Source organism: Drosophila ananassae, chromosome 3L, assembly GCF_017639315.1.
Source record: "Drosophila ananassae strain 14024-0371.13 chromosome 3L, ASM1763931v2, whole genome shotgun sequence".
Lineage (NCBI taxonomy): Eukaryota > Metazoa > Arthropoda > Insecta > Diptera > Drosophilidae > Drosophila > Drosophila ananassae.
In genome coordinates this window covers 11,447,404-11,567,441 of record NC_057929.1, presented here as the reverse complement: position 1 = coordinate 11,567,441, position 120,038 = coordinate 11,447,404, and the positions used below count along the sequence as shown (strand labels likewise).

Genomic DNA, 120,038 nt, shown 5'->3' with positions numbered 1-120,038 from the left:
AGAGAGAGGAGCGAGCGAAGCGGCGGAAAATGCAGGAAAATGAGAGACCCCAGACCCGAAGTGGAAGACACACAATTTTTGGAAGACACGCACATGGGACGTGCAATTGCTGGCGATTTCCGGCTGAAAAACACACTAAACAGCTGAAATTAGGAGGCGACTGTACTGGAGCGAGTACAGTTTAAATTGGCTACGACGACCTTCAGTGGGGGTTACTTTCTTCGCAGCTAAGAAGCTATCTAACCGAGAGCTGCAATGAGTAAGATTTGCTTTATTAGAGGAGGTTATCTAAGCAGATCTTTTAAATATGATTATAATAGTACTCCTTGGAAAGGACTCCCTCAGATCTCAGGATCTCAGGAACAGAACACTTGAATGCAAATATCAACCACAAAGGGGTTAATTAATTCGGCAATTGATCGACTGTGAGTGTCACTCGAGAGCGAGTGATATATGATGATGCCCGAGCCACTTTGATTGTAATTAATGGGCTGCAATATTTATTTAATAGAAGACACTTGGTCTGCCATCTCCGCGATCCAAGATCCTCCCAATAATGGCCTGTCACTCAAACTGTTGCAACTGCAACAGTCACACAGCCAGAGGCAGCATCCCAGCAGTCGTCTTTGTTGGTGGCAGCGGACAAAGGAGGACAATTTCTCGGCCACTTGTCAAAATAATTTGCGCCTGTCTGTGGACACTCTGGACGCTGGGATACCTGCCGTGCAATTGTTGATTTTGTGTTGCACGTGAAAAGTGTGAGAATTTCTTGGGCAAACTCTGGGACGGAGCAGCCAGCATCCCCTCCTCCAATAGGGGGAAGACTAACATTTTCTCTACACGCGATTAATGCGATTATGCTTTCCACATTGCCCCAGACTTCATCCCAGACTAGCTGCAACTGCGACAAGTGCTGCTTCGTAATTCCGCGCCGTAAATTCCGTAAAAATTATCACCTGTGCCCTGCCAGAAGGGAGTAGTTCAATAACCCAACAAAGGCCGTCCAGAAGAATGACGAAAAATTATGGCACACACAATAGGGGAGTGGTGGCATCTCCTTGGGACTGGGTCCTCGGGACGAAGGACAAACCAAAGCGAATGCACAAATCGATTGCTGCTCCTGTGGCAGCAACACACTACACTAGACCAGAGGCGGGGGCGACATGCAACAGGATGCACACACGCATCTCACACAAATGCGGGATGAAATCCCTGTACCCAAGTATCCCTCAATTCCTCAATCCCTGAATCCCTGGGAAAAGTTAACTTTTTGATTCGATCGAGCCGAGAATAAAGGGCGCAGCGCAGCCCTCGGAGATGGAGAATCACACGGAAAAGTCACACGGAGAAGAAAAGGGAACATGTTGCAAGTCAGGCAATCGCGCAGTTGCAATCGCAGCTGATCGTGTGCAGCAGGTTGCATCGATTGGGGAAAGGGCACAAGGATAATAATACATTATGGTGCCGAACAAAGGACTAGATTGGCTCAGCAATTCCCATGGATTCCACAAATGTGATTTAATGCTTGAGGTGCTCGTGGGTTTGATTCTCTACTAGATCTCTAGATGGGACAGAAACTAGCGAAAAGCTTTCAGTTTCTATTCTTCTTAGCTATGGAGTGTTCTTTTAGGTTCTTTTCTGAAAGATTTCTTCTACAAATTATGTAGTTTGTTAGAAGATTGATATATTATATTAAAAGGTCTATCTATCATAGTTTTTAATGTTAAAGGTTTCAGTAAGAACTAGAAAGAAATAAATGAGAATCATCAATAGCAGTCAAAAACTATTATTTATTTGAAATGTGTTCTATGTTCTGTGTTCTGGAACCAATACTATATCTTGACAAATATTATTCCACCTTTAATAACCTCCTATACTATACCAATTCTACTCTGATAAACACTGTACTCAAGTAGAATCGCAATAAAGAATTGCTATTCGAAGAACGCTCCCAAGCTCCCCTCTCGCGAGTTCTCTCGTTCCAGAAAGCTCCCCGGTGGGGCTCTCGATCGTTCTGCCATCTAGTAACCACCATTAGGAAACCACGTGTCCGGGGCCAAGCTGGCGATTCTTTAATCGCTTCTAAATCGCCAGAACACGCAGACTGGCCCCGCGAACAGCTTTTCAAATTTTGCGCAAAAATGGCGACGCCAGTTGTGCCAAAAATAAGCAAAAGCCCGCTCACTCACACCACTCCATTAACGGAGAAAAGCTCTTGTTTTGCTCGTTTTGTTGTGTGCAAAAATGCTCTCTGATTGGTCGGATTGCGAATTTCGGAGCATTTCGCGAACCTCTCAGGCGAATGGAAAGCTTGCAAGAAAGCGTCTCGGGAGCCGAGGCCACTTCGGCCCCCGTTCGGCCCCACTCGGGAGCGTTGGAGCCGACTAGTTTTTTGCGTTGTTTTTGCCGTTTTTTGCCGGCATTTTGCTCTTGAAATTTTTGTTTTCGCAGCCAAATTCAAGTTCAAGTTTAGGGACGGCTGGGTTGTTATTGTGCTTTCGCACGGGCCTTCGCACGGGTATGGGTGTATGCGTGAAAGTATCTGGGTATTTGCGTATCTGCGAGTGTCTGGATTTGGGTTGTGGTTCTGTTGACGCAACTTGTTGCGTTCTGGAACAGAACTTTCTTTGGCCTCTACGATTGATTCGAAAGGGTTAGACTGGACTGGACTGGACTGAGTACTTATATCTTTTAATTGGCGATCGCTGGGCTTTGCATCTGATAGATACCCCACCTCTTGGAGTAATTGGCATTGAGCCCTCCGTCCTTCCGCGTATTCACGTAGCTGCTTTCTGACCCTGGCCCACCGAAAATGTGGTTCTCCTCGTAAACAACACATCGAGAACTCACACACACACTCTGACTAACAATTTACAACAATTTGCGCCACATTTTGCTGTAAACAAAAATTGTGTAATAATCGAGGGTGACCCTGAAAAGTATTCGTCAGATAAACAAGCCGCCAACTGGCGGTTCTTTTCCGACTCGCTTGTTGTTTTCGATTTTCGGCTCTGCATCTGTGTGTATCTGTGTGTGCGTATTTGCAAAATTCGTACGTGGGCCCAAGGGCCGCCGATTATTCTATGCCCGGGGCAGGGAGCTTTCCCCCGCCCCCCAGAAGAACATGTTGTTTTCTACTCACTCCCTAGTACGAGTCTTTTTTGCTCAGTTTGTGAGTCAGTCGGGCTATATACCAGTAGTATATAGTGTGTAGTGTGTGTGAGTACATAATGTACAGTCGGAGCTTTTCTACACACGCGTTCTCTCTTCCAGAAGACCAAATAACCAAATGACAGATTCAAATTCAGTCCCCACTAGCAAACAGAAACTGACGGATTCAGAATTGAAAATTTCAAAAGTCCAGAGACCCAGTCCCTTGTTCGCGGCGTGAACCCAAGGTCAGTGCTCGGTCTGCCCAGAACTTACAGCAAGCCAGCAAGCGACACATGTAAAGCCCTGCCCTTCCCGGCCCTGCCTGCCCCGCCCTTGGTCAGACAGAGATACTCCGTGTATCTTACAGATACAGAGCGCGAAGCTCTGCGAAACGCTTCCGAGAATTTTGTTGTTGTGCCCTTTCGGTGTGTCTTTTTTCCGGCATTTTGCAACCAGTCGGCGAGCAGAGCGCCTCGATCCGCCCCGGAAAGCCCAGTGGAAGAAAAGTGAAAATCAAGTGAAGAGAACCCTCCTCCCCCCTCCAGGATGCCGGGGAAAATCGCGAGTGCTAATCCGGCGAAAACGTGGCTCAGCTACTTGCGAAAATGTGAATCGAACTACGGTTAAAATCGAAGCTCCGATCAGCCCACAGATACATTTGTAAAACGTGTTCTAAGCGCGCCAAGATACGGCTAGATATCTGCCAGATACTATTTACGAGAGGCGGAAAACCGAACAAGGTAAGTACTACCCCCAGTGCCGGGCCCAGACCCTGCCATGTGACCCTGGGCGCATAAATTCAAAGAAAATTCACAACGCTCGACTTGAAATTTCCCTCAAATCGCTAAAAATAAAATTCGAATTGCGTGTGTTGTGGCAGTGTATGTGTGGCAGGGAGTGTGTGCGTGTGAGTGTGACTTTTTTGGTAAAAACATCTATTGTGGAAAACGCACCCCATGCGCTGCTCTAAATGCTAGCCTGTACTTTTCGGGGGCGTGGTCGCTAGTTTTCATTTCCATTCCCGTATTCCCATTTCCCGAATTTCCAATTTCCACATGTGCATCGAGCGGCGCAAACTGCAACTGCAACTGCCACACTCGAGTGGCGCTGGCGGCACAAATGGCATGCCCCTTGGATCGCTATTTATAGTCGGGGCACATTTGGGTATCTGCGCGCTTCATGGATAGCATATGTATCTGTATCTGTCACCCAGGGCTCTGCTGAAGATACAAGCGATCATTGCAAACATGAGTTTTATATTTTTATGGTCGTAAGCCCCTCAGATATGGAGTCTACGCTGTGGAGATACTCGCCCAGAGGCCCTAAAAGAAGTATCTCAAACAACACCTCCCATCCATTTCTCTCTGTGCACGTTTTGTATCTTTTATCTGCGCCAGCGAAAACGCCAACAAAATGGCCGACCCCTTGCTAAAGTTGCAGTTGCAACCGCGCTCCCCACTCGCTACACACGCACGGATACAGATGTATCTGTATCTTGTTTGCCTACTCCGCCGCTCTCGCTCCCGCTCACTCTCGCCCCGTCTCCCTCAAGTTTCTGTTTGCTTTCGCCTAATTTTTCGTGCCTTTTTTACGAAATTCTCGTCGAAACGCTGCCTTTTGCTATATCCCCGGCCCTCGGTATCTGTATCTCTGTCTGCGTAGGCTTTCGTATCTGTATCTGTGAGTGCGTTGCAAAAGTGCAATGACCCATGTGCGTGGCCCTCCCTGGGCCCCCTTTGCCCTAGCCCTGGCAACCCCCCACCACCTCCCACAGACACTGACACGCCACCAACACCAGCACACATTTTCTGAGTCTACGTGCCACTTTCCATAGTTGCAGCGGCGAATGACGCGCGCGATAAATTTCCAGCGTTTTCCGCTCCTCCGCTGCTTCGTTGGCCGAGCTCTCCCCCCACCCCCATCGGGGCCTTCTTGTTGCATTTTTTATTAATTTTCGTCGGCTGCAGTTTTTGTTTGTTTTCCGACTGTTGCTCTATCCACACAAACACCAACACCATCACACGACCCAATGTGTATCTGATAGATATTTCGTATTTTCGCCGCTCCGATTTTCGGCGGGGGAAAGGGTGAGCTTCGCGGTAGTCTCTGCATTTTCACCTCCATTAGCACCCGAGTGCTAGAGTGCCGGAGTGCAGGTCCTAGCGATCCTGTGTCGCTAAGTTCCTCCCAGCAGGACGGCGGCTCCTGTTTGCCTTTGAGCCTCGCTAATTGCTTTTGTGTTGGCGTTTCTGCCATGGAGATTCTTCACGTGCCCGGCTACTTCAAAGATGCCCAGCTCGAGGCTACAAAGGACGACACTTCAGCAGCAGGACCACCTCGAAGGATGCGTCAGGTAGACGCAGGAAAGGGAAGGGTTGCCTGGGAAGGCCTAGCCTGAGATAGTTTTTTACATTAATTTGGTTTTGCATTTTTTTGGCCAGCTTGACAAATGGCCAGCATTAGGAGGATGCCCCAGAGATTGATTGAGTTCCAGCCCAGGCCGCAGACAGGACTCTAACACATTTTCCTGGAAATGCCATCCCTCCACCCCTTTCCGCATGCAAATAGTCGCTGCCAGATAATGACCCGGCCGAGTAAAGGGTTAAGGCCATAAAAGGGACAGCCAGTTTCCCTGAACCATTTTGGCACATTTTTGCGAGAAGCAATAAAGCCATAAACCCCGGCCCGAACCCTTTCGCGGAGCCCGGGTCACCGGCTGCCCATGTGCTGACCATAAGCCGGAGAGCACACAGCCGTGCTGATAAATGTAATCGCGAAAATTCACGGAAACAATAGCGCTCGTCGTGCAGTTTGCAAACAGAGACCCGAAATGCAAATTAAAGTGGGAGGAGGGCCCTGGAGATAAGAGGTACATAAGAGGTATGTGGGGGATCCCATCCACAGTCTTTTGTTTTACAATCTCTGCTGGATTGCCTCTCACTTTTGGCAAGGATCGCGCACACTGTCCTGGGAAGTGCAATGAGGGTCCTGGGAAGTGTCTACCTGCCCTGCTGGTGCAGTTCATTAAGTTCTCAGCTTCATTGAGCGTCTGCCTTGCGGTGGATTATGTGCGGATTTCTCCCAGCTAATCCCCCATAATGAGCGGTGGATTAGGAGAGCGTCTTCATCTGCGGACTGGGCCACGTCCTCCTCCTCCATGCGTCAGTCAAGAAGTCAGCAAAGTCAACACTGACCGGCGCATAATCCAGTTAGGGGAATCGCCAGACACATGGGAGGGTTTAGGATTAGGAACTTGAAGTGTTTATTATATAAAAAATAATAGTACTAATCAGCCATTATAGTAGATACATATGTATGTAGTTATAGAAATATCTTGCATTACTGCAGTATGCATCTCGTAGTGCATTTTTTACACTTTCACTCGCTGGGACTCTGACGGGCACAAGGGGCCCAGTAATGACGATGATAAGATTACCAGTGGAGTGGGGTGAGTGGCAGTGGCAGTGGCAGTGGCAGGGGGTTGCTCTATGGAGCGTTTGGAGTGTAAAGCCCCGGGCTCTTGTCCAGATTATGGAGTCCGAGTTGCGGCAACTTTCCGTTTTTTTATGCCCGTTGCACTATCTGCCCCGGCTGGTGGGGGGCGGGGGGAGGTGAATGCACTTGCGAACTAGTTTCGGTGGAGGAGTTAGTGCTGGTGCTGGCCGATCTCGCCGGCGCTCCGCCAAAAGCGAAAAGCGATCGGAGCGGGAAAAATGGACCCGTGAAATGCGGTTGACCTTAATTTCCAAACATGATTAATGGGTTTGGCAACCCGAACCGGTGGCGGGGCAACTGGCTCCGAGGAGGCAACAACAACTAATGATGAACAATTAAAAAAGTGATGTAGAAGATGCAGAAAGAGAGTCCAAGTACAGCTAGTGCAAAAGGAGTGCTATTTAATCGGGATTGGAATTAAATTCAGGATTATACATCCCCTAGAGCATCAACCCTTAGGGGCATTACAGGTGCCTCGCATAAATTACAGGATTTCAAGGATGTTCAGAGTCCTTTCCGAAGACCGTTATTTTGCAATTTGCATATTAAATCAAAAAGAAAATCGAAGGGTTAGAGGGTCGAAGGTCGAGTCCGTATGCAAATTAATCGCATTGCAGGCCAACTGCATTCAATTGTGCCTTGATTGCCGAAGGTCGTTACTTATTTGAGGGAATTTGCATAAATGAGAAGTTGGCAGAAGCAGCCCGAAGAGGGTCTTCGAAGAAAGCGCGAAGAATGCGCCCGAAAACGCACAGCCCATAAAGAGTATCAAAGAAGGCATTTCAAAATGGCGACTTCTGATCGAAGGGAAGGGGATCCGCGCCGAATTCGAATCAAAAAGTACACATACAGCCATAAAGCGGCTGAAAAGGCCGAGACCAGTTTTCCACGCACCGACAACCTGCTTAAATTCAAGCGGTTCGGTTCGGTTCGGTTCGGTCAGTATAAAAAATGTACAAAAAATGCAGTCGCCAAAAAAGGAGGGACACTGCAGAAGACTAGCGGGCTCTCTGTCGCACCCCCACCTACCGGACGGGCATGGGCCGCCATAGCCATGCCCAGAGATAGAGCCAGGCCATAAGGCACTCACGCACACCAACACACACACACACGCACACAGAGAGAGAGAGAGAAAGGAGGAGAGTTCACAGTGCAAGCGCAAAAAAACGCACGCGGCAGAGAGAGAGCTCGAGGGTGGAAATGGAAAAGCAAAAGCCGTGTAGGACAGTTTTCCCCGCCGGCGTCGAACAGTTTTCCTCTGCCGGCGCGCTCTCGCCTCTGCCGGAAAAATTTGGTCTTCAGCGACTTACTGCATGTGAGGGTCTCTGAGTTTTATTCAACTTCCAGCGCTCGAATCTGCAACATCGTGCACGCTTCACATTTCGTGCGATTTTGAGAAATCAGATTTTGAGAAACGCAAACGTGTCGCCGATTCTTGGAAATATCTCTATATTTTTGGCAACTCCAGCTTCGCAGTCTCGTGTGTTCGGTTGTGTTTGTGCAAGTGCCTGAGTGCCAGTGGAACGAAAACAATTAAGCCCAAAAACTACAAACAAACTCACTTCTGAATAACTATTCAGAATAAGTGAATAAATAATCCAACTCAAGAAACTCGACAAAATTTCATAAAATTAAAAGCAACAGCGAGCTCCCAAGGCTGGTGTCCAAAAAGTAATTTTTTTGGCCACTCAGTAGCACCCACCATTTCGGGCCCCACCTGCGGCATTTTCAATATTTCGTGGTAAGATTTTAATTTAATTTCCCAAAAACAATTAGTAGCTGCAGTTTTTTTTAACTCAAAAATTTCGCAATTAACAACCTGGTACGTGTCCAAAAAACAGAAACTGGAAACCCAAAGCCCTAAGCCCTAAGCCCAAAGCCAGCCCTAAAAGCGAAAACCCAAGACCCTAAACCGGTTCCCAAGTGCATTCGTTTCAATGACGTTTGCCAGCCAAGTATTTTTTCCATTTCTGTTGTGATAATTTTAATTAAGCGATTTACAAAATGGTGGACCCGAGCTTTCGGCGAGCTTTTGGCCACTCGCCGATCACCGATCACCATGGCGTATGCGCAACATGGAGCGCTACGCGGATCGCAATCGAATAGGAGGCGTTGATTTGCGAGGAATTATAGCCGGAGATAATGGTCTTATTCGGCATGCGAGGCATTCTCCGCTTACCTGCTGCCGCTGCCACGATCGACTCCGATCCTGTTGCGCAAAAACAGGAGCGGGGCGGGGGTAGGGACCGCCGCTGCCGCTGACGCTGCCGCCGCAGGTTGCCCATTATCCTGGCGGGCCAGACAATGGCCCAGACAACAACAATTGATGATCTCTTGCGCATTTTCCGCACTCCAAAAAGGGACGACAGACAATCATGCGATCGTTTGTTTGGCTCCTTTGTCCTTTGTCTGCTTTTCTTTTCGTCCTTCCTTCATTCCCATAGATATCCCTGTTTTTTACGGGGCATCGCCCCTTTGACATTTCCCCGTTGTCTCGGCAGTTCGATTGCCATTATTGCAGATTGGCCTATTGGGGCCTCCTACCTGTTGGCAACTGGCAACCACATGGCTGCATCCTGGCTGGCAGCGTCTTGGTTGGAAAATCTTCTGCCAGAGCATGTCCAACACATGACGCTGGTAGCATGTAGCGGGTTGTACATGATCCCAGCATATGGCGCCCACTTGAGTGGCCGAAATTCGACCGAAGTCATGCCAAGGGCAAGGGCATATGGCCAGTTCCCTTTCCATCCCATCCCATCCCATCCCCCTCCTCTCGGCAGTGGCAGTGGCAGGAATGAATGAAAAATATTGCAAGTTTTTCAGTTTCGTTTTCCCTGCTTCCCATTTCCATTTCCCGATTCCAGGCCAGAAAAAGCCAAGAAAAAAGGACGAGAACCCGAGTATGTATGCGTGAGGCAAAACGCGCGAAAAGCAGCCGGAAAAATAAGCGCACACACATCTTTCAGGGGATGTTTGCATATTTTTTTCCCTCATTTTTCGTACGCCACCCCCGTACCGCCCACCTCTCCGCCCCCACACTCTCCTCTCGTCGTCAGGACTTTCACTTTTTTATGGCGCATAAAACCTGGAGGGGGTGGTGGCCTGGTGGCGGCGGCGAAGGGCATAAATTTTACAAGCAAGATTTTCCGCCAAAAACGAGAAACCGGAGGAGTGGGAATGGAACGGGAAGTGGAAATGGAAATGGAAGAACTTTTGCAATGGTGGCTTGGCGACCCTCCCCGTTTTTGGCACACCTGTGTGTGCGTGGGTGTGAGCCTGTACCTGTGTGTGTGCGAGAGTACACCTGACTTCCTGGCTTCCATTTTTTAGGGAGCTGTATATTTTTCCATGTTGATTTTAGCAACCCATGCGAAATTTGAATACCTACTTACTGACAATCGTGCCAAAAATCAAGCCATACTAATTGCCATTTTCCCCTCTCTCACTTTGCTCAACAGGCAACCAGGTGATCCGTAGGCCTTAAACTGGCGCTCAAGGTCAGGAAGCACCTCTCCTCCTACTCGCCGACGCTGCTCAGCGCCGCGTTCACCAGCCTGAACGGTGCCTACCGCCACAGCAACAGCAACAGCAGCAGCGATCCCGCTCCGGACGAGGAGCCGACCGAGCACCAGCCGGCCAGCCAGTTCTATTCCAGGAACCCGCACCATCGCCACCGGGAGAGCTTGAAGCAGGACCGGGAGGACGGTCACGACGAAATGGGCGGCCCCACGGCGCCTGTAGCCAGCAGCGGCGGCGGTCCGGCCGAGGTGGGCCAGACCTACTGCCTTCGATGGAACAACCACCAGACCAACCTGGTCCAGATCCTGCACGCCCTGCACGAGGTGGGCAGCTATGTGGACTGCACCCTGGTGGTGGACGACGAACAGTTCCAGGCCCATCGGGTGGTCCTGGCTGCCAATTCGCCGTATTTCCAGCACATCCTCCGGGATGTCCCGCAGGATCACTGCAGCATTATTCTGCCAGGGGTGAAGGGCTTCGAGATCGCCGCCCTGCTCCAGTACATGTACACTGGCGAGACGACCGTCACCAAGAGCCAGGAGCCGGAGATCCTGCGCACCGCCAAGGAGCTGCAGGTCAAGGGCTTGTACGACAACCTGATGAAGTTCAACCACCAGACCAGCGCCACGCCCACATCCAGCTCGGGTGCGGTGGGGGGCAAGCCCTTGAATGGCTCAGCCTCGCAGCAGCAGCACTCCTCGTCCGTGATCTCCACATCCACCCACATCTCACCCAGTGCCGCCATCTCGAGCAGCTGCTCGCCACCACCACCACCGTTCCCGTCCTATCAGCCAGGGTTCAGCCACTACCCCGCCGGCCAGCTGCCGGCCGGACAGATGCCCTCCTCTGAGGCACCGCTGACCCCCACACATGCTCCTACACACTCTGTATCCCACTCGGGGGCAGGAGAGTCCGGTGGTGGCCAGTGGCCATTGTCGCCCTCTGCCGCCGCCGCTGCCATGCTGAACTCCGTCTACGACTCCGCCGCCGACATGAATCCTCTCAAGCGCAAGAAGCTCTCGGCCATCTCCAGCATGCTGCTCAGTGGCAATCGGGACACGCCCATTCTGCGCAACGTCCTAGCCCAGGCCAACCCAGCAGACTCCTCCCAGTCCAGCCCCCTGCAGATCATAAAGGGCGAAAAGACTCCGACACATCCCCAGCAGCAGAATCCCCATCACGCCGGAGGAATGGGTGGCGGAGAGCATAGCTTTAACGGATCGGACTACGGTGGCGACAAGGAGCCGCTGTCCCCGCACACCGACTGCTCCTTCGATGCGGAGAGTGGCAATTCCGGAAGCGGCAAGAAGCCGGAATGGAAGCGCTACAAACAGTACACCCGAGCTGACATGATGTGCGCCATCCAGGCGGTGCGCGAGGGGATGAGTGCCCTGCAGGCCAGCCGGAAGTACGGCCTCCCCAGTCGGACTCTGTACGACAAGGTCCGCAAGCTAAACATCACCACAGGCAGGGGCACACACCGGACACCTAAGCGCAGTCCCCCGGGCGCCGAATCCTCCCCGGGAACCCCCTACTCGCCGTACTCGGCCGCAGCCGCCGCCGCTGCTGCCCACAACTATGGTGGCCACTCTCACGGCCACGGACATGGTCACCACCAGCCGGAGCACCTGGAGCGCAAGTTAAAGCCCGAAAGAGAGCATGTGCCTGCCCATCACGGCATGCCACCCACCATTCCCCACTCCGCGGCAGCTCTCCTCGACCATGCCTTCCTGCAGCAGGCTCTGGAGAACCGCGGCGGCGAAATGGCCGGACGGGAAGCCCTCCACGCCATGGCTCTGGCTGCCGCCGCCCACGCTGCCGCCAATCGCATGTCCAGCAGTCCGCCTGAAACGGACCACCACTCGAATGGCCATCACGGCATGCGCTCTCCCAGTCCTGAACGCCACTACCAGGAGGCGATGGACCTGGAGCACGAGCAGCGCCTTATTAAGCGAGAGCGCGACCAGGACGAGCGCGAAGACGCGGACGACGAAGAGGACCAGGAGCAAGAGCACGTCGAGGATCTGTCCCTGGCCCGGAAGGAGCGTCCCGAATCACCCTACTCCCCGCAGCCAGCCGAGGGAGCGGGTGTGATCATGCACGCCGGCAGTGCCCCGACCAACGGCAAGGAGCACGAGGACTACCACCCGGCGGGCTCCCCCTTGGCGCTGAAGCGTGAGCTCATCGGCGGCGAGGAGGCTCAGGCCCGGGCCGACTGATTGACGCTCACCATGGCCTGGCAGTATGCGGCCGACAGCCTCGACTCCCTGGAGTAGGCAGGGCTCAGTTTAAGACTCTTTTTTTTATATTTTCGTCCTTACTCTCGGCGGTTGGTGAAGCTTTAAATGAAAAAAACCTCATCCCAGTCGCGTCCGCACCAGCGATCCTCGGAGATCCAGAATCCGGAAACCCTCACCCAGAAACTAGATTAAATTGTTGTCAGCATCACTTTGTGCCTAAAATAAAAACCAGAATACGCTAGGACATAGGACACTTGTAGGACATAGGACACCGTTAGGATAAGGCTAGGCTTAGGCACTCGTAGGCCATAATTTGGAAACCAGCTAGTTGTAGGCCCTCGGAGCGGCCGCTTCGCTACGCCAATCCGGGTCCCTGTCCACCGACAAACATATCTTACATGAGACTGATCCGGAAGGGACTCGGAATGGTGGATGAAGCCGGCGCAGCCAGAGGGCAGGGCAGAGCAGAAGAGGCTCCTTAGCATGATTACCAACGTACATTGTAAAACTTTGTTAAATGCCAGTGATTTGTTTTAAAAATTATTAGCACTAGAATTATTTATAGCTAGCGCATGTACGCGGCCTTAAGTTTATGATTTTCCGACATGAACTCAACTACCTCAGATTCAGATCGAGCGTATATACTTGTTAGCCTGTCATGTTATCCTGTTAGAGATCGTCCTGGGTTAAATTTATAAGACTGACACCGACTCAAACGTACCACAAGCAAGAGCACAACACATTAAATTACAAATTACTAAGGAAATGTCACATCCCTAACCCTAACTATCCTTATATAAGTTGCAAGCAAATTGATTAGTTCTAAGAGTAGCTTAAGTTCGATCCCTAGACTACGACTACTTCTAAGCAAAACAAAAAACAAAAACCATGCGCTGGGGGCAATGCAATAGGCTCTTTAAATATAAACAATTACTTATATACACTAAGTTGTTATATACGAGAAACTCTGTACATAGGATCACAGTCCACACCCGACTTCGCACGTTCGCAAGTTATAGACCTAGACCCTAGTAAGTAACCTACAAGTTGTAACGCAATCTAAATTATCCTTATACACCCGAAAGAACGCAAAATAAACTGACTGAAGAATCAAAACAAAAAGAATGCGCCTTTTCATTTAATTTATTTAAAATACGCGATCGGTGGCGGAAATAAACATGGAACACATAGAACGTGAACATCAGACTTGATCTAAGGACAATAGACTCTACCTAGACACAAATTACTGACTAATATTGCGAGCAGACACTCTGACTGGGAGCAGACACCTGGATGAGTTTCAATGGCAGCCCACGCAGTTGGGCGGGTTTCCCTCGTCAAACTCCACGATTCCGATCGAGAAGCGGAATGGCTTGTGATTGGGCAAGGGCATCGGGCGCAGGGAGGGCACCACAACCCGCGGTATAAAGAACTCCCGCTCCTGGTACTCCCGGCGCATGTTCCGGACAGCTTCTGGAGGTGGTCTGTTGCTAATGGAGAGCGAGCGGTCGATCCGGATCAAGGGCTCATCGTTCGGACTGTGCCCGCTGCGCTTGCAGTGGGCCAGCAGCTTTGCCTCGCTTAAAAACTCCAAGCGGCAGAAGTTGCAGTGGTAGTTAATGCCCTTGCTGTGGAGCAGCAGGTGGCGGTCCAGTTGGTGCTGGAACTCGAACTCGTCGCGGCATTTGTGGCAGATGAATAGGCCGCGGTTCTGCCGGTACATGTGGTAGTCCAGGAAGACTCTGTCACAATGAATGGGAAATACATTTTTGGAATTGTTAACATAATACCATGTCACCCACTTGCTCGTGAAGACGTCGCCACATTTGTTGCAGTAGAACCAGCTCATTTTCCAGTGCTTCATGTAGTCGTGCTTCATCAGGGCCACCAAGTTGTTCGTCTGGTAACAGCAGGTCGGTGCAAAGCAGGAAAAGGCCTTCAGACGAACCTGAGCCTTCAGCAGGTCCAGCTGGTAGAGGTCTGAGGAATACGGAAATTCAAACTAGGAACAAAACGAATTCAATGTTCAGGAGTACACACCGTACTCCTTGTCAGTTGTTATGTGCGAATCTCCCGGTTCGTAGTCGTCATAGAGGGCGGATACATTGAGGGCACTGTTGCTGTTGCTACGACTGTGGTTCACTACCCAGTCGCCTGTAAAGTTCATCCGCCGCGTGTACATGGCCGCCTCCTGATCGTCCTCCTCGTCGCTGTCGTCCTCCTCCATCTTATCCTCTGTTTCGATTTCTTCTCGGGCTTTGGAACAGGCCCGGGAGCGGGAGCGAGTGGCTCGCACTTTTTGCTCCCTCGACGTGGGTTCGGAGGCATCTTCTTTCTGCAGAGCCTTCAAAGTCGCGTTTGAAACAAATGATCTAGAACCTATCTTTGGGGACTTACCTCCTGCTTGGCACTGCAAATGGTGTGGTGCATGTCGTATTCGTACTTAGTGTCGCACTTGGCATCGCACAAGTCGCAGGAATACCTCGTCTGGTGCTTCGAACGCTCGTGCTGTCGCGCGATGCTCTTGCTGGGAAAATCCTCATCACAGAATCGGCAGTGAAAAGTGCGGCTGGGACTGTGCTCCTCGCCATCAATGCTCGCCTCATTGAGTACCCGGCATTTGGGCCACGGTGAACGAGTCGGGTCTCTGCTGCGCCTGCATCTTCGCGTGTGCTGGACAAAGTAGTCCCGTCGGAAATAGGCTCGTCCGCATTGCTGGCACTCTAGCCGCGTGCGCCACCTCCATCCCGACTGGGCGCCGGCGTGCCTGCCGCCGGACTCTGTTGCCGAGGGGGATTCGGGTGGTTGAGCGGAATAGGGCTCCAAGCAATTGTGTGACGACATTGAGCTGCGGCAGCTGTGCCTGTTTCGCCGATCCCCATCCTCCTGGCCGTCTATCAATGTGGTCGAGACCTCGGCATCGGCGATAGGCGGACTAAGCTGGGTGGGAGTCACTGTGGTGGTGGTCACTGTGTTCGAACGCTGCAAACGCTGCATCCGTTGCACGAGGGAGCGAGTGACCTCCGAGTGCATGTTTACCTTGCATACACACTCCACGCAAATGGCTTTCAGTGTTGAGCGAATAACATCGGCCTGGGCAAGAAAAGGTCGCATTTAGTGATTGGTTAAAGTTTCCACAGAGTCTCTTACTTGCATCTTCCATTCGCGGCTCAGGCGACGGTGCATAGCCTGGTTGGAACGCAGGTCCAGAAGTGCCGATGCTTTCTTAGCTCCGCAAATAGTGCAGTTAACTTCATGGGCTTCCGCTTCCCGTCCAGAGACATCCACCTTTTCGGTTTCCCCGCCACGGTAATCTCCCTCGCTGCCGGAATCCGGCAGAGGAGCGTCCTGCATTCTGATTGCGCGCAGCCGGCTGTCCTTGACCTTTAGCAGTCCTATCTGGACATCCTTTTTGGCCAATTGGATAAAAAATAATAAGTACCTGCCCAAAAACCCTCAAATGCGTGAACTTCATACAAAACTTTCTTGTAAATGTTTACCCATGAGGGGTAGTGTGACCAAAAGTCAGGACATAAGAAATACCGAGTCCAATTGCTTCGGAGCAGTCCGCCAGGATCAGTTGACTTTGTGACATGGTTTCTGGACAGCTGCACTCCTCGGTTTATGGTCCTTGTGGAGTGGATGACCAATCCATGACTGAGATTTCCGGACCTCCAAACAGCGGGAAGAGCCTAGTCCTGCAACAACTAATGGCTCACTGCTTGGTACCATATGAGTACGGTGGCCGGCAGATGTCGATAATTCTCATCAACCTTAGCCACAAGATCACCAAGGAGTCGCTTGGCAAGGCTGTCTTGGACGAACTCAGATCACACTCCAAGGCGGCAGAGGACCCATCAGCAGAAGCGAAGTTTACAGAGATTGCAAAGAGGTGTGTGAGCCGGGTAAGGATCTTAGCCTGCTTTTCCACCGACGACGTAAGCAATAGTCTGCGAAAGGTGACATACATGGTGGCGTCCGACTCAACTGTGGAGCTAATAGCCTTGGATACCCTCAGCGAGTTCTTCTGGCTGGACCACCCCAGTAGGAAGCAGTTTTTGTCCAAGTATAAATTTTACCAGGAATGGCTCGGCACCCTGAGCACACTCTCTAGGAAGTGTTTGATTAGCGCAATGTTTACCGTAGATTACAGATTCCTGATCAACCAGCATGGGGAGCGCTTCCCGGCGGTTGAAGTCCACACGGTTAAGATGGAAATAGGAGAAGGTGGTTTCACTTTAAATGGTCTGCCAGTTTTGTTCGAAAACGGAATTAAAGTAGGTCGTTAAAAATAGAAGAAAATTCTTTAATATATTGCCTGTAATAAATAATAAACCATATATATACATACGTTAAACGATGTTTATCGTACCAGGTGTCTACTGTAGCTGTTAAAAGTTCCATCACTAGCTGTCAGCGAAAAGTTTTCGATAGGACTGAAGTACCGCCTGGCCACACTTCGCTCTGAAAATCAACGTGCTTGCTGTCCGCTCGGCATTTTGCTCTAATAAAAAACTAATCGAAATGGGCGTACAAGTTGTTCCAATTGCTCCCGGTGATGGTAAGTACTGAATAAAGTCAGATTTTCACAGATATTATCGAAACTAGCTGCTTATTGAGTTAAATAAAGTGCATGACCTATAGCGTCGCTTGCGGTGCATGAGTCGGAAAATTACCCCTATCCCTATAGCCGTCCCGCTCAAATCCCATGTATTCATACGCATGTATATGTATGAGGAGCCCGGCGTGTGTGTATGTGTGCCTGGGGCAGCTTTTTTTCAGTGCACCCAATAAAAAAGTTCATTTGCTCCACCATGCGCTCCCACATTTAAATATTTGATGCTAATGCAAAGTTTTCTGTCCCCCCGCAGGCAGCACCTTCCCCAAGAATGGCCAGAAGGTCACTGTCCACTACACCGGCACCTTGGACGACGGCACCAAGGTATGTTCCCACCTTTATGCTTGAAATCCTTTTCGTTGATAAATAATTTGACATCCCGATTGCAGTTCGATTCGTCGCGCGACCGCAACAAGCCCTTCAAGTTCACCATCGGCAAGGGCGAGGTCATCCGCGGCTGGGACGAGGGTGTCGCCCAACTGAGCGTTGGCCAGCGTGCTAAGTTGATCTGCTCGCCGGACTACGCCTATGGCAGCCGTGGCCACCCGGGCGTCATCCCGCCCAACTCCACCCTCACCTTCGATGTGGAGCTACTCAAGGTCGAGTAGGCTGCATCTGTGTTTGCTCATGTGTATACCAACACCAACACGGACAGGCGCAAACAACACCAAATCGGAACCAGAACAATCCAGCAGCATTTGAATCCAAACAACACTCAAAGCTCTAACTAGAAATAATTTATCCTCAATGGAAACGCATCTTCTACGCATACAAATAAAAATCTATTCAAGTCAATGACAACAAACCGTGTTCGCCACTTATCCCAAGCTATCAACACAGGGTTATATCTTAAGAACTTTATTTCAATCAAATTTGTAGCATGCCCACGTTTCTTCCTCCCCAATTTCTCGCAGCATCCTCTCAGGTCTTGCAGATTACATCCATTATCTGGTCTATAACTTCAAAGCGCTCCTTTTCGTACTTCTGCGTGTGCTTTAGCCAGTGCCCACGCACCTTCTTCCAGCGTGCCACGTTGGAGGCCAACAGATCGGAGCGACTAGCGCCTTCCAGAGCCTTTTCCCGCTGTTTCTCCTCCTTGGCAAACTCTAGGCGTGGCGGTATTACGGGCAGGTCCGTGGAGCGAGGCTGTGGCAGCGATGTGAGCACCTTTATGTCACCGCTGCGCAACTTGGCAAGGATCTCCTCACCGTTGTCCTCGCGCTTGACCGACGAATCGGAGGCATCCGTATGAAACGATGCCACTGAAGGGTTCCTGGGCTGGTTGGCCATCCAGGCACGGCAGATGGGATACAAAGGAGTGCCATCCTGATATTTTGAAAGGTCCAAGCTGCGTTCAAACAGTCGCATAACGTACGACTCGCCAGGAGCCTTTTGGGACACACTGCTTCCGCTGCCGACCCCCTTCTTGTAGAGCGATCTACGGGCCTTGATGCGCCCTCCTCCGGCTGTTGGGGACGACGAACCACTGGCGCCGACCTCCACAGACTTAGTATCGGTCTGTGCCTTGACCTGGTACTGGCGTTGCTGCTGCTGTTGGAGTAGAAGCTTCTTGGAGGGGCGTCCCCGGATGGGCAAATCGGACTCCGCGTCGTCGTCCAGCGGCTGTTGGCTGGGCTCCGGCTTTGGTTCCTCCCGACGTTGCTCCCGCAGGCGAAGGGACATTTCCTTCTTTTTTGGCGTAGTCTTCATCTTTTTTGAAAGCAGAAAACGAATTCGAAAATTAAAATTACAAATCAAACGAGGGTTGGACGTTGTTCATCACTTAAACTGTCAATGCGTTTTCCAACACTTGGAATTTTCGTCATGGAAATATTTTCAGCATTCCGGCATGCGCGGCAATTTTAAATAAATAAAGCAAATTAAAAAATTTCTGGATATATTTATGCGTAAAATTCCTAATATTTTAATTAAAGGGGGTGCGATGAACATGAAATACAGAGGGGGATACTGATTATTTGGATCTTTAACAGTCTGGCACCTCCGTCATGAAAATTCTGGAAAGAAAAAGCAGGAAAACGGTTTCGAGCATGAAAAATTGTTTTCTGTCACTTATTTTAAAAGAAAACTCGTATCAAACACAATAAACCAATAATAGAACTTTTATTAACCCGGGCTACCAGATCTTCAGCTGAACGATCGAAAAATGGGTTATATCTGGGCTGCGACCGCGGTCACACTGCTTTTGGTGGCGTCTCGTTTAATTTTTAGCAGTTAAAATAAGTGTAATTAATTTGAAAGTCGCAGAAATGTTACAGGGCGACAAAGATCAGTGATTGTAGGCCTTTACATATTCAATTTCATGTTTTAACTATCGAAGTTGTCATTATCCTCGCTGCGTACTTTTTGTTTTTGCTGTCGCCTCGATCAGTAGTTGTTTTTGTTGTTTGTGTGTGCCTGTATACAGGAAGTAATCGTTAAGTATGGACCGAGGCACCGATCACGTCAACATCAATGAGTTCCGAGATCGGGAATTGGCGGCACGCATGCGCCGCTGCAACTACGAGAAGTACAAGTCACTGGTGCGCATGCACCTGTCCTTTGAACTGGAACTAAATACGGATGAGTAGGGACAATGTTGTGTGGAGTGCCGGATCCCATATTGACCATTCCACTTTTGCAGATTTGACTTGCCCTGTCACGAGATCGTTTACGAGGAAAAGGGAAAACTCAAGAAGTGGAATCGCCTGTCCAAGAAACACCGTCTGGGACACGGAGGAGCTGCTACCGTTTGCACAGCAGCCTCGGGATCGGGTAGCAAGTCCGTGGGCAACAGCCCAACCGAAACACTTCAGCAGCAGATTGATCCCGGCTTTCTTATGCACCTGCAGGAGCTGAAGGAGTTTCTCATGCTGGAGAAGAGTAAGCATAGGATCATAGCATTTAATAGAACTCTTCTGCAAGTCCCATCGTTTTCAGATCTCACCCAGGAGGGTCTGTTTCGCAAAACTGGAGCGGTTTCCCGGCAGAATGAGCTGCGGCTGCATATCCAGCACGATAAGCCCTTGGATCTGGAGCTGGCAGGGTTCTCTGCCCATGATTGCGCTACTGTCTTCAAAAGCTTTCTTTCGGAATTGCCAGAACCATTGCTCACAGATGCCCACTACCCAGCCCACCTTCAGATTGCTCCTCTCTGCCAAGCACTGAGCGGGCAGGTGGCAGCTCCGGCGGAGCGGCAGCAGCATCTGCTGAGCTCAGTCCAGTTGCTGCTGCTTTTATTGCCCGAAGAGCATCGGGAGCTGTTGCAGCACATCATTGAAATGCTGCACGCCGTGGCTCAGCACGAGAAGAGCAACAAGATGAGCGCCGAGAACCTGGCTACCTTGTTTACGCCGCATCTCATATGTCCGCGACAGCTGCCGCCGGAGGTTCTGCACTACCAGGCCAAGAAGATGGCCAGCATTGTTTGCTATATGATTGTGCGTGGGATGGACATCTTCGAGGTTCCGGGGAAGCTGGCTACCGACATTCGGGCGTACTTTCTCGAACGCAAACGCAAGAAAACCATGTCGCCGGAACAAACGCTCGACGAGTCCATCTCGGACGTCTCGACGGTCAACACGGTGTACACTTTCGTAGACCGCGCGGCTACCGCAGCAGCCACAAACACGAACAACACGGACACTGAGTTGGCTCAGCTCTATGCTCACATACAGAGCATGCCGGAGTCTTCGAAAAAGCGTCGGCTGATCAAGCAGTTCAATAAGCAAAACGGGCAGGGTAATCATTGGAACTAAGAGAGGGAAAGAATATATTTTTTAAATATTCCCTTTTTTTTTTGCAGGCACGCCCTTGCAGTTGGTGGTGATGAATAGGCTGAAGAACAACGAGGCCACACGTAGCGCCAAATCCCTGGGCGACTCCATCAAGAAGCACATTTTTCACAAGAGTCTCATGTCCCGTACTCCGAAGAGGGTGCCGCCCAGCTTCCATATGGCCGGAGGTGCTGAGGTTTGTATTTTGACTTTTATCCAGATTCTGTGTTTGTTGACTAACCGCATGTTTCTCATCATTCATTTAAAGACGCCCAACATGTCGCATGTGAAGCAGCCGAAACTTCGGGTGCTCTTCCAGAGTCCCACTCCACCCACTCACACCGCCACCATCTCGTCCACCATTACCAGCGTCACCCTCGCCACTAACCCGCTGCATCAGCTTCCGAAGTCCATATCATCCGCCTCGCTGAAAATCGAATCCTCCCTGTCCTCCTCCGACAGCAGCTCAAGCTGCGCTCCTACCGGCAGCATCTCAGCTCCAGTAAGCCGCCAGCAGTCGAAAGAGGGTGGGGGAGAACCTATTTTAGCTGGCCAGGAACTGGACGAAATAGACACTGATTGCTGTGTCACACCCCTGAAGATTATGTCGGCGGCTGCCAGACTGATCGAAAAGAAGACTGTGGCCTGGGACGACCACCGCCTATTGGCGGTGGAGGAGTACTCGAATCCCTCCACGCCGGTGCAGCAGTCGTCGCGCTATAAGTCGGAGCCTAATCTTTCGAGCCTACTGCCACAGGTGCACGCCACGGAGGAGGAGGACGACGACGACGGAGCCTTGACCCCCATTGTGGAAGGGGCTAGTTCCATTCCAGCAAGCAGCCACCACCTAGGAAGGTCAATCACGCGCAAGCTCATGAAGGGCGTTAGCATGGGCAACTTACGGTTCCCGTTCAGCACCCCGGAGACGACGAAGCGGCTGGTGCGCAGTGTTTCGGCCACCCTGCGGAGACGGCCAAGCGGAGATGCTGAAACCAAGCACCAAGCTCCCTTACTCGAGGATGTGGACGACAGTGACGTGGAGGAGGATCATGATAATGACGAGGAAGACGACGACACCCTGTCGGAGAACAATGGCAGCTCCAATGAACTGCCCCCTATGAGCATGGGCTACCAGCAGATCCTCCAGAGCAGTGTGTACCGCAACATGGATCTCATAACCAGCACACCGGCTCTGCACTTGGGTCGGCGGTCCATGTCGCCGATTACCAAATCTACGCAGCGCATGCCCAAAGCGATGCAGGTCCGAAAAATATATCTTTATTCCGGATTGAGTTATTCTTACTTTGCGTCTTTCAGGAATCAATCATGACGCCCCGTTCCCGCAAACCAGTAATGCTGCTCAATGCCTTGGCCGTCAATGGCGACAAGCAGCTGAACTTGAGCCTGTCCGAGCAGGAGGAGCCCGACTCCATCGGTGGCACACCCACCAAGCAGCGGGAACCGCCGTCCCTGCACAGTGAGGATGCTACCTCCTTGGGTGGCTACGCGGAGATCTTGGGGCAGCAGCACAGTTTTGGCCTCCTCAACTCCAGATACAGAACGACGAGCCGGAGCAGCAACAGCAACAGCCACGAGGATTCGAAGCCCTCCAATGCCTTATCTAGTGATTTCAAGTGAGTTATAAAATAAGAAGCGTAGTACTCGTGCTAATTGGTTAATTCCCAGGGAGTATTTGCTTACACGCAGCGTGCTGACAGCCAGTCCGGCGGACTTGTCCTTCGCCAGCCGGTCAGATGACTTCGGCGGGGCGAGCACCACGCAGGACATCGATGACCTTGATGAGTCCGATCTGAGTCCCAGTCTTCTGTACTGCCTGGATGGCAATGAGCCCTCCACCTCCATGGCTTCGCCATTTGCCAGTTCCAATGGGCGGAAGAGGTCTGCATTGAAGTCAGCATTGCCTGCCGACGCCGTGGGCGAGGACAACAAGGAGAACATGGAAAATGGCGTTCAGGAGGAGCACTCACGAACCAAAAAACTTCTTATAACTTCTCCCGAGGAGTATCCTGGAGAGACAGCCCTTTAGCTTTAAATATTGAGAAAATCTTGCTCCTAAGTTACCATAATCTAACGTTAAAACCGTTGTACGGTTTTAAAAAATCCCCTTCTCATCAAAATGTTATAAAAAAAAGATTGCTTCCGTGAAAAATAATTATTTTCGGCAGACCCGTTCTCCCGTTTTTACATTGCCGCGTTCGAGGAAAACTAGATTAAGGTTTAACATTATAAATGCATGTCTCAATTTTACAAGAAAATAATATATAATTATATATAATGCAGTTTGTCTTTTTTTTTAAACAGTCTCCGGATTTAAAACATTTAAAATAGGCAATGCGTTGGTTAACACTTTTTCGAACGGTGTGCTGTCATTTCCAACACTGCTGCTCTCGTAAACATATGATTATTGTTGATATTATTTGTAAACCCAAATTGTTTGCCGGAAAATATCTTTTATTTACATTTTCGAGCGAATCCTGCGACATAACTAAAAGCAATGGGTACCTGGGTGCTGGAGGTGGCCAAGATGGGCATGTACATGGCGTTTCCGGTGGCGATGTTCCACATCTTCAACCAGCCGGAGTACTTCGAAGAGTGGGTGACCAAGAAGAAGCGGGAGCTTTACCCGCCGGAGAGCCAGAGCCACCATGAGGAGCTGCAGCGCGCCATTAGGGAGCACCATGCTCAGCACGACGCCAAGATGCTGCGCGCCATGGAGGAGGCGGAGCGCAAGAAGTAGAGGCTGTGACTAATACATAGCGCCATCGATCCTTCATTATATAATCCATTAAACGAAATAGATCAGCTCTTGGTCATGACCGGGGCATGGATGAGTAACTGTTTTGTGTAGAATTTGTATTACGACGTAATAAAGAGCTGTATTTACCCAAAAACACTCCAACAGAAGATACGATAAGTGTTTACGCGGTGATGGTAAATCATCAGGAAATTACTCGGATCGATCGGCTCCAGTGGATACTCGAAATGCATACTGCACTCTGGAGCCCAGTATTATCGCAAACTGCACTCGACTGCATTTTACCCAGAAGGCCCTCCGTGTGTGGGGTTACGATAAGGCTTTTACCCAATGTTATTCGATTATTTGGGCCACAAGGAGACCTCCCGACTACTTGAAAATGGGTTATTCAGTCGAATATTATCTAACAGCGGCGCTTATCTCATCCGAGCCTGCTCTCCACTCCCCAAATCCCACTATCAGAAGAGTCCTCCACGCTGCCGTGAAGAACATCAATGGGCCAATCCCTGATAACCGATAGCCGCTTGACCGCCAGGTGACCGTCGAATTCATGTACATATGTAGGTGTTTTGGTGGCTCGCGCGTATTTCTAATTTGTCACTTTGCTCGATTTCCGAGACGGGACACATCTACATGTGTTTTGGGCGTGATTCCTTCTATGATGCTGGTTTTGGTTGTGAGAAAGATTAGATGCCCCTCCAAGCGCATTACGCTCATTCAATTATTTTCCGTAGGGTTGTATTATTATCTACCTTTCACACGGCAGCCCCGATCCAATTGTGCTGCCGTAAATAACAAAAATCCCGGAATTGATTGTACAAATTGGTCGAAGATGATGTACTCTTTCCAATGTGTCTGAGTCTATATTTGTGATATCTATTGAGCTAAGTAGTGGATAGTAGAATTTGATGTTATAGACCTGATATAGCTTTTTATTTTGCATCTATAAGATACATATTTATGAGACTGGGGATAAAACTTTAGGAACTTAATTGGATGAGTTACCCAGACTTTTCTGTTTAAAAATCTGTTTCATTAGACTTCGTGATTAACGCTTCAAGCTCGCTAATTGCCGATTATTATTTCGGAAAGTAAAAACTCTCAACAGCCCCATCAAATATGTAAAATATCTAATTTCATACAACTCTCATTTGGAGCCTCATAGTTTTGTCAACAATGGCAATTCTCCCAAACGTAAAATGAGTCTGCACTATTGGCGGATTCATCCCAAAGTGAAGGTAGAGCCACTTTCGAGGGGGTTCCCAAATGGAAGGGCGGTCGGATACGCCTTTGGTGCAGGGCATAATCGGGGGATCGTTATAGAAGCACTTGATTGCTCTCTGGTAACGACATGTGTTGGCGGAAGAGGGACAGCAATCCGGCGGGCGTTTAATTAGCTGCTTCAGCTTTAAACTGATTTTGGACGCTTTTGTCCCCCAAGCCCCCAGCTCCCTCCAATCTGCCCGCTTATCGTCATCTCTACCTGGGGAGCAAACTATATAGACCTGATTTACGACTATGACATGTAGTGCTTGAGTCCGGCGTAGCCGTTACCGGCGACGGCGACGTCGACGCATCAGTTATCACATGGAAAGCGATTTTTCCAGCTGAATAATGGTTCCGGGGAGAATTCAGTTCGATTGCAACGATCAAGGAGAACACACCCATTTTAAAATGTCCAAGGGATCGGTACTGCCGCAGTATATTGCGGGTCTATCGGCCAGTTTCGGAGCCCTCTGCATGGGCGCCTCCATCGGGTGGTCGTCACCCGTCGAGGAAAAGCTCTACTCCGGCGAAGAATACGACTTCGTGGTGACGTCCAGCCAATTCGGATGGGTATCGTCGCTCCTCACCTTGGGCGCCACTGTGATCTGCATTCCCATCGGTTTCGCCATTGACTGGATCGGCAGGAGGCCCACTATGCTGGCGCTCTTCCCCCCCTACATGGTGGGATGGCTCCTAATGATCTTCGCCTCGAACGTCACCATGCTGTACTTTGGAAGATTCATCTTGGGAATGTGCGGCGGAGCCTTTTGTGTTACGGCCCCCATGTACTGTACGGAGATCTCAACGACATCCCTTAGAGGAACCATTGGTTCCTTCTTCCAGCTGCTAATCGTGTCGGGAGTGCTGTTTGGCTACTTGCTGGGAGCCTTCCTCGATTTGATGCCCATCAACATCGTATGCGCCATCCTTCCCATCATATTTGTCACCGTGCACTTCTTCATGCCCGAGTCCCCCGTCTACTTGGCCCTGAAGGGGAGAAACGACGATGCCGCCAAGTCCCTGCAGTGGCTGCGTGGCGCTGGTGCCGACATCGACGAAGAGCTCAAGGAGATCCTGGAGGAGTCCCAAAGGCAAAATGATCAGGAAAAGGTAAGCATTCCCTATGATGTGCTGAATTTGGTTGCATAAGCCCCCAAAAAAAAGTTTCTATCTTGATAGTGAACTAATTTGATTACAGAGATTAAAAGTAAGCAGAGTTAATAGAGAACAGGAAGCTATAAGTTATTTATACTCAACTTTAAAGCATTATACTTTTTGCAAACTTTCGGCAACGATTAGTAATTTTGTTGAAACTCTTTTTACAAAACTACCTTAAACGAAGGGACCTATAATAACCTTCTGTGTTTCTTTTCAGGTCAATATTCTGGCTGCTCTGCGTCGTCCCATTGTCCTGAAAGGACTTGGCATCTCCGTTCTGCTGCAGGTTTTCCAGCAGTGTACCGGAATCAACGCCATCCTCTTCTACTCCGCCTCCATTTTCCAGGATGTGGGTGCCAGTTTGGAAGGCAAGTATGCCTCGATCATCATTGGAGTGACCCAAGTGGTCAGCACACTGGTGGCAGTGGTTATTATCGACAAGGCCGGTCGTAGGATTCTGCTCATCATTTCCGGCCTCCTGATGGCCATTACCACAGCCCTGCTTGGTCTTTACTTCTTTTTGAGCGAACAAAGCCCCGGTTCGATGGATAACTTTGGCTGGCTGCCCATCGCTAGCATCTGCATCTTCATCGTCTTCTTCTCGATCGGATTCGGACCGGTGCCCTGGCTGGTTATGGCCGAGCTCTTCTCGGAGGATGTCAAGAGTGTGGCGGGATCGATTTCCGGCACCAGCAATTGGCTGTCGGCCTTCATAGTTACCCTGCTCTTCCCGATCCTCAAGGAATCCATCGGACCGGGTCCCACTTTCTGGATCTTCACCGGGGTTGCGGTTGTGTCATTCTTCTATTCGATCTTCTGCGTGCCGGAGACCAAGGGCAAGACGATACTGGAGATCCAGCACATCCTTTCCGGCGGAAAAGTGAAACATGTGGAAGACGACGAGGGGAAGAAGATCTAGGAGTTAAGGCTTATATTCCATTAGTGAAATTTACGTATAAGAAAAACCTATGTATGATCTTGATAAAAAAAATTAACTTGAAGAAAGTGTTGAGTCATTGGGGATTGCTAGATTAGTTACAGATTATCTGATAATTGCTGGCGCACTTTTAGACAATCATTTTCAAATGTCCCGCCTTTGACGATGGGGTTGCCCAACTGCTTGAGGAAAGTGAGTCGGTAGGTGTCGCCACTGGATCAAGCCGGGTTTGAAAACCAAAAGCATTTCCCGGCTTTTAAAGCTATTTAAGTTTAAAAAGAAAACCCGTTTATGGACGATCCAAAAAGGAACAAATATTAACTAAGTTTTGAATGAAAATTGTTTACCCACTTAAAGATAAACGATTAATCAACGCCTCTGACTTATATAAGAGGCCATAATCATAATCTTAACGAGCCTTTGAGAACTGTGGGGTATTTTGGACATTCCTACTAACCACTCCGGCTGTTGGCCATTATCAAGGCAATAACCACTTTACAGCCGGCCACTTCGATGTAGTCATCGGCAATAAACAAGCCCCTTGCAACGAAATCCTGTCAAGAGACAAACAAACCCCACGGTAGGCAGGCAGGTGAGAAAAACGAGAGCATTTCATGATTGACTGAGTGGGATTGCCAAATGCAAAGTGGCAGCCGGCTACCAGCTCCCAGTCACGTCAGTCTCTGGCTTCCACACATCTGGCTTCCACGTCCACGTCGAAGTCCATATCCATGTCCACTCGGACCGACTCGATTCATTCATTAATGCAGTCTAGCGTTATAAATGCCACGCGGTTTCGGCTGTTTGTCTCTGATTTAATTAAGCTGCGTTTTTCCATTTTGCAACGTTTTGCAGCTCGTGTGGCATTTGCAAGTCAAATGCAGCAAGCAGCCGTTAATTAATTGAATCGGAAGGGGCAGAGCCGGGGGCTAGAACGCATGCGCAGCGTGCAACATTGCACACTATGCGAGAAGAATTCTTCGCAAGCGGGCTCGCTGATTGGGCAATCAGCTCATTCTCTGACCACCGGCTAATTAGGCCCGTCATCCAAAATCCGCAGTATTTTGCGCCCATTTTGGAGCGTGCTCCGCCCGGTGGCCAAAAGCGGCTAAAGACTTGGCTCGATCAAAACAAAGTATCGGGGATGCGGATCGAAATAGCTGTGGCCGGTGTGGGGCAATTTGGCATTCGTTTAAGCCAAAAAAGGGCTCAGGCCGACGAAGAGGCGTCCTAGGCTTGTATGGCCAGAAAATTGCCTCCACCTGGTGGAACCTCCACCTGGTGCCCCACCAAAATGTGGGGCAGTGGCTGGGAAATCTTTTATTTATGAGTCGACACGCCGCTTTTTACTGATCTGCCCGCATCGGATTGGACGTGGAACACTTGTTTGGCAGTCGCCGGCCACTGGCAACAATTGCTGCGATTGACTTAATATTTGCTAATAGATTTCGCATAAATCACATTCCGATGGCATGATTTATGCACGAACTATGGTCAAAATAGTCACTCTGTCTCTCAGGCTGTCTCTGCGGCTTTGTGTGCCGAGTGTTGTCGAGATGTTGCTGCTTGGATGTTGGTGTTGCTGGTGTTGCTCTGTGGTGTTGTCGAGAGGGAACTTCAGTGTTGAAGTGCTGCATGTTGCTGCGGCCATCTGAGACAATATGAATTTTCACAAATTTGTTTCGTTTAACACCTTCGAACCATAGATCTTCTGAAGAGTTGCTGAGATGACTTTTGCAATTTATAGGTCCAATATACAAATAAATTGCAGTTCTTTCAGTTCTTGTTAATTCAAATCCTACTCGATTCCCTCACTTGTCATCATTTCAATACCAGCCCACCCCATGGGGTTAATCATGGCTGCCATAAAAATCCCACGGACCGCCAGATGCTCAATCGAATGGCGATTTTCCAGCCGGAAAAGGAGACGGAGAAGGGGCGGCAGTCGTTTAAGTCGAGATACCGAAATCGAGAGCTGGAGCTGCGGCTGTTGCTGTTTCTGAGGCCTGATTCCCCGCCACCATGAAGTGTCCTCGAGACGAGACGGCGTGGCTGCGATTGCAAGTTGCAACTGCAACTGCAACTACAACTGAGAGTGCGTCTGAAATCGCCCATCAAATATGGTCAAATGCGGCACGCAGCGGCATTTGTGGCACGATAAACATAAAAAATATGAAGCTCGCCTAGATCTGCGGAATGCCAGGGATTGCTTGGCGCTCGCCGATTTGGCAAGACGTTCGTTCATTATGCAATTTGGGGAGAATTTCCCAGCAACACCAAGAACTATTTTGTGAGAACAATTAGAACGGCATTCTCCGGTGGCTAATTAAGTAGTTTGTGCTGTGATGGCTGGGTGTGGCATTGCCCGAAATTGGCCAGGTAATCAGCGAAATCAATTAGCGCGGGCTTTCCAATTTGGAGCACTGGGTGACGCTGGAAAATGGAAATACAGAGAAGGCCTTTCCTGCGACACCTTAGCCGGCGAGTGGTCTGCCTTCGGCTCTCAAGTCCCAGCTCTGGCTCCAGCCTTAGCTTCAGTTTCACCAAGTTGCGTCATCCGATTTGGTGCTCTCCAAGACCAAAGCTACAAGCTCCGAGCTCCGAGTGGCGATTGCAATGAGAATTGCAGTTTCACTTCAGCCGAGATACTTCACAAATTGGTGCTGGTTGGCCCGCTTTGTTGACTGTTTGTCCGACGCTCAGATCGAAATCTAGTCAAGCCATCTGTACTCTGTCCACCTGTCCGCTTGTCCGTGAGTCCGCCTGTCCATTGAGTGCGTGGCCTGCCAGTGAGCACTATAAAAGTAACGCAATGCACGCAATCCATTTACAGTTGCAGTTCTCCCTCGAAGCCAAGCAATTCGTTATTCAGCATGAAACTTCTGGTGAGTGCAGGAAGTGGCGAGGATCACTTCCCAGGATCAAGACTGGCGACAAGGAATACATCTTGAGCTGATGTCCCTTTCCAGGTCCTTACCACTCTGCTGGCCGTGGCGAACGCCGCTCCCGGTCTCCTCGATTACGGACTGGGCCACACCGCCCCGGCCATCAGCTACGGGCACGCCGCCCCGGCCATCAGCTACGCGCACGCCGCTCCCGCCATCACCTACGCTGCAGCCGCTCCCGTCATCAAGTCCTACGCTGCTCCGGCCATCAGCTATGCTGCAGCCGCTCCAGTGATCAAGTCCTATGCTGCTCCGTCCATCAGCTACGCTGCAGCTGCTCCGGTGATCAAGTCATATGCCGCTCCGGCTATCAGCTATGCCGCTCCCACCGTGGTCAAGGCGGTGGCTGCTCCGGCCACCAGCTATTCCCACTTCAGCTCGGTGAGATCACAGGACTCGCAGGATTAGGATAGCAATGCTATAATCTATTTTTTAATGTATAGGTCGTTAACCACGCCACGCCCATCATCAAGTCTTACGCCGCCCCCATTGCCACGCCCATCATCAAGTCCTACGCCGCCCCGGCTATAAGCTATGCCGCTCCTGCGGTGGTTAAGTCATACGCCGCCCCGGCTATAAGCTATGCCGCTCCTGCGGTGGTCAAGTCCTATGCCGCCCCGGCCATTAGCTACGCTGCTCCCACGCTGGTCAAGTCCTATGCCGCTCCAGCCCTGTCCCTGGGCGGCCACGACGACTACTACGGCTATCACTAAGCCCGAGGATCAGCACCGCTCCGACCTGTAGACAAGCAGGGGAGTGGGGACAACGGCGAGGAATCGCGGCAGCCGTGGCACGTTCTCCTTAGTATTCTCCTCCTCCTCCCAACTCCACCCCGGACTCCCATCTTGCTCGCTGAAAACTTCTTATTTATTTAAGAAACCTCTAATACTCTGTCAAGTGCAAAATAAAGAAAAATCTCATTTTTCAAATACTAGTGACGTCCAGGATGGCAAAAGTGATAACCACCACGATCGAGCTCAGGTTGTTCAGGATCTTGGCGAGGTGGGGCCAGGGTTTCTCCTGGACATCGCAGTAGACGCTCGACTGAAGAAATTTTAAGGAAAATCATAATTTACTTCCAATAATAGCAACGCACAAGACTCACATCGGCCAAACGCAGTCCCAGGACGAACCGAAGGACGTTTGAGTTCATGACGGTCATCAGGCAGTTGGGGGCCTTTGCCCGGGGAGGATATAGCTCCAGCCACATGAGGGCTACGTGCAGGACATAGCAGTAGGTGGCGATAATCATGAGAACCTTGTAGTCGGACACTGTCAAGAATGGGGCGAGGTTTTGAGGAAGTCAGAATACATTTAATCTCCTGTCCTTGTATAAACAAGGATATACTTACTGAGAGCTGGCACATAGAACGGAGGGGCGTGGCGCGTTATGTACATCAGGGCCCAGGCGGTTATCAGGAGGGAAATGAGTATCAGGGCGCTCCTGCGGGTCGACCTCAGCACAAAGGACAGGATCACAAATATCTGGCAGGCTGAAAGGGATAACACAAAGGGAATCACTTAGAAACCACAGTCTGATAGCAACCTTTCATTGAAAGCTCAAACATAGGAGATGATAATGGAAGCTGAGCGGGAACCGGATAAGAGAAGTTCATTGAGAACACAGTTGAAACAAATACATTCATGAAGGACAAAGAACAAATAAGTTTTTAAAGGATTAAACTATAAATTACCTGTCAGTGGAACGAAGAATACTGTCATATAAAATTTGCTATTCCTCTGCAACCTAAACTCAATGGCCACGTCGCCGGCCATCGTCTGGAGTGTGTGCTTCGGAGAATACCTGCTCTGCGACCCGTTCACCACCTGCTGGACGCTGATGTCGTTGAAGGTCCAGCCCGAAGGCGTGTTCACGTGCTCGTTTGGCGCCACTGGACTGCGCTGATCATCGTAGATTAGCGACAAGCTCCCCATTCCGACCTCGCCGATGACGCCCAGTTGGATGTCGCACGTTATCCGTTCGTGGGGCCAGTTTCGGGCAGTGTCCACGCACCGGTTGGTCAGCCCCATTTTGTTTAAATACAGAGTTACATTTCCATTTGAATAAACCCGCAACTCGGCTCGGTATTGCACCAAGTTTCTTGATGAATAGTAGTCGGCGCCGTTAAGGGTATAGATCTGGGGATTCCATATTTTAAGGTCCCGATGCTCGATGGACTCCAAGTAGCCGTAGTCCGCTGGCTTCCACGCCAGCCTATCATCCTGCCAGTGCTAGTAGAATTAAATTTATGAAGATATTAAATACTCGTATGCCAATGAAGTATGGGGTACCATTATGAAGTTGAGAGTAGTGTGCAGCCAGGACTTGTCCGGCTCGTAGGCCACCGATAGCGGGCGGAAGTGGAACTTCAAGGAGCTCAGATTTCCCGGCTGACTGGCTTTCTCCCCGCGCAAATTGATGTAGTCCAACAGCTTCTGCTCCACCAACGGCTCTGGCTTATCCGGCGACAGCTCATTATCTAAAATTGAAGTAAGAGTTGGCGGGTTTCTCTTCAAAATGACAAAATGGATTAGCAACAAACCAAATCCATCGAAGCTGCAGTCGTAGAACCAACGGGCTGTGTTCGAGCCAAAGGAGCTGAAGCTGATGTAGTTTATGTTGAGGGCGGAAGTGTCCACGAACTGCAGAAGCGGTTCCTTCTTGAATCCGGGAATGTAAACAAAGAGCTCGGCATCTGAAGGGAATTAAGATGACAGGATGCCATTTAATAAAACTCTGGGGCACTCACTCTGAGTCTGCACGATTTCGATGGGCGTTGGCTCGTAGACCGAGAGCAAGTTGCGATCTTGGTTGGTGGACACGCGTCTCATGCCCATGGCTGTCCGGATAGCGGAAAACGTATTTCCGCCAGCTCCTATCACTACAGTCGTAGAAACGATAACCAATAAGTCCGTGAAATGTTCAAATATCCGGCGGCAGTATCCCTTACCTATCTCGTACACCCGATCGGTGGGACGAAGCCTATCCGTCACCGACAGAAGGATGTGGGCGTCCATGGAGGTAAGCACGTAGAACTTTAGGTGGAGCCTCTCCCCACTCCGTGCCTTGTTGTTGTCCAGGGAGTGGACCATGAAAAAATCTCGGTAGGCATATCCACTTGCCGTGATGGAATAGCTGTCGCATGTGTCCAGTTGGCCAAAGGTGATGTTGAATCTGGTCTTGGGGGTATTTGGAGAGTCTGCGACACTTGGCGATGGTGCCAGGCAGAGCCAGCCTAACGCCAGACAACTGATAAGCCAAGGAGAATTATGCATTTTCCGGCGAGCGAGGTCTGCTATCTTTTGCGGTTTGGGTTTGACTGAATTCGAGACGATTAAGCTGGAAAATTAATCTGAAGAGCTGCTTTATTAATCGCATTGTTTAAATCGAACTTGTTAGCTCGATTTTTTTCATTAAAATTCTAGTTTACAACATAAGAAATAAAATGTAAATATTTAAGTGCCTGTTGAAGAAGCTTTTTTATTTTACTAAAACATAAATTTTTAATACATTTTTATAAATATTTTTTATTTATTTTTATATTTTTAGGCCAAAGGCAATTAGGTTTAACTACCTTCGCTGGACAAGAGTTTTGAATAGTTTTAAATAATATAACGGTCTCTTTGATTAGTGTTGCCAACTATCGACTGTCAATCATAGAAGAGAAAGCTAACCAAAGCACCAAAAAATAGCTTGAATTTTTAATAAATATAAACTTAAGACTGCCATCCCTTCATAATAGAATGTAATTTACAAATTAATGGTGTAATTTTATAAAATATAATATTCGATATAGTCATATCAATATATATTCGATATCACGATATAAACATATCAATTTTATACAAAAAATATCGATAACTATTTTGATAATCAACAAGCCCAAATAAAAAAAGGTAGATCCGTATCTTTTAGGACTCCGGAAAACAAGAAACCCCCCAGCTGATCCCGAAGGCCATGCCGGATGACACGCAGGATGCCAAGGCACAGAAGTTGGCCGCCGCAAGGAAAAAGGTGCGAATGTGGAGTTGCCACACACACTCCTTCGTTTTGTTTTGCTCTTGTGACGTGGACAACATTTGGTCTAATATTGATTTTGTTTAACGTATGTTTGTCTATTCTATGTGGACACGCAGCTGAAGGAGTACCAGCTGCGCAACAACAACAACAGTCACCCGGCGTCTGAGGAGCCGCTGCCCTCGTACTCGTCCACTGTCAGCATAGCTAGCAACTTGTCGGAACGGTCCGACTGTGAGACGAGTCTCAATGGCGCTGCTGGAGCCGGAACCGGCAGTTTGCCGGCACAGGAGCAGACAGCTGTGCCCACAGCCGCTTCCTTTTTCCCACACAACCAGGAACCAGACTTGCCACTGGCAGCGCAGAACGGCGGAAGTGCTGACGCGTCCAATCTGCAGGCCTTCCAGGTGATTATTGCCGAGAAGGCGCAGCTGAATGCCGAACTGACCCGGGCACGCCTTACATGCCGTGAACGCGAGCTGGAACTCGAGGAGCTGCGCACCCTAAAGGACCAGACCCAGCAACGGCTGGACCAACTGCAACTGTACCATCAAGAGCAGCAGTCACAGAGCGAACAGCAACGTCAGCAGACCACCCAGCTCCAGAGCCAATTGCAGCAGTCACAAGCACAAATCGCGGACCAGAATTCGCATCTTATAGAGCTGGAGGCCCAGCTTAAGCAGGTCAATCTCCGGCAGGAGGAACTGCAGCAACAGCTGGCCAGCAAAACAAATGAACTGGAGATGGCGCAGCTGAAGTTGCGCCAACTGTCCGACGAGTCCAACATCAGTGCCGACAATCGCGTGGAATCGTTGGTGCAGACCCAGTACATGTACGAGCAGCAGATACGCGATCTCCAGGCCATGGTGGGTCAACTGGCGCAGGACAAGGAACAAGCTGCCGGGCAGTACCAGAATTATGTGCAGCACCAGAGCGGGGAGATCGCCAAGCTCAACGAGAGGAATGCGGAGCTTTCCGAAGAGCTGAACTCACTTCGGGAGAGGGAGAGGCAACTGGTGGAGCACGTGAGCAGTCTGGAGAAGGACATTCAGAAGAACCTAAGTATGCAGGCTCAATTCAAAGAAGCCCATCAGGAGCTCCCCAAAAAGGAGGAGAATGGAGTGGAACAGGAAAAGGTAAGCTAATAGGAGTCAGTGTAGTAAAGCCACTTATGCTAACACTTGTTCCATTTTAGATTGCTTTGGAGGAGCAACTTGCCGCCTTAAAGGAACGCCTCTCCGATTTTGACTTTGAACGCCACGAGTTTCAACTGAAGATCAAGTCGCAGGACGACCAGCTGCAGTTGAAGGAGGCGACGGTAGCCGAGTTGGAGCAGGAACTGGAACGCCTGCAGGCGGTACAACCGGACCAGACCAAGCTGCTGGCCACCATGGAGTCGGACAAGGTGGCTGCGTCCCGGGCCCTTACCCAGAACGTGGAAATGAAGCAGCAGCTAGATGAGCTGCAACAGCGGTTTGTCCAGCTGACCAACGACAAGGCTGAGCTTGTCATAAAATTGGACGCCGAAGAATTTGCCAATCGCGAAATACGTCAGAACTTCACGAGTATGGAGCAGAAGCTGCACGCCAATGAGGAGCGCTTCAAGTTCAAGGACGAGGAGATGATCCGGCTCTCACATGAAAACGTAGAGCTGCAGCGGCAACAATTGATGCTGCAGCAGCAGCTGGATCGGCTGCAGCACTACGAGGTGGGTGGATCTTTGCCATTTTAGATGAGCCTTTGTTTAACGAAATTGCTTTCATTCCTATTTCAGGCCAAGGCTTATCATAGCCATGAGGAGAAGCCAAAAGAAGATGTAGGAGGAGAAACCGAGAGAATTGATGCTGCTGAGTTGGAAAGCCACGATCACGACCATGGCGATCACGCTGGCCATTCCCATTGCCATTCACAAGATCATTCCCACAATCATTCACATGACCACGGAAATGAGGAACACCATGGTCATTCCCACGATCATTCTCACGACGGTAGCCAGGAGCATAACCACGGTCATGCCCACGAGAATCCTGTCCAAAAGCATAGACCCTCAGCTGGCACTCTGCCCACCGCCGAGGCCGTAGAGAGGTTGCAGTCCCGCTTCACAACATTGATCAGCCAGGTAGCCGACCTCACTGAGGAAAAGCACAGCCTGGAGCACCTGGTGCTGCAGCTGCAGAGCGAAACGGAGACCATAGGCGAGTACATCGCGCTCTACCAGACGCAGCGCCGCATGCTGAAGCAGCGGGAGTACGAGAAGGCCGCCCAGATGCGACTGCTGCAGGCGGAACGCGAGCAGCTGCGCGAAAAGATCGAGGCACTCAACAAACTCGTTGCGAGCTTGGGTGTGGAGCTACCTCCGGATCCAGGGCAAGCAGTGCCACAGGATGCTGCGGTTGACAGCAAGGGACCGGCCGCTAACGAAGGCCAGGAAAACTCGCAACAGATCATCAATAAGATTCAGGACATCATAAGCGAGATCAAGGAAAACACTGAGCAGCCTGCGCATCCTCATGCTGGCGACCACTTGAACTGCTGCCTGGGAAAGTTCGAGGTGGTCTAGTTGGAGTCGCCGCATTCCTGTCCCCTGCTCGCCAAGTGCAATTACCGTCTGCTTACGTAAAACCATTCAACTTTGCTATTGTATTTAAATGTGTATTGAACTCTGGTTCATCGGGAGTCTTTTGTAAATTTTTTCAACGATGTATCCGAATATATATAGTTTGCATCTAAGACGAGTCTAAATTTATCCCAAGTAAAATTTATTACCAAACAGATGTCGCTGATGTTTTATTAAAAGAAGTCATGGTTACTACAAACTTGTTCTTAAAGATACAATAATATTTAATATTTTTGTGCTATTTTATTTGGCTTGTAATTCTAATTAAAATTTCCAAGAAAACTCTAAAACATTGCCACTTAATATTAACAGAGTCTTGGCTACGTTTAGTCAGTCGTTTCGTTCCGTTCAGTGGGCTATTACTTCTTATCCTGAAAGGGTATTGATAGGTCCTTCCCCTGAAGCTCAAATAAGAGCGTTTCTGATTGTGCTACCATGCTCTAAATATCTATTTTAACAATAAAAACTAACACTAAACACTTGACAATACAAATACGAATACAATTTGGATAAAGTTACTAAATATTAAAACAATACAGAACGACAAACTACTCCTTAGCCTTATTTCTCCTTTTAGTTTGTATAAGGGTTGTGCTCGTATCGTTCCGCAATTTTTCCCTTAGACTGGGCTCCTTCAGTTCGGCGGGTCGGCATCTGCGACTTGGCCTTTGGACAGGGCTTGTACATGAGCTCTGCAGAACAGATTTTTGTTTAGACGATTCCTTTCTTGACCTTGCAGCCACAGTCGTATTGGGAGTGCTAGTTGTCTTCGCCGCGTGAGCCTCGAACTGGCTGCGCCGTGGGGTCTGAACGAGACTGGAGTCATCCAACGATATGATGCTTCCGTCCGTCGATTCGCTGCTTGAAACGATGCTTAAGGGGGTAATGCCAGTCTTTCCCTGATTTTTGACTCGTGACGTATTCTTCCCTCCTCCTGGTGGATCCGGATGTTGCATGGAGTCGGAACTAATCATCGCAGGCGAGTAGGAGTGCCTGCCGACTGCATGTCTTGCCTGCTGAATGCTCATGTCTAGCGACTCATCCGCAGTAACGACTATTGAGGGTATCTTCTTGGTCTTGTTATGAGTCGTGGCCACTGACGTGTTGGTACTAACTTCCTGCAGAACTCTGCATCGAACAGTTACATTCCTGACCGTCCCTGGGGTCTTCTCAACTTCTGTGTCATCCAAGCATATGGAGCTGCAATTGTTTGCTGGGGACAGTATCTCCCTAATACAGGGCATGTGTCCTGGGAAACTGTACGTTTTCTCCGGTGTCTTTTCGATGTCGTCTGGAGGCTGTGGCGAAATGAACAAGAATTGAATATAAGAGGTTTAGAATACAATTGGAAAAGAACGCTCACAGTTTCTTCAGCCGGTTCCTCATCTGGAGGCACGCTCGTAACAGAACCCTACGATTAACGGGAGTTTAGCAAGGGATAAGTATCTATTAGGCATTTAATTTTACCATTTCCTCAGCCATTTGCTCCTCTGACGATTCACGGAGACTGGCGGAGCCGGTCGTGCGACGGCTACTCGGTGACACGAATTTGGACGCCAGCAGCTCGCAAGAGCGACGATTATCCCTGCTCATTTCCCTCGAGGTGCGGCGCGTCTCGGTCGGCAGGGAATCCAGCTCCATGCTCTCCGTTATGTCGTTTATGTCCACGGAATTGTCCAGCATCAGATGCTTTATCAAGTTAAGGACCTTGCTGCGATTGACTTTTCGTTCCAGGGCCATTTCCTCCCGCACCTTGAAATAGTCCTGTTGCAATCGGACCTGATACGTCCTGTAGGCGGCCGCCTCCAAGCGCAGCTTCTGCACCTGATCAGTTAATTCGGCGTTGAGTATCTTAAGGTATTCCATTTTGCAGACGCGATCAAGTAATCCCGGGTTGATGCTCGTAGTTTGATTTTTTTTAGTGAGACCATATGGAGTTGAAGCATCAGGACGAACTTTTCGATAACAGCCTATCAGAGATGTTCGCTTAGCTACTTTTTTCTATCGAGCTGGTTTTTCCTATTGACTGTTATTAACTAGTTTTAAGTTAAACCTATAACTCTTTGCATGATTAATGCACAGAACTCCACTTTATAGTGACTATATTATAGGTATATTAAATTAAAAATTTTTAGTTGCGCCCTATCGATATCGATAACATACACAATGAATTCTGTCCAGTGGCCCATCTCTAGCCATCTAGCCAGCAGCACAATAAATTTTTGTTTTCTCAAACGATTGCGAGAAAAAGCCTTAAAACCGAAGCAGATAAACGATGCTGCGAGGCCAGGGCCCCTAATCGCAGTAACTAGCTAATCCGAGTCGAAAAGCCGTCCTACGGCAACGAAATCGCCGAAATCCAGAGCCTGTGAGTGACGTATAGGAGTGAGAGTGCTGCCTCAGTGTGCGTGTGTTTGTGTAAAAATGAAAATTAATCAAATTTCTTACTCGTTCTACGACTTTAGGCACTTTTGCAATTTAGCCAGACCCTAACACACTTCCACATTTACTTGCTAGCTAGGGACACTTGCTCGTTGCACAGCACACGACACTGAAAGACACTCGACACCTGCACCTGTGAGTTCGCGATCGTCGAAGAATCGGGCGCGCGGATTGGAAATTCCAAAACAATTTGGATGCCCTGCTATGTTGCCCTTGCTACATATCCGAATTTTCGTTTGCTAGAATCCATCGACACCTGAACACCCACCGAGAGGACGCGGCCCAATCCACCAGCAGCCCAAATTGCGAACGCGGAGAAGTCAGAGAAGCACTTGTCGCCACCCCGCAGCTCCAAGCCCCAAAACCCGCTTCAAGGTGAGTTTGTTTGGAAAACCGCATACTCAGATAGTGCATCTGTTTGGCATAAGGCCTGTATTGGCGCCTGGAGGCTCTGACTGACTTGGTCGGGAGGGAGGGCCTCTCCCACTCCCACTCCCACTATCTTATCGGCTGGCCCGCAAAGTTTTCGCCAAATAATTATGTGTATGTATAATTGCATTTGCCAGATACGGCTGTATCTCGTGGCCTGTTTGATTAAGTGTTCTTGGCAATCTGCTCCTCCGGTTTCGACCAGGCTAGCCGCCGGGTTGGAAGGGTGCAACAAACTCGGCCGCTTTGATTTCTGTTTTTCGCAGCTTTCAGCGGCTTCGTGTTTGTTTGTTGTCGCTTTGTCTTAATCGCATTAAGCAAAACGCTCGGCACGCGACGCATGACGAAGGCGGCAAGGCACATACTGATGCAGTGGCACACCACCCACCACCCACCACCACCCATCACCCGCCAACTGACCTACAAAAAGTGCAATGCTCGCCGGCCAAACAGCAACTAAATTCGCCAGCTAGGGGTTGATTGTGACAGCGGCGCACTTGCGAGTTGCCAGTCGGCTTGCATTATTTAATGTCTGTGGAATTGAAGTAATCATGGGCCTTGGTGGGGGCCTGTTCTGTATTCGAATTTGAATCGACAGAAACATTGCTGCACTTCGTGTGCCCCTCGAAGGGCGCTTGCACGCCAGGGCCTGCAGGAGCTGCCTCGAAGGCAACCCCCAGGCCTCGTTGGGTTCAATGTCATTGGCGTGGGGTAGGTTGGTTCCAGCCAGGAGTCTGTCTGCCGCTCGGTCTATTGTTGCGTCCATTATCCCCCACTGCCTGCCAGAGTACATACACAATATCGAGTGCTGCTGCAATGACACACGCAGCTAGGGGGCTGCTCTGGCGCGGCGGAGGAGGGGCACTCGTCGGCCTTGTGTGCGGCCATTTGTCAGTTGCATTGGTTGTCATGCATACTTCGAGCACTGCATCACACGGCGCTGTGATTGGCACGTAGAGGCCTGCTTCTCTTGTTGCTCCCCCGGCCCCGGCTTATGCTGCACTTCCTTGTGGGCCTGGCAACCTGGAACTGAATCATAAAACTACAGTGGCCACTGACACACAGCAGCCTGCCTGTCGGAGGGCTTTCGCTTCCTCGAAGTCCGTGAGTCACCCGCAGCCTCGTGTTTGACTTTGTTTACATCATGGTGCACTGCGAGAAACGCTGGCAGAGGGTCTGGAGTGGAAGGCGCTTGTCTCAGTGGAGGTGTCGTATGTCCCCTACTGCTGCCGCTGCCGCTGGGTCGGCTCTCATGATGTGTTTGCGTTAGTTATTTAAGCATTGTGCGACGGCGCTGAAAACCGCATTTTAATAAACCCTCTCGGCAAGTGCGACAATGCAATGTTTGTGTGGCGTGGTGTGGAGCTCGCTGTAAGCGAATATCGGCCTTACGCCATCGCAGCACTCTGGCTGGCCGGAGCAGAAACAATAAGTAACAAAAGGCTTCAATTACAAATGCAAAATGATGCATGGCCTAGAACTAATGGGTGTGTACTACATTTTCAATTAAACGCTACGGCCAGCGGATTAATTTTAGAATCGTATTATTCTCCGTGGAGATGGCTCGGAGAGATTTGCCCGCAAAGTGTGCGGAGCACTTCCCGCCGTCATTCACAAAAATTGTACAAACAAAGGCCATTAAAGAGCTGGCTGGCGAAGTGGCTGGGTTTTGGATTTTATAACCAGAGTGATTAGCACTGCGGTCACATATCAGCGGCATGGAGAGCGTGCCTGTGGAATTCCAATGATGCGTCCAGCCACGACATGCAACTGTGCCTTGGCTGTGAGCAGTTGGAACTTGGCCACGACTAAGTGGCTAATAATTTAAAGAAATTGAAAGCGAAAGCTGGACCTGCAAGGCCTAGTTAGCAAGACCTGCCAGCTGGAAAAACTGGTTATTGTTTTGGCCAAGAACCTCTCTGGCCCTCTGAATCAGACTCTGGCAATGAATAATTCCCATTTTCAATGAATGCCTCTTAGAATCAGAGCTCCCAAAGCCAATCCCCACAAGCAGGCCACCTTGCGGAGCTGAAGAGTCCACAAAACGGCTCTTAATCGAAAGCTAATCGAGGAAAAAGCATTGCAGAAGAGGCGTTGGGAGGAGGCCTGGCAAATTACCGTCATTAGGGGGGCCGAGGGGACCTGCGTCTGACACCAAACTGTCCCAGAGAGATCAGGGGACACTTTACGGCCCGGGGACTTGCGCAATCTTCTGCGGTCACCCGGTGTCGAGGTAATGTCGGCTACACTGCCACTCCGGGGCGTGTTCAACACCCAATATTTGGCTTACATAATGGGCCGGCGATGGAAATTTGACAGTCGAGCAATTCGCTCGGCTGTTGCCGTTTTCGTGCCCGGAATCGGAATGGGAATGGGAATGGAGTGGGCCGGGCAGGATGACTTCCGCGCTTTGATTGAATTTGAACCGCGGCTCGGACAACAACACACACCCATGTTTGAGTGGGCATTTGGGGCAATTAACTTGATGACAGTTTATTGGGGCAATCCGAGGTACTGGAAGGAAGAGTGGGAGGAAGTGGCGACACACCTCCGAAACGTTAATTGAATGTAAGGGCCAGGCCGGAGGATAAGCACAGGAACCTATACGCACTGGCCTTCTGGGGGACTGGGGAACGGCAGTACGAAATCGCCGAGGAATGACTCACTTCCATATCTGGAAAGAAATTGCCAAAGAGCGCCGATTTCAATTAATCGATTTGCTGTCAATGAACCTTTATTTGGGTGCAGATTGGCCGCTAAGTGGGTACTAGCTACAGGGGGTTTTGTATTCCTTTCAAGAAAATCCAACCCAAGCAACACATTTTAGGGGAATTCCGAAAAAAAGTCTGTTTTATTTACTCTTGAAAGTTGGGTTCTGGGTTTAGTTGCCAAAATTCCAGCGATTTTTGAGTGTCTGCCCGAAATGCTGGCCGAGCGATATGATAAGATATAGGAACCTTAAAAATACCTGGAGCTTATGCTTCAGACTTCCAGCGAACGGAATGAGTCACCAACCGAGGGGAGCTAATATTTGCCGGAGATTTGATCGTTTCCCGCTGGTTGGAGCACTCGATCCTAAAGGAGGGGGACCACCTAATAGTGCGACAACTGGGGGAAGAAATCTAAGCACACATCCGCCCTATACCCTCATCTGCAGCTGTTCAATTAAGCCGTAATTCGTCCGAGTAAATCAAGCGGAATCGGGTGAGTCATCCGCAGTGGACAGCTAAGGAGCGATTTCCAGCAGACCGGTCCTACTGTGCCACTTTAATGATTCAAGACGCTCGGCTATTTCGCACGTTTCTTCACCAGATTCTTCTCATCACGGCCCGGCCGATGACAAGACTGTCTTCTGGGGCTTCTCTTTGTCTCTGCACTGGGGGAAATATCGGGTTGGTTGAGTGCCTCCCCACCTGTGACGTCACAGCCCCACGGAGCGACCTTAACGGCCGTGTTATTTTCGTCCATGTGTTCACCGTGAATGAATATCTCGCCCTCCCAGTCTCTCCCGCCACTGAGAGCGGCCCCTCCTCTCTAGCATCGCATGCGCGGCCGTTGGAGCTCCTCAGTTGCCATTCAGCCCGCGAACTGAGCGCACCGCGCTGCTCCCCATCACAAAAAGTCAAAAACAAGAGAAAACTGAACACAGAAACACTTTGTTTACGGGCGTGTGTGCGAATAGCAACAAATTAGAAGCCACAAACCAAACAAATCAACGGGAAGCGGCCATTATCAGAATGTAAATAAACCCCGAATTGTTGATAGTGTTTATCGCGAAATAGACCCGATTTCCCATCGAACCGGGAATGGAATTTGCTTACGGGCCATTAGGTGGCACGGCCTGCCGCCGCAGGCTGTTGGAGCACTTGGGCCGGATCAGCAGCTGCACCGACTTGTAGCCGTAGTCGTAGCCCCGCCAGCTCATCCAAGTGATCCCGCGTCCCGACAGCTTCGCCTCGAACCGTCCGCCCTCCAAGTACTGCCCGTTGAGATTGCTATCCGGGGGTTACAGGGAATTATCAACTGGAATCTCTACTAGGACACTACGCACCTCCGTTGGCACTGGTCGTACCACCAGGCTCCCACGTACAGCCTGGCGCAGCCGTGGCCCAGGACGTCGTGGTCGAAGGTGGAGAACGGCTTGCCCTGGTGGTACTTGAGGGAGTCCCCGGCGTCCCCCGAGTACTTGCCCAGCGTGGCCAGGGGGTAGGAGTCGTTGGCCCCGCCGATGGCGAACCTGTCGTAGTGGGCGTCCCGCGTGTCCCCGTAGAAGTCCTCCAGTAGCACGAACAGCTCGTACGGCTCGGCGGCGGTTAGGAAGTGGATCTTGTCCAGGCCCAGGAAGAACTCGCCGCTGAGGCTGCCGAAGCCCCGGCTGTACTCCTCCCAGCTGCGGTAGAAGTTCTCGCTGCCGTCCTGCCGCCGCTGGATGACCGTCCAGCCGGATCCGGCGAGTCGGGTGTCGCAGAAGACGGGGAAGGGCTCCAGGCCGGGCACCTCGATGGTGTGGATGCCATTGGAGTTGATGCCGGCGGCCAAGCAGGACGAGGGATAAGATGATCCTGAAATAGGGGGAGAGATTATAAAATTTTAGGGACTGAAGTTAATAATACTTACTCTCCGGGATGTCCCTTGGGGGAACCAGCTCCTTAAAGCTCTTCTTCAGCTCCTCCAGACGAACTTTGAAACTGAAAACCCAAGTTAGACACCACCCAGCACACCATTTATTCCGAAACCGACCTTGACAACAGTCTTTCCGCCTTCTCGAAAACCACTTCCTGCCTACTGGCATGGCCTCCGGGCGGAGGACACCCCAAGAGTAGAAAACAGAGCACGCAGAGCCTCATGATCTTGCTTCCCGGAGCGATCCTAGCAATCTAGATGGGAGAAACGAGCTGGAAGCGGAGATAGCTCGCCAGGCTTATCGCCCGCATCGGGAAACCGTAGGTCAAGTCCACCTCGATCGACAGATAGAACACTTCCTATGGGAGGGTTTCAATGCGAATCATACTATATTTTCCGCTGATTAAGAGCTGGGTGATTCAATGACGACGCGCTTTGCATAACAATTGATCCCAGCGGGCCAATCGGCGATGAAACGTTCTTGGGGAGCCGCCTTCGAGACTCACGGCTGAGTCACCGGCACGTTTCGGCACTTGGGGCGTATCATCATCTGGGTGATCTTGTAGCCGTAGTTGTGGCCGCGCCAGGAACGCCAGCACATGCCCCTGGCGAACTGCTTCTCCTCATACGCCCCGCCCGGCATGTACTGACCGTTGAGGTTGCTGGGGAGCTTAGGGGCTTTAGGAACTGTACTTAGAGGGCTGTCAGGGGCTTACCTGTCCAAACAGGCGTTGTACCACCACCCCCCCAGGTAGTAGAAGGCGCAGTTCTTGTTGAACTCCCGGTCGTTGTCCCGGTCGAAGGTGGAGAACTTCATCTTCCGGTGCGAGCGCAGGGAGTCGCCCGCCGTTCCGGAGTACCTGCCCAGGACATTCATGGCGTAGTCGTCCTCCGCGCTTCCGATGGCGAACTCGTCGAACTTGGCGTGCTTCTTCACTCCTTCAAAGTCCTCCAGGTGGACGTACAGTTCGTGGGGCTCCAGGGCGGTCAGCGCTCGAATCTTCTCCAGGCCCAGGAAGAACTCTCCCTCGAGGCTCCCGAACCCCTGCGAGTACTCCTCCCAGTTGCGGAAGAAGCTTAGGCTGCCGTTTAGCCTGCGCTGGATCACCAGCCATCCAGGACCAGCAAGCTGGTGGTCGCAGGAGACTGGGAAGGGGCTCAGTCCCGGCACCTTCACGGTAATCTGGCCACTAGTGTCTCCGGGACTCAGACACGAAGTGGGGTAGACCTCGTCGGGGGTCGGAGGTTGAGCCTCCTCTTTCAAGCTAGGATAGGAATCTTTTAGATGAGGACTTGGCAGGACTAGTAGTTACCTGGCAAGGAGGCTCTCCGACATCTCGTACAAGGCCTCCAGTTGCTCGACCACATTGAGGGACTAGGGAGTAGAATCCTTGAGTTTTTCAGGCGGAAAGGACTTTACAGACTCACCTCCACCCCGATGATTAGAAGAAAATAAAATGCCAAGCCGCTGCGCTTCATTTCGTCAGAGAATCGAATGAGATTGAGGGAGAATTGCATTTTGTTTCGAATTTTACTCCACAAAGCTGTCTTATCAGCAGTTATCAGCTTGCCATTTGAGATTCTTGATTGTGATTATGATTAATTCAAGATTCTAATGGGAGACGGTGACCAAAACAAAGGCACTCCACTCGCCCATCACAAGAGATCTGTCATTTCGACGTGGGATTGCCTGGTTTTGGGAACAAGTGGGTTGTGTCTCAGTCCCAGTCCCAGTGCCCTCACAACTGTGCGTCTGTGACTTTGGGCCTCAACTTTGCCATGAGGGCATCATAAATACCCCGCTTGATGGAAACTTTTTGAATAAATTACCCACAAATGTTAGTCACTACTTAGTTAATGGCCTACACCTCAGTTTATACTTGAAGATCGCAACAAATAATATTAATTGGGTTAGGCATCTCTCCGAAGGTGCGTTTAACGAAATCAGAGCCGTAGAGAATTTCAGGCTTCGGTGCTTGTTGTCTCTTTGGTCTTTGGATTTTTATCTGGGCGTCGATCGCAAGGCGGCAGAAACAAGACGTAAATAATAAGTATAGAAATGGCATTAGAGAGACACCCAGCGTGTGTGGGTGGTGACAGCGGTCTTGGCTCTGAAAGCCGCGTCTTGCTAGCCAGTCTCGAGCCGAAGCTTCGCAAAGGCGGACAGGGAATTGTTGTTTCTTGGAGAGCCAGAAGACAGAAGACCGAAGAATTGTGTTTCAGAAATGCGATTCAAGCGAAGCTCCAAAAAAGTATTCCTTTCTAGAGCATACTATTGCCAAATTCCTCCTTAAACCATAGTAATCTCACGAATCTCTCTTCTCCCGTTCCAGATGGCCATACCGCCGCCACCAGGTCCACCCCCACCGCCAGGACCACCCCCGCCACCGGCCATGGGTGGCCTCAAGCTGGGCGGGGGCGGGGGAGGCGGAGCTGATGCCCGATCCGCCCTGCTCAGCTCCATCCAGAAGGGCACCAAGCTGCGCAAGACCAACACGGTGGACAAGAGTGGCCCGGCGCTCGCCGGCAAAGTGTGCGGCTCCGACGGAGGAGGTGGAGGTGGAGGAGGAGCTGGGCCCAAGCGGACCCTCAACAACAACATCAGCACCAGCCACAACAACAACAGTAACAGCAACGGCCTTGGCAATGGAGCTCCCAAACTGGGAGGCCTGTTCGAAGGCCTCTCGCAAATGCCGAAGCTGAAGCCCGTGAACGGCATTCGCGGTAGGTTAACAATGGCTCTAGCTCTAGCTCTAGCTGTAGCTTTGGGTTCAGAAATTTTTAAATGGTTGCTCAACGTTCGCTTCCGCTTTCCGCCCACGCAGCAGCGCCAACCGCCGCGCCAGCAACGAAGTCGACGGCTCCGCAGCGGAGCAACAGTCCCCCCACCGCCGCTTCCGCCGCCGCTGGTGCCAGCAATGGACCCATGGACTTCAACACGGAGCTCACCAAGCACTTGACACTGAAGCGCCAAAAACAGCAGCAGCAGCAGCAGCCGACCGCCAGCAACACGCATATCAATGCCACGGAGGCCAACTTGAGGACGAACCGGGGACCTCCACCGCAGCCGCCAAAGGTGAGGGGGACATGTCCGGGTGGACCCATTAAGGTCGAACATGGCTTCCCGGTCTTAGATTTCTCAGTACTTTGAGGTTCTATCAAAAACTGGCAGTCAAAAATGTGACCCATTTTTCGAAAATTTTATAAGGGGTCATCTTAAAAAATCTCAAAAATTCGAAATAATTTTATTTCGCAGTCCAGACAGATTTTTGATGTAGTTTTATGGATAATAGTTTTACAATTATTTTGAGATATACCGCTTGCTAATCGGATAAGAATTGTCGAAGTTATGAAGTTCCAAAGAGGTAAAAGTTGACTCAAATTTCAATTAAAAGATAGTATTGAAAAATTGTGCATTTTATCAACTTCTCGCGACCATAATTTGCTTAATTTCAGTCGGATCTGGACAAGAGTCACTTTCCTGTTTTTAGATTTCTTAGTTCTTCAAGGTTTAATCAAAAACTGGCATTAAAAAATGTGACCCATTTTTCGAAAATTTTATAAGGGGTACATCATAAAAAATGACAAAAATTCGAAAAAATATTATTTCTCATTTTATACATATTTTTAATGTATTTATATGGATAATAGTGTAACGAGTATTTTGAGGTATACCGCATGCTAATCGGATAAGAATTGTCCAAGTTATGGATTGGCGAAGGGGTCAAAGTTGACTTCAATTTCAATTAAAAGATAGAAATGAAAAATTATCCATTTCATCCACTTCTCGGGACCATAATTTGCTTAATTTTAGGCTTATTAGGAAAAGATATAACTTCCGGGTCTTAGCTTTCTCGAAACTTTAAAGTTTTATCAAAAACTGGCAATCAAAAATGTGACCCATTTTTCGAAAATTTTCTAAGGGGTACCATCATAAAAATAGTGAAAAATTTTCAAATATTTTTAGTCTCATATTTAAGGGCAGATCGATGAGGAATTTGAAAAAAAATCGTTTGAAGAGTACCGTTTGTAAATCGGATAAGAATAAACAAAGATATGGGCTTTCAAAATGGGATTCAAGTGAAATAAGTAGCTATTCAGTTAGTCTTAGTTACTAATAGTCTATTGTCTAATTAAATAGTGATTTAGGCATTGGAGGAAAAAGCTACCAGTTAACCTTTAAGTGACTCATTACTCTCTACAGTCTGTAGTCTAAACATTTAAAAGTTGATTGGAAACAAGTTTCCACATTTCGTAGGAACGCACATCCGTGCGATAAGCATATTTGAAGAGCTACTTTACGGCAAATATTATTCCTTTGTCACTCCGACTAATCCACCGGCCTTTGTTCCACTTGCAGGCCAGCTCCGGAGACTCGATCTTGGAGCGAATGAACATCCCCCGCACACCAGCCCCGCCGAACTCCTCCGCCTCCAGCTCCATCCACGCCTCCTCGAAGGCGGCCTCGCCCACGCTCTCCGACAGCGGGAGCAACAACAGCAGTGCCAGTGGAACCGGAAGCGGCAGCGTCAAGAGCAAGGCGGCCAATCTGAAGTGAGTATGGTGGTTGGAAGGGTCACCTCCTGACACGGGCTTCTGAAATGGTTGGCCTAAGGCTTCAGGGAACGCCTTGGGCCAGCACCTGGTTCGGTTGGGTTGTACATTTTTCGTTAAAATATCTCTTGATTTCTTCTTTATTTTCGGTTTACTTTCCCCGGATTACATGGTTATCCTCACACACCACCACCACCTCCAACAACTACAACACACTTGTACCATACTTGCCCACACACAGTATCTCGTTAGGCAGTAGTTTTGTAAATAGTTCAAAGACAACCTCGAGTGCCTCCACCACGTCGCTGAGCTCCAGTCGCACGTCCTCGACGGGATCGCTGCGCAACCTGGCGCCGAACAAGTCCACCTTGTTCGGAGGTGGCAGCGGTGCCACCACCACCGGGTCGGTTTCTGGTGAAGGGTATGCGAGTGTTCAGAAATCATCGCCCCCCTCCACGGCCACCCCCACACCCACACCCACACTGCCCTCCGCGTCGCAGCAGCAGCACACCACGAAGCCGGCGATTAGCTTCGGGAAACCGAACTTCGCGCCGAAGCCGCCGGGGCTGCAGCAACTGGCCTTGGCCAACGGCCAGCAACGTCCGGCGGTGACCAGGCACCACAGCATGAAGTCCCCCAGGTATACCAGAATCCGTGGTCGAAGGCCACAGCTACCGCTAACCAGCACGCAACTCCGCCGCTCATCTGCATTCAGCATTCCTACCCCCTAACTTGATCGCTTCCTAACCAAGCTTTGACTCTCCTAAATGCCACTACCGCGTCCTAATCCGTCTCGTCTCCCCACAGGTCTCCGCCGGCAGCGGGCGGCGTCAACGGGCCAGTGTTCCCCACCCAGCAGCACTTCGGCACCATGCGGGCGCCCCTGCAGTTCCAGAGCAGCGAGTCCTCCAGCAGCCTCAACACCAGCGCCGGCAGCATGCGGTCTACCCCCAATCCCCCCAAGTGTAAGGATACTTTTAAGTCTAGTCTTAAATCAGGAACTGACGTATCTTCTCTATGCAGCCCGCCCCTCGGTGAAGCCGCCGCCACCGCCGACGCCGGCGCGCAGCTACTCCAACAGCAATCTGAACAACATGAGCGGCTCCTCGACGCCCTTCAGCGCCGTCAATACGGCCCTGATACAGAGCTCCGGCACAACCACCCAGGCCCCCTCGCCGCCCATCACCCAACCGCCCTCCTCCTCCAGCAGCAGCAGCAGTGTGGCCGCCCTGCGCGACCAGTTCCGCGTGGGCATGTCCAATGGCAGTGCCCCCTCGCCGCCGCCGCCCTCCACCTTCAACTCGTCCTCAGCCACGGCCAGTCCCAAGGCCTCGATGATGCGCGAGAATGTCAAGCCGATTATTCTGAACGGAGGTCCCCTGAATCCTCCAGCCCCGCCTCCGCACCGCAGCTGCCCGCCTCCGCCGCCGCCGCAGCGACAGTCTAGCAACGTAAGTAGCCCCGCAGGCAGAACAATAACACAAGGACAACAGGTTGGCCTAAAGGACAAGGGTGACTTTCGGCAGGGCAGCCTCGGGTTTATTTTCGGTAGAGCAGTGGGAGGAGAACGCCAGTGGGCGAGAGAATCATTGCTGGGAATATGAGGAATAACAAAAGGTCATCCCTTCCATCCTTTCGAAGATTCTAATCATCCGATTCAGAAGTAGAACCTGTGAGGTTCGCTGGACCTATCCCAAAGATAGTTTCCCCCTCACTTGGCGCAGCCCAGTGCCCACCCCTTTGGCGCCGCTCTCTATCCGAGCCTGGCGCTCTCTCTGCGCCGGCGCCCCACGGGCTCCACCTGCTCATCTGCCAGCAGCAGCACTCCTGGCTGGCAGTGCGCACGGTTCCGTTGTCCGAGTTTCGCTTGCCAGTCACCTATTTTCGCGTCGAGTGGCGGGAGGGCAGATTGATTTTCCACAAACGAGACGTGACCAAAACACAGGCCTCCTGCACAGGCACACATCCTCCCAGCGAGGTCCTATCGCTCGGCTCGTAATTCTGTGATGAGCTCCTCCAGCAGCAGGACCGCATAAGGCACTGGCTCTGCAAGAAGCTGCTGGCGATAAGGCAGATAATCCAAGCCCAGCGAAAAGTCAAGGTTACCGAGATGCTAATGGTGAACAGCAGCAGTGGCAGTGGCAGGCGCAACGTAACTACACCAGGATATCTGACACCCACTGGTCTTGGTCCCAGCTAAGCTATATCTTCCGTTCTTTTTGCAGGGCGGTTCCGGATCGGGAGCAGCACCTGTGCCACCGCAGCGCCACTCTTCCATCAGGCCGAACGCACCGTCGACGCCACCCACGCACATGGCCAACTCCTCGCACCAGTTCGGCAGCAGCTCCGGCCTGTCCGGGTCAGGATCCGGATCGGTCTCGAGCGCCAGCGTGGGCCGCCTGGTCATCGATCTGGAGACGAAGTTCGGGAAGAGGTTCCACAACGTCACGGAGTTCCCCAAGCCGCCGCCCTTCCTCAACATACAAAAGGTGTATCCTAGTCGCACGTTTAAGGCCACCAACGGTATGTAGTCGTCGCGTGTGTGTGTGTTTCTGTAAGTGTTTCGGAGCCATGAACTCTCGTGGATGCATCTAGGTCCTAGGTCCGGGCCTAGGTGCATATGTAACACATACGCCCCGACCCCCACACACCACACACCACACACCACTGACCCATGGAATGCTGTTATATAAGTATTTGTTTTAAGGCACACGCTCTGGCATTTTAGTTTCGAAACTAGCGAACAATACAACGATTCTTATCTCCATACACACAGTATATGTATGATTTTAAAGTGTATTACTATTACTATTATGTATCATTTGATTTGATTTGATTTGATTGTTTACGAGAACACAGCACAGTTTAGGAGGATTTTGATTGTTGATGTTTATTTTACTGTTGAACGGCGCCCAGCCACGAAATAAATATATATTTATATAGTATAGGCGCCCAGTAGCCGCGGAGAATGTTATATTTTGTATATTTCATAATACTAAAGTTGAATAGCTTTATCCAAAACTCACACATACTTTATACGCATATTATGTTATAATTTGTTAAATTTCGAGAGGGCGGCGCTGCGCCCCTTTGCGATATTACCACTAAGCACACTACCCCCTATTATTACGCATAGTTGTACTCCCTAATCTACAATATATACTCCATATGTATTTATCTGTATATGTACGAAGGCCGACCATATCCCATAAACATTTCCGATATATGTAGCGCATGCTTATTTTTTACTCGCTATCCACGACCAGGCTTCACTTCTATATATCATTTCTATATTATTATATCCGATGAATACTTTAGTCTAAACAGGCACATGCGAGTGATTTGTTCGTTTTGATTTGAGTTATCATTTAATGAAATAAACCAAAATTTGATTGGAAACTACACATAAGCATAACTCATTTTGTTTCATTTCTTGTGTTATCATTTAAGAGTTAAGATGTTCCGGAGCAAGGACTTGGTGGTAGTGGGTTCTACGTCCATTTGTCCGTCTCAAGAACAGAGATCAGAGATCAGAGGGTCTTTTCAATGAGTTCTTTTACTTTTATTCATTTTATTTATTTTTTAAATTATCAAATATCTTACTTTCAGCATCCAACACATACTCCACTTAGTTCCACCTGATTTCAAACATTTGTAAACTGTTGCCGTCGAAGCTCGCTTGTACAACCGACTCATCTACTCCTTGATCCTCCCTTATCCCCTTCTGCTACTGCGATCCTCGTCTGTACATATGTATATCTATCTACCCCGCCTTTCGCTTCTCCCCCACAGCTGCACCTGCTCCGGCGCCCATCGTCAACAACAACAACAACAACAGCTCGGCCGCCAGCAACAACAACACGCCCACGAACCCGAATCCGGGTGGCGGAGCTCCGGCAGCTCCGGTCCTGAAGCCTGCCTACGCCCCGATGAAGAAGCACCGAGCACCAGCCCCGCCGCCCCAGGCCGGGGTGGCCGCCGCCACTGTATCGGTCATCCGGCAGTCGAGCTTCCTCTACGGCGGCACCACGGCCGGCGGCTCTGGCGGCGCGGCAGGCATCCGGCCGCAGTCGCAGCCGGCGGGGAGCGGGCCCCGCAACTCCACCGTCTACTGAGGGGATCGGGCAGCCGGAAGGAGCAAGTCTCTGATTTGTACATAGGTGTGACTGTGGCTTCGTTGTTGTGCCGGTGTGTCTGTGAATGCGAGTGAGTGTGATAAGTGCCGCTGGAACCGCTCTAGAGACGAACCCGAAAGCACACTATTCCCAGAGCCTCAATGAGCACACAAAAATAATTCGTTGGCGTCTTCCCAGTTACGAAAAGGACTTACCTTTGCCACAAACCTGTACATAGGATATAGCACCAGAAGTTAGTGAAATTATCGAGCAGCATTCTATATATCTTTTGCATATAAACGTACATAGGGTGTATATGATTGTATGTACTTTAGGAGCAAGGCGCCTCTATATATTAAATATCTTACTAGACTGAACATGTTAAAGAAACCCAAACAGCAACAATTAATTAATGTAATTATATACGAGATACTTAGTAGCGATACTGTACGACTTTCCCCTAGACAAATACACGTACACGCAGAGAAAATGTTAACAATGCAAATCAAAGCACAACTTGAAGGCATTTCCGGCTTTCCAGCATCCCAGATCGAAGGCGAGAGCTTGTGTGATAATCTCAAAGTCTCGACACCCTTCGGTCTGCCATCTGGGTTGGGTGAGCGTCTGTTGAACTCTCCTTATTGGGCAATAATACATTCATAACTATTATTCTTATTATTAATATTAAATTCAATCATTGTTGTTGGACTCGGTGTCATTAGAAGTATTAATCAGCAATTGCATATTTTTTATTCCGACTCAGATTCATTGCAGTTATCAAATAAATAAAATTATTATGAAATCATTCCAAAACTTGAGCACTCTTTTAATGGGCGTGGGTGTCTTTGTGGTTCCCGTATATTTGAGTATATCGTAAATGCCGTAAAGCAATAACATGGTAGCCTTAACCCTAGAGTAAGTGTAGAATAAAGCCTTTTCTCGGTTACACGTAAATAACAAATCGCACTTTTGAACTTAGAACCTAAATATGGCGTCGCCCGACTAGGCCTCGGCCGACTCGTGCTTCTCCTTCAGGCACTGGACGGCCTCCTGGAGACCCTGATCCTCTCGCTTGCGCCTCCTGTCGCACCTGGGGCACGGCTGCTTCTCGTTCAGGCATTCGGCATGGAACACGGCTCCACAAGTTAGGCACTGAAACGAAGCCATTAATTAATTGTACTACTTTTTGTAAAACAACTTTCACTTACCCTGTAGGTCGTGCTAATATGAAACGGATAGAGCACTCTGGGGCTCTGGCAGATCTCGCAGATGAATCCCTTGAGCTGGCACAGCCTGCACTTCAGCACGTGCGCCTCGCCCAGCTTGAAGGCCTTCTGCAGCTGCTGGCACAGCACCCCGCGCTGAATCAGACCCAGATCCGCAATCGAGTATTGGTGGATGTGCTCGTACAGGTACTCCCTGCCCGAGAACTGATTCTGCAGCACTTCTATGCTGCCAGGGGCGCAGGTGTACAAATACGCACGTATGAAGTTGAGTCGAATCCGCAGGGACTGCAGCTCAGCCATGGCGTCGGAGGCAAAGTAAATGCTGGGGTTCAGGAGCTGCATGTCCAAAAAAGGCTGTGCACGGAACTCGGCCAGAAAAGTGGCGGCCCGTTTGCTGACGCTGTATTTCCTGAAGTCCCAGTTGTAGATGATGCGTGCTGGGATCAGCTGAGTCTCCACATCCATGCAGTTGTTGCAGTAGTAGGCGCCGCTGAAGGCGCACACTCTTGGGAGGAACACGTTACTCAAATTTACATAAACTTGGAACTTAAGTCTTACTGAAAATTGGAGTATCCTATTCCCAGCGGATGCTGGCAGCTTTTGCAGAGGAATCCTTGGGCGTTCAGTCCTGGCTCACGTGGCAGCTGGCACAACTGGGCCACCATTTGTTGCAACTCCGCCAGATCAAAGTTCGAGGTGACCAGTTCGAACTCAGAATTGGTCTGGTAAAAGTGGAATTATAAACAAATCTTACAAAATTATTATTCTACCCACATCTAGAGACTGCAAATCGCTCAAATCCTCTGAAACTGGAGGATCGCTATCGCGCTGCCCGGGAGCTATGTTCAGGGTGGAGGCACTGGCACGAAACTTCTCCCAGATCTCTGTCCAACCGGGAGTGCTCTCACGGTTGCTCTCGTGCTTCCTCAGCACGGCATTGTAGCTGCACCTGTCCGTCGGGGATCGCAAGCTGGTGGCGCTGCCCACACTCACGGATCGCTGCAAAAACCGAGATCCGGAGAGGTCTTCTGACGGTGAGTCGGCGAGCGAGGAGCCCAGGTCACCGGACCAAGAAGTCTGCATTAAGTTGGTCAGAGAGTTGCTGCCCTGCGGCAACAGACTGGGTGGCTCATCGTCCAGCGCCAGGTCGCCAATGGAGCTCTCCAAGTGACGCTTTGATCTTTTACGACTCCTAGTCTTGCTGCCTGAAGGAACCTCATCGGTTTTCTTCTCTGGTTCTCCGACCTCTGCCGCTTCCGTTGCCGGTGGGGACGGCTCCTCGCTTATCACAGCCATCTCGTCGAACTTCTGCATCAACAGGTCAAAGTTATCCCGCTGACTTGCGTCTGCAACCCCAAAGTTTCCGCCCCTGCTGAACGGGCTATTCGAGATGGACTCCGAGAATAGCTGATTAGTTTGCAGGGGCTGTGGTGTGGGGATGACCACAATGTCGGAGCCGAGAGAGCTGGCCACATCCTCGCCACTGCTGATCTGCAAGGCAAGTGGTTGAATAAATATAACCAATGGGAACTCCGTCACATACCGGACAGGCTTTGAGGGCAGGAGTCCACAGATCCGACTGCTGCAGTGATTGGTCCGGCCAGTAGTTCAGCAGGCTGGAGTTAACCGGCAGGTCGAACTGGACATGCGCCTCGAGGCTCTCCATGATCTTGGCCGCCGTCTCCAGGCCCTCTGAGTCGCGGAGGAGAGCGTGCCGCTTGTAGTAGTGCCCCAAGGCGGATCCATTGCGCCGGATATTTGTGAAATAGGACGAGAAGACAGACTCGTTGAGCGACTGGCGGATCCAGGCCCGGCACTGGCCCGTTTCCGAAGTGATCTGGCTGAGACTTTGGATCTGCTCGATCACCTGCTTGTGCATGAAGACTAGGCAGGGCGACCAGAAGCTGGGATCGGGCCTGCGCTCCACGTCGCCAGCCAGCACATTGAAGGTGGCAGACAGGAAGGAGTCCTTTAGGCCGTGCAGGAACAAAGCCTCCAATGTGGTGCACAGGGAGCTAGTCTGCTCGCACAGGCCCAGGACCTCTGGAAGAGACAGGAACCTTACATATGGAAGGAGGAAAAAGGGGAACACCCCAATCCAAAACATACCGAGAGACTTTTGCTTCACCTCGAACTCAATTTCCCGGGCATTTTCATTCAGCGTGTTGATGAGGGCTCCTTTGACGACATTCTCGCGCTTCGACGAGAAATGGTTCAGGCTGCGAAAGAGGGAGCTCATTTGCTTACAGTGTATTGTTTATTCTTTGTTATTATTCATTGTTTTTATAAGAGGCTTCAGTGTTGCCAGATGCTTGATTAGTTTCCCCCCAAATTCAATCTCTTGATAGGCCATCAAAAAATACTGCTTTCCTTCTAAATTTAAAAGTGCAGCGGCACGAAAAAAAAAAACACTATTTATGTTTAAAAATTTAATTTCGAAACAAAAGAAAAAAGGGGAACCCCGTAATATAAAAATACTGAAAAGCTCAGCAAAACAGTGTTGGAAAACTTACATTTCATTTACATTTGTTCTTTTTTGGTGATGTGGCAACCTCTCTCCTATTCATATTCCGTTTGTATATCCTTTGCATGCTTATATTTCTAAGACGAAAAAGTCCCCAACGTAGCACTTATTCCAACTGAAAACTTTCTCCCCAGCTTTCAGTCAAGACAAAGTTCAAAAATAAAACTAACTGGCAATGTTTCCATCTCATTTTGTCTCATTTTGGTCAGTGGCAGAATAACGGTCTAAAAATATATAGAAACTCAATTTAAGTCGCTTATCTGCCAGCTTATCAAATTAGAAACATTAAACACCACCAAGGCTGGTAAAAAGGTCAGATCATATTCTGCGCACTGCGAATTTAATCTACTTGGAGCCGTTCTGGTTATTCTTGACTTTCTTCTGTCGCCGCAGATCGGATCAGGGAGATTATGTGTGAACGCTCGATTATGGGAAAAACCCCCACGCAAATTGGCAGAGCAAAGAACCGTAGACCAGACGGAATATTAATTTATTTTCGTTGATTCTCGACTATCTTGTTTTTATCATTATTGTGTTGTTATTCTGCCTCCGGGTATTTTGGGGTTTTGTTTCAATGGACCGTCATATATTCTCCGCTCGAGAATGAGTCAGACCGCTTTGGATCTGACGAATGCCAGCGGATTTTATTAATGAAAGACCCATCCCGTATTGGGGAAAAAAACCCGATGCACGTAGCCAGTTGATAAAACACTAAATTCAAAATTTGTGTTAAGGTCACGGTGACCAACAAAAGCGTATTTATGTTTTACATGCATCGGTGTGTGTGATTTTTTTTTAGTTGTTGTTGTTGTCAACGCATTTTTCAATATTTTTGCAATAAAAATTGTGGTGTTTTTTACAGAAGATGCTCCTCCACCGGTGTTGTTGTCCGAACCAACTGGTTCAGCATTCGAAATGCAAACTGGTCGCTTAGTCGCTTCGTTTGAGTTTTTAACGCTTTTGGCTGAGCGTTGATGTTTTTCGAAAAAAGACCTCTTCCATGTGGGCTGCATTCGGCAAATTGCATTTTATTGAATTTTATTGAGACGAAACTGGTTGCGAAATCGTTAATAACATTAATAATTTGGCGAACAACAGTAATGGCAAGCATGCTTCGTTGGGGCTTGGTGGGAAAGGAATTCTCCAAAATAAACAAAAAAGTTGTTTGTTTAACTTAACACACTGTTTAAGTCTCGGGATTAAGTATCAAAAATTAATCAAAGCGCTTGTGTTGAAGGAAAGGCATGTGATTCATAGTTTATTTTCATTTCGATAGACCGTAATACTCAAGAGTCCGACTTGTCTGGGATTGTGGCTCTTGGAGCAGTTTGGGAGTCAACTGTAAATCGGATTTCGCGGAGAGGATGCCGTTGGAGTGTTATGTGACATTAATGATTATAAACAATTACTATAATGTAGCGCTTGGGGCGCAGGGTCGCAGGGACGCGGTGGGGTGTCGTTTCCCAACTGATTTCGAGCCCACTCTATTAAAGAAAATAGTAAATAATACTTGGATATTCCCTCTGCAGCCCATAGTTGCCGCTGACTCTGCGTTTTTCGCGGCGACTGAGCCGAAAGCGTGTGGCCATTGTTGCGGCGTGAAAGAAACGAGACGAAATGTATAAAAACGTTTGTTTTCGTAATACAATTTTGATGGCTTCTTCGACGCCAGAGCCACCCATTGATGGGCTTTGTTTCAGCCGCAGCCCGGTCTCTTTGTGCGCCTCCCTAAGCGATTTGATTTATGAACTGGAGCTGGAGGAGCCCAGCTACCAGCCGAGAGCTACCGTTGGCCATTTGGCGGGATCGCCCATTTGGCAATGCCTTTGTTGTAATTGTAACAATAATAGCAGAAGGGGGGCAATCATTGACATCGCAGCGGAAGGGAGGGGCGTCCCCCAGCAGACCCATTATAACGCTAGGAAACTGGCTCTTTGATAGTCAAAAGCCAAATGCCGGCAAAAATGCTCAAATGCGGAACCAATAAGCTGACATAATTTCTTGTGATGGGCGAGAAATAAAAGTTTTGTTCGAACCAACTGGTAATTACATTCCAGAGACATCTCCGAGTTATGGTCACGGTTGGTCTGTCGTCGCGATCGTTAAGGGATTAGACTCAAGAGACTATGCAATGAGTCGAGAGATGATTACTCAAGGACGTCGTACTCGATGGCATCGAATATTAACCCGAAAATTCCTCGGAGCAGTCTCACAGATCGCTGACCGCTAACCGCTGACAGCTCCATGTGACAACTTGGCAAGTTGACAAGTTGGGGATGATCTAATCGCCGGATCGCCGACCGAAATGCCAAAAGTTCATCGATCACTGACACCGCAGCCTCACCGGAGCATCTTCATGGACCTCCTCCCCCAGAAAGTCAAAAAGTCTGATCGATCGGTTCTGACTCAGATCCGTCCGTCGATCTTTCAATGCAACAGAAGACAGGCTTGGAGTGTCAACACGAGGCGTTCAGAGTCTTCCGAAAATATATTCCGCAAACTGCTAATGAGATCTCGAAACGCGAACTCGAGAACTTGCCGGATAGGAACAGGATCTGGCGAATCTGTGACATATGAGCCGCATAACTTATGCATTGTTAGCATAATACTTGTCGAAAATCAAGCCAAACCTGTCAAAATAAACAAACCGAGCCGAGCACGTTCGCTTTCAATATGGATTTGAATTTTTGTGTGTTTAATTTATGCAAGAGTTGTGTCTATTCGGGGAGCCGCTTAGGCCGGCTATTGTCTTGTAAATTGGAGGGGAAAAGCAGGAATGTTAGTCGACTGTTACCTGAATGTTACGGATAACCCTCTGGGGGCTAAGGGGTCAGGTTGGAGACTTCTCTCCTTCGTTAGAGAAGTTTCTACGGAACCCTTGAGGTAAAAGGGTGCAACTGTCCTTCCCATCACAAGCCTCTATCTTGTCTTTCAATCTTTAATTGATATTTTGTGTTTTCAGCCGGCATCAGATAAGGCTTTTAGAGGGTTAAGAGCTGGATGCGATCAGGTGAAGCGGCTGACCTTGAACGGCATTGGCAATGCGTCAATGCGATGGGGACAGACCAGTATGCAAAAAAAGGTGAATTCCAGGGGCAATTATAGCAATTACTTTACTTTTTTTCCGGCGAGGGTGTACTGTAGCTTTCCCAAAACAAACCCAGAACCGGAGAGAGCGCGAAAGTGTCTGAACAATATTTTCTTACCTGCCAGGTTCAGCATTTCCTTTGCTTGTTTACCTGGGAGGCTGTCTCCGCTGCCGCTGACTTCTCTGCTGAGGCTGCTGAGCTGCCAGCGTGAGCAGCAGCGTCACCGCCAAGCCGCTGCCAAGTCGAGCTCCAAGCTGGGGAGCGTCGCCAAGTTTATTGAAAGCGCAGAACCCGTGAGCTTCGGACGTGTTTCGCTCGGCCGCATCTTTCTCTCCGTCCGCCTCCGACTTCGATCTCCGATCTCCGATCCCGCGAACCCGCGACATCGCGCCCCCCTCATCGCGCCGGACCAGCACCCTGCCCCTACCCCAGTGGATAATACAATATTTTGATGCCCCTGCCAGTTCGAATCGTGATATCGTGCGGCGTTTCGATTGAGAAAAGGCGGTGAAAATATTACACACTTTAGTTGTATTTGGCAAGAGGCTGTAGAGCTGCGCGCTGCGATTTTGTCATCGGCGCGATCATTGTTATTCTGCTCCTACGCGATAATTATTCCCAACTCGTCGCGGATCTTTGGGCAATGCCCAATTCTATATTTTTGATTGCGTGACAAATTCAAGAAACAGCCAGAAACAAAAACAAGCGCAAATAAATAAGCAGCTGAAGTAAACAAAAATACAAGCTCACCCACGAAAATGCAGATCGATTCGAAGCCGCGCAGGCGCAGTGGCTTAACCGTCATTACGCTGCTGCTGATCATCAAAGCCGTAGCTGGAAGGCCTGGTATAAGAAACTAAACACTAAAAAATTCAAAAGCCAAAAAAATTGCAATTACAATGGCGATTGCATTATCGGCGTCGCATTCAATTTGCACCAGCATGCGAGTCCGATATTTGATCTGCGATCTGCGACCAGCGATCTGCGATCTCTTTCGCTTTCTTTGTCTTTATCTCTTTCTATTGCGGTCTACCGTCTTAAATGTTATGTGTTATGTGTGCTTATTACGTGTTCGGAGCCCAAAGGGAAGCCCAAAGTTGCTGGTTCGAGCCTTTCACTCCAAAGACTCGAGATATAAATAATTTATGGAGAAACTAAAAATAGTATCTGTGATCGCAGTTCTTGAACCACAACTTCAGGCTTCCTGAGGGCCCAAATGTAACTAATTTTACGTTCTTACCCTGCCCCAACTAAGTCCAACCCCAGTCCCCTCCCTACCTGTCAAAATCTGTTAGAAATTCAGCACCATACTCACCCATTCACTCTGAAACGCACTCAACGCACCTGATCCTCACCTGCATTTGCATTCGCACTCACAGTGATCTTAGTCTGTGATCTTGACCCACATCGGCGGGGAGTCAAGTGGTATCCCCCCTGCTAATGGCACAGTCGGAAAAACTGGGGGATCTTTAGCCGGGTTTGGCAGAATATAGGAGTCTATGAAGGCCTTAGAGCTCATCCGTTTTTCAGAGTGTAGTATTGAATTTTCCCAGGGGCTGGCCCCAGGCCGCTGGCCAGTCCCGAGGGTAAATTAGTGCAATTAGCCTTCGCTGGTCAAGTGGCTCGTAACTGCCGCCTTAAGCTGTTGTTGTTTGACAAACACAACTGAAGTTGGCGGGGAATGGGGCGCAGATCATTAAGTTTCGGGCTGAAAGCGAAATAAGGTAGCCGCTGCAAAAACAAACATAAATGCGGTTCCCAAAGGCAAAGCCGTAAGAAAAACGAAACTCGAGAAGAGCCACAGCCGAAGAGGCCTCAAAGAAAAGCAAAAGCCCGTCGCAGTCTCCAGTCCCCAGTCCCCATAACTCCAAGTGGGGGTTACGTAAGCGGTCTGGCGGATAACGTGACTGGCAAGGCTTCGACAAAGTCGTCTTCTCGTCTTCTGGGACAATGCGATCAAAGGGTGGTGGTGGGGAAGCTAAACGACCTCCGGGACGAGCTCTCCTCCTCGCAGCTTCCTCCTCGACGGGGCTCCATGTAGTCTATAAATTAAGCGAGGTTTTTGTCAAGACGATCTGTTAACTAAGTTGTTTACACCAGCGAGAGGCATTGTTTTTGGGTCACGGGGCCACAAAACAAGAAGCCTCAAAAGGGGGGGAACAGCAAAAATAATAAAACTGAATAAAAGTGAAGAAAAACGAAGAATCTGTGAATGAAAAGCCCAGAAAACGGTGGAGCAATCACGACACGGGGCAAAGCCCATTTACCAACCACTAAGCTTAATTGGCCAATAACAATTATAGCGCAGACCTCATTAAAGGCGACCACTTAAGTCTATCTCCTTCGTAGATGTGGCCTGGACCTAATACGGATCCATTAGGCTTCGGCTGTTCGATTTTCGACAATCAATGAATCCAATCCATCACAATGAATGGACCCAAGCGTACGTGATAATTAACAGATTCGCATGGATCTGAAAAGCGGGGATTGCTTGATTTATGATCCGACTTCGGATCGGCGTTATTAAATCACAATGGGATATCAGCCCGTTGCGGTTATATGTATATAGATGAAGATATGAGCAGCGGTAATTTGATTTCGAAACTGATTTCAAAACGCTTGCAAATTCCTCAAAACGAAGCCGCCGCCGACAAAGGCGAACAAACAAATAGAACTCCACTTTGAAAGGGGCAGACATCCGTTCTAAACCATAAATATTTATGCATTTCTGGGCTTGTATACGAGAGTTGAAGCTTTGGCATTTGTGAGACATTTATGAGCTTATAATCATATTTCTTTTGGCGATTTCAAGTGCAATAAACACGCTCCAAGTATAATTTACAAGTTCGCCGTCGTTTTTGGCACATTTCGTTAGTCGGAGTGAGGCGTGGGCCGAGAGCCCAATAAGTCGATAACTCAAGGCCCGGAGATTAATAAAAATCCATTACAATTTTTTGCCGATGCCCGCGAAGGTTGGCCAAGCACAGAAACATGTCGAAAAATTAAGGAGAAGATGGTAAACAAACTGTAAAGTTGGCAAGTGCAAAATGTTTTTCGTCAGAAAAATCCCATTGTCTTTGTGGTGGGTGCAGATGATGTCGTGAAGCCGTCAATCAATTAAAAATTAAATTAAATAAACATAAACACCGATGGAGATGTAGAAGTCGATGGCGATGGGCGATGGTGATGGCGATGGCGATGGAGTTGGAGATGGCGTTAGAGACAAGCGAAATTAATTGGCCTGAACTTGAGCCGAGAGTCCGAGACGGAAGTGGGGGAATTTCAATTATTTTGGCATTATCCGAAATCACTAAAGAGAGGGGCCCCCAGCCGTGACTGGTATCTGGCCGGGCCATCTCACCATCATCCCCGCGGGGCATTCATATTTATGAGTTGCAGGCGAAAGTTCAGGGGCTTCCTGACCGGCCCAGCCCGTCGCGGAATGCAAATTAGGCGGCCGATTATGGCCATAGAATATGGAGATATGCACATGTGCTCGCCAGCCGGAACTGAAACTCGACTTGACTCGGCTAATTCGAAGCAACGCCCATCGCCATCGCCACCGCGGCTTAGTCACATTCTAGTTGGCCGGCGAGTGGCAGAAGTCGCATTTCCAGATATCCCCTGATTTAAATACCCATCGCATATAGCCCAGTGAGCCCCGGCCAAATTATTCAGTTATTCCGCTGTAAACAGGAATCGAGCCGCGGATCAAAAGCCACAAATCTGGAATCAGAAGCTGGCTGAGAATCTCTCACGTACTCTGCCATTATTAATTATTCGCACTCGGCACGAGCTTGGCGCAAATAACAAAATCGTTGCCAGTGCGATCATTAGCCATTAATTTGATTGTTGCTATTGTGATTGGGATCGAGATTGCGGTGGCCTGTCACATGGATTCCCCGACTCCCACAGAACAATGAGTGTCGCTGGTTGTGATAAACCCCACTCACTAATTGCAATATGCGTTTCACGACTGTAAGACAACCTAAGGTTAGCTGCCGGCTGACATTCGGGCTGGCATTGATAGAGGTTCGGAGTCTCCCCAAAAAATTCCAGGCTCTCTTTGGGTAAAGTTTTTAGTTTTCAGCCGTTTATTGGTATTTTTTGACCGAAACCCTGATCGAAGTATGCCACTTGCGTTAGTACTAGCCTGTAGGCCCTTTTGGCCGATTCCGTGGGGCGCCAGAAACGAAAGACTTAGGCAACGAACTTGACGGCCGCACACCTGTCACACCCACACAATCACCCCAAACACACGCTCATGCATTGACTAACCGCCCGGGTAGCTTTTAAATTGAATTTTATCTGGTGGCAGACCTTTGTGTAACTAACAGTAACCACACTACACACTGGCCGCACTCACAACATAACACAACACGAAAGTAATGGCAGCAGCAGCTGCGGCAGCATCCAACGACTCCCAACATCCGAGCAATGTATGGCCCATCTCAGTCAATGTCAATCAATCAGCCGCCGCCACCGCCACTGCTGCCGGGGCAGCCAAATTGCCCAAGAGCCGCCCACGGCTGCCTCATCTGTCACCCAGCTACCAGCATCTACTGCCACACTCCATACACTCGAGAAAAACAGTCGAAACACTTGTGTGGCATGGGAAAATGCAATCGAAGCTTTAGACTACTTTTGCCATCAAGCTGCATAGTATTTCGAGCCTGATCCGTCCGAGTGTCCATCCCATTAACTTCTTCACCTGCATCTTCCACTCTAATCTTCGACTGTCACTTCCGCTTCCACATGCCTTGCTTTCCGAGTGAATTCAAGAAGCTACAGCCAGAACATTCTGCTACCCTTCTGCTCCAAACAGATGTGCGGGAGTCGCCCTTCGCCCGCAACCTGCAGCCCCCGCTGCTGCAGCAGGACGAGTCCTTCAACGGCGGAGGATCGTCGGGCAGGGCGGTGGACAGCTACGGCAACCCCATCGACGCCCTGCGGCCCATTGACACGCCCGATGGGCGGAAGGTGGTCAGTGCGCAGGGCGTGCAGTTCGAGATACCCACCTACGCCTCGGGCATCACGGAGATCCGGCGCCCGGCCGATGATCTGCTGCCGCCGCACATTGGTGAGTTAGCCAACGACGGCAACGGTGCCCGCAACGGCACCAACGAGGGACCCCAAAAACAGAGACCAGGGACCGAAACGAGCACAGACACTCCACTGACACCGCTCACGAGTAGTTCTCCTAGCAGTAACCCTAGTAGTAGAAACAGCACCCGCAACGCACTAGCAGCACCTCCACCCATTGCACCCACTAATAACAAGCTGGCCAAGCGCGACTCGCAGGGCGGCCAGTTCCCCATTGCTCCACCCAGTAATCACCACGTCCCGCCCCCCTTTTCCCTGATCAAGTTGAATCCCTTCGAGAACGGCGATTCGCCCGTCACCCAAATCGGTTCCCGGCCCAAACACGCGCCCTGTCCTGCTCCCTCCCCCAACGCGAATTGCTCGAAATACTCAACTCCGAATCCGAATACTCCTCTCCAACCAGATGCCATCGCTGTGGGCCTGGAACCCAGCTCCGATCCGAACCCGAATCCGAGTCGGAACTCATACTCTGGCACAACATCAGCCTCTGCACACGCACAAATTCCAGCCACATCACTAACACCGCCCCTCCATGATCCATTACCCGACACAACGACGCATGCGGATGCGGATGCAGTTGTGGAGGTGGAGCAAGCCCACCTGGTGCCACTCGCCCAGCAACAGCGAGAGGAAAGCGTCCAGGATGTACAGCTGGTCAGTGGCTCGCTGCCGGACTACCTCAAGGAGCTTCAGCGCCAGGACGCCGACATTGATGGTCCTGTGCCCTGGAAGCCAGCCGAAGACGGAGCGCCACTGAGCGTGATTGCCTGGGATCTGCTGCCGCCGTATCCGGAGAAGGAACCGGCGATCATTACGCAGACGGAGCAACAGCCCGCCAAGCGTGTGCAGGGTATCGTCGATCCGGTAAGCCAGAACATACGGATCAGCCTGAGCAGCGGAAATGCCTTGAGTGCGGCGGAGCCTCAGCCACAAAGCCATCCGCCCGTGGAGCACGGCACCAATGCCCATGTGGGCAGCACCACGCCAAGCAACCCGGGACGTTTTCCCAACCGCCAACGCGGCACCGCCCACTACAGCACCACCCGAAGCAGCAGCACCACCCTGAGGCCAAGGACCACGACGACTACAACCCTGAGACCCACCACAACGACAACCACACCACGTCCCACCACGACTACTACGACGACCACAACTCCGAGGCCCACCACGAGGACCACAACTACGCGGCTCCCCACAACGAAGCCCACTAGAGCCACCACGACAACCACCGAGGATCCCTCCAGCTTTTACCGCCTGGAAAAGGCCGAGGAGTACGCCTACACACTGCCGCCGTGGCTCCAGGAGGTGACCGATCCGGATCTGGACGTGGCAGTCACCTTCGCAGTGCCCACCGACAACGATCAGTACAACCACACGCTGGCCAACGACCTGGAGCCGCCGTTCGAGCCATTCGTGGATCTGGGCAACATCCAGCTGACGCCTCCGCCCACGGCCGGACTCCCGACGAGCACGGCGGCGCCGACAACGACACCTTCTCCATCTCCATCGACCACCAAGAGCACCACTACAACCACCACCACAACAACCACCACCACTACCACTACCACCAGAAAACCAACCACTACAACGACGCAACGTCCCACTACGCTGCGAACCACTACCTCAAATGCACCCACAAGGTTCGTATCAAAACTATAAGGCAACAGGGGAGCTCTTGTTTAAACGCTTAAGAGTCGGCAAGCTGAGAGGTTCATAAATTGTTTAAAAGTTAAGGTTAGAACTATAGAGTTATCAAGTTCATATAGCAGACATGGCTCAATCATTTGAAATTTGAATAAATCCGAATCCTCTAGAGAGTATTGGCGATTCTCGAAACGTTGAAACAAGATTCCAGTTAGATCGTGTGGCTTATAGTTTTGAAACAAACCTACCTCCCTCGCACAGCACTCAACCATCGCCACCGCCAGCTAAACTGATCACAACCACCCAACATGCAGATTCGCCGCAGCCGGAGAACGCAGTCGGAGCGTCCTCCACTCCGAGCCCCGTGGAAGCCAACCCCTTCGATTCGGCAACGATTCCAGCCTGGCTGCGGGACTTTGACTATCCGGACGTGGGTCCCGGCGTTCCCTTTAACCCAGACAACTTTGGATCCGGATCAGGAGCAAGCAGTACTCGCTCTCCCCCAACCCCGCCTCCCACAACCATCTCCTCCTTCTCCCACTCCTCAGCTTTTCCATCCAAAGTCACGCTTCCGCTTCCAGGCAGCAGCGAGGAGCCGCCGCTAGTGCTGGTGCCGCCCGCCGATCACCCGGAAGCCAGTCCAGAGTCCGGCCCACCTCTACTGACCAACTCTGTCACGCCTTTTGCAGCCCGTCTGGATCCCCAGTCTACCATCGGTTCGCCCAACGCCAGTCCCAACTCCATCGGCGGAGAGCAGTTCCCGCCCTTCGGCACCGCCGGCGGCAAGGTGGAGTACACTAAGAGCGACGAGGGCAAGGTCATCAGTACTCCGGTGGCCGGCAGTAACCAGCGCAAACGTGAGTCCATCCGACTATCTGTTGATCCTGATAACCATTCTGATTTAATTCGCAGCCGAGAGTGCCACGCCCCCCAGCAGCAGCAGCAGTAATAGTGGAAAGTATACAGGCGGATTCGGAGCTCCGCCCGGCCTTCTGAAGCCGCATTCCGCCTCGAACTCCAACGCCGTCTCAGCCTCGAGCTCCCAAACGGACATATACGTGGCCGGAAACCAGCACGAATTTAGCCAAGTGTCGAAGGCCAATAAGGCGCGGCCTACTGTCAATCCGGGCCGCTACACGGGAGGATTCGGTGCGCCAACCGGCGTACTCTCCCCCCAAGCGGAGCCCCGCCCTTTCCAACACCATTCCGTGCAACAGCCGCAGCATAATCTTCAGGCGGCGGCCACGGAGCAGAGGCGGGAACAGAGTCGCTTCGGTGGGCCTCCGGGCATCCTGGTGCCCTTCGACAACGTGCAACGCACCGGGGGGCAGTAGCCGGAGTAGCAGGAAGGAAAGTCCTGCCGATGCAGTAGTAGTTGCCCGCAAGCACTTAAATTATTTGTAGCCCACGTACATGTACCTTTTGCCAAAATACTTATCCAATAAACCGCCTCAGAAGTACCTAATTGTTGCACTTACTCCATTAGGGTGGGCGATCGTAGTTAGCCACTAATTAGACTTCGGGCCATCCCACTCGATTCCAGGCATTTTGTGTTTGGCTCTACACTTGAACTCTTTAAGTCTCTCGGATTTTGTTTATATTTATTATAATTATTGGTTATAATTGTTGACATGTGCAGGTCCTGTGATTGTACGCCCGAGAGGTGCACCATGGCCTACTCTTACATCTGCATCTGTGTTGGATTCTTCTTCGTCTTAATGGCAGCCGTTGATGTACTTACGGGTGGATTTCCGATACAGTACCTCTTTGTGCCCATATTGGGCCTCTCCTACATGCTTGCTGGAATTTTAATGCAAGTGGGCATGAATAAGGTAACTAATAATATCTATAAGCTAATAATACCTACTAACTATATTAAGTACAGAAAAATAAATCAACTTTTGTGATTGGAAAAGTTCTCAGCTACTTTCTGCCAATAGCCTTCATTCTTCTGATAGTATTTCTAGGTAAGTGAAGTTTAGGTTTAGTGAAAGATTACACTTTAATGTATATATTTTTCTCCACCCAGTAATTCATTTAATATTCATATTTCACTTGTGCAAGTATAAGAAAGAAGTGTTTTAGTATTTGACTAAGAAAACTCCATCATCCACTTTCATAAATAGTTTTTCATTCATAACCTATTTCAAGACGTAATATTTTTAAATCGCTAAAGTGTATATGTCTAGAGTGCATATAATGGATTTAATTGCTTCTAGAATGGTTCCAGAATGGCTCCAAGTTATTCGACAATTTTCAAGATCGAGGTCGGCCAGTAACTTTACCTTTCCGTCAAATGTCTACTTCCCCCTACCGACTTTATATAAAGTATAAGTCTCAGTCTAAATTACATACATTGTTTGAAAATGTGCGATAAAAATCCTCCACCAGAAACATGGACACTCATTTACTCCATAATATGCATTGTCCTTGGCGTTATCCTGAGTGTAGTCTTCATTTATTTTGGACTTGAAGAACAGGAGAAGGTCGATAATCTAAAGCCATTCATGGAAATTGCCTACGCAGTTGGCTACAATCCCTACGAGAAGCAGTACAGAAAGTCACGGGCGATAGCAGCGGTCTGCTTCGCAGGATTTGTATGTGCCGTCTTTTATCTATTCGCTGGAATATTTATGCTGATAGGGATGAAGATTGTAAGTGCCTCAAAAGATCAATGAACCTTCTTTTTAGTCTTTGGATTACAGAAAAACAAAGTGCTTTTTATGATAGGAAAAGTGCTGAGCTACTTTCTACCCATACTCTCATGTCCGGCCGTCGTCCTGCTTGGTAGGTTTTGCTTTCATTTGGTTACCTCTACATAGAATCAATCACTTCTTTACCAATCCAGTTGTTCATATAATATGCATCCTTCAAATTTGTAAATATGCGAAACGTATGTAAGCAGCGGCGGCAACACTTTCACTCATGGTGCTGGTGGACAGTAAATTAGGGTAAGTCGTAGCTGCAAATGTTATCATTCATAATTTTGGAGTCATATCTAAAGATGAAGTGCTCAGGTGCAGATTGATAAAGAATCGATCTACAAATCTTTTGAGGTATTTCGCTCAGGGATCGGATAATTATTGGCCAAGATATAGTTATCGATGTGGGCCCCCATTAAAAACCCTTATAGTTCATCAACCGATTATATAAATTATGTCATTTTCCGCATTTTTAGGTATTTGTTCAGGTGTACGTGCAACTGGGTGGATAAATTGATTAGTTTCGGAGCAATGGCATGCAGATTATGGGAACTCCTGGGCCCAACAGGTGGGTGACTGCTTAAGCTTGGAGCGGAGTCGATTAGGATCCAGAGGTCGTGTCTGGCAAATTGGAGTAGTCGTAAACGCGAAACGGCATTAAGGCCTGACATCCCTCCTCCTCCGATGTCTCGGGGGGCAACTTGAGCAAATGCAAATATCATAATTCTCAACGGCTGTCGCTGGCAGACGGGGTGGGAGAGGAATAGGCCACAAATGGCAGCCCCACCTCCCGACATGGATATGGATATGGAAAGTCGGAGCTGGAGCCAGAGCCAGAGCTAGAGCCGGAGCCGGATCCACGGAGGCCACCGTTACGAGGGCAGGAAAAATAAAATTGTTTCGGCACGCCACCGCGAAGGTTGCCAGTTGCCGCTCGAAATGATTCTGGTGCACGCAAGACCAGGAACAAGAGCGGACCCACCTCCTGAACCTCCCCCCGAGCCTGCTCCACCTTTACGACCTGCTCAAACATCAAGCTTATTTATTTACTCTAAAAACAATACCGGAAAATTAATAGCAATTTGCTAGGTTCATAAATTTGTCGAAATAAATGTCCTTAACTGGGGAACCCGCTTCACGAAATGGAAATGTTGCTGGATAGTGCATGGGGGGTGGATGTTACATGTTACATGTTAGATGTTAGAAGGTATAAGGTGGGGGCGGTTCTTCGAAATGAGTTTCACCTGGCGCATATCGATTGCCCGACTGCAGACCCCTTGGCTTTGGCCTTTCCTTATCATCCTGGCCCGGATGCGTGACTCCCGGTTCCCACAGGAGTTTAATTTTGATGGCTCCAATTAAGTGCGTGTAAATGCGGTCTGCCCGCCCCTTTCCAGGACCCATCGAAAGTAACTACACCTGGAGAAACTTATACGTTGCGATTTTGATTTACCAAATTTTGATCAGAAACTAGGAACTAGGATATTGCGGAACCAGTCCTTTAGGAGCTTCAATGTATGGATCAAGACATAGGGCATTTTCTCTGCGTGTCCATAAGGGTTTGCCGCGTTATTAATGCAACTTTATTGAAGTTTATTGCTGCTTGTCAGCGCATTCAGGCTGCGGCGGTACAAAGTAAAGAAAACTAAGTGGTGACTGCCTGCCTGGACGGGTGGGACCAGCCTGCCTGGGGGTGGTGCCGGATGGTGCTGGATGGCTCAAAATCGAGTCCAAGTCGGAACAAATGCCAAGCGAAGGCAGACAATTCAGTTGGCCAACGGCAAGCACCGCGAACAGACGTCGAACTTTTATGGCGGCGCGGTGGAGAGGCCCGAGCCCCGCCAAGGGGACAAATCGGAAGTGATATTCGATAAGTGACAGAATCCGAAAACCTAGATCCGTACAATATCCAGAATGCCGCGCAAGAAGCCCAAGGTGGATACTCTCGAGGAGATCGAGACCAGCATCAAGCTGCTCTGCGATCAGTCCAACAACCACATGAAAGTCCGGGCGTACGAGAAGGCTCTGTTTGGCTATAATCAGGTGGGTTTCCAAAACCAAAGAGGATTTTAAAACATTGGTGACTCCTAATTATAAGTAGGACCTATTAGAGTGTCTGTTACTAAAAAAAACTATGAACTAATCATAAAATTAAACAATAAGCAACATTAATATCAACTTATAATATGTAGAGCTATGTAATAGTTAAATATTCTATATTTTTCCTGAAATTTGATTCTTTATTATTTAATTCTTAGTTTTAATTCTTATAGAAATTAATTCTTAGTTTTAAAATGGATGCAGGAGTAAAAAGATTCTATGGTTGCATAAATATTTCAAACTACAACGTTGCTCCACCTAGCGTGGGTTGGTAGTACTCGAGTTTTATCCTGGAAACGGTTATCCTGTCTCACAAAAAGCTCACGAAAAGCTCTAGCTTAAGCTTATCACAGTTTTGAAGTCATCAGCAGGTCGAAAAAGTTTGGAAGTCCTAGATCCTGTTTATACAGCAACGGTTGCAATAACAAAACTTCTCAGGGACGGCTCTAAGGTGTTAGCAGTTTCTTTAAAGATGAAAAATAATTAAAAATAACTATAATTATTTAAAATTAATATATTAAGATATTAGGAGTTTGGGAATATTTTTTACAGGCCTTGTCTTTATGAGTACCTTTTAGTCCCTAATCCTAAATAGTTAGAAGAGAACCATAGACCATACATCCGTAGGTTGAATATGGAAACTGATCTAATAGACTCCAAGTCCAAGCCCAAGGTCATGACCCACATCGAGGCCAACACGCTTGGCGTTCGGCCAAAGCACCTGACACCTGATAGCTGATACCTGGCTCCTGGCACCTCGCACATGGTTGTTTGTATCGATTTCTAAGCCATTTCAGTCCGCCAGTTTCCTGGCAACAGAAAGGATTGCACAAATCAATAGGTTTCAGCTCCGGTCAGTTGGCTTTCCATACCGAGGATGTCGAACGTTCTAAACACGATCCTTGCCGTGGACAAGGAGCAGGAGCTGCTGCAGAGCTTTATCCGCACCGGGGCTGCGGCGGAGGAGGAGTCGCTCGAAGAGGGCAATCGCCGGTCCAAGGGTCGTTCCCACAAGACGCCCATCTGGGAGCGGCGGGACTCCACGGAGCGTGGTGGGCGCGGCAAGGACGGCAAGAGTGGGGGCGGGGCGGATGACGGAGCCGGAGGAGGAGCCGGCGGCGACGGTGGAGGCGGCAAGCGGGGCAACCGCATAGAGGCCGAGCTGCGGGCCGCCCGGAAACGGATAGAGGAGCAGATAGCCAAGAAGAAGAAGCCCAAGGAGAACTTTGTGGACTTCTACACCGACAAGGATCGGGCGGCGGCCGTCAGTGCCGGAGCCTTCGACATCAAGCAGAGTCTGCAGATCAAGCAGAAGCAGGATCGGAACGAGGCACTGCTCATTCCGGACGAGGCTGACATCAGTTCGGTGATCGCTCTGGGTCTGAAGGAGATCAAGAACGCCAATCCGGAGAACGCGATTCATTTTTTCTGCAAGGTTCTTAGATCATTAAGAGTTCACATTCTATAGAAAGGATTCATCTCCTGAATGGAAAACTAATACTTGTTCTTTCCTTTTCCAGGCCTTGGAACTGAATGCCACGGACATCAATGCCTTGATCTCACGGAGCAAGTGCTACCTGTTGTTGGGAGAAGCCTCCAAGGCTCTCCAGGATGCGGAGACCGCACTGGGCGAGGAGAAGAACAACATCCGAGCCATCTACCAAAAGGCCGAGTCCCTCTACTATCTCGGGCAGTTCGAGCAGAGCCTCATGTTCTTCCACCGGGGACTCCGTGCCCGTCCGGAGCTGGCCTCCTTCCGTCTGGGCGTCCAAAAGACCCAGGAGGCCATTGAGAATACCATTGGGACGAAGCCTGCCCCGGTGGCGGGGGCAGCCTCTGCCTCTGGACAGAAGAGCGGCAAGACACGGCGACCTGAGGAGGACACACCGAAATCCCAGGCTGTTCCGGTCGCCGGCAGCAGTGCCAGGACTCGCCAAAAGCCCAGTCGAGCGGACCTGGAGCGCCGCAACGCACGGAAGCTGCTGGGAGAGCTCTGCGTGGACAAGGAGTACCTGGAGAAGCTGCTGCTCCACCCGGATCTGGTGCGGGCCGACACCCACACCGAGAGCATATCCACCTACGCCCGCGAGGCCGTCGAGTTCCTCAACAAGAGGCAGGAGTTCTGGCGCCAGCAGAGGCCCTGCACGGCGTTGCCCAACCACAAGAATCTGCCCCAGGATGCTCTGCCCAAGTGGTTCTAAAGCGGCAGGATAGCCCTAGAGCCCCAGGGGCCCTCTTCCATGCACACCTGTTGATGTTTTCCTGAAAAGCTAATAAACTGTTGCCCCCAAAATCATATCCTTCCGCTGCAGTTGCTAGCGCTCGGAATGGTTTTTATTTGAGTTGTACGCTAATTGTTTTTATTCGATTTGGGTTTGGATTCGGAGTATTCCTTAGAGTATTTTTAACGCTTTTAAACAGAGCAATGCGGTTCTCAATTTGATTGATATATGTATGTAGTTTGGTAGTTGGGAAACACAAAGGAAGGATGCTGGGGAGCAGGAGCCTCGACTCGACCGATTACAACGATGATTTCAACAGCGGGGATAAATACATATAGTTTAATTTATAATTTTACATTAACAATGGATATATATTATGCATATGCCTGCGGGCGTGTATTTGTTCGTATCGGGTTGCGGGATCCGGGATCTGCTGAGTTGCTGAGTTGCTGCCTCGCCACTACAACGTTCATTGTGTTATTGCATAATTTGACTAGTACGACTATAATTCATTTAAACATTAGTTTATGCAAAGTAGAGTTTAATACTTTATCGCCTCCGTGGCTCCGTCCACGACATATCCGGAGAAGTTGAGTACGTGTGGTGCCAGCATTCAGGACGAACAGGATTCAGAACCAATTCGACGCAAGTGATCGGTTTACTTCCCAATTTTCCTTTTGATTACAACTATAAACTCGCGAAACAAACGATATAAGGTAATACCCTATAGTAACATAGATTCCATCTAGAGTGCAGATATTGCCGGGGAGGGACCCTTCCTCCACGAGGTGCCCAATATATTCGAGTATATTTAACATTAAATACAGCGATTCGGAATGCAATCGGCGTGCAGGTTAGCGAGCTGCAAAGGAGAGGGGTTAGTTAGCTGCTCTGGAATGACCTTCACCCCACTCACCCTCATGTGCGTGCTCAGTTGTTGGCCGGTCTCGTTGGCAGCGGCGGAGCATTGCCGCTTCTATTTGGTATCGGTGGCGGGCCCCGCCGGTTTGGTAGCGGTGGCGGGGGGCCCATGGGCGGCGCTCCCCCCATCACGGGCGGCGGCCCAGCCGGAGGCGGATGCCGTGGGGCCGGCACGTCCTCCTGAATCTCCTCGTAGATGTTGCTGGCCGTCTCGTACGCGATGTCATTGACTGCCGGAGACACCACCTGCCGTGTTGGCGTCGAAACAGGAGTAGCCTGTTGGCGAGGGGGCGTCGGTGGCCCAGATAGGACAGCTCCTGGCGGGGCAGCTGCTGTGGGCGAAGCCTTGCCCGAAGAAGAGGCCGATGAGCTGGCGGACACTGGCTCTGTGGGAGATTGCGACTTGGAGGAGGGAGTGGGCGTGGGAGCGGGTGTTTCCATTGCCGGCGGACGCGGGGGAGCCGCCTGTTGCGGCTGCAGAGGTGCCTGCATTTGGGGCTGCGGCGGCATCGGTGGCTTTGCCGGCTTGGGCACAATACTAATGACGCCGGCGTGGGGCAAGTGGCGTGGCGAGTTCTTTGGCGACATGGGCATCGGAGGGCGAGCTGGCGGACGTGACGGCGGCTGCTTGGGTCGCTGCGGCACTTCCGGCGTGAGGGCCTGCAATAGTTGGGCGTGCTCTGAGGGATTGGCGCACAGCGGAATAGTGTTCGTGGTGCAGAGCTCGATCTCACTGTCCACCAAGTGCTGCCAGTCGCTGGACTTGAGCTCCAGTATCAGCTCCAGGCCGCAGACCAGGATGCTTCGCTTGGCAGCCGCGTTTAGGGCCGATTCTCCGTCGCGGAAGGTCACCCACATGGTGTCCTCCACATAGCGCACCAGGGTGACCTCGCCCATCTTCGACAGCTCGGCAATGAGGGCCGACATGACGTTCTCATCGTAGATCGTGGGCCCATCCTCTTCTCCGCCCGACGACTCCATCACGTGCACTACAATGGTCGAGTCGGGAGGTCCCAGGTCGCGGATCACCTGCTCGAAAACTACCCGACGGCGCTGCTGATCGATCTCCATGATCTCCGCATCGATGATTGCGATGACGGGCCTGTGATCGCTCTGCTTCAACTCCGAGCGGCCGTAGTGAATCAGCTTGCCGGGATTCCACGCGCTGGCGGCGAAGTCTCCCTCGGCCAGGGCCTTCCGCCGTCGCCAGAGCACACGGTCCGTCCAGGCCGGAGCCCGCTGTTTCTCCGACGTGTCGTAGTCGTCGCTGAACAAATCGTACTTGTATGTGGGATCGAAACCGATCTCGCCCTCGAGAAACTCGCCGAAGACGTTGCCCGCCTCCTGCTCCTTGCGCAGTTGATCCGACTCCAGAACAGTGGTGAGATCTCCCGCGCGGATGCATTCCTTCAGCTCGTCCTTGTCCATGTCGATGCGGTAGTTGAAGTCCCCACACCAGAAGACCCAGTCGTGGGACTTCAGGGTCCGACCCATCGGAAAGGCTAGCTTCCGGGTGATCTCAGCGTAGTCTGCGTTCCGCTCCGCCACCTGCGACTGCCCGGCAGCGAAATGGGCGCACACGAAGCACATGGAAGTTCCATGCAGGACGAACCGTATGGCACAGGCACCCTTGTTGCCCGTGGCGCCACCGAGGCCGGTCTTTACACAGTCAATGGCCACGTCCCGGATGTGCGGTGCGTGCTCCGGACGCACATAGATGTAGAGGCAGACGCCCACCAGCTGCTGGTAGGTGAGCAGGACGTAGTCATTGTCCCGCGAGATCGTCTTCTGCAGCTCCTCGGCCCACAGCTTGGCATTGTCCGTACTGGCGGCCATGATATTCGAGGCATTCAGGTCCACTATCTCCTCGAAGCCAATGGCGTAGATGTCCACGGGGTGATCGGCGTTCTCCGACGGGTTGTTCACGTCCACAAGGGCCTTGGAACGGGCGAGGGCATGGCAGTCTAGCAGCCAGTCGGCCAGTGAGTCCTTGAACACGATGCTGCGGAAGTGCTTGCCGCCGTTTACATTGTAAGTGCCTACGGCCACCCGGGCCATCTTGGGACGCACGTACTCCGTGTACCGCCGGCACAGCTCCCTCAAGACGGTAGTGGGCGCGTGCAGCATATTCGAGGGCAGCAGGATGCGGGCCCGATCTGCCAGTTCGGAGCTGAGAGTAGAGCCCACCAGCAGGACGTCAATGGCTTCCTGTAGGCGGTTTCAGGCATTACAAAATGGACATAAAATATCGAAGCTATACCGCTTACCTGCTTGGAATTGTCGAGGAGATTATTTTGAATGGTCCTCGCTGCTGATCTGGCGCCATCCATCAGCTTTGACCCGCCCTGGATGGCTCCTGTTCCGGCGTATATCTTGCTCACCTCGTTGCCGTTGTTGATCCACATCTGGCGAAAGATCTCCTCGAAGCGCGAGATGTTCTGCTGCTTGCCGCCCATCTTCATGGCCTCCACCTGCAGGCCCAGAGTGTCCAGTCCGAGGTAAGTCTGCACGCAGTTGGTCCTGTCCAGGCAGTCCAGACAGTTGGTGCGCACCACTCCGAACTGCTCGCGCAGCACCTGGCCGTTTGCCGAATGGAAGACACCATAGTTGGCACCGCACGCCACAATGCGCTCCTTGAGCTTGGCCAGAGCCGAGAAGTTTCCGCCCCGGCACTCCTGGTGATAGTCAAAGACCACATGCGGCACGTCCTTGTGGGCCGACATGCCGTGGTGGCGCTGGAACTCATTGCTCAGCATGGCCTCGCCCTCCTTGCTCCCAATCATCGAGCTGCCCAGCAGGTTCACAATGGTCTGGTAACCATAGCGCTGCCTCATCATGCTCATGTGGCGGTCGAAAGCGGCGGCGGAGGTCTCGAATCCCCGCGACAGCTTCACCTTGTGCGAACCAACCTGGACGCCGGGCTGTTCCCAGAAGAGCGGCACTGACCCGCGGGTCTGCACATAGCTGGTCACTTCGCCGTCCACATAGATCACTTGCTCCGTCTCCACGAAGTTGGCCACATAGCCCTCGTCGTTGGTGCCGCGCACATTGAACCGCGTGCCGGCCCGCTCGCAGCTCAGCCGGGAAATTATAGCGGCGCGAGCCTGTTTGGCGCCGATGTAGACGGTTCGCACCTCCACGAAGCCGCACATGGCCTGCAACAGCCACGACTGGCAGTCTATCCCGAAGCGCATCAGGTGGATGTGCATCATGCGGTTCCAGAAGAAGCGGTTGTCCGTCTCCGATGTCTGGTGACGCCGTTGGGCGCACAGCGTTATGTCGAACCGGGGGCTTGGGACGCCGGATGCCGCGCCCGAAGCACTGGGATTGGTGTGGGCGAAGTAGAACGTCCCGGAGTTGAGCAGCTTGCGCACCTCGCTGATTTTGTCCTCGTTCGGGGCGGCATTCTGCAGGGAGACGAACGTGGTTTGGGTGATGCGGAAGATCTCGACGTCGCCGATCTTGCCCATGGACACGCAGCCGGTAACCAGGACCAGGAAGAGCACTGTGCTCTCGCCGGCGTTCAGCTGCAGAGCTCCCAGGCAGCCGTAGGCGTCGCACACCTTGGTGTACTGCTTCCGGATGACGTCCGTCTCCTGCTGCGTGAGCAGTGCCACCGCGTGCGACTCGAACAGGATGCTGTCGCTCTTGTTCCGGTGCTCCAGGAGCACGCTGTGCGGCGAGGGAGCTATGGATTTCTCCAGCACTCGGATCACCTTGGACATGGCCATCTTGGGGGTCACTGGTTCTCGGTTTCACTGGCTTGGAGTCTCTAGTTCTGTAATTGGTAGCGGGGGTTCCTCTGATGGCTGCGACTCAAGTGGCTTTGGGGCTGCTTCGCGAGGCTAAGACATCTGTTGGAACGAAAAGGGGGAGTCATCAATGAGGGGAGGATACTCTGAAAGCTGATAGGGCTTTGTGAAAAGTGTACAAGCTAATGCACTTTTAGAACAAGCTTCCCGTACTTCAACAATAAAGATTAGATTATACAACCCCTACATGTAATCCTCCAACAAAGTTAAGCCATAGCTTCTGTGTTCTACGGTTTTCAAAGGCACTTGGAGACAAAATTTTAAAAATTCAGCGAAATACGAAACCTGGAAACTTTACACCGATCTGGCGGAACACTTGGCCGCGAATTATCATGAAACTCTTGAGGGGGCTGCTGAAAATCAATAAACAACTGCGGAACATAAACAAACCGACGGGCCAAAGAATTTTTCCAATATTTCCGCCTCCCACTCAAGTTCACGTACACCAGTGCCCCACTGATAAACACTATGGGTTTTGTATGGATTTTTCACATGCAGCTGAGCGTGGGAAAAACACTCAAAATCTCGACCAGAACAATCGGAGCCTAGCGCACACACTTATTCCAGGTTTTCCCAAAGTTCCCATTGCCAGAAAGCGTTCCGAAAGTAATTTTAGTGCACTTTTATTGCCCAATACCTTTGTTTGAAATTTTATTGCAAATTTTTGCGGAGAGCTTTGCTAGTGGTGTGCCCAAAAAAGCTTAGCGATGAAAGGCCAGCACTCTTGGTCTATCGGCGCCAACTGCGAGTTATCGATACATTTTTGATGGTCTAAATTTGAATTGCTGTTCAAAAGAAACCAAAAACAAATCGAGTGCATTGGCTGGTCTCGAAGATTAGGGTACTTGAAGATAATAAGGGGACAGTACAATGCCCGCCAATGGCGTCAATTGCGGCAATAGTGAAATGTTTGTCGTCTAAAAGAATGGAGAGAAAGAAAGTGGTATCTGAAACACCGGAAAGAGATAGGGACTTGCCGAGATTTCTTCGCGGGGTCGCTCCGTCTCCCCCTTTCCAAGGTCGGTGGGTGGGCGCTTCTCACGTGCCCCCCATTTAAACTCCTCCATGATTGATTAGATAGCCGCAGGTTAATTGCCGACATTGGGGGAGTACGTTCCATATACATAATCTGAAAACAGAAAAACCTAAATGGCAAATCACTGACGATCCGCCGTGACTCACCCAGTTCGTGTTATCAGGAACCCCGAGACCCATTATACATTTGCATTACACACCAAGTAGACAGAACGCTGATTATGTTTTCGTTGTCTTTATTACTCGAGGAGAATAGTGACTAGCTCTTAGTTTTGTTCGGAATTTTCAATAGCCATTTATCATAACATTTCTCAACACAATTCGATTTAAGTTTCTAAACGAATTCGCACTTTATCTAATCAACTAACTTAAAACTTGAATGGAACGCAGTGATAAGGGTTCTTAGATTTGCATAATTCCCACCTGCCACAGATAGGGCGACGGCGACGGCGATGGGTGTTTTCTCTCCGGAATGGGTGTTTAGATTCCGGAAAAGTTTACCGCTCCCCCCAGAAATCACGTCATTCGGTTTAATTGCCGCATCCACCCATTTAGGAGGTGCTATATTATCGGCAGTCGCTTTATAGTGGCTCTCCGCCAGTTTGCATACATGTACCCGCCCATGTTCGTTAATTCTTAATTACTTAATTCATAAGCCTAAGGCGTCGGCCAGTGGCCTTCGTCCGACTGCAGCCCCCACGGCCAGTGATATGGCATGTCCTATCTATAGTTGCTTTATTTATAATTGTTTGTTTTGCTGGCATTCGTCCGATAAGCTCCTCCCTTTGGAGCGAAGAGTCGAGTCTTTTCCACCAGGCAGCGTTTCATCTCTCCAGCCGAGTAATGAGATTCCCCTTTGACCCAACAAATATTTCCCCCGAAATAGTTCCCGTCCCAGACCCGGCAGATCGTTAGAAGAGCCGCGGGCGAAGTATACTGGAAAGTGCGATAATTATTACGCTACGAAGCGAGTGCGCGTGGCGTGACTCAGGCAAACATTTTCCAGCAACTTGGTCAAATCCCCCACTGACTCATCTGGAGGACCTGATAACCGATCTGTGATACTGTCCACACAAAGAACACAAGCAAGTTCGAGTCTAAACGTTCGTCATTCTTCGATTTGATCTGATTTATTCAATGGCATTCCCCTTCGGAGCTTATAGCTTATGTACAGAGGCTGTGGCAAAAGTTAAACACAAAAATTCAACTAAAACTAGGCATAAAGTATAGTAGGGCTTAGGCGATAACAATACAACTACGGGTGCTTGGCCAAAAATAAATAATTACAATTCAATAAAGCAACAACTGAAGCGAGGGTGAACTTACTCGAACATAGGGCTAACTAGCAGAGCATTCTCGTCTGTACAGGCTGGCTAAAAAAAAAATACACGTATATGTGCATGTGATATAATATATACACAAAGCGCTCTTAACCAGTTTCCACGAAGCCACCAAACTGTGCCTGGCTGGGCCGCTGGGCGCTGTGCCGCCGCTCTTCTCACACAGCTATCCGTCTCGATCTCCCGTCCCGTCCATCGCGATCTCTAAACCGATCTAATCAGTGTCTATAATCTAATCTAGGTCTGTCCCCCCGCCACCACGCCTCTCTCGTCCAGTTGATTCAGTTCCAGGCGGAGTGGAGGATGTGCATCCGCTCTTTGTACAGCAGTCTAAGTCTAGGCTTACGTAGTGACTAAGGTTCAGGCTAATAATACTACTCCAGACTCCTGCCGCCTGCCGACGAGTGGCTATCGCTCACAAGTACAAAATAACAAACTTAACTAGTTGCTGCTACGAGACCAGCAGTCGCTGCTTGGTAGTGGCTTCCAGTGATCCCTCGTCCGATCCGCCCGGTCCGCCGGATCCCTCCGATAACGTTGGCGCCGGTGGTGGCGCCTCGGGGGTGGCGGCGTTGCTCAGTTCGTAGGCGATGCCGCCCCAGTGCAGCTTGTAGGTGCGTGTGCGCCAGCGGATCGCCGGGTTCCACAGGGCGTGCAGAAACAAGTAGGGTCCGGTCAGCTCCCGGAAGAGCCATCCCACGACGAATTCGAACTTGTGGAACGGCATCGAGCCGTGCTGCACGATGGAGAGCAGGAGCCAGTCGGACAAGAACCAGCAGAGCACGTGTACAAGGTAGAACACCACCGGGTCCCAGCTGAAGAGCAGCGAGGCAGACCATGCGGCCAGGGCCCCAAGGATCATGCACTCTGAGAGTGGTTCCAGCAGGATGGTGGTGGGCACCATTGCAACGCGCAGCTTGGCCCAGCGGATGAGGCGTGCCTGGAAGCTGCCGATGTCGCAGAGGCCACTGTTCTGCAGCGCTGGTTGGTTCGATATGCGCATCTTCCAGCCCAGCCGGGTCACTTCGCGGGCAATGAAGAAGTCCTCCGCCAGGTAGCAGCCGAACGCCTTCAGTCCCCCCAGCTGATCGATCACCGATTTCCGCAGGAGGCAGGACATGCCCGTGTGGCAGTTAATGCCCAGCACGTCCGCCGACAGATAGATTCTGCTCTGCACCGTTCCGAAGAACACCTTCTCGAAGGTGGCCGCGAATCCATCACGGTCGCAGGTGAAGGGCATCTGGTGGACGAGTGCGTGCTTCTCGGACATGTTCTGAACCATGTCGAGCAGAGTGTCATCCTTCATCTTGATGCCGCTATCCGAGATCATCACGAAGTCGTACTTGGCAGCCATGTATCCAGGATGAATGTTGTTGATTTTGGGGTTCACACCCACATCTGACCCGCCCACGAAGAGGGCGGCATCCACCAGAGGGTACTTGGCCAGCAGCCGTTCCACCAGCTGAATGGCAGGGTCCTCCTTGTCCTCAACGCAGAATAGCAGCTCGTAGACGGGGTAGTCCATGGCGAAGAATGTCTCCAGGTTGTGCTGCAGGTTGGGATCCACGCCCATTAGTGGCTTCAGGATCGAGACACCGGGAAGAGGCTGGGCCTCCGTGGGCAGTTTGCAGGACTTCTTGTGCAGCTTGTAGCGGCCATAGCAGATGGCTATCACATGGACCATCCAAGTGCCCAACCAGAAAATCATGAAGAACGCCGCGAAGCCGTACAGAGGCGCAGGTAGGTGAGACATTGTGTGTTCGCGGGTGTGGGTGCGGCTGCGGGTGCGGGTGGCGTATGTGTCCAGGTGTCTGTGTTTTCGCGAGAGGGGTTCGGGCTCAAATCCCAGTCCAAATCCAATCCCTGTGCGTGTATGGGTGCAATTCACGCCCGCATTTGCGTTTGCATTGGCTGCGGTTTAAGCAGAGGCTGCGGTTTGCCAGATCGCCTCTTCGGGTAGCACGTAGCACAGCGATCGGTCCGTACGTTCAGTCTGATCCGCGCGACTTACACATTTTGCAGACTTCGCGTCGCGTTCGGTTCCTAAATAAAATTGCAATAAAGGCGGCAGTGTTGCATAGGGTTGCAGATACGGAAGTAGAAAGGTGCTAAAAATGGCCACGGAACTGATAGTGGATTGCCGACGCTTTGAAGCACTGGAGGAAAGCTTTTTTTTGTTTAACTTAAAATTTAAAAACAATTTAATACTAAATATTAACAAAATTTTACTTTAAACATTTTATAAAAGCCCATAATCAAAATATTCGATTTGAAACTTTACTAAGCTTGTAAACATGTATTAAGAAGATGACAGACCATTTTTATATTTCGTTTTTTGTTTATATTTAGTGAATAGAAAATATTTAATTGTTTTTAAACTTAATTTTTTTTATAAAAGTTTATTTCCATTTATGGAACTTTTTTTCACCATGTAGATAGGCCTGAAGTTAACCAACACTGGCTAACTGCTCCCTCGGAGCTTGGAATCATCCGTCAGAAACGAAGAAACTACAGTAGAATGCGGCATTGAACGCACAAAAATAAAACAAAAAGCAGTAGCGGTGTTAGGATGGAAACGTCGAATCCTTCGAAGGAGGCCCTTGTTGGTGAGGAGCCGAGCGAGGAAGATGAGGAGCCAGTCAAGTCAGATCCGGACCACAGCCAGACACTGTCTCGGGTACTGCGGGCGGAGTTCGATTCCCGGTACAACATAGTGGACCTGCAGACTCCATTGAACGCCTTCATGTCCGGCCAGTACAAGAAGAGCTTCGCGTACTACACTCTCCGGAGTCGCCTCCCTGTAATCCTCACCAATGTGATAGACACCCTTACGCGGGACAAGAGCGAGCTGGTGGCCCAATTCGGTGAGAGTTCTTGTAGTTTGGTTGGCAAACAGCCCCTAATTTAACCTTCAGCTCCCCACGACTTCGCACAGGCAGCTCGCGAGGAGCTGAAAATCGTCATCGGACTCATCTCTAGGCTGAAGTATGAGCTGCAGACCGACAAGCCGTTCCAAAGCTTCACGGGCGAGGGTAAGTTGCTGACAGTCCCACCCTTTCCATGGCTCTCAAGCTGTAATCCCTAGAACCCGACCGGGAGGCTTGGAACACCTTCATAAATCACCTGCCGAATGGCGAGCGGAGCTTCTACCGGGGATGCAGCCTGCACGCTGAGTGCTACCTGCACCGAAAGCTTTACTCGTTCGTGGAAAACAGCATATTTCTGAAGTCCTACGACTTCTTCGCTAAAATTAAGGAGCACACCCTAGTCGACCGCATGGATGACATTCTGGCCCTGACGAAGCACACACGTCGTTCGGACAACAGTGTGGAGGTGTTCGGCGAGCTCCTGAAGATCAACATGTGGAGCATCAGCAATGACGTGTCCAGCGATCCGGAAGAGGACAAGAAACTCAACTTCAAGGTTCTGCAGGATGTGGGCGCAACGGATGAATACATAATTGTGAATCACGCAGAGGAGATTTGGAACTGTCTCGATAACAACAAGCCTAAGAAACTGAAGCAGGTGGACGTTATCCTGGACAATACTGGGTACGAGCTCTTCAGCGACTTTGTGCTGGCGGAGTATTTGATCGAGAAGGCCCTGGCTAACAAGGTTCGCTTCCACGTAAAGGCGCATCCCTGGTTCGTGACCGACGTGACGGAGCGCGACTTCAGGTGGACCCTAGAGTACTTAAGCCAGCATGCCGACTACATGATCAGTTTGATGGGCAAGAAGTTTCTGCAGTTTTTGGAGGAAGGAAAGTTTGAACTGGCGCCAGTATCACATTTCTGGACCTCGCCGCATGCTTTTTACAGGTGAGAGCTAAGCATAGGAGTAGTAGTCCAATCACTAACCATTCCGCGATTTTCAGCATGCTCCAAGCAGACCCGGATCTGTATAGCTCGCTACAACAGTCAAAGCTGGTCATTTTCAAGGGCGAACTGAACTACCGAAAATTGCTGCAGGACGTCTGCTGGAACAGCAGCCAGGAGACGAGCGCCTGTCTGCGTGGTTTCCTGCCAACGAACATCTGCGTGTTGCGGCGGGTCAAGAGCGAGATCATCTGCGGCTTAGAGGAAGGTGTAGGCGAGGCTCTAGCCACAAAGAATCCCCAGTGGATGGTCTCGGGCAACTATGGTGTCATTCAGTTCGTGGACGGAGCGCGTGAATTTGGCTATTAGTTTTAGTGTCTCATTGTACCAAAAAGGCTTCGCAGTTTAAATTATTCGATATAATATAGTCGTTGCATATCCCTCAGAACTCTCAGATCTGTAACCTTAAATTAATACCTTTGTAGTCATGAAATTTATATCAATAATTAAACTTTTTTTAAATAAGCGTTACGTTTTCCACCATCTCGTTCCGTGGTATTTTTCCGCGCTCCCAGTACGGTCACACCACCCGCCACATTATCAACTTATCAGCTTTCCGCAACAGCACCAACGGTCAATAAACATTTAATTTGAATTATTCCTTCGATTGAGATGGCTGCCGATCCGGATTTTGACACAAAGAACGGGATTGTGGACGGTCCAACGCCCCCGCACACCGATCTCTCGGCCCAGTATAAGCAGTAAGTAGAGTGCGGGTCGCTAAATATAGCGCCTAGTATAGACGTTGTCTTGTCTATGGGGGACCTCCGCATATGTAATAGAATATTTACCCACACACACGTGCCGTTTTATGAATTCTATTCATAACAGGAGCTTTGCCTATTACACCTTCCGTGTGCGATTACCTTCGACCTTGGCCACCATCGCCGCCTCGCTGGTCAAGGACAAGGACGAACTGCTGGCCACCTACGGAGTTGTGAGTTCTTTTTCAGCCGACTTGTGCCCCTGACCTTGACCCTGAATCCTTTCGTTCGCAGGCAGCAGGCGCGGATATTGAACAAACTACGAAGGCCGTGACGCAGCTGAGGGAGGACATCCTGAGCAATGCGCCCCTCCTGCCGTTCGAGGGCAAGGGTAGGCCCCAAAGCACTTTCACTTTCTATTACTTATAGATCTAACATTTCCGTTTTTAGAACCGGACACTGCGCTGTGGAATGCGTTCCTCGAAAAACTCCCAGCCGAGAAAAGGACCTACTTCACTGCATGTTGGCTCTACGCCGAGTGCTATATGTACCGCAAAATCTCATCTATTTTCCGGGGCACCTCCCACCTGGCCGCCCATGACTACTTCAGCCCGCAGAAGCAAACGGCGACCAAGCTGAGCGTGGACGCCATGCTGGCGGTGGCCAAGGCCACGCGGCAAAACGAACGCAACTCGGACACCTTCCGGCAGCTAATAAAACTGAACTTGTGGGGCAACCGCTGCGATCTGTCCATCACCTCCGGCAAACAGGTGAAGCCCACTGGCAACGCCTTTGACCAAGTCACGGACCTCGAAGAGAAGCTGCTGATAGATGGCACGTTGGACGTCTGGAAATCCCTTGACGGTGGCTCGAGTGCAGGCATCGTGGACATTATTTTCGACAACGCCGGCTATGAGCTGTACACGGATCTGATCCTGGCTGAGTACATTATTGACAAGGGCTTGGCGGCGAAGGTGCGGTTCAACCCAAAGGCCATTCCCTGGTTTATTTCGGACGTGATGGCGCACGACTACCACTGGACGCTGCGGTTCCTGGCGGAGCACTCGGACCCTGTTTTGAGCGAGCTGGGGAAGAAGTGGCAGCGACTCACGGGTGAGGGCAAGTTCGAGCTTGCTCCCCTGGAACACTTCTGGACGAGTCCATATGAGTTCTACCGCATGCCGGAAGCAAATCCCGGACTCTATGACCGCCTTAAGGAGGCGCAGCTGGTGATATTCAAGGGCGACCTTAACTACAGAAAGCTTTTAGGAGACTTCTCCTGGGACAGCACGGAGTCATTTGAAACATGCCTCCGGGGTGAGTCTTCTCTTTGGAAAAAGTATTTAATTTGATTATTCGTTCTTCTTCTCCGTAGGCTTCCGCCCTTCGAATCTCTGCACCCTGCGGACTGTGAAAGCGGATCTGATCTGCGGCTTGGCCGATGGCGTGGCGGAGCAGTTGTTCGCCAAGGACAAGGAGTGGATGCTGACGGGCGAATACGGCGTCATACAATTCGCCAGCAAGTGATGCAGGTCGCTGGTTAATAGTTCAATTGTAACTTAGTCGATAGACAATTTGTTAACAAAGGAGTGGATCGCTTTTTAGAGAAAAGCGCGGCCAAGGTCGAGTTCCAATCCTATCGCCTTTCGAAAAATACTTTGTAAATAATACAAACTTCGTTTTGAAGCTGTGATTCCTGGGGGAACGCCTTAGGCACTCGATCCACTCCCTTTGATGGCCTTTTGCAATGTTATTCTAGCACATTAACACTCACACGCATGTATGTCAGTTGCCCAGAGGGCAAATAAATATTTCAAAAACTATTTCGGAATCTAAATTCTCAAAATCCAAGTCATGGACTCTAGCAGCATTCAGACGACGGTGGGCGACAGCTCCGCCACGGCGAATGAGGAGGAGGCGAAGTTCATCGAGAAGAACCTGATTGTGGTCACCAAACCGATTGCGAACGAAGAACTGTCCGCCCGGTTCCTGCCCACCTTTGCCTACGTGACGTTTAAGAAGCGGTCGCCAGGACTAATCAGGGATCTAGTCGCATCCCTGCAGGAGAACGAGCCGGAAATAATCAAGGAGTGCGGCGAGTACGCCCACTTCGATCTGAAGCGCACTATCTGGAGTCTGGAACTACTGCGGGATGACATAAAACACAACAGGGAGTTCCAGCCCATTCGCGTCAAGAGCCCAGACACGGAGCATTGGAACAAATTCATCGCATCCCTGAACTCCGACAGCCGGAGCTGGTTCTCGGCCGTGTGGCTACATGCCGAGTGCTACCTGTACCGGCGGATCTGGTCCATATTCCAGCGCTCCGACACTCTTAAGAACTTCGACTACTTCGCCGACCAGAAAATAATGGCCGCCAGAGCTACGGCTCCCCAAATGAATGCCATCCTCCTGTCCACAATGGGGATGGAGCGCAGTCAGGAGAATTTTCAGCGTCTGCTGAAGCTCTGCGTTTGGGGCAATCGTTGCGACCTGTCCATGACCAAGAAGGGTCCCGACATGATGCTGCTGCAGAAGCTGAAGCAGTACGACGCGGACTTGTTGGCTGATCAGTCGGCGGACGTTTGGAACGATCTGATCGAGGCCTACGACCCTGTCTACGTCGATATCGTCTGCGATAACGCAGGGTTTGAGCTTTTTACGGATTTACTGCTGGGGGATTACCTGATCCAAGCTGGCCTGGCAGAGAGGGTGCGCTTCCACGTGAAGGCTATACCGTGGTTCGTATCGGATGTCACGGCCAATGACTTCCATTGGATGCTGAAGTTCTTTAGTTCGAGTGCCACCTATCCGCACTTCAAAAGCTTTGGTCGGCGGCTGCGGGGCTACCTTCGGAATCGAAGCTTCATCCTGTGCGACACCTCCTATTTCTGGACCATCGGCTACGACTGCAGCCGCATGAAGGAGGTTCTACCCTGCTTGTACGTCTACATGAGCACCGCCGCTTTGGCCATCTTCAAGGGAGATCTCAACTACCGGAAGCTCTTGGGGGACATCAACTACAACTCCACCGACCCGTTCTCCGACTGCCTGCGCGGCTTCCTGCCCACCAGCGTGTGTGCCCTGCGCACCATCAAGTCGGACATCTACTGCGGCCTGCCTGTCTGCACGGTGGAGTGGCTGACCGAGGAGGATCCCGAGTGGATGATCACCGGCAGCAAGGCCGTTATCCAAATCGCCGTCAAGCACCGGCTGTCGGGCGACATACTTGCGTGAATCTGGAATGTACTTGGGGGAGAATAGCAAAGATTACAGCCTTCGTAGGTAGCTATTGTCGGTTTATTCATTTTATGACCTAGTTGGTAAGTAGTCGCTTTAAAATAAGTATTGCATTCCGTATAGTAGATTACAACTAAGCATTATCAAGTAAGTATGAATGGTAGAAAAATATGCACGCTCTACGGCCGTATGTATAGCTATTTAGTATATATTTTATGTATGTATGATAGCAGCGATGCTTCGAATTTTCAAGTCTTATCAATTGCCGTTTACAAGAAAGTACTACTAAACAGAGTCGTAATGGAAACAAAAAGGCATTTTAAATTTCAATCAATATCTTTAGCTCTCAGGTCTACACACATTATGGTACCAATCATATCTATCTGGCGTTTGAAATATTAATAATTAAATAAAATCCAGTAACTAAGTGGATATTCTGCGTTGCGTTCTTGGAGGGATTGGCTGCTGGACGAGCTCACAATACGCAGTTGGCGTTGAGCTGCTGATATGGCGTCAGGTCTTTGGTGATCGAGAAGAGCGCTCCATCGCTCACCATCTTGCACATAAGAGCGCCCAGGTTCTTGGCATCGTCGATGCCCGAGTGGGCCCTGCCCTCGAACGCCAGCCCCACATGGGAGAGGGCGTCGCTGAAGTTGCACGGACGGTACTTGTACCAGGATCGGTAGATGGCTCTCACGTCGATCCACTGATTGAAGTAGGCGGCCTTGCGCATCCGCTTGCGAGTACACTCCTTGGCCAGGCATATGCCAAAGTCCCAGTCTGTCCAGGTGACGAAGGCGCAGTTCCCCAGCACATTGGACTTGTTCATCTTGGGCAGCGTCAGGTTGCGGGCCCGCAGCTCCTTGCGCAGCCATTCGTGGAACATCATCAGAGCCGTCTGCAGGGGCACTCCGCCGTCCACTGTCTTCTGCTGAATGCCCGTCAACTCGGTGCAGTAGGTGCTCAGACGCGGCGACTCAATGGGCATGATGTACTTGTGGAACTCGGCCTCGATTTTTCCCGTCTTCAGATTGACAAGAACGGCTGGGAATTCTGTAAAGGATATAATGATTATTATACAATATATATAATATGAGTTGTCTGGAGCTTCACCTATAATCTCGGCTTCTCGCCACTGCGGAGGAGCTTGCTTCTCCCAGCATGTGGCCTCAAAGTCCACGGCAATCACATACGTGTACGGTTGCATGGCCAACTGTTTGCTCTTTCTCGACTTCTTCGTCTTCAGGGGTACTGTACTGGCGGCAGCTGTGATTTCGTCCTCGTTCAAGGACTCTTCGGGGTCGTTGGCCGGGTCTGGTCGGGCTCCTTCCGCATAAATGACGTCGATCAGTCCCAGTTGTCTGCAACAATGCAATAAGGAAAGTTTAAATTACGAGGTGCTTAACACAATTTTTTTTGTCATCTATTTCTTCTCTTTATTGTAGATGTCTTTTTTTGTCAATTTTCTGGTGGATATTTTTTTTGTAGAAAATAAGTATGTAAGATTCATAGGTTCTTTCCCGTCTGACCTAAATGTACGAACGAACCGGATTTTGAAGGGAACAAGAGCTGCTACTATACAGTCTAGGAAATACTGATGATCCTAACCTAATCACTGCTGTTTGCCGAAGCACACGATCATGGGCTTCTGCTTCCAGACCAGGCCGTTTGTTTCGCCCAGCGCCCTGGCTATGCCCTCGGGCCGGTAGCCCTCGAGGAAGGTTACAAACGCCTGGCCCTTCATCCGACCCTGCTGCATAACTTTGATGTCCAACTGCGCGGCCGGCGTGTACTTGGAGTACAGCTGCCGCAGCTGCTGCTCGTCCACGCTCTTGTCGAGGTTTTTGATGTACAGCTTATTGCTGGGATCCCCCATTTTGTAGTTCTTGTATACGGGCAGCTCTTGCAGTTCGCTGACAGAGAGGCGTTTCTCCGTCTCGGGTTGTAATCTGCTTGGATTTAGTGACTCTGGCAGTTTCAGTTGAATTCGTGGCGCAGAAAGTGCGGGTGCCGGGGCTGGAGTCTTTTTCTCGCTGCAGGACGGATGCGACTGGCTGACGGCCTGCTGCAGCATTTGACGGGCCCTCTTGAAGGTTTTCTGGCGCAGTTCCTCGCTGGCTTCGGGCAGCATCAGACGCTGCCTCTTGATCTGCCTGTCCTCTGCCCCGTCGTCGCTTTCCAGCTCGCTCTCCGGATCGCTGGCCAAGTCCTCTGTCTGAGTGGCCACTTCCTTGGCATAGCTGTGGGCTATTAGCCCCGCGGAGTGCTTCTGGAAGGGGGGCTCGAGGTTCATGCGATTCATGAGGTGCAGCACCTGGTTGTAGAACCTTTTGTTCCTCAGAAGATGCTGACTTATCGCCGCAACAATGTCGGCATTGATGGGGGGATAGCTATAGCTGAGATATGGCGGCGGCGGCTGTGTAAAATCGCACTCATTATTACAGGCATACAACTTCCGAACGTACTTGTCGATCTCCTCCTGCTTCTGGGAGTCACTCGCTCCCGGCTTGGTCTGTGTGGACTTGTTGGGAGCAGCACCGCCCTCACGTGGCCCAAAGAAGCTCACGCACAGGGGCTTGTCCAGTTGCGCGCCGAGTCCCAGCAGCTCCTTTAGCGCCCTTTGCGCCTCCTCCGGGTCGCCGTACTCGATGATCGTCCTTTTCCGGCCGTAGGGATTCAGGGTCCGCGGTACTATCAGCTGGCACTCCCTGATTAGCTGCGCCAGCTCCTCTAGGGTGCAGGGCATTTGCTTCAGTAGCAGCTTGCAGCTGGGTGCACTCATTTTTATATGGGAGTTAAGAAAGGGAATGGAGTTCGATTCAAAGAATTTGGGAATAACACATGCAGTTGCAGAAAACAGCTGTAGGGACGGCCTTGCCACCTAGGTTGCATATGGCGCAGGCGCTGCCACCTAGTTTGCGTTTACAGAGCATTAACAGTGGTACTTAACAGTTGACTGTTAACATCTGCTACCAGTAACTTTTAAAATTGAATTTAAATTTTAAATAAAATAGGAGACTATTGATGGCTATTTGAGGATGCAAGCTGACCACTCCCCTCTAGAACTGCAGTTTCTACGATTTTTTTATTACTGGTATGGGGAGGGCAGGGAGAGAATCTCCAATTCCCATTGAAATCGGTGTAATTTTCCGCTTTTCCACACACATAGCCGCCGGAGTCCGGAGTCAATGCACTTTTGGCGCACGCTCTGCCCACTTAATCAAATTGAATTACATATGAAAGAGTGCCCTGGCTGACATGATCTGTTTTTTGATAAATGGCACATATGGGCTATAAAAAGACCCGCACAGGCAGATTGCATAAAATTTGCAATGATTAAATGGACAACAACAAGAGCCGAAGTGGATTTCACTTTCGCTTGCGGACAGTGGTCCAGTCCAGTCCACATGCGGAAGTCCCCTGCCGGCGGAACACGGACAGCGGGGAACTGGATGAATGAACTCTGTGCCGGGTCTGTGCGGCAATAAAGCGGAAAACAACTTTTACTTGCACAAATTTTCAAAACGAGTGCGCCGCGCGTCGGCTTTGCATTCTAAGTGGCTTTAATGGGTTAAGCTATTTTTAGAAAATTGCACGGAATTGCGCTGTGAGAAGTGGGCGGAATGTGGAGTGCCAGTGGAGCACGGCGACTGGCTCCTGGGAGCGATAGAACTGGAATTCCAAGACCCAAGTCTAGGAGGCGACTCCGCGGAACGGACTCTGAGTCATCAACAGGTTCGCCCAGTGGAGAGGGGGAGGTTCACCCGAAATAGCCGCGATGACAAGCCCCTTTTTGCACATTTTTCCCATTAATTGGCCAAACAAAGGCCCAGTGGCTTGCACAAAGCCGGTTCTAATGAGCCATGTGTAGTTTCGGAGGCAGAAGCGTGCCTCTACACAGGGAGCCAGTAATGGGTCTATAAATAAATTAGCAAAAATTAAAACAATCAGCTATTTTGTTTTCTGCATTTAAAGTATTATCTGGCTGGCCAATTGATTTCCCCTTGGCCGGGCTAATTGGCAGCTGCTTCTATCCGTATACGGATGATTATAGTCAAGGTCCTGGAGCAGACCCTACTGAGCAATTGATGGAAATTAGCAGAGAAGAGGCCTGGAGTATTATACCATATATATTTATTGCGCATACGACCCGCGTGCCACGCTCGACGACGACCTTCCCGGCTCTACTCGGTAGTGGTGCCAGCCCCCCAGTCCTGCCCCCATTCCGCTCCAAATGCAATATTCAGTTGGCGGCACCCTTGGCTCGACTTGCGCCCAGAACTGCAACTGTAGTGCCGTCAGCCAGTATGCTCGTATCTGTGAGCTTCGTGTGCGCCATGCTCTTGACTTTGGATAAGTTTGGTGAAAACTGCTTTCAGCCGGATTTCCCGCATGGTGCAGCCAGCCATCAGAGAAGCAGACGAGGCGCCGACTGGCGGCCCATCTCGGGGGAATCAAATTGCGCACCACGTTCGCTGGCCAGATCGGAATCTCCCTCCCCGACCCGCTGGACAGGCTACTGGCGCATGGAAGACCCACCTTTCTGTTTGATCTTTAATTTGTGCGCAGCGATTGCGATTCGACTGTTGTGAGGAATAATCCATAAACCGGCCAATAACAATACATTTATATCTGCCCGACTGCCACTGCCGGAAAGTTCTCACAGCCATCTATTACATTACGGATTTCTATTATTAACTGACTGGTGGGCGGAAGAGGCAGAGTTATTACTGGGTTGGAGTGAAGTATAATCGCAGCACTTAAGAGGCTCAATGGTAGTGGATCGCTACTATATTTAGAGAATCTTCCAGCTACAATAATAGAATCGCAAACTGGTTTGGCGGGGGGAACTAGAACTGGAGGCACCTGTGACATGTTCATGGGATTGCGCAATTCGGCGGCTGGTGATTTACTTACGAGTGGATGGCCAGAACCTCCCACTGGTCGATGAGGTGCATTTTCGGAGGTGCAGAGACTGGAGGCTGGCTGGAGGCTGACTGACTGGGACTGACTCTCCTGGGGCGGAGTGACAAACCGAACTGATTTGGATTTATGGCTGGCGATTGGAAGCTTTTATTTCTGACCGACAATGGCAGTAGCAGTAGCGGTAGAAGTAGAAGTAACAACGGCGAGCGATCGCCTCCGTTTATAGAATACTACGCAATTCAATTAATAAAATAGTCATAATTAAATTAAAGAGTCGCCCGGCCCGTGGAAGCACGAGTCGTATAACAATAAGGTCTTCCAGCATCCCAGATTCCAGCAGAGCTCCACCAGTCTATATATTATATGATGGTATATGGCAGTAACTCGAGACCATGTCGTCATATAGATTACAGGCTTTATCAATTCAGAAGCCTCTTCCACCAGTTCCACCAGTGTTTATTCATTTCGGCAAACAAAAGATTCCATTGCGCAGGCATGGAGTGTACTATGTGGTGTGTGGTGGTGCTGGGCAGGTCAGGCGAGGACATATTGGGGCCAGATGCAGTCTGATGCACTTTTGCAGCTTCCCGTCTTGAGCTGTCATCTGTCATCTGGAGAAACCGTAGCGTGGAGAAATGTGGCCCCTTGGGAGGCTCAGATTCAATTACACTCAATTACGGAAGTAGTGCCTCCTACCTCCTACCTCGTACCTCCTACCAGTGAGTCAGTCCAGTCACCGACTATCTGAGCCATCAGATTCCACTGGAACCGGCCCAAACCAGCTCATGCTGTAATCTAAATTGCGAAAGCCCATAGCATATATGTAGAAGCCCCAATTCCGATTCCCACCACCACGCGGGCAATCACTCAAGCGATCTGTCAATCAACTGATCGCCCGAGTGCTAATTCGGCGTCAATCATGTGTGCCAGCTCCTCTGTTTGCTTCTCGAGGGCAGAAAGCATAGGTCTCTTTGGGAAGCTGAGATGAATGGAAGCTAATTACGCCATTTCTGGAAGACTGGCTGGCGTTTGAAATTCAATTCTTCCCCCCGTCCGTAGACTATGTATGAGGAACAACTGAAATCGAGAAGTCGAACAAATATACACCCCGGCGGGCATGGTGGAGGCTAGTACAGGTTGCTGCGGCAGTTACTGATTCACTTGCAAGTAACTCGTATTAGCTGATCGGCCGTAGATATATAGCCCGCTGGTGGATCACTGGAAGTGGGGTAGATAGGCTCCAAGGTGGTTGGAGTGCGTTGACCAACAACAACATCCCAGTCGTGGGAAGCAAATATTTGTCTACAAGCTATTACACGGCCCCAGTCAAAAGGCCAGGGACGGACTGCGGGCCCCGCGGCCACGGCTTTGTAGTTTTCGTTGGCAGCGAACGGGAAATGGGGTCAGGCCAGGTCACCCCGGACCGGGGACTAGAAAAATCAATTCCGGCCAATTCCGCGAGAGTGATTTTTGGGGAAACCCCCGGACGGGAGGGACCGAGCTCCGCCCCTGGCGACTTAATTACAACCGTTAAGTGCTTGAGCAAAGAGAGGCGGAGAGAGGCGACGACCCAGAGCTGGCGCTTTTAACGGCCAATTTTGCGAAGCCGGTCTTTTCGGATCGGCGTGCTATAGGTTCATACACGGAGAGAAATAGTCCTAGGGCATGGAAGACTGGGGATTAGTGTTGCGGAAAGGATTCTCGCAGTGTACTCGGGCAAAAACTCACCTTGCCAGTCTTATCAAGGCCATCGTTGCTGTTTTTTGGTTCGGCTCTCCGTCTATACGTGTAATTGACTTCTTGGCGAACCTATTTATATTATTCTATCAAAAATTCGTTTATTTCGTTTCTCAGAGTCTTGTAGTGTTTCGTTTTTGTTGCTTTTTTGGCAGTGCAGCGAGTAACGGTAGCTAGGCAGGAGGAGGTGGAGGCCGAGGTCGAGTTCGAGTTCGAGGGGGAGGAAGAGAAAGCGCAATTTCTTTTGTTGTCTGCTCCAAACACACACACACACTCACACAGATGCACCCGAAGGAGCTCCCGCAGACACAACAACACAATTACAGTTATTCCTCAGTCGGCTGTGTGCTTTTTCGATAATTTCTGGTCGCCTTTCTATTGTTATTATTCGACTAAATCATTTGTTTACATCTTTCCACACCCACACCACACACAGTAGGCCAGTCTCTTCTCTTGATTCCCTTGTAGAATTTTTTTGGACGCCGTTTGGACGCGGCGAATAGCATTGATGGCGGTTCTTGCTATCAGTCGGTCAATAAAACTGCACTTGGTGGCGCGTCGCGTTTCGCATTTATTATTTAGCTCGCGCGCCGGTTCGCAATGCATACAAAAGTCAAGGTGCGCTTTGCGACGGAGAGCGGCACGTCCGAACGCGTAGAGTCTTAAAATCGGTTTGATTACAGGGTATCAATGAAACTTGTTTTTAAAGGCCGTTTCTTTCCCGCCCCTTTCTCGCCGCTAGTGATGGTACAGGTACCCCTCTGGACACCTAACAGCTGTGCCATGTCATCACTAATTTAGTTCCATCTCTCGGTATATAATTTATCGATTTTTCTAGGGATGGAAACTATGCTGCTGATGAACAGAATTCTGAGCGCGGTTCTTTTATCACTGTTTAAATTTGAATTGAAACGGAGGTGGCGTGTTTCAACCAGGCCTTAATCAAATAAGGCTAAGTTCTTTCAAAAATTTAACACTGGTAAAATCTCCATATCGAATTATATATTTTTCTGTTGGTAGGCGATATGTGGGAGCAATTGGAAAAGTACCGCAATCATTTTTTGCAGCACGAGATCAAGGATCTGCTGAAGCCCAGCTCCATAAACAACAAACAGAATGAAGAGTGGGCAAAGTTCATGGAAAAGAGGGACTTGTGCCGGTGCCCCCCGCCTAGTTGCACCACCAGTTCCACCCACTTCGAGGATCGGGCTCAGTTGGCCTACGGCTGGTTCGCTCTTCCGAAGCTAATGAAGGAGATGGACAGCGACGTGCGCCTCACTCACTGGAAGGCGATTGTGTCCCTGACGGAGTTCCTGCTCAACCCTCTGAATGGCCAGAGGGCCATAACCGAGATGAACATTGTGCGGAAGTAAGGAAATCAATGGATTGTGGTCAGTTACTAAACTTATGCTGATTTTCAGGCTCAAGAACGCCTTCATGCGCATGAGACTCAAGCACCACCAGGAGGAGTACAACGAAACCGAGATGTATCTCAAGATATATAGTAAGTTTGAGGAATTCCAGGTTTCCAGTTAATAACTATGTATGTTATATCCCTTCTAAGATATCCTTTCTCGCAACTATAATGGCGCTGTGGACATCGCCAATCGCAAGTGCCTCAGAGTTGAGTTTTACAAAATTATTCACCACCAGGATGCCACGAAGGATGTCCTGGCCTCGGAGATATTGAGAAATTTGACGGGCAAACCTAAGGGTAAGTATAAACGTTCCTCGAACGAATAAAAACCCAAATTTCCCCTCTTAGTTTTGGGTATTGTCTTGGAGGATCCCGAAAACTTTATGGCCCTGGCTGCGATTTTCAAGCAGGATCCTTGTCGACCGCACTATCCACGCCACTTGTGGCATCATCTCTGCCACCTGCTGGAGGTGGCGCCGGAGCAGGGCATCGAGCTGGGCTTCTTTGAGCTCATGCACTCGCGCATCCTGAATCGCCTGGCCCATTTCTGGAGTATGTCCACCAAGGCCTTTGCCCTGCTCCTCCGCTGCGCAGAGGGCCAAAAGCGCTTCGACGCCGTGGACGGGATTAAGCTGCTCTTCGATGTCTTTTGCCAGCCGGACGAGCCGTCGTGGAAGCTGCTGCCCAGCCAGAAGGTGGAGAACTGGGAGTACACAGTCCTGGCCCTGCTCAACGGCCTACACAGCAAGCGGGCCCTGTGGCGGAGTCGGGAGTTCACCCCGCTGCCTTGCTATGTGGGCCGCCTGATGATGACGGAGAGCAATCCCCGCCAGCAGCTGTACTGCCTGAAGGCGCTCCGCGAGCTGGGAGTGATGCCCTGCAACAAGAGGTACATCATCGGCAACTGGCTCGACGACATCACCAAGTTGTTCTGCCTGGATGCGGAGGCAGAGTGCGCCAGGGACTCCCTCCTGGACTGGCTGCGAAAGGACATAGCCGACTCTAGTTAACTGAAACCTCCTACTTCAAACCGTTCGTTGAATCCAGTTCTATTTCCCCGCCTCTTAACCGCTTAGATAAATCCCAACCGTTTAAAAACTACCCCTCGAATCCTGTCCCAAAGAGAGGGCTCGGGACACGAAGGTCCTTCGGCGGGAGAAGTAGCTTTTCCGAGCTCCTGCCAGCTGTTTATTTTGTGAAGCTAAGTAAAGGAAATTGTAGTAAACAAATCCAAGCCGGTCGAGTTTAGGGGATTCTCGGTATTAAATAATAAATAGCTCGATCCTGGCTTAATCCTGCCTTGACCCTGATTCCCTCCCTTTCATCCTCCACTTTATGCATTCATGGAGCTGGCGAAGAGCGAGAACTTTTCCAATTTCCGATGCCTGGACATTAGCGACTGTAATCAGCAAGGATGCATCGTTTCCAGGACAACAAAAAAGGCACAACCACAACTGTCTGACCACTGTGGCCGCAGGAGCCGCAGCTTGTGGTTGCTGTCAGGCCTTGGGGCTTACTCTACATATTTTGATATCTGCATAAAGGATAAAGGATGCACATTTTTTCGATATTATTTTTCTGCGGCGACAAACTTGGCAGCCGGTTGCATTCTTATTTTTCCATTTATTTTGATCGCTACTGGGAGCAGGAAAAGGAGGAGGAGGAGCAGTGTCCTGCTCCACATTTCCCGTTCAATCGGCAAGTTTTGTGCTCTGTCATCGGCTCCGCCGGAATTCTTCTGGGTAGCAATTTTCCAAAGTCCCAGTTGGACGCCCGGACTCTTTGGTGAACTTTTTAATTACCGCCGCGAGTTTGCCCGGGCGGGCTTTCTTTTCAGTCTTCAGTTTCCAGTCACTCCTATTGTTTTTGGTCCTTTTGCTTTTAGCTTTTTAGCATTTTTCAAGTTGTTTATGAAATATTTTATGGAAATTATGCGAAACTTGTTTACCAGCAGCCGCCATGGACGCCATGGCCGCCATTTGGCGCCTTCAAACAAAGTTCCGTACTTTTTGCCACTCAAATTAATTGCATAACAAATTGCGTTGATGAAGTGCTAGTATGCCAAAGTATGACTAAATAAAGAGTATATAAGATGGGCCTCCAGGCACTCTAGTGCATATATCCTGGAGTCTTAGAAAGGCAAAAGGATACGGCAAGAATATGGCCACCAGATAGAGCTTTGTTCCAAACTGCAGCCAAATATTTGCTCACATGATTAATGAGCTCTAAGCCAAGTTGCTCCTCGTGCATCCTGGCGGACTCCCACTCCTCATTCCGTTTGATTAACTTTTCGCACAACTCGCGGGCTGCTCCCAGACATTTATCATATATTTATTGCACTCGAAATATTATTTGTTCGATGTAACACGCACTTTACATCGCCTGGCTGGAAGGACATGGGGCTCCTCCTGCTGGAGGGTGATTTTACATAATTTATGCATTCGCCCCCCGCTGCACAAAAATAGCTGAGAGGCAGGAGGTCGGTCCTCCCATCCCCGCGCAGCTTCTCCGCTGATATATGTAATTGCATGGCTGGCCGAGCACTTGAGGTGCCGGGTCCTGAATACCCACACACTCGCACACATGTCCTTCCTTCCTGGCGCTCCCTGGCTCTGTTTTCTGTTTTCGGTTTCCCTCCGCCGAGATACCAGAAGGAGCTGGGCCGGATCCATAAATCATTTTTAAAACATTACCTCAACGAATGCGAATAAGTGGAAATATTTTATGTATACAATTTTGCACCTCCTAAAGCGGGCCAAGATTTATAGGAAAGTGGCTGGAGTGGTAGTGCTCGAGTGGTCGGAGAAGGACCTCCAACTAAGCCCGAGATTGTCGCAGGAGGTTGATTAAATTTCAGGCGCTGACTTTGGGCCAAATCCAATTTATGGCCACTCCCCGCCCCTACCCGGGGCGTAAAATCCTTTTGTCTCTCATTGCCACATAAACATTGAAAATCAATTAAACTTTTATGCACACAAAGACAAATATAAAATGGGACTTTTGTCGGCGCAATAAAAATAAAGGAATGTCGCAGCAATTTTAATTGAATGTAGCAGGATTCTAAAACAAAACACTCTTCTATCGGCTCTTAAAGCGAGGCAAACTTTGGCGTTGGCTCTGAGTTCGGTTTAAAGTTTCCACATTAACTTCTTATCTCCGGGAACAAAGGACAATACGGTGCGACATGCTCCCCCGCCCTCACACTTGTTGTAGATGTTGTTGTGATTCGGCGACTCGGCTGAAAAGCCAATAATTTGCCTGCGTCCGGCCGGAGCTATGCCCCCAAGGATACCAAGGATACGGAGGGGCTTAAGCCAGAAAGCAGCCACAGGCGAACGGCTTTTGTATAAATCTCTTTAATTTATTAGATTTCATTAGACATTTTGGCGTTGAGTCTGGCCGCGGGTGGTGTCAGAATTCGGTGGCTGCCCCACCAAGTCCTCCACCCCGCCACCACTCCAGCCAACCGTCGCCGGCGCGGTTCCCCAATTTTTCGTATTAGGAAGCTCGAAACATGACTTTCCCTTGTGCCGTCATAAAAAGTAATAATGTGGCCGTAAAAGCGTTAGCCTCCGGCCGAGAAGGAGGCAGGCCAGGATAAAAGGGACGGCGTAATGAAGGTGGAAAAAAGTGTAGCATACTTTTTCGGGCCTCTGTTCTGTATCCTTATTGATGTTTTAAAATATTCCAACTAATGCGCACAATTTGGGTTGTTTAATAAATGCCATCCACTCTTAAATACATTTAAGCTTTTCTTTGGCACTCCTCCCACGCACACACACACACATGTATAATTTAGGATCACTCCAAATAAATTACACACTCAACGATGTCATGCTCACCCACACACCCTCACTCCCTCTCACACTCACACACGGGGAAGAAAGGCAACAACATTGTAATCAACAAAATTACACTAAAATACAAAGCGAAAAAAAGGAGCAGGGAAATAAATTTGACACGAATGCGTCGACGAGGATGACACAAAAGCGGCCCCTACCGGCCCACCACCCCCTCCCAGAAAGCCACCCAGAAAGCCAGAGTAAAAATGGCACAACGCTCGAAGCCAAACAATGTAAAAGTTGCTGCCGTGACATGACGAGGCGAGCAAGTGGCAAGCTCCTGTGCACTGAGAAAAAAAAGTTTTGACTATTTGAACTAATATACTTATAGATTAAATCTTTAAACTATTAACTGTAAATTAACAAAGCTCTTTAAGTTTAAGAGAAAGTAGCAAGAGAAAGAGAGTACGCACCCTTTTCTCTCTCTGCATCTTTCGGCTTGAGTGTGTGTCTGTTTAGGTATTGGCGTGCGTGAGTGTGGGTGTGAGTGCGTGAGTGTGTGTCATGTGCGACACTTTGTAACATATTTTTTCTCATTTGTTTTCACGCGCATCTGTCCGTGTGTGAGTGTTGGCTCTTTTTCGGCGTCACTCGTCAGTGGCGAGTCCCTCATCCCATCCCCTGACTCCCCACCACTCCACGTGAGTGTTTGTGTTGGTGCTCTATATTGTTTTTCTCACGCAACCCATACACTCACTCCCTTGCCCCGCAGCCCGCGCGTATCAATCAGTTAAAAATATTTTACGCTGCCAAAGGTCCTCCCGAAAGGAGCAGGAGCAGGTCACCACCCCACAAGCCCTCCCCTCCACCTTTCCGGCAGCCATTGTTGTTGTAATTTTTATGGCTACATTTATAACATTTATTTTGTATTTTTACGAGCTGAATTGTCTTTTGTTGCTTTATTATTATGTCTCACTTCGGCTTTTTATGAGACTTTTCCTGCTCCACGCCGCAAAAAGAGACAAAAAGGAAACCTGGCCGAACTGTAGTCGCAAACCAAATTGCCAGGCCGGGTAATGACATTTTAAGTGTCCCCGGCGGAGCTAGGGGTGTACACCGAACAGGGAAACCCTGGGCAGAGTTCCACAAAAGTTCTTTAAAACTGATGTTGGTTTCGAAACCTCTGGCACATCGTTTAAAAATCGGATATGTCTTGGCAGATCTGTATATAGGCTTCGATAGCGGCCATATTCTTCTCTAGGAAATTTGATAAAAAATTAAAAAAAATGTGTTCTCTGATTTTGATGCGAAGGGGTCCCCCAGAAATTTTGATATAAAATCTTTCAAAAAAATTATTCTCAGATTTTGTTGCAGATTGATGGAGAATCGATCCACAAATCGATTAAGGTGTTCCGCTTAAGAATCGGATACAAATTGGAAAAGATATGGCCATCGCTGGGGGCCATAAGTTGCTCCCCATGCATTTTTCAAAATTTCGAAGGGACTCCCCCAGAAAATTCGATGAAAAACCTAAAAAAAAATTTGTTCTCAGATTTTGATGCAGATTGATGGAGAATCGATCCACAAATCGATTAAGGTGTTCCGCTTAAGAATCGGATACAAATTGGAAAAGATATGGCCATCGCTGGGGGCCATAAGTTGCTCCCTATGCATTTTTCAAAATTTCGAAGGGACTCCCCCAGAAAATTCGATGAAAAACCTAAAAAAAAATTTGTTCTCAGATTTTGATGCAGATTGATGGAGAATCGATCCACAAATCGATTAAGGTATTCCGCTCAAGAATCGGATGAATAATGCCAAAGATATGGCTATCGCTGGGGGCCATATGGTGCTCCCCATGCATTTTTCAAAATTTCGAAGGGGGTATCCGAGAAAATGTTTTATCAGTGACCCTGCCAGTCTCCGTATCACTGAATCATAGCTGAGATTTGGCCATCTTTTTGGGTCCTATTGTCCTCCCTGGCCCAAGGGATCGAAGTAAGACTATAGTTTAGGGCATTTCCTCCTGAAATGGGTCATGTAATGAAAGTATCAATTTATAGTCTCGTTACTGCATTATTCATGCCCGCTTAGACAAAAGCGGTCCAGTCCGAGTCCCTGTCCCAATGACGGGCTCCTCCATTTCACACTCCGGGGGCACTTTAGAAAATGAACCAAGCCCAGTGAAATGCCAAACAAAGCAAGTATTTTATAATAACTTTTTAACAATGGAATGCTTTGTTTTCGCTTTGATTAAAATACTTTTTTCCCCACTTAAGTATATAGCACATATACTCTGCATAGATAAAATGGAGGAGCCGGAGGAGGAGCAGCGTAGTTATAAAACAAATTATGCATTATTAAAAACACAGAGAGGGGAATGGGAGTGGGAGTGGGAGTGAGTCCTGCCAGGATGGGATGTAATGCCATGGCAGCAGCATAGGCATCCACAGCCGGAGAAATGGAGAAGCTGACAATGAAGCCGCAAAAACTTGGCAGAGCCAGCACAGACAGCAAGAAAAAGAATATATAATATATAAGACAAAAAAAGGACAAAAAAGGAGCACGGAACGGAATGTTAAATTTTATAAATAGAGCACAGGGCGGTGCTGGCGGGGAGAGATTGAAGTGCCGGCAAATTTATGGAATACGAACATTTCCTATTTTGCTCTTCCATTTTTGCTTTTTGTTGATTTACTTTTGCTCTGCTCGCAAATTGAATCAAATGCAATGGGAAAGGAGGAGGAGCAGGCTGCCAGGCAGCCAGGCTGTCAGGGATTTGGAAGGCAAACGAAGTATTGTTCCTGCGACAATTTGCCTTCTAGTTGGCTGCAGCCGGGGCTAAAGATGGATCTGAACCTGACACCCGCAAAATATTGTACTGCCTCTATAGGTATGGGTAAACACAAGGACCTCCCTCCCGCTGAATCCAAATCCAAATCAGAAACTTCATCAAGCCGACCCAACAAAGGGAGTCGGTATAATAATACCTGTATTTATTGGCTTAACTTCATTTATTTTCATCACAGCCCTGAGAGCCTTAATTTAAATTACGCTCTATTTATAAGCTGCCTACTTTTCATTTAAATTTCAGCAGGATAACACCAGTTCGTCCTTTTGAATTTCCACGTCGTGCTGTTGGCCAAACAAATACCTGTATCGGTATATGCGGCATTTAAATGTTAATTCCCGCTTAGTGTTGCACATGGCGTATACGTAATATCGTCCCAACTGATTTTTAGTCGAGGTCCTGTCCTTCCGGCACACACTCCCCCCCGCAGACTGACCACATTTTGAAGCGAGTTGATTTTACAGTTCATTCAGCGTGTTGACCGAAATTGGCGTGGTTTTAATGCCTCGCCCCCGTTCCCCTCTGGTTTAAATAGCCTCGCCCCCCTCACCATTTGATATGAAATAAGTTGCAGTTTTTATTTTCCGTATTTTTTCCCGTTCTTCTTCATTTGGCAATTTTCAACAGGACCCAGAGTCCTGGTCCGCAGCTCGAAACAATGTGCGGACTATTAGCCAAAATGTTAAATGACACGATTTGTGGGGGAGGGGAGTTTAGTTTTGGGGCTTTGTTAGTGGATGATTGGGGTTTTAACTGGTTGTGTGGACCGCTCTGAGCGCTTAGCTGGTAAATAAAGGATGCAGTGCAGTACAGTTGTGCCCGGAAAACGAGGCAATTAACTTTAAAGGATAAGAGAGTCGGCACTCAGTTGCCATGCCACACGGCCGGCGGCCGACCCAATCAGATCAGAAATCCGGCAGGAATTCCTTTTCAATCCTTCGCCCAGAAATTAAATAGAATTTATCATTGGGCTGCCCGTCGAAGACCGTCGAGCAGCTGCTGGTGCTGCTGCTTCAGTTGCACCGGGACCTGCTGCAGGATATCGCCTGCAACCATGGCAAATGGATTATTAAATTTTCATGCTTCAGCTTGACTGGTAATCCGGCAAAACAAACGAATATTGAAGTGCAACTGCCAGGAGCTGTATGAGAGAAATAGAAAATAAAATGATTCTGGCTCCAGCTCCAGCACCAGCTCTGTCGAAGGGACCGCCAGGATACTCCCCAGCCAATCTTGCACTTTCTGCACATGTCTCGAGGGACAACGGATTTTCTGTTCATAATGATCTCTATATGTGTGTCACTTTGTGCCAGCACTGCGAGAAATCGAAGAGTCCTGGCACTCCCTGGTAAGATTTACAAAATGGAGATTTCCGCTCAGTGGTGTTGTGCTTTCTGGGCGACAATCCTTGCAGGATTGCAACTCATTTGAGCCCAGCTCACGGGGCATGTTGCCAAGGTTCTGGTGTAAATTTCAATTTGACTGCCATGGCGAGACTCGCCACATAAATCATACTTAGTGTCCTGGCTGGTGGTTGGTGGTGGTCCTGCTGCTGTTGCTCTCGCCACTATTGCTATTTATCCTTTATCCTTGCTCATTTGTTGGCAACTGTTTTTGGGCTTTTGCATTGTGGATGTACAATGTGCATTACTCGTTTAGTCACGCGCCAAAGTCAAAGTTTTCCCATTTCCCATTTTCCCAGAATTATGCAACCAAGGCGAGGTGTTGCTCCGATCCTGGCCAGGACACGGCGTAGCGTTTTATCCTCATCTTCGCCGCTAAAGGATGATTGATGATGATGGCAATTGCTGTGTCCTGGCAAGAGTACACAAAGATAGCTTAATTGCTTTCGAACCGAACTCAGACCAAATCGCTGCAGGTTATGGACCTGCAATTGTCATATCCGTATCAGTGACCCTGCCCTGCCGTGCCCTGACCTCTACCCTTCTCGCACCGAGGGTACTGTCAGCTGGGGTGTTGACCATGGCCATTAAGCGCAGCCATATGATGTTGCCAGGGCAATTGGCCATTAGCCTGGAGCCAGTTGGATTTTTCCACCCATCTCTATTCCGTGGCAATTAAAGGAGCAGGGTGCAATGGCGAGGATGTAGAGGTTATGGGGCGTAAACAGGGCATTACTAGGATGTGGTTTTGTATTTAATATGAAGTAAGTCCTGGCGCGAGTCCTTAAAAACGGATTCTTTCACAGCCACCTGTTATAAGCATCCTTTTCGGTTAAAATACACCAGAAAAGAGCCTTAGAAGAGGACACGTGCTGGGACCTTTGTCGGGCCACAGCTGTTCCTGGTTCTTAGCCCTCTTATCGCTCACACTCTTCCCACTTTTCGCCGGGAAATTAAGTAAGTGAGACAATAGAAAAGCAGCTTGCATAATGTATGTGTTCGAGGAGTATTTTTCTTCCAGGACCTGCTTTTTTCGCGCCGCTAGCAGGACAGCTGGCTGGGCTACTTAAGCGGAGCCTCTCTCTCTCTCTCGCTCGCCCCTCTTCTTCACACTTTCTCCTCCGGCGGAAGGGTGAGTTATACTGGCGTTTTTAGCCAACGTTTAGACGCTTTTAATAGCCTCCGAGGGCCCAAACACACTAGAGGACGGCGACCACGTGCTTGTTGTCAGTCGCCTCCTCCTGGAGGACCTCCTCCTCCTCCTCCTCCTCCGTGTGCGTCTTAATTTCATTGTCTGTCTCTTTCTCCGGAGATTCTATTTTATTATTTCTTTCTTCTCGGCGCTCTGGTTTTTGTTCTCTGTGGCTCCGGCATTCCTTTAATTATCCAATTACGGAATGCAAACACAACGAGGAGAGAGTCCAAGGAGCCTCTCTCTCTCTCTTCGGTCTTTTATGAGCTTATTTAGTCCCGTTATTTGCGCCACTTGCACCTCAAGTGTTTTCAATTTCTTGGGCTCTCCCCGGCTGGTCTCTGCCCGTCCTTGTCGCTCATTATCGGCTAACGGTAAGCTAAGCTACTTTCGATAACTGTTAAGTCCAGGGCAGGAGCATCGGGAAATCTTCGAGGGCCGGGCTTTTCAGGCTAATCAAAATCGAATTAGTTTTGTAAAATCATCATCGTCCTTGGTGGCTGGGCGAGCAGAGACTGGCCTAGTGGGTGGGGTGCCAGAGGCGGGATAACTGGTGTCCTGACAGCTCGTTAAATCCTTACGCCAGAGCCGAGCAGATCCGGCCAGACGAGAGTTTAATGCCGTAAATTGACTGCGTGAAATGAGGTTAATGCTCAATAATGCATGCGAGTAAATGCAGAAGCTTTCCCACTCCGACTGAGACTCTGACTCCGGTTGCAGGTCCTTCCTCCCTCCACGCCACCCTCGTCCTTCGCTTCATCGCAGTCCACATCGCAGTGGCCCCTCTGATCCTGTGCTGTTGTTGTTTTCGTTCTTGTTCTCGGGTTATCGATGCATTGACACAAATGTTTTCCCAGCCCACATACACACCAGCACGTACACGGATAAGCCCATACATACAAACACAAGGACGAAATGTAAAAAATCCCTGGCGCTGAGGATTTTTGCACCAATAACTTTTGCTTTATGGCGACTTATAGGCACAGTGGGTCTCGCAACATGAAAACAGGGGCACCAGTTCTTCAGAACTAGTTCATCTCCGGAGCTAGTTATCTAGCAAGGATAAAATTATATCCTTGCCCAGTTATCCTTGCTTCCAGCCCACTGCCACTGCGGCAATCGGAGAGCTGAAAGGTAAACCAGAGAGAAAATCATTAATAAAGCAGCTTAAAATTGCATTAACACGGCAAATTTATACTTGGGCGCAGGATGCGTGCGAGTGTCCTTGTCAGCCTGTTAAGGATTGAACTCGATTCGTCCGAGAGAGATTTAAAAGTCGGTAAGTTAAACAATTTGTAGGGCACAGGACACTCTTACTAGCTCCTGCCTGCAGGCATGCATTAGCCAAGGACATAATGTCCTGCAAATTGTAGACATTTTTCAATTTAATGAGGTGCTTTACTCTAAATTTTTCACATGCAACCAGAGAAAGAGACGGACAGAGTAAAGCAGAGACAGAGACGGCTGAGTTCTAAGTGCATCATTGAAACGGCAGTGCCCTGTCCGCCGGTCCGTCTGCCAAGGCCATTAAAATGGTAAATTGTGGCCTGGAAGTTGCATCATTCTTTTGCCCAAGACAGAGACAGAGTCAGAGAGACAGAGACAGAGAGAGAGAAAGAGATAGAGAGTGAGTTAGAAAGAGAGAGGCAGACACTTGGCCCGCAGCCTGGAAAAGCAAACGAACTAACTAACGCCGTACATTACTCATACGCCGCGTGCCCAATGACTGCAAGTGGATTGCGGGCAGGACATCATTATCCGCCCGCTTGTGGCGCTGCAGGCCCTCCTAACATCCTTGTGCCGGCTCATCCTGATTTCCAGGCTCAGCCGACGGCGTCTTATCCACAGGCTCGTCACCGTCAAGTGACTGGCAAGAGGATATCGCACGGCGGAGTCCTGTGCCTTGCATGTGTCAGGCGACTGTTAAATGTCAGCCCGAAAGTAGGCAATCCTTTCTGTGGGCCTGCTACAGTTGATCCTCCATCTTTGCACCATCTTTGGAATCATTTTATTTACTGTCCCACTTACGGAGCACTCACTGTACCCCAGACAGCAGGCGTGAAGTGAGCTGAAAAGTGAGGCCGAGAACGGCAGGAGCCAGAGAATGTATGGGCCCGATAGCTACGTCTATGTCTCACTGAATCCTTGTGGAATTTATTTTTCCAGCTATTTTCAGTGATTTACTGTTCACACACGCTCGTCCTGTCTCCTCTGTCTCTTCTGTCTCTCCTGCCTCGCTTTCTGAGCTCATCTTTCAGCTCACATTCTCCACTCAAAAAACAAACTTGAAGCGTGTCCCACACCACTCCACAAAGTGTTAATGAGCACCCAGCACACACACACCCTCGCACACACTACCACTCACACACAGACACTTCAATATATTGCGCCCTGGTTGCTCTCATTATACGTGTTATTTTCGCAGCCGTGCCACAGTGCGTATGCGTAATTTTTGTCACTTATGTAGTTTGCAGTTCTGTTCCCCTCCTTCCCTCCTCTTGAGTGTTTGCTGCAGATTTTAATTTCGGCCACTTGATGTCTGCCCCCCGTCTCCTGTACAAAAATATAGCGAGGAATTAAATTAAAATTTTAATTAAAACAGGCTCCTGTCCCCGGAATAAAGCAGCCACGATCTTCGGGCTTCGGGCCATTTAATGAGTGGCCAAGTGTGGCTTTCGGCCATCAGCGAGCCGTCGGAGTATGGCTCGAATGACAACTTGACGGGCTCTCGTTCGGGCCTCCAATAGGAGGAGTAGGGAGAGGAGGGCAAGGAAAACTTTACCTTCATTTTCAACCTTCTACTAATGGAACGGTAACAGTACCTTGGCCGGCTTATGGCCATTCTTGAATAAAATTCTATTGCGGTTTTCGGGCCTCAGCTGGAGAGCCTCGTCCTGGGCCATCATCGTCATGGCCAGCAGCTAATGACCCTGTAAAATGGCCAAAACAAACGATAACGATAACTGAGACGAAGGCCCGCCCCAGACGGCAGGGGTCCTGGGCAGCCCCAGTTGGTAAGTAACGAGGATTAGGGCCGGCTTCCAGCCATGTCCAACGTCATAAATAATATTTCAATAAATTTATACTTGCCCCCGACTGGCCGAGCGCTTAATTGTGTTAAGATGACAACAAGGCTGCCTCGTCCAGCATCTATATTGTGGCTGCAACTGGGAAATCATGTTGCACGTTTCATTAGGATTAAGTCCCACTGACAGGGCAGCGTTATGCTGCACCTTAACAATTCCGGACAGGCCACAGCTGGGCAGTCTGTCTATGTGGAGCGGGAAAAGTAATAATTGAATTGATTTCTTTCATTCATTCTCCTCGGCTCTGTTTCCACCTCCTCGGGCCACTCGATGCGCTTAGCAGGACTGCCCCGGCTTCGTCCTGGCAGCGTCCTTTGTTTTCGCTTGCCAATTTTTGCTGGCCAGCGAAATGAAAATGGAAAATTGAATATTTCCGGCGACACAATGGGAAGACCGCAACAAAAGCACCAGAACAGCTGACCCAACCACACAGTCTCTCCCCTTTTCCAAATTCAGGCGTGACCTCTGCTTTTTTCATACTTTCTGTGACTTTCTGTGACTTGGAAACTGCACTCCTGAGCTAAAAAAAAAGGCAAGTGCTCCGATTCTCCGAGAATATGGCAGTGGGCGGAAACGGAAATAAGCCAAGCGCCTTCAGATGCTCGAAAGCTGCTCGGGGCTTGGTCCTCAGGGACTTTACCAATAAAGTGGGGATTCTTTCAATGATTTTCCTTTTTGGAAGCATGATTTTTCTAAAAAATAAACCCACTATTAAAATCGGAATAAATAATACTCTGAAATCCTCTTTGCCAGCTTCCATCAAACCGAGAAGGACATGCATGTAGGTGGCGGAATAAAATGAATCAAGTATCTATTCCGCGTAGAAAAAAGGAGAATGAAGAGGATTATCCCACTTTGGCCACAATTTAATTACATTTGCCGCACTAGGGACTCTCCTCCCTCCCCTAGTCCTGAGTCCTGCAATAGAACCGCCTGGGCATTGAATTAAACTGACATTAAAATAGATCCCAAATGGGAGCGGAGAAAAAAATGCAAACAAAGTGGAAAGCAGGCGGCTGAAGGGTGGGTGGGTGTGGTTGGGCTTACACAGGCTACAGGATGGCTACAGGGAGGATGCAGGGAGGCTTCAGACTACAGGATGCATTAAATCCACCACAGAAAACAATGCACAAATCCTATTTGAGCGCCGCTCGCAATTAAATACATTCAGGGGCAGATGGGTGTGGGGGCTCGAAAGTTGCCAGTGGTTTTGGTCGCCAGACCGAGGGCTAGAACACACATGAGTCCTGTCCCGTAGTCCCTCCGCAGAGCCACTAAAGCCGGAAGTACACAAATCGCATAAAACCCAAAAACGGGGAGGCGCCACAAGACGGAGCCGGGCTTCAAAAAAAGTTAAAAAAGCGAGTGACATAAAAAGTAAACAGCGTCAACACTGATTCAAAAATGTATTCAAAATGCGCGCCGAAAAGGGGGTCGGAAAGGATTCCTTTTTTTCGCCACCAAGGGGGAGGATATAAAGCCCTGGATGTCCCTGAATGGGGTCCATAAAAACGCTCCTTCCTCCCCGCCCCTGTCACTCTCCTTTAAGCCGCATTACAAGTGCAGGAAGCTCTCGGAATCGGGATTACGAGTGGCCAAAATGCAGCTGGGTCCGCCATTTGTGACCAAACCCGAAAGGGGTGTCGGGTGGAGGGTGTTGGGTGGCAGGTTCCGGGTGCTGGGTACTGGGAGCCAGGAGCCAGGAGCCGGGGGTTCAAGGGTCAACAGCGAGTAAACAAGCGACTTTGCGGCGCTTTCTCCCCTGTTATCGAGCGCGTCCATTTGAAGGTTTTTTGTTTTCGGAAAATTTATGCCAAGTGTCTGATAATTGAAATGGTCAAGGGGTCAGGGGGTCAGAGGGTCAGGGGGTCAAAAGGACTAAGAGCGAGGCAAGCTTTCTCGAATCCAAGTAGAAGAAATGTGAGAAACTAATGGCGGGTAAAGCTATTCGAGCCATTCAGTTGGGAACTGAAGTGAACTGTTTACTTTTAAGTTAAATTTTAAAGCGGAAAAAGATTAAGGTAGATGGCAGTTAGGACTTCTTCTTCCCTGGAATAATATTCCTTAATGACCTGATCGTTGAACGTCCATGATTTCTACACTAGAATGTCCTTTCAGACCTGAAATATATAAAAATCACTCATCAATGGTCCAAAGACAGACAAGTCGCAAGTCCTTTTTCATAAGTAAGTGAATTAGAAGTATAATGGCTCCAAGGAGGTTAAAGGTATATGTCCTTGAAGTCCTTAATTCCCAACATATTTGAAATAAAAAACTTTCTTAAAAAAGTTATAAAATGTCAGAAACAGTAGGCACTTTTTTGCGAACCCATACACTCAAAATTCAGACACTTCCTAAAGTAAAAATAAAAAAAATTAGTAATTAAAATTAAGTAAATGTCCCGACGCTCGACTTCCATTTCGTTAGGCAGGGAGTCCGCCAAGGGGCGGGAGGAGAAGGAGGAGAAGCAGCGCATAGCCCACCTGGAGGGCATCATCCAGCAGCTGAGGAGCCTGGCGGCGAGCGGTCGCCGGGTCGGGAATCTCACGGAGGCCACCTTGATCTACGTCTGCAATGCGTCCAGAGCCCTCTTCCTGGCCCAGCCGATGCTCCTGGAGCTGAGGGCGCCGGTGAAGATATGCGGCGACCTGCACGGCCAGTTCCGGGACCTGCTGAGGATCTTCCAGCAGTGCGGCTTCCCGCCCACGGCCAACTACCTGTTCCTGGGCGACTACGTGGACCGGGGCGAGAACTCCATAGAGACCCTGACCCTGCTGCTGGCCTACAAGCTGCGCTACCCGGAGACCTTCTTCCTGCTGAGGGGCAACCACGAGTCCGCGGACGTCAACCGGGTCTACGGGTTCTTCGACGAGTGCAAGCGCCGCTACACCATCAAGTTGTGGAGGGCCTTCGTCGACTGCTACGACTGCATGCCGGTGGCGGCCGTCGTGGCGGATCGCATGTTCTGCGTGCACGGCGGCCTGAGCCCGGACCTGAAGAACCTGGACGACATCCGGAGGATCAAGCGGCCCACCGAGGTGCCCAGCGACGGCCTGCTCTGCGACCTGCTCTGGTCGGATCCGGACGAGCATGTCGGGGCTTGGGCGGCGAACGATCGGGGCGTCAGCTTCACCTTCGGCCCGATGATCGTCGAGGGCTTCCTGGCGCAGAACAACTTCAACCTGATCGTCCGCGCCCACCAGGTGGTGGAGGACGGCTACGAGTTCTTCGCGAACCGCCAGCTGGTGACCATTTTCTCGGCGCCCAACTACTGCAACATCTTCGACAACAGCGCGGCGGTCCTGGTGGTGGATCCCAACCTTGTCTGCCACTTCGTCATCATCCGGCCGCGTCCCGCGGTCCGGGGGGTGGCCTATGAGACGGACAGTGGCGCTGGGACCACGCCCCCGACCACGTCTTCCACGCCGCCCCCCGCGGCCCGGGAGCGGAAGGTGTTCTGAGAGGGGGAGTGTGTGTCCTGTGGGAGTGTGAAAAGTGTGTGAAATATTCGAATAAAGCTGATAATCGCTTCAGAGCCAAACATTCAAGGACTCTATGATTAGTGCCTTCGATTGGGGCCTAATCGAAGGACAATTGAAGGTCAGGAGTCAGGAGTCAGGCAGCCCCTGGGGGAGCCGGGGCTGGGATGTGCTATAAATCTTCATTTAAATTTAATTAAAATTCTCAATGGCCTGCCGGGGAGCGGGAGGTCCTTCAAGGAGGGATAGAATAATGGCGCCCAGACGAGTAGCAGGAGTGGCAGGACTGGGAGTGAGGCAACAAGCGGTGGCAACTTCTGTTTGACTTTGTTAAATGTCTACCTGGCCACACTTTATGCCGGCGAAAATAATTCCAAGCGCAAATATTTAAATGTGGCCCAGGGACGTGGGTGGTCCTGGCGGAGGAGGCAGAAGGCGTAGGAGGCGGAGCCCGCAGGGCAACTCGCATTGTTTACAAAAACCAGGCTTCGTAATTTATACATTCATGTGTGTAAACATAAACAAAGGCTGCCGAGGCAAAGAAACCGGCGGGAGTGGCCCAAAGAAAATAACTTTAATAATCTCTGCAAACACAAATTTTCCCAGGACCTCGTCCTGGCAGTGTGAGTGTGTCGGAGTGTGTGTGTGTGTGTGTGTGTGCAATTACTGTGCAAAAACAGGCACAACTGTCTGCATAAATATTTATTATGTGTTCGATGCAGTGGCCAGAGGCAGTGGGCCCCCTGCGAGGACTATGATTCCTGCCCTCACCTGCGTTGGTGCAACATGGGGCACATAAATCACAACTGCGGGTGGCTTTGCGGCAGCCTGCGGCCGTTCCGAACTGTAATTAATTTGTAATCATTTTTGTAAATGTTCATCGAACAGTTTCGTGTCATTTGAATCAATTGTGTAGCGATTTTGTTAATATTTTACGAGCGTGTGTGAATTATAGAGCCAATCAGGGGCGGCTTTGATATCGAATCCCTTTGATGGAAATTAAATATTGATCAAAGCGAGTCCGCCTTTTTACACTTACGGCGGGCCAATCCGCAGTATCCGTATCCGGCCGTATGCTCCTCATAAAATAAAACTGAAAGCCGAGGCACTTGCCTTTATGGGCCAACAAAAACTTTACGCTGGCATTTCGGGCAAAAAGACAGAGGCTAAAATTAAATAAAAATGTAAGAGCCAGGAGAAAGGATGTGGTGCGAGGGGATGGGATGGGAAGGGATGGGGTGTCCTTTTTCCGCAGGACAGATGATGTATAAAAATGTCAACGGCAACAAGAGGCAAACTTGTAAGTGTCACTGGCACACACAGGAGCGGAGGAGAACCGTTGAAAACTTTACCAAACGGTGTCAAAACATAAAACGAGAATTAAGCAAAGGAAAAAGGGACACTCCCGGACTTGTGTATTTTTTTAGTGGCCCAACCTCTGTTCCCGACACCTGCGCACATCCTTGAAGACGGGCCAGGAAATGAGAAAATAAAGAGAGCAGCGGCGGGACCAGGTACGACGGCCACGACACAGCCTGCACCTGAAGCTGATGGCCATAAAAAAGGACCTCCCGTTTCTTTCGCGCCATCTTAAAATTCGACCATTACCGTTATACTTAAAGGTTACAGTGGGTGGTGTGACATGCGAGGGGGGTGGCTGGACCTCCGCAGTGGAGCGCATCGGTCCGTGTCCCAGTTGCCGAGTTTGTTGCGATCCCCAATCTAATTGGCATGCAAAGGTCGTCACCAGCTGTCCACGCAAAGGAGCGCCCTTGGCGGTGACCACTACCCTCCAAGGGGATGGGTAATTTTTATGAATTAAAGGCGATTTTAAAGGCGAGTTTATTGTTCTGATTTTCCTAAGTGTTGTCCCAGCTAGCAGGACTATGTTAGAAATAATAATAAAATACAAGTCAGAATCCTATTTTTTCTCAGTGCATCTCCCCATTCAAAGTTTACGCAGTTTTTACCGTTACACCGTTTCGGGCTTACATAATGGAGAATCAAAACAAGGACTTTGTTTTTGTTGTCCGCTCCGCAGCAGCCACGTGGAGCTGCAGAGCTGCGAACAGCTGACAAAGCGTAAACAAAAGTCAGATGGTCGGGGGGACTGAGAGTGTCGAGTGGAGAGAGCGCCACAAATCAGAGCTTTCGCGCTCTCTCCGCAATCGACATAACCGATTCGCTCTCGCGCGTATCTCACGGATGCGAAAGCAGCTTCACTTTCATTCACTTTCTTCGTGGATTCCATCGGGGGTGGTTCGGCTCGCTGCCAGTTAGCCGAGCTCAGCAGTCGTTTCGCTTCGTCCTGGTCCTGGTCGAGGTCCTAGTCCTGGTCCTGTCCGCGCTTAGTTCGTCTGCAGAAGTCACCAGCTACGGTTCGGAGCTTGCTGTGATTCGTTCGCCAGAAACGACAGAAACGCCAGAAAAGTGATACCTTCGTGGTGCGTGATCCGCAGCTTTGTAATTGCAATTGATGTCCTTCGGCAGGATTAAATATTAAATTCAGAGTGCCGTGCGCTGGCCTGCGTGACTCCATGGCGGCTACGTGATTTTTATGCAGTGCCGTCGCCGCAAAAAAAAAATAAAAAAATCAAAAAAATACAACAAATAAAAACGGAAACGTGTGCCACATCCGTCAATGGCCATCAGGCTCCCCCTTCCTCACCCCAGCTAGTCCTTCCCATCCTCGAATTTATTTTTGTGTATGTTTCCCTCGGCTGGCTTTTGTTTTTGTTCGGGCGGACGGCCCGTCTCTTTTCGTCCTTTTTGCGCCATATGCCGCTGCCGAATTTGGGCCGATTTTGATTTTTATTGCCAGCTCCCCAGGACCTGGGTTTTTGTTGCGGAGCGTTTGCATAAATAATTGAATGCGCCTAGAGGTGCAATAAAAACCGGAGCCCCCAACCATTGGCGTGCTGGAGGGATCTGGCGAGTCCTTCGGATGTGCGGATGGCTGGCTGGCTGGCTGGCTGGCCACAGCCACCCAAGCAGGCATCCATCATCGGAATAACGCCATCGATTTATGAATGAAACATAAAAGCCAATGGCCCGGGACAGATAAATGCATCTTTCGGGCAATTAAGAGGAGTCGCATAAACTCGAATCGCCAATTTTTTTCAATCCGAGAGGCAATAAGTTGCATTAAGCGAATAAATAAAGCAATAATTCTGCCATCAGGAGCCAGGACAAACAGGACCCTCTTTAAAGTGGCATTTCAGCCACATGGTTCTTGGCCGGCAGGTGGCTAGTGGCTGGTGGCAGTTGGCAGGAGCAGGCCCCGTGTCAATTTTGGCTCGCTGGTTGGTTGACCTCCAGGCACCACTAATTGCTGCAATTTTTCAGGCTCCACAGGCCTGGCTCCTCCGCCCCCTCCCTGGCAGTTGGCTCCCTGGCTGCCAGAAAAAATGTTTCCGCCCTGCATTCCTTTTTCGGCATTTTTTGGTCTCCGGCTTTGCCAATTTCCATGGAAATGCAACTGTGAATTTTTGATATTTATCAAAAAGGACACAGCGGCGAAGGAGCAATAGAATGCGAATGCCAGGAGAAATTTCTGCGGTCGTCCTCGAAAAGTCCTTGACATGCTGGCCCCGTCTAATGAAGAGTGATTGCCAGCGCCACGCCTCCAGGGACTCCATCCTGCCACATGACTAATGATCGGAGCTCGCCCCGAATTACCGAAATATGCCACCAAATTATTGCGAAAGAACTGCGATTCAATTATTGTTTTTTAATTTTAATAAATTGGTTTTTAATTAATAACAAAAACAGACCTAAAACGCGGCTATAACGATAATATTTTCAGACTCTGAATGGGACTGTGATGTGGATGTTTTTTTTTAATAATTCATGCCGTTTTTTCGCCGCTAATTTCGAATTATTTCCAGCAGAGTGCCGCGAAATGGACAAATAAGTGAGGAGTGCAGGAAACAGTGCTATTGTGAGAGTGCAGTGAGAAACAGAGATGCGGCAGAGCCAAGAACGCCACGGCGCAGGATACCAATACCAGAATCAAAACCGAAACCGTAACCGAAACCCAAACCGACACCGAAACCGAGACCAAAGTCAAGGATCCAGTGCAACTGCCGCCGGTCGTCCCGGGCTGACGATGGGCCGGAACAAAGGACACACCGCCGCCGGATCAGGGCTGTCTTCCCACTGCCGCCTGTTGATGGCGGGGGTGGCGGGACTCCTGCTCCTGCAGCTGGTGGCAGAGGGCCTGGCGACGCCGTCCCCCTCCTCCATGCAGGCGCCACAGAAGCGAGGTAAGTGCGCCACTCCACAGGCACCAAAAGAGACACACGGATCAGGACATTTCAGATAGCCGAGTAACGAAATCAAGGAGCAGGAATTTCTTTCTGTTCAGATCTGCGGTTCGCGAGGAAAGGGGCAAGGGACAAGAGGCAAGGGGCGAGGGGCGGGGAAGTGGCAAATAAATGTCAAATAACACAACTCCTGCCGCCAAGCCAGTGTGTGTGTGTGGGTGTGTGTTTGCCGGGTTGTGGGTAAATACTCGTAGGCAGGACAAAGGCGCACCACGTTGCGTATACGTAACGTTGCCATGGCAGCTGCTAGGATGCCATTGTTGCCTCATAGTTGAGCTAGAAGCTGGGGACTGGGGCTGGTGGCAGTATTTTATTAACATTACATTGCTTTCAACTCGGCCCGACATAATAGAAATTTGAATTGCCACGATGGCAGCAGCAGAGGGGGGCGGGCAGAAGGACATTTGAACCCGGGCCAGCCGTCACAGCTCACAGCTCTCAGCTTGAAAGGGAGCCAAGGCTAACCACAGTGCCATGGGGCCTCGGCGAGTCCTGCAAGTGATGCAATTAAGTGAACAGCTCTGAAGGATGCAAAACATAATTGAAGCCAGAGAGGTCCTGGCAGGCGATAATGACGAGAGATGATGGGGCGTCGGAATGCTGAGTGGCTGTTGTGGTGGCAGGGATCATGGGGCATGGGGCAAAATCAATACTACATTAGTGGAACTCTGCCACTCGAGGGAGAAATCGCCGATTGCAGAATCGAAATAAAACTGATAGATATGCCTCCCTGCATCCTTGCCAACTCTGCATCCTCGCAACTTTATTTACTTGCTGCTCCATTGGCTGCCTGCCCCGGAACTCTTGCTTTCATTCGGCGCTGGGGAGCAATACTGAGCCAAGTCGGGTCGGGTGTCCTGGCAGCTGGCGCGTCTCGAGAGCTGGCAGGACATGCTTCATTATACCCTTGCAGAGGGTATTATAATTTTGGTCAAAAGTGTGCAACGCAGTGAAGGAGACATCTCCGACCCTATAAAGTATATATATTCTTGATCAGGATCACCTCCTGAGTCGATATGAGCATGTCCGTCTGTCCGTCTGTCCGTCTGTCCGTTTCTACGCAAACTAGTCTCTCAGTTTTAAAGCTATCGAGTTGAAACTTTGCACACACCCTTCTTTCCTTTGCAGGCAGTATATAAGTCGGAACGGCCGGGATCGGTCGACTATATCCTATAGCTGCCATATAACTGATTGATCGGAAATGCCATAACTTTGGTGTTTTTTAAGTTAGAGGGTTGGGACTTTCCATACATGTTATATTTGACCAAAATATCTTGTGTGCAAAATTTCATAAGGATCGGCCGACTATATCCTATAGCTGTCATAGAACGATCGAAATTGGCATAACTTTGGTGTTTTTTAAGTTAGAAAGATGGGATTTGGTACAGATTACTCTTTTGGCACAATAATTCGATATGCCAAATTTCATAAGGATCGGCCAACTATATACGATCCGCTACATATCTAATAATATAAGATGCGTGGCGCCACCTAGCGGACTGCGACTGAACTGCAAGGGTATATAAACTTCGGCTCCGCTCGAAGTTAGCTTTCCTTTCTTGTTTTATTATGCAACAACCGGGGCAGAAGACAAAAAAATATTAGCAAACTTGCTACTTTATGAACTTGACGCGACATTGTCGTAAATAAGAGGCGGAAACTTTGTCCTTGTTTCGCCTGGGAGGGGATGGGGGGCAGGACTTGTGAATGAATATGATAAGTTTCCGACCCGACTGGTACGTATGGATGCCCAGGACGGTCATGTGTGAGCAGCAGGCATCATAAATTTCCAGTTCTAATCCAATGAGGGGCCGGGCGGCACTCCACGGGGAAGGTACTTGGCCGGATCCCCGACCCCAGGCCCATGAAAGTTTTATGGCTTGTGGAGCGTGAAATATGCAACAAATCGAGGGGAAGGAAGTCTGGCTATAGTCTGGGCTGTAGTGTCAATTGGATAAGATTGGAAAGTCTTTAAGGGCGAACGGTTTAATTCAACTTGTCCACCGGGTTAGACCACCCGCCTGACCTCGAAGAAGCGCTTCATGTAGATGATCTCCAGGACAGTCATCACCAGCAGGAGGGAGGGACCGAAGATGGACCAGGCCAGGATCCGGAACTGGACGCTGTCGCTGACGTCGAGGTGGCCGCGGTAGCGGAAGTGCATGTACTCCTGCTCCATCTTGACGGCGCCCAGCTTGCCCGACAGCTCGTTGATCATGCTCTGGGCCTTGGCCTGCTCGATGACGTCGTCCTTGCGCTTGGTGGGGTCCACATAGTAGTCGAGGGCCCGGGCCACCTGGAACTTGAACATCACCACCTTGGGCGTCATCGTGGAGAACTGGTTGTCGAAGCAGAGCTCGTACTGGCCCTCCTGCATGGCCGAGAAGGTGAAGCTGCCGGTGGTCTCCTTCTCGGACTGGTGCAGGCTGTCGTAGTTGGGCCCCGAGATGCTGACGGCGATGTCCTTGAAGCCGCCCTCCATCACCTCGAAGGTGATGGTCACCTTGTCGCTCACGTTGGCCTTGTCGTAGAAGCAGTCCGTCTCGTGGGCGTCCACGGTGATGATGAAGCCCCTGCCGGGCTGTGCCAGCAGCAGGAGTACTACTCCGCAGAGGAGGACCGGGGAGAGCATTCTGGATAGAGATCTGGATAGTATTGTAGACTGGACTGATGTGTGTGTGACAGGCAGTGTGTCTCCTTTCGGAGTAGACATTATTTTCTCGGCCAGCCCCTCGGGCTGAATAATTGAATGACTTGCTAATTTAACCAGCTAGGATTCATTATGGTTGCAGAGTCCTGCCACTCCCACTCCCACTCCCAGTCCCACTTCCACTCCCTCTCGCAGGACCCTCTGCAAACACCCTTCAAATCAAATTAAGTTGATAAAAGCAAATTGCAAATGGTCGGGCCAAGGCAGCCCCAATGCATATTTGATGCTATCGATTCCTTGGGCCATCAATTGTCAAAATGTCATGCATTTTTAATGCCCCTCCCGGACGTTCGGCCCACCCGACTCGCCACTCCCCTACACACCCCATTCAACTGCAATTTATAACTTTTTGCTGCAAAATGTTCAAATAAATCCGGACAGTTGGAAACATTTCAATTGTTCTCTCGTCCGAACAGCAATTGTAATTATTTTGGCCATAATTCAGGGCAGAGTGCTGAAGAGGACAAATATGTTATGTAATTCCCCGAAATCACTGATATTCCGCTAATTGCTAATCTTATTAGCGGCTTTGCATTTCGCCTAATCTTTAAAGGGCATCCGTTCGGCCACAATGTTCGAACTTTACGAGGGGTGGCCCAGTAAACAAAGTGATTCGGCCACAAAAATTATCGCCTCGGCAATTGATTCCATTGCGATAAAGATTTACTTCCCCAACAATTTGTTTATCGCCAGGACTCTCTGTCCTGACACCCCCATCCCAGCAGACTTTATGTCCCACCTTAAAACCATTTTACGATTCGCAGGAACTCCTCAAACTCCCCACGAACTCCCAACTATTTGCCAAGTGTGCCTGCCTCCCTCCCACCCACTCCCCAGCTACTGTCTCTCTGGGAGGCGCTATCTCTTTCCATCGAAACAGTTTACAACTATTTGCTGAGCGCTCTCTCCTCGCTC

General features: G+C 50.0%; 27 protein-coding genes and 1 long non-coding RNA gene across 46 annotated transcripts; 17 read left to right on the top strand and 11 right to left on the bottom strand.

The window, feature by feature from the left end:
* Positions 1-7,933: 7,933 nt before the first annotated feature.
* LOC6494446 (broad-complex core protein) lies at positions 7,934-12,812 on the top strand. The gene is made up of 2 exons (XM_001960269.4): positions 7,934-8,389; positions 10,107-12,812. Exon 2 carries the CDS (start codon positions 10,365-10,367, stop codon positions 12,384-12,386), a length of 2,022 nt encoding a protein of 673 aa, XP_001960305.3. The 5' UTR covers positions 7,934-8,389; positions 10,107-10,364; the 3' UTR covers positions 12,387-12,812.
* Positions 12,813-13,523: 711 nt separating this feature from the next.
* Positions 13,524-15,900, bottom strand: LOC6496134 (zinc finger protein 425). The gene is made up of 6 exons (XM_014908152.3): positions 15,885-15,900; positions 15,558-15,815; positions 14,805-15,500; positions 14,448-14,751; positions 14,210-14,387; positions 13,524-14,149 (listed from the first exon to the last, which is right to left on the bottom strand). Exons 2-6 carry the CDS (start codon positions 15,759-15,761, stop codon positions 13,708-13,710), a joined length of 1,824 nt encoding a protein of 607 aa, XP_014763638.2. The 5' UTR covers positions 15,762-15,815; positions 15,885-15,900; the 3' UTR covers positions 13,524-13,707.
* Positions 15,901-15,937: 37 nt separating this feature from the next.
* Positions 15,938-16,875, top strand: LOC6494448 (DNA repair protein XRCC2). Of its 2 annotated transcripts, none has more exons than XM_044715557.1 (2): positions 15,938-16,473; positions 16,554-16,693. In XM_044715557.1, the coding sequence occupies exons 1-2, from the start codon at positions 16,001-16,003 to the stop codon at positions 16,600-16,602; spliced, it is 522 nt and encodes a 173-aa protein (XP_044571492.1). In that variant the 5' UTR covers positions 15,938-16,000; the 3' UTR covers positions 16,603-16,693. The 2 variants fall into 2 exon arrangements, with proteins under 2 accessions (XP_044571492.1, XP_032307164.1); XM_032451273.2 differs by adding an exon at positions 16,783-16,875 and having other exon boundaries at positions 15,986-16,684.
* LOC6494449 (peptidyl-prolyl cis-trans isomerase Fkbp12) lies at positions 16,826-17,826 on the top strand. Its single transcript, XM_001960266.4, has 3 exons — positions 16,826-16,968; positions 17,279-17,349; positions 17,415-17,826. Exons 1-3 carry the CDS (start codon positions 16,932-16,934, stop codon positions 17,631-17,633), a joined length of 327 nt encoding a protein of 108 aa, XP_001960302.1. The 5' UTR covers positions 16,826-16,931; the 3' UTR covers positions 17,634-17,826.
* Positions 17,827-17,867: 41 nt separating this feature from the next.
* Positions 17,868-19,125, bottom strand: LOC6496133 (protein lin-37 homolog). Its single transcript, XM_001960265.4, has one exon. It carries the CDS (start codon positions 18,733-18,735, stop codon positions 17,947-17,949), a length of 789 nt encoding a protein of 262 aa, XP_001960301.1. The 5' UTR covers positions 18,736-19,125; the 3' UTR covers positions 17,868-17,946.
* A 263-nt stretch (positions 19,126-19,388) lies between these two features.
* Positions 19,389-23,094, top strand: LOC6494450. The gene is made up of 7 exons (XM_001960264.4): positions 19,389-19,609; positions 19,667-19,905; positions 19,963-20,763; positions 20,828-20,994; positions 21,067-22,059; positions 22,116-22,432; positions 22,485-23,094. Exons 1-7 carry the CDS (start codon positions 19,467-19,469, stop codon positions 22,843-22,845), a joined length of 3,021 nt encoding a protein of 1,006 aa, XP_001960300.1. The 5' UTR covers positions 19,389-19,466; the 3' UTR covers positions 22,846-23,094.
* A 90-nt stretch (positions 23,095-23,184) lies between these two features.
* LOC6494451 (protein PET100 homolog, mitochondrial) lies at positions 23,185-23,712 on the top strand. Its single transcript, XM_001960263.4, has one exon. It carries the CDS (start codon positions 23,314-23,316, stop codon positions 23,554-23,556), a length of 243 nt encoding a protein of 80 aa, XP_001960299.1. The 5' UTR covers positions 23,185-23,313; the 3' UTR covers positions 23,557-23,712.
* Positions 23,713-25,197: 1,485 nt separating this feature from the next.
* LOC6494452 (facilitated trehalose transporter Tret1) lies at positions 25,198-26,999 on the top strand. The gene is made up of 2 exons (XM_001960262.4): positions 25,198-25,950; positions 26,216-26,999. Exons 1-2 carry the CDS (start codon positions 25,249-25,251, stop codon positions 26,915-26,917), a joined length of 1,404 nt encoding a protein of 467 aa, XP_001960298.3. The 5' UTR covers positions 25,198-25,248; the 3' UTR covers positions 26,918-26,999.
* Positions 27,000-27,100: 101 nt separating this feature from the next.
* Positions 27,101-30,809, top strand: LOC6494453 (cuticle protein 16.5). Its single transcript, XM_044715320.1, has 4 exons — positions 27,101-27,135; positions 29,769-29,820; positions 29,905-30,261; positions 30,324-30,809. The coding sequence occupies exons 1-4, from the start codon at positions 27,101-27,103 to the stop codon at positions 30,591-30,593; spliced, it is 714 nt and encodes a 237-aa protein (XP_044571255.1). The 3' UTR covers positions 30,594-30,809.
* Positions 30,729-33,218, bottom strand: LOC6496132. Its single transcript, XM_001960260.4, has 8 exons — positions 32,832-33,218; positions 32,631-32,762; positions 32,424-32,576; positions 32,173-32,360; positions 31,575-32,112; positions 31,233-31,373; positions 30,986-31,152; positions 30,729-30,924 (listed from the first exon to the last, which is right to left on the bottom strand). Exons 1-8 carry the CDS (start codon positions 33,154-33,156, stop codon positions 30,805-30,807), a joined length of 1,764 nt encoding a protein of 587 aa, XP_001960296.1. The 5' UTR covers positions 33,157-33,218; the 3' UTR covers positions 30,729-30,804.
* A 505-nt stretch (positions 33,219-33,723) lies between these two features.
* LOC6494454 (golgin subfamily A member 2) lies at positions 33,724-36,672 on the top strand. The gene is made up of 4 exons (XM_001960259.4): positions 33,724-33,895; positions 34,018-35,034; positions 35,094-35,606; positions 35,673-36,672. The coding sequence occupies exons 1-4, from the start codon at positions 33,839-33,841 to the stop codon at positions 36,456-36,458; spliced, it is 2,373 nt and encodes a 790-aa protein (XP_001960295.1). The 5' UTR covers positions 33,724-33,838; the 3' UTR covers positions 36,459-36,672.
* Positions 36,673-36,933: 261 nt separating this feature from the next.
* On the bottom strand, positions 36,934-38,807 carry LOC6496131 (shugoshin). The gene is made up of 4 exons (XM_001960258.4): positions 38,679-38,807; positions 37,983-38,615; positions 37,879-37,926; positions 36,934-37,813 (listed from the first exon to the last, which is right to left on the bottom strand). Exons 2-4 carry the CDS (start codon positions 38,379-38,381, stop codon positions 37,064-37,066), a joined length of 1,197 nt encoding a protein of 398 aa, XP_001960294.2. The 5' UTR covers positions 38,382-38,615; positions 38,679-38,807; the 3' UTR covers positions 36,934-37,063.
* A 118-nt stretch (positions 38,808-38,925) lies between these two features.
* On the top strand, positions 38,926-52,880 carry LOC6494455 (WAS/WASL-interacting protein family member 2). 7 transcript variants are annotated; one of them, XM_032450904.2, is made up of 11 exons: positions 38,926-39,092; positions 39,201-39,332; positions 46,343-46,733; positions 46,835-47,085; positions 48,370-48,563; positions 48,805-49,203; positions 49,371-49,528; positions 49,587-50,014; positions 50,584-50,715; positions 50,789-51,086; positions 52,356-52,880. In XM_032450904.2, the coding sequence occupies exons 3-11, from the start codon at positions 46,343-46,345 to the stop codon at positions 52,676-52,678; spliced, it is 2,574 nt and encodes an 857-aa protein (XP_032306795.1). In that variant the 5' UTR covers positions 38,926-39,092; positions 39,201-39,332; the 3' UTR covers positions 52,679-52,880. The 7 variants fall into 7 exon arrangements, with proteins under 7 accessions (XP_032306795.1, XP_032306794.1, XP_032306796.1 ...); XM_032450903.2 differs by having other exon boundaries at positions 38,929-39,332; XM_032450905.2 differs by lacking the exons at positions 38,926-39,092; positions 39,201-39,332 and adding an exon at positions 42,951-43,125.
* On the bottom strand, positions 43,027-44,259 carry LOC6496130 (microfibril-associated glycoprotein 4). Its single transcript, XM_001960257.4, has 4 exons — positions 44,127-44,259; positions 44,004-44,074; positions 43,438-43,948; positions 43,027-43,381 (listed from the first exon to the last, which is right to left on the bottom strand). Exons 1-4 carry the CDS (start codon positions 44,231-44,233, stop codon positions 43,204-43,206), a joined length of 867 nt encoding a protein of 288 aa, XP_001960293.1. The 5' UTR covers positions 44,234-44,259; the 3' UTR covers positions 43,027-43,203.
* On the bottom strand, positions 44,380-45,553 carry LOC6502577 (ficolin-1). The gene is made up of 4 exons (XM_001960256.4): positions 45,438-45,553; positions 45,323-45,384; positions 44,726-45,274; positions 44,380-44,671 (listed from the first exon to the last, which is right to left on the bottom strand). The coding sequence occupies exons 1-4, from the start codon at positions 45,525-45,527 to the stop codon at positions 44,512-44,514; spliced, it is 861 nt and encodes a 286-aa protein (XP_001960292.3). The 5' UTR covers positions 45,528-45,553; the 3' UTR covers positions 44,380-44,511.
* A 617-nt stretch (positions 52,881-53,497) lies between the features above and the next one.
* Positions 53,498-56,230, bottom strand: LOC6496129 (pleckstrin homology domain-containing family M member 1). The gene is made up of 6 exons (XM_001960254.4): positions 56,014-56,230; positions 55,448-55,947; positions 54,679-55,395; positions 54,463-54,626; positions 53,887-54,409; positions 53,498-53,830 (listed from the first exon to the last, which is right to left on the bottom strand). Exons 1-6 carry the CDS (start codon positions 56,141-56,143, stop codon positions 53,681-53,683), a joined length of 2,184 nt encoding a protein of 727 aa, XP_001960290.1. The 5' UTR covers positions 56,144-56,230; the 3' UTR covers positions 53,498-53,680.
* Positions 56,231-59,776: 3,546 nt separating this feature from the next.
* LOC6494456 (mucin-5AC) lies at positions 59,777-68,918 on the top strand. Of its 5 annotated transcripts, XM_014907314.3 has the most exons (7): positions 59,778-60,363; positions 64,343-64,597; positions 65,024-66,260; positions 66,526-67,121; positions 67,177-68,096; positions 68,150-68,231; positions 68,294-68,918. In XM_014907314.3, the coding sequence occupies exons 1-5, from the start codon at positions 60,276-60,278 to the stop codon at positions 67,596-67,598; spliced, it is 2,598 nt and encodes an 865-aa protein (XP_014762800.1). In that variant the 5' UTR covers positions 59,778-60,275; the 3' UTR covers positions 67,599-68,096; positions 68,150-68,231; positions 68,294-68,918. The 5 variants fall into 5 exon arrangements, with proteins under 5 accessions (XP_001960289.1, XP_014762800.1, XP_014762803.1 ...); XM_001960253.4 differs by having other exon boundaries at positions 59,777-60,363; positions 64,343-66,260; XM_014907317.3 differs by lacking the exon at positions 64,343-64,597.
* Positions 68,919-70,079: 1,161 nt separating this feature from the next.
* On the top strand, positions 70,080-73,414 carry LOC6494457 (outer dynein arm-docking complex subunit 4). 2 transcript variants are annotated; one of them, XM_014907320.3, is made up of 2 exons: positions 70,080-71,009; positions 72,587-73,414. In XM_014907320.3, exons 1-2 carry the CDS (start codon positions 70,881-70,883, stop codon positions 73,265-73,267), a joined length of 810 nt encoding a protein of 269 aa, XP_014762806.1. In that variant the 5' UTR covers positions 70,080-70,880; the 3' UTR covers positions 73,268-73,414. The 2 variants fall into 2 exon arrangements, with proteins under 2 accessions (XP_014762806.1, XP_001960286.1); XM_001960250.4 differs by lacking the exon at positions 70,080-71,009 and adding an exon at positions 71,046-72,501.
* A 184-nt stretch (positions 73,415-73,598) lies between these two features.
* On the bottom strand, positions 73,599-78,760 carry LOC26514046 (synaptojanin-1). The gene is made up of 4 exons (XM_014908483.3): positions 78,659-78,760; positions 76,477-78,063; positions 74,205-76,417; positions 73,599-74,150 (listed from the first exon to the last, which is right to left on the bottom strand). Exons 2-3 carry the CDS (start codon positions 77,938-77,940, stop codon positions 74,219-74,221), a joined length of 3,663 nt encoding a protein of 1,220 aa, XP_014763969.1. The 5' UTR covers positions 77,941-78,063; positions 78,659-78,760; the 3' UTR covers positions 73,599-74,150; positions 74,205-74,218.
* Positions 78,761-80,170: 1,410 nt separating this feature from the next.
* On the bottom strand, positions 80,171-82,495 carry LOC6496127 (ceramide glucosyltransferase). The gene has a single exon (XM_001960249.4). It carries the CDS (start codon positions 82,147-82,149, stop codon positions 80,848-80,850), a length of 1,302 nt encoding a protein of 433 aa, XP_001960285.1. The 5' UTR covers positions 82,150-82,495; the 3' UTR covers positions 80,171-80,847.
* Positions 82,496-82,848: 353 nt separating this feature from the next.
* On the top strand, positions 82,849-84,737 carry LOC6494461 (damage-control phosphatase ARMT1). The gene is made up of 4 exons (XM_001960248.4): positions 82,849-83,260; positions 83,312-83,428; positions 83,482-84,214; positions 84,271-84,737. The coding sequence occupies exons 1-4, from the start codon at positions 82,966-82,968 to the stop codon at positions 84,578-84,580; spliced, it is 1,455 nt and encodes a 484-aa protein (XP_001960284.1). The 5' UTR covers positions 82,849-82,965; the 3' UTR covers positions 84,581-84,737.
* Positions 84,738-84,770: 33 nt separating this feature from the next.
* LOC6494462 (damage-control phosphatase ARMT1) lies at positions 84,771-86,798 on the top strand. The gene is made up of 5 exons (XM_001960247.4): positions 84,771-84,972; positions 85,103-85,208; positions 85,270-85,366; positions 85,426-86,292; positions 86,351-86,798. The coding sequence occupies exons 1-5, from the start codon at positions 84,884-84,886 to the stop codon at positions 86,500-86,502; spliced, it is 1,311 nt and encodes a 436-aa protein (XP_001960283.1). The 5' UTR covers positions 84,771-84,883; the 3' UTR covers positions 86,503-86,798.
* A 31-nt stretch (positions 86,799-86,829) lies between these two features.
* On the top strand, positions 86,830-88,263 carry LOC6494463 (damage-control phosphatase ARMT1). The gene has a single exon (XM_001960246.4). It carries the CDS (start codon positions 86,830-86,832, stop codon positions 88,210-88,212), a length of 1,383 nt encoding a protein of 460 aa, XP_001960282.1. The 3' UTR covers positions 88,213-88,263.
* LOC6496125 (ERI1 exoribonuclease 2) lies at positions 88,261-95,009 on the bottom strand. 6 transcript variants are annotated; one of them, XM_001960245.4, is made up of 3 exons: positions 94,870-95,009; positions 89,329-89,576; positions 88,261-89,268 (listed from the first exon to the last, which is right to left on the bottom strand). In XM_001960245.4, exons 1-3 carry the CDS (start codon positions 94,890-94,892, stop codon positions 88,691-88,693), a joined length of 849 nt encoding a protein of 282 aa, XP_001960281.2. In that variant the 5' UTR covers positions 94,893-95,009; the 3' UTR covers positions 88,261-88,690. The 6 variants fall into 6 exon arrangements, 4 of the variants coding, with proteins under 4 accessions (XP_001960281.2, XP_014763637.1, XP_044571384.1 ...); XM_014908151.3 differs by lacking the exon at positions 94,870-95,009 and adding an exon at positions 90,681-91,151; XM_044715449.1 differs by lacking the exon at positions 94,870-95,009 and adding an exon at positions 89,824-89,959.
* Positions 95,010-95,515: 506 nt separating this feature from the next.
* Positions 95,516-97,524, top strand: LOC6494464. The gene is made up of 5 exons (XM_001960243.4): positions 95,516-95,631; positions 95,717-96,247; positions 96,300-96,382; positions 96,443-96,592; positions 96,644-97,524. The coding sequence occupies exons 2-5, from the start codon at positions 95,904-95,906 to the stop codon at positions 97,303-97,305; spliced, it is 1,239 nt and encodes a 412-aa protein (XP_001960279.1). The 5' UTR covers positions 95,516-95,631; positions 95,717-95,903; the 3' UTR covers positions 97,306-97,524.
* Positions 97,525-110,918: 13,394 nt separating this feature from the next.
* LOC6494465 (serine/threonine-protein phosphatase PP1) lies at positions 110,919-112,157 on the top strand. Its single transcript, XM_001960242.3, has one exon. The coding sequence runs from the start codon at positions 111,006-111,008 to the stop codon at positions 112,068-112,070; it is 1,065 nt and encodes a 354-aa protein (XP_001960278.1). The 5' UTR covers positions 110,919-111,005; the 3' UTR covers positions 112,071-112,157.
* A 2,166-nt stretch (positions 112,158-114,323) lies between these two features.
* Positions 114,324-116,011, top strand: LOC116654702. Of its 2 annotated transcripts, none has more exons than XR_004309876.1 (2): positions 114,324-114,532; positions 115,979-116,011. It is a non-coding gene; the product is annotated as an uncharacterized LOC116654702 (long non-coding RNA). The 2 variants fall into 2 exon arrangements; XR_006507208.1 differs by having other exon boundaries at positions 115,976-116,011.
* Positions 116,012-118,383: 2,372 nt separating this feature from the next.
* Positions 118,384-119,129, bottom strand: LOC6496124 (transmembrane emp24 domain-containing protein 2). The gene has a single exon (XM_001960241.4). The coding sequence runs from the start codon at positions 119,124-119,126 to the stop codon at positions 118,422-118,424; it is 705 nt and encodes a 234-aa protein (XP_001960277.2). The 5' UTR covers positions 119,127-119,129; the 3' UTR covers positions 118,384-118,421.
* Between the last annotated feature and the right edge of the window lie 909 nt (positions 119,130-120,038).

Coding starts and splice junctions, on each gene's coding strand:
- LOC6496124 (XM_001960241.4), bottom strand. CDS start 119,126: ATGTCTACTCCGAAAGGAGACACACTGCCTGTCACACACACATCAGTC.
- LOC6496133 (XM_001960265.4), bottom strand. CDS start 18,735: ATGAAGACTACGCCAAAAAAGAAGGAAATGTCCCTTCGCCTGCGGGAG.
- LOC6496131 (XM_001960258.4), bottom strand. CDS start 38,381: ATGGAATACCTTAAGATACTCAACGCCGAATTAACTGATCAGGTGCAG. Junction 37,927..37,982: donor AGCAAATGGCTGAGGAAATG/GTAAAATTAAAT, acceptor CGTTAATCGTAG/GGTTCTGTTACGAGCGTGCC. Junction 37,814..37,878: donor AGGAACCGGCTGAAGAAACT/GTGAGCGTTCTT, acceptor ATTTCGCCACAG/CCTCCAGACGACATCGAAAA.
- LOC6496130 (XM_001960257.4), bottom strand. CDS start 44,233: ATGAGGCTCTGCGTGCTCTGTTTTCTACTCTTGGGGTGTCCTCCGCCC. Junction 44,075..44,126: donor GCGGAAAGACTGTTGTCAAG/GTCGGTTTCGGA, acceptor TTGGGTTTTCAG/TTTCAAAGTTCGTCTGGAGG. Junction 43,382..43,437: donor TACGACCAGTGCCAACGGAG/GTGCGTAGTGTC, acceptor ACCCCCGGATAG/CAATCTCAACGGGCAGTACT.
- LOC6496134 (XM_014908152.3), bottom strand. CDS start 15,761: ATGCAGGACGCTCCTCTGCCGGATTCCGGCAGCGAGGGAGATTACCGT. Junction 15,501..15,557: donor GCCGCGAATGGAAGATGCAA/GTAAGAGACTCT, acceptor TTTCTTGCCCAG/GCCGATGTTATTCGCTCAAC. Junction 14,150..14,209: donor GGCGACGTCTTCACGAGCAA/GTGGGTGACATG, acceptor TCATTGTGACAG/AGTCTTCCTGGACTACCACA.
- LOC6494452 (XM_001960262.4), top strand. CDS start 25,249: ATGTCCAAGGGATCGGTACTGCCGCAGTATATTGCGGGTCTATCGGCC. Junction 25,951..26,215: donor GGCAAAATGATCAGGAAAAG/GTAAGCATTCCC, acceptor GTTTCTTTTCAG/GTCAATATTCTGGCTGCTCT.
- LOC6496132 (XM_001960260.4), bottom strand. CDS start 33,156: ATGCATAATTCTCCTTGGCTTATCAGTTGTCTGGCGTTAGGCTGGCTC. Junction 32,113..32,172: donor CTACTCTCAACTTCATAATG/GTACCCCATACT, acceptor TAATTCTACTAG/CACTGGCAGGATGATAGGCT. Junction 31,374..31,574: donor ATTCTTCGTTCCACTGACAG/GTAATTTATAGT, acceptor TATCCCTTTCAG/CCTGCCAGATATTTGTGATC.
- LOC6494451 (XM_001960263.4), top strand. CDS start 23,314: ATGGGTACCTGGGTGCTGGAGGTGGCCAAGATGGGCATGTACATGGCG.
- LOC6494446 (XM_001960269.4), top strand. CDS start 10,365: ATGGGCGGCCCCACGGCGCCTGTAGCCAGCAGCGGCGGCGGTCCGGCC.
- LOC26514046 (XM_014908483.3), bottom strand. CDS start 77,940: ATGGCCATGTCCAAGGTGATCCGAGTGCTGGAGAAATCCATAGCTCCC. Junction 76,418..76,476: donor TCCTCGACAATTCCAAGCAG/GTAAGCGGTATA, acceptor AACCGCCTACAG/GAAGCCATTGACGTCCTGCT.
- LOC6496125 (XM_001960244.4), bottom strand. CDS start 90,997: ATGAGTGCACCCAGCTGCAAGCTGCTACTGAAGCAAATGCCCTGCACC.
- LOC6496127 (XM_001960249.4), bottom strand. CDS start 82,149: ATGTCTCACCTACCTGCGCCTCTGTACGGCTTCGCGGCGTTCTTCATG.
- LOC6494456 (XM_001960253.4), top strand. CDS start 60,276: ATGCAGATCGATTCGAAGCCGCGCAGGCGCAGTGGCTTAACCGTCATT. Junction 66,261..66,525: donor ACCTCAAATGCACCCACAAG/GTTCGTATCAAA, acceptor TCCCTCGCACAG/CACTCAACCATCGCCACCGC. Junction 67,122..67,176: donor CGGCAGTAACCAGCGCAAAC/GTGAGTCCATCC, acceptor TTTAATTCGCAG/CCGAGAGTGCCACGCCCCCC.
- LOC6494449 (XM_001960266.4), top strand. CDS start 16,932: ATGGGCGTACAAGTTGTTCCAATTGCTCCCGGTGATG. Junction 16,969..17,278: donor TCCAATTGCTCCCGGTGATG/GTAAGTACTGAA, acceptor GTCCCCCCGCAG/GCAGCACCTTCCCCAAGAAT. Junction 17,350..17,414: donor CCTTGGACGACGGCACCAAG/GTATGTTCCCAC, acceptor TCCCGATTGCAG/TTCGATTCGTCGCGCGACCG.
- LOC6494455 (XM_032450902.2), top strand. CDS start 46,235: ATGCGATTCAAGCGAAGCTCCAAAAAA. Junction 48,564..48,804: donor AGCAAGGCGGCCAATCTGAA/GTGAGTATGGTG, acceptor GCCCACACACAG/TATCTCGTTAGGCAGTAGTT. Junction 51,087..52,355: donor CACGTTTAAGGCCACCAACG/GTATGTAGTCGT, acceptor TCTCCCCCACAG/CTGCACCTGCTCCGGCGCCC.
- LOC6502577 (XM_001960256.4), bottom strand. CDS start 45,527: ATGCAATTCTCCCTCAATCTCATTCGATTCTCTGACGAAATGAAGCGC. Junction 45,385..45,437: donor TTCTAATCATCGGGGTGGAG/GTGAGTCTGTAA, acceptor TCTACTCCCTAG/TCCCTCAATGTGGTCGAGCA. Junction 44,672..44,725: donor TACAACGCCTGTTTGGACAG/GTAAGCCCCTGA, acceptor TAAGCTCCCCAG/CAACCTCAACGGTCAGTACA.
- LOC6494461 (XM_001960248.4), top strand. CDS start 82,966: ATGGAAACGTCGAATCCTTCGAAGGAGGCCCTTGTTGGTGAGGAGCCG. Junction 83,429..83,481: donor CCAAAGCTTCACGGGCGAGG/GTAAGTTGCTGA, acceptor TGTAATCCCTAG/AACCCGACCGGGAGGCTTGG. Junction 84,215..84,270: donor TCGCCGCATGCTTTTTACAG/GTGAGAGCTAAG, acceptor CGCGATTTTCAG/CATGCTCCAAGCAGACCCGG.
- LOC6494448 (XM_032451273.2), top strand. CDS start 16,001: ATGGTTTCTGGACAGCTGCACTCCTCGGTTTATGGTCCTTGTGGAGTG. Junction 16,685..16,782: donor TGTTCGAAAACGGAATTAAA/GTAGGTCGTTAA, acceptor TTATCGTACCAG/GTGTCTACTGTAGCTGTTAA.
- LOC6494463 (XM_001960246.4), top strand. CDS start 86,830: ATGGACTCTAGCAGCATTCAGACGACGGTGGGCGACAGCTCCGCCACG.
- LOC6494462 (XM_001960247.4), top strand. CDS start 84,884: ATGGCTGCCGATCCGGATTTTGACACAAAGAACGGGATTGTGGACGGT. Junction 85,209..85,269: donor TGCTGGCCACCTACGGAGTT/GTGAGTTCTTTT, acceptor TTTCGTTCGCAG/GCAGCAGGCGCGGATATTGA. Junction 85,367..85,425: donor CCTGCCGTTCGAGGGCAAGG/GTAGGCCCCAAA, acceptor TTCCGTTTTTAG/AACCGGACACTGCGCTGTGG.
- LOC6494457 (XM_001960250.4), top strand. CDS start 71,944: ATGTCGAACGTTCTAAACACGATCCTTGCCGTGGACAAGGAGCAGGAG. Junction 72,502..72,586: donor CGATTCATTTTTTCTGCAAG/GTTCTTAGATCA, acceptor TTCCTTTTCCAG/GCCTTGGAACTGAATGCCAC.
- LOC6494465 (XM_001960242.3), top strand. CDS start 111,006: ATGTCCCGACGCTCGACTTCCATTTCGTTAGGCAGGGAGTCCGCCAAG.
- LOC6494453 (XM_044715320.1), top strand. CDS start 27,101: ATGGGGTTGCCCAACTGCTTGAGGAAAGTGAGTCG. Junction 29,821..29,904: donor TATTCAGCATGAAACTTCTG/GTGAGTGCAGGA, acceptor GTCCCTTTCCAG/GTCCTTACCACTCTGCTGGC. Junction 30,262..30,323: donor GCTATTCCCACTTCAGCTCG/GTGAGATCACAG, acceptor TTTAATGTATAG/GTCGTTAACCACGCCACGCC.
- LOC6494464 (XM_001960243.4), top strand. CDS start 95,904: ATGTGGGAGCAATTGGAAAAGTACCGCAATCATTTTTTGCAGCACGAG. Junction 96,248..96,299: donor GAGATGAACATTGTGCGGAA/GTAAGGAAATCA, acceptor GCTGATTTTCAG/GCTCAAGAACGCCTTCATGC. Junction 96,383..96,442: donor GATGTATCTCAAGATATATA/GTAAGTTTGAGG, acceptor ATCCCTTCTAAG/ATATCCTTTCTCGCAACTAT.
- LOC6494450 (XM_001960264.4), top strand. CDS start 19,467: ATGGACCGAGGCACCGATCACGTCAACATCAATGAGTTCCGAGATCGG. Junction 19,906..19,962: donor GTTTCTCATGCTGGAGAAGA/GTAAGCATAGGA, acceptor CATCGTTTTCAG/ATCTCACCCAGGAGGGTCTG. Junction 22,433..22,484: donor GCCTTATCTAGTGATTTCAA/GTGAGTTATAAA, acceptor GTTAATTCCCAG/GGAGTATTTGCTTACACGCA.
- LOC6496129 (XM_001960254.4), bottom strand. CDS start 56,143: ATGAGCTCCCTCTTTCGCAGCCTGAACCATTTCTCGTCGAAGCGCGAG. Junction 54,627..54,678: donor GCGATTTGCAGTCTCTAGAT/GTGGGTAGAATA, acceptor CACTTTTACCAG/ACCAATTCTGAGTTCGAACT. Junction 53,831..53,886: donor ATATTAGCACGACCTACAGG/GTAAGTGAAAGT, acceptor GCTTCGTTTCAG/TGCCTAACTTGTGGAGCCGT.
- LOC6494454 (XM_001960259.4), top strand. CDS start 33,839: ATGCCGGATGACACGCAGGATGCCAAGGCACAGAAGTTGGCCGCCGCA. Junction 35,035..35,093: donor ATGGAGTGGAACAGGAAAAG/GTAAGCTAATAG, acceptor GTTCCATTTTAG/ATTGCTTTGGAGGAGCAACT. Junction 35,607..35,672: donor ATCGGCTGCAGCACTACGAG/GTGGGTGGATCT, acceptor TTCCTATTTCAG/GCCAAGGCTTATCATAGCCA.